The sequence below is a fragment of the Ahaetulla prasina genome, chromosome 4 (genome assembly GCF_028640845.1).
Source record: "Ahaetulla prasina isolate Xishuangbanna chromosome 4, ASM2864084v1, whole genome shotgun sequence".
In the NCBI taxonomy this organism is placed as follows: domain Eukaryota; kingdom Metazoa; phylum Chordata; class Lepidosauria; order Squamata; family Colubridae; genus Ahaetulla; species Ahaetulla prasina.
Window position 1 is genome coordinate 122,230,190 of NC_080542.1, and position 144,179 is coordinate 122,374,368.

At 41.2% G+C, this 144,179-nt stretch overlaps 1 protein-coding gene across 2 annotated transcripts; it reads left to right on the forward strand.

Annotated features, from left to right (window-relative positions):
* Positions 1-3,428: 3,428 nt before the first annotated feature.
* FAM171A1 (family with sequence similarity 171 member A1) lies at positions 3,429-120,053 on the forward strand. Of its 2 annotated transcripts, XM_058179913.1 has the most exons (8): positions 3,429-3,894; positions 50,788-51,015; positions 58,022-58,114; positions 75,676-75,834; positions 77,650-77,826; positions 114,153-114,269; positions 115,803-115,917; positions 117,309-120,053. In XM_058179913.1, the coding sequence occupies exons 1-8, from the start codon at positions 3,792-3,794 to the stop codon at positions 119,023-119,025; spliced, it is 2,709 nt and encodes a 902-aa protein (XP_058035896.1). In that variant the 5' UTR covers positions 3,429-3,791; the 3' UTR covers positions 119,026-120,053. The 2 variants fall into 2 exon arrangements, with proteins under 2 accessions (XP_058035896.1, XP_058035897.1); XM_058179914.1 differs by lacking the exon at positions 75,676-75,834.
* The last annotated feature ends 24,126 nt before the right edge of the window (positions 120,054-144,179 follow it).

Consider the following 144,179-nt stretch of genomic DNA (forward strand, 5'->3'; position numbering starts at 1 on the left):
ATTGAAGAAGATATTATAGAAGAACAACATATATTATTGAACAAAACAGAGGCCAAGACTCTGTTTTGAAAGTATATTTGGAGTTTTAAAACGTGCTGGATTATAAAAGTGATATGGAAAAAGATATTGTAGATCTGAAGATTTAAAAATTTCAGACTAAAAGGAAATGATTCCAGGAAAATGATTCCAGAATGAATCTACAAATGAAATCAATTGATATCTTAACCAAGAAACTTATAAACAAACATATTTTAGGTCAGTCTTCCCTAATCCGTATTCTGAAATTTCTGGGGGTTGCAGCTCCAATATCAATTTAAGCAAATCTGCCTGCTTTAGTTGCTACCAGAGTATTGTATGTTCTTGATGCTGCCTTTCTAATCAGTGCTGTTCCTATCATGTTATTGCAATTCTAACATTCCTAGGCAGTTCTTCCAGGCACCTACTTTTCTATTAAAAATTTTTAAAAAAGAAAATGCAGTGAAATATTTCAGTGAAGATTCTCAGTCATCCAGATAGAATTGTCTGAAAGTTGAGTCATGGCAACTGGACTTTTTTTCTTGTTGGTTGGAGACATTCCACCATTCATCCAAGCAGCTTCTTCTATCTGAGCAAGTTGGTTAGGGGAATCTGAGTAGGCACAGAGCCATTGGAATGTACCAATTTCTAAAAATTAAAGGGTAGGTGATTCTGTGGTCTACCAGTTTTCTTGCTGTTTTCATATTTCCACACCAATTTAAGGGTTTCTTCCCCAAAATGCATGACAATATATCAATGAAGATTCTGAAGAAGCTGCTTGGATGAGCAGTGAAACATCTCAAACCCAAAAGAAAATAAGTCCAGTTGCCGTGACTCAGTTTGCAGATAATTCTACCTGGATGATTGAAAATCTTCATCGACATATTGCCATTGGGTGGAAATATGAAAAGACAGCAAGAAAAATAGCAGATTACAGGAATCACCTATGCTTCGTTTTTTAGGAGTTGGTACATTCCAACGGCTCTTTGCCTACTCAGATTCCCCTAACCCACTTGCTCAAACTGAAGAAGCTACTTGGATGAGCAGTGAAACATCTCAAACCAACAAGAAAATGATTCCAGTTGCCATGACTCAACTTCCAGGCACTGAAATTATTATTTATGTGACCTTTTCCCTAAGAAATAAACTTTGGGGGTGGGGCTGTTTCTTGCCATTTTGCCTCCATGAGGCAAAGAAAAAAAAAGGGAGGAAAGATTACAGAAATAGTATGAATTTATGGAAAGAAAAAAATAGAACTATTTAGTAATTGGTAATTCTATTAGTATGGTTGTTGCAGCATAGGAGCAGAGGCAGGTTATACCCATAAAAAGATTGTCGGCTCCTTTCCAAAGATAATCTTAACAATTCTTAAAAATGCTAAAGGACAGATACTTAACAATAGCTGCAAGAAACTCTAGCCCATACAACTGGTTTGTCAAGGATGATGGGAACTCAGAATGAAATTAGTCCTCAGGAATTTGCAATGCCTGCCCTATGGAATGATTTTGCCCCAGAGATCCATGGAGTCCTCACATATATTCATTGATACTTATTCCATGGGGACATTACTCAACTTCCAAACTGACTATGGACAATTCACAAATTGTAACACATTGTGCTATCCTGGAAATATCTAAAAACTAGGCCTTATTCTTCCAGATCTTGTTAGGGATAGGGTGCTGTTGGTACCCTTAGTTGATTTGCAGCTTGAGGTGCTTTTCTTTTTCTAGTTTAAGCTGTTCTTTGAACAACTGTTCAAAGTTGTTCTGGAGTCAAGTGCAGGAAGGGAGAAGAAGAGAGGGAGAAAAAAGGAAACGTTTAAAATATAATCTATAGTTTTAGGTAGAACTTAATAATTTTTTCAATTTATTTTGCCCAGCTTTTCATTTTTTCAAATTTACTTCTCGCCATTTACATGTCAATTTAGAATGTTTATATCCAAATGTCTGTGTGCGAGGAGGTTACATACTATTGTTGCCAAGAATTTCACACTCATCCAATATACATACTCGTCCATCTTTATCATTATTTTTATTCAGGAAACCCTATCACAAAAATAGAGATTTTGAGATGTTTATATTGGTGCATGAAATGTTGACTTTAATAACTTTGTTAAATATGAATCACATCTCTCATTCATAGCTAATGCCAAAAATGTCATGTATGGCGATTATGGAATATACATTTATTTTTTCTGAAAATATTTACCCTTTGCTTTCTACTAATATTGTAACTCTTGCTATTTGTAATAATTGATTGAAATATTGATGATATTAGCAATAAGTTAAAAATAGACATGTAACATAAAAAAACATTGTTTGCATATCTTCAGAATATAAATGCTGATAACTGTCTGGAAAAAAAAGTTGGAATTTTACATAATAGAAATATAAATGGAGACAAATATTCCTGTCCCATGATAATATTGCAACATTAACTGTTGATAAAGCTAGGCTGTCCAATGAATCTTCCACAGAAATTTGTTTCTGCTAATCTAGGTGCCTGACACCCCATCCCCAGCCTCGAATAGCCAGTTTGTTTTTGTAAGCGGTTAAAACATTGGGGTGGAAACCAGATCTAGTCCCACTTTTGGCTCAGGCTAACCTTGGGCCAATCACTCTGTCTCAGTTCTAGGAAGCAAGAAATGGCCAACTGTTTCTGAAACCCCCACCCCAAACCAGGGGTGAAATCCAGCAGGTTCTGACAGGTTCTGGAGAACTGGTAGCGGAAATTTTGAGCAGTATGGTGAATTGGCAGCAGAATCATGAGTAGTTCAGAGCAGGGGTCTCCAACCTTGGCAACTTTAAGACTTGTGGACTTCAACTCCCAGAGTTCCTCAGCCAGCAAACTGGCTGAGGAACTCTGGGAGTTGAAGTCCACAAGTCTTAAAGTTGCCAAGGTTGGAGACCCCTGGTTCAAAGAACCGGCAAATACCACATTTGGCTGGCCCCAGAGTGGGGTGGGAATGGAGATTCTGCAATATCCTTGCCCCAGGAATGGGGAGACAAATGGGGATTTTGCAGTATCCTTCCCCTGCCACGTCCACTAAGCCACGCCCACTAAGCCTCACCTACAGAACCGGTAGTAAAAAAAATTGATTTCACCACTGCATCAAACTGCAGGGACTTGTCCAGGCAGTCGCCAGGACTACAGTAAGACTAACTGGAAGACACACCAAAATAAAGTGTTTCTGCTTGCATAGTGTTACAGGTAAGTTGTATAGACCAGTTCTTAAATAGACCACCAGTGTTTTAACTCCTGCAATACTAACCCAATGTCACTCCAAGCTCTCGGCTTCTGGGGCGCAATGGTGAAAACGACACCCGAGCTAGTCAGCAGGGGGAGCTGCGAAGTTCTGGCTGGCTCCTCTTCTCTGAGCTGAGGAGAGAGCCGTGGAAGGGAGAGAGAAAGGAAGGAAGGGGTTAAGCAAACTGAGGATGGTGGAGGAGCCTAGCTGCCTCTTTAGGGAGAGCCACCCGCTGTTCGTTTCCCCTTGCAGCCCCCTCCGCCATCGCGCTGCAACCGAGGCCCGCGCAGCGGTGCCGGCGCTCAGCGCGAAGGTGACAATGCGGCCTCTCCAGCGGAAGCGGCAGCTGCAGCCTCCGGCGTGGGCAAGGGGCATCACGGTGGGCCACGCGGAGGAAGCCAGCTTCTGATGCGTTCTCTTCACACCTCCTCCTACCTCCTCTTGGGCAGCGGCTCCGACGGTCCCCTCCCTCCCCGCCTCCTCTTCCTTTCCCGGCGGCAGCGGCAGCGGTTGCCACGGCAGGGGAAAAATGAGTAGGACGGCGGCGGCGGCGGCATTTCTCCTCTGCCTACTGGGCTGCAACGTGTGGAAGGCGGTGACCAAAACCTTGGCGGCGCCCGATGCGGCTCAAGGTCGGTGAGGACAGGAGACAAGTGGGGCAGGGGCCGCGGGCACGCTTTTGTGTGCGGCGGCAGCGAAGCGCAGCCGCCCCGTTCGGGCAGGGTCCCCGAGAACTGAGAGTATTGTGTGGGGATCCGGGAGCGGCTGCAGCGGCTGGCTGCAAGGAACAAAACCGATCCGAGCCACCTTCGGTTCTTGCCCAGAAAGGGGGCGGTGCCCGTTATTGCCACCAGCGCGGCCGAGAGAAGCTGCCGAAGCGGCGCCGGCGGAGCGCCTGGCTAAGGAGCAGCCTGGGGGCTTTTGTTACCGGAGTTGGGCTTTGTGCTTGCAAAACCTTTTTCCGCTTTGTTGCTCTGGGGCTCGTTCCCCGCCCCCTGCCCGCACAGGATCTTCATTTTCACCCTTGGCTGGCTTTCTGTGCCAAAGTGTTGGGTTCTCTCCCTCTAGCAGCAGAGCAGCCGCGATGCTACGGCGATCGGCATTGCCTTCATCCTCCCTCCCTCCTCAATTGTTTCCTCTTGAAAGATTCACCTTTCCCTGATGTGTGCAGTGCGGGAGGGCCTTCTTGATTTCAGCACGCTGATGCATTACAATTAAGAAAAAGGCAGGCATATTGCGTATGGTGTTCTAGATAGGAAAATAAGTATCTGTTAGATTTTGTGTTCAGTACTATATTTGGGGTAAGAGGTCATTTCCGGACAAAATGCTTTTCCATAACTTGTTTGTATCCCTATGTGTTGAACTACAAATCCCATGAGCCACACATAGAACCGTGACTGAATATTGTAGTATATATAACTCATCATGAGGGGACAGATTTGGACAAGGTTGCTCTGTCAGATGTTCTTGTGTGGTTCAACCTTCATGGACCTGAGTTGGCAATGGGATGTACTAAAATAGCCCCTGGAAAGTTTCTTTGCTTTCTCTGAAATCTGTTGGGAAACAGGGTTTGGAACTCCTCAACCTGCAATCTTCAGTGATGCCTTTTTGTAGGTATACAAAGAAAAATACAAAACCAGTGTGTGTCATGCTAGAAATGCCTGCTAAAACTGCTCGTTTTTGGAATTGGCTAAGATTACTGTGAGGATTCTCATATCTTCATATGTTAGTCTAAAACAAAAATCCAGTGCTTGTATGATCTTATGTAACAAAAAAAACTTTGTGAACCAAAAGCTACAGAGGATGTGGATTTTGCTAAAATGAAATAGGAAATTAGCATTTGGGTTAATTCATTTGATAAAAGCCATTTTTTTCTAAATACAAACTGCTTCACTATTAACAATAAAATTCACCTGTGTAATAATTGTTCTATGACAGTTTTGGAAATGGACAATATACTTAAATCACTTGGTGCAATTCAGTCCTTGCACTCAAATCTGGAATGAAGGCCCTGCTCATGGTTCCACTTTTGATCTGGTTGACATTATGGTGGCTCTACGAGGACTTTCTCAATGGCTGGTTCCATCACTATCTTTCTTTAGAAGATGCATCTTCATCACTCAGTCATCTATAGGATAATAATTACCAGCCTTTCAGTTTGATTTTTTTTTTCAAATTAACTTTTTAAAACATGTACAATCTGTAAAGATAGCTGGTTTTATTGATGGTTCTTTATTTATTGAATACTGCTCTGGATATAATAGGAAGAAGATAAGTGGAGAAATTAAATAATGTTTCTCAATTGCAATTCTTATCTTAATTTTTGGGTAAAGTTAACTGTCCTCCTTGGCCCTCTCTCTATATATTTTAGAAAGAAACCTCTTCCAAACTATTTGATCTATTGAGGATTATATTATTAAAGCAAACTTTTATATCTCAGTGACAACTAATTATCTGTTAGATGATGAAATATCAACAAATTAATTGAAATCAAATTTTGTTTTTTTATTTTTGTAGAAAAATGCTTTTAATTCTCATGTCCATACCTGTAGCCCATACATGATTATGGGCACCACATTTTCAGAAAATACAGCGACTCGACAAACTGTTTTGCCAGAATAAAGTGAAGGAGCTTGAATTTTCAGTCTGGAGAAAAGAAAACTAAGGGGAGATACACTATCAGTGTTCAGGTACATAAAAAGGTGCTATAGGGAAGGCATTCTGAAGCTAGATTTCATTGCCATGGAAACTAGAACCAGAAATAATGGGTATATATTGCAACTACCAAGATTTCCCTTAAATAAAACTAAAAATTTCTTGATGGTGATACCAGTAGAAACATCTACTCTACAGGTTGTGATATGTCAGTTTCTTGATGGTTTTTTTTAGGAAGTGGCTTGGCAAGCAGCTTAACTGTATCTTTTCTGCACATTGCAGAGGTTGGAATAGATGATGCCCTTTATACTTACCTTCTGTGATTCCACCAGTGCAAGATAATAAAGTTCTTCAAATAATATGGATTGACAGGGAATCACAGCAGAGTCCTGCCCCCTACTAGGTTTTAGAGGGAAAATATGCAAGCAAAGATTATTAACCTTTAATTGGCCTCATTGTGCCCTCAAAAAAAGAGGAATGACAATAGTTGCCATTACCATTTCTAAATCATTGTTCTAAATCTCTTTGGTTATATAATTATTTTGAGTATCTGAGGGACTATGCTTTTGGGACAGTACTAGATATTGTGGGATGTGAGCTGGAAGATATTATTTGCATAACACTCCCATATGATTTGTAAGTTTCCTAAAGTATTGAGTTAGCCACTGCAGAAAGAGAATGTTAAATGAGACCTAACATACTGACCTAGTAACACAATTCTTACTGTTTATAATCAATCTTTTTTTTCTTTTGTCATACCTTAAACAATATTTATTCTCTTAGTTTGAACTTCAGTTTTCAGTTCTTGAACGTTCAGTTGTCTTTAATGTAGCTATTTCCATACAAAGCAGCAATAAATGTAAATAATAAATTCTTCTAGATAAATTCCTCTAGATAAATTCCTCACACATTAGTTAAATCACTTCTATATTCATTTTTCATTGGCTATGTCTTCTTAGGCTCTTATTCTCAAAGAAATATGATTTATCTGTGTTTTAATTCAGTTTCTTGGAAAAAGGAACAGATTGCAGCTACTATAAAATAGTTTGATTTATAAATCAAGGAGAGTTTTAAAGAAGGATAGCTTTGTCCATATACCTGTGTTATACAGCTATTGTATTGAAGACTGTCTCTCTCTTTGAAAACTTGACCTCTTTTCTGCTTTCAGCTATGTCACTCTTGAATGAGCAGCAGACATTGATTTATGCTAACTAAAGCAGTCAAATTTGTCTCAATTGTTGAAAATCCAGACGTACTCCACAAATATCCCATCTAATGGATTTTTTTTTAAAATTTCCTCCACATATGTGAATGCAAACATCAAAATAATTTAATAGCCTTAATGGGTGGTTGGGGATGATAGAAACACTGAAGACACTACATTTTAGAAAGGTTGTTCTATAGGAAAAATCATTTAAGATGGTAGGGGTGAGTTGATCAAAGTCAAGCTTCTATTTGTTGTTAAAATTCATTCCTTTGTTAAAAATAAAACCTTCATATCTTACATTAGTATTATAACTTATTTAATTAAATTTCAGGAGGAGAGACAGCAAACCCTGAAATACTAGGAAGATCAGAACTTCTATCCCCAAAATGCTTTAAGCTTCATTGATATGCAGAAGTTCCTGCCTTTTTCTGTTTGCATTAGGGTTGTGATTCCTAAATTTCTCACAGTATTGTGGTTTGATTGATTATGTGCTGTCATTTTCAATTCCTAGCAACCATTTAGATAAACCATATAATGTTAGAGCTAAAACTCCCAAAATTCTCAGCCTTGTCCATATCTTTGTTGTAGTTGTATCTATTTTTTATATTTCTTATGTCCTTCCAAAACTATTAAGCAGGTCCTCCAGCTACCATAATATACCTAATTCTGAAATAGACCAATGGCTTGACATGGTATGGGGAACTTTAACACTTAATTATGTAAGAGATGCAGTAAGGGACATTTTTTTAAAAAAAATTTATTTGCATTTATATCTCGCCCTTCTCCGAAGACTCAGGGCGGCTTACACTATGTTAGCAATAGTCTTCATTCTATTTGTATATTTATATACAAAGTCAACTTATTGCCCCCAACAATCTGGGTCCTCATTTTACCTACCTTATAAAGGATGGAAGGCTGAGTCAACCTTGGGCCTGGTGGGACTAGAACCTGCGGTAATTGCAGGCAGCTGCTGTTAATAACAGACTGCATTAACAGCCTTCAGTTGTGTGATTGTAAAAATCAACTTTAAAAAAAAGGTGTGCCATGCAGTTAAAAGAGAGGAAGGTGCTTTGATTGCGTGGTCTTGGGAAACATCTTGATTTTTTTTAATTTCTCCACTGCAGTAACTCCTGAGAGAGAGATTTTTATTCTATTTTATCGATAGCTGATTGGTCCATAATGAGCTTACCAAGAAAATAAAGCAAAATGCAGAAGGACCATTTCTTCTGTAAGGCAGAGAGAGGTAGCTATTTCAGGGTTCAGATATTGTGGAATGAAGAGTGATGGGAACTATTGAAGGGTTATGTGCCAGTTAACTTATCCTTTTCTAATTCCTGCTCTTTCAAATATAATGAAGGATGTTTCCTATTATCTGCATGGAAATATAGCTCAACTGCCAATTTCTGTCCATCATCTCAGTCAGAAGCTTATTCTAGGCTAATATTGCAAGGAAATGTTATAGTGCTTTTAAATAAAAAGTGAAATGGACTTAATATATATAAAATGGCAAGAAATGGCACCCTTTAACAGACTGAAGTACAATAATGCACTTTTTTTGCCTGCGCCTTGCCTATACTAATTTAAACTAAATGGCAAATTGTTCCACATAGAAGAGCAGATTTCAAGCAAATTACTGGATAAGTGGTCCCAACTGAATGCACTCTCTAGGAGTTAGTTCAATTTCCAGAATTCTCATCAATGACTAGGTGGTTGGAGAACCCTGGAAATTGGTTCGTACATTGGGAGGACACATAGATTGGATGAAGCTATGCAGAACTATGTAAAAAAAATTCTGGTATAGAGAGCAATCATTGAGTTTTCAACTGCTGTCTAAAATTCCTTTTCAGACATAAGCATACTATTTTCATGAGAATGACTCCTGGTTTCATGATGGTGTCAATACTTTTTCTCAAAACAGGAATCTTCTCAATAGCTCATGCTGAACAGATCTTGAAATAAAAAATATTTTTCAGATGTTTAAATGATATGGCAGAGAAATATAATCTGTTAAATAGGGAGAAAGTGATTGGGCTTTTGTAAGTCTCCAGGTGTAGAACTAAGCAATTTTGGCTTTGTAAATAATAAGTACAGTATTTTTGTATTTATATGAAAGAATGTTTCTTTTGGAAAAAGCCACTTATTATATATACAGTGTTCGATTTTTTAAAAAGAAAATTATTAAAATGTGTGCTTAAATTGTAATACAATGTCATAGATTAAAAGCAAGCAAATTATTAAGATTATTTAAGCTAAATATAACTAAATGTATGTCTGTATGAGCAATAAATGCATAATAGCTGCAAAATAAAATTATACATAATTTAAAAATCTGTTTACAGTATCCAGCCCCCCATAGTCAAACACAACCCTGATGCAGCCCTCAATTAAATCAACTTTGAGACCCCTGTTATAGTGGATAGTTTCCGGAAAACTTTAAAGAAGAATTCCAGCATGATCTGTAGACTTGTTCTTTTAGGATTTTATTGAGGTTGAGGTTACCACCACCACCCGTTTCCGTGTTAGATTTACTTGGACAAGTTACATAACTTACATTGCTGAGAAGAGTTGCTGTGCTTACCTCTTATTTGTTCAGCTTAGACTAGAATGAGGCTAAAAAACTAGCTTTTCTTAAACATTTGACTCTGTTACTTAAAACAAGTGTGGATCACTGATATATATAGCATTTCCCAATATTTAATGTGTTTAAAGAAATGATTCTCTAATTCAAACATTTCTCAACCTCAGCAGCTTTAAGATATGTGGACTTTAACTCCAAGAACCCCCCAGCTGGGGAACTATGGGAGTTCAAGCCGATACATCTTAAATTTGTTGTGATTGGGAAACATTGCTATAACACATAAAATTCCTGGAAATCTTTAAAATGCCAGAAGTTCTTTATATGCAGGCTTCTTAAGCTCAGGAAGAGCAAAGGTTTTTCTAATCTTTAGTCCTTTAAAAATTAGAATTCTTTATTGGTCAAGTGTGATTGGGCAGACAAGGAATTTGTCTCTGCCACATAAGCTCTCGGTGTACATACAAGCAACAAGTGATAAATCATAATAAAACATAATTATAGTCATAAAATACATTCATCATAAACTATAAGATACAATGCTCAGTGATAGTCTTAGGTTACTAAATAAGCAATCAACTAGAGTACTAAATAATATGCTGACTGTAAACCGCTTAGAGAGGGCTGTAGAGCATTATAAAGGGGTATATAAGTCTTAAGTGCTATTGCTATTGCTATAAGCAACAAAGTTATAGTCATAAGAAGCTAAGAAATAGGTAATAGGAAAAATGAGAAGGATAATAGTAATACAGCCCTATTAGGCAGTTTAGCAAATTTTGACAGTTGTGGAAATTAGTTGTTTAGCAAAAGAATGGCATGGAGGGAAACTGTCCTTGTGTCTAGATGTTTTGGCATGCAATGCCTCTAGTGTCATCTTCAGGGAAGAAGTTTAAACAGTTTATGTCCAGGTTGAGAGGGGTCTGAAGATATTTACACAGTCCTCTTTCTGACTCATGAAATTCCTCAATGGGAGGCAGGCTGGTAGCAATTGGGGTTTTTGCTGTTCTAACTATTCGGTGAAGTCTGTGTCTGTCTTACCATATTTTTCAGAGTGTAAGGCACTCTGGACTATAAGACACGCCTACCTTTTTTGGTGAGGAATACAAGAAAAAGAAATCTGTCTCTGCCTTTGCCTCCCAGCAATTTTGCCTCATCGCAGTAAACAGCAAATAGCCTGCTTTATTTTCATGTTTGTTTTCAGCATAGCTTGATCAGCTCAAGAAAAAAAAATCTGCTCCCAGCAATTTACCTCCTTGCAGCAAGCAGCAGAGGCCCCCGCAAAACAGCTGAGAGTTGGGAGGCCGATCCAACGGACAATCAACATGTGCTAATTAGGCTGTGCTGAAGCTGAAATGGACTGTTTCTTCTTGCTGCTTGCTGCAAGGAGTAAATTGCTGGGAGGCAGAGGCCAAAGGGTGGGGGCCAGTGGGTGGGCAGGCCTACATTTGGTGTATAATAATAATAATAATAATAATAATAATAATAATAATAATAATAATAATAATAATAATAATAATAATAATAATAATAATTTAATTTGTATACCGCCCTTCTCCCGAAGGACTCAGGGCGGTGAACAGGCAAGTAAAATACAAAACAGAAATATACACCATAATTAAAACAACCCTTAAAAAACTGATTCAAATATGCCCGAAATTTAAAATAACACTACACCCCATACAAATTACAACAATTTAAAACCCACAATTAAAATTTAAAAATTTAAGAATCAGGCCAGTCCAGCCATATGAAATAAATAGGTTTTAAGTTCGCGGCGAAAGGTCCTAAGGTCAGGTAGTTGTCGAAGCCCGAGGAGAAGCTCGTTCCACAGGGTAGGAGCCCCCACAGAGAAGGCCCTCCCCCTGGGGGACGCCAGTTGACATTGTTTGGCTGACGGCACCCTGAGGAGTCCCTCTCTGTGGGAACGCACCGGACGCTGGGAGATAGAGGCCGGCAGTAGGCGGTCCCATATAAGATGCACCTAAATTTTCACCGCCTTTTAAGGGGGGGAAAGGTGCATCTTATATTCCAAAATATGCGGTATTTAGTTGCAGTGCCAAACCAGACAGTTATAGAGGTGCAAATGACTCAATAATTCCTTTGTAGAACTGAATCAGCAGCTCCTTGGGTATTCTGAGGTTTTTGAGTTGGCATAGGAAGAACATTCTATGTTGTGCTTTTTTGATGACATTTTTAATGTTAGGTGTCCATTTTAAGTCTTGAGATATTATGGAACCTAGAAACTTGAAAGTCTCTACTATTGCTACCTGTCTAGTATTGTAAGAGGTGGTCGAATAGGAGGGCTTATCATTTCTACAGTTTTGAGGGTGTTTAGTTCAAGATCGTTCTGCTGCACTACAAGGCTGGTTGTTCAACTTCCCGTCTGAATGCACATAATTTGTTGTCTCGAATGAGACCAATCATTGTTGTATCATCTGCAAACCTCAGTACTTTAACCGAGAGGTCCTTTGAGATGCAGTCGTTGGTATAGAGAAAGAAGTGGAGAGAACACACAATCTGTTTGCACAATAGGTGCTAATGTTATCTTTGTCTTTCTTCATGCATAGAACTCTCATTTGTTTCAGTGTTAGCACTTTGTGGACTTTGTGTCTGTTTTTCCTATATCTCTACTTACGATACATCCTATATTTACCTCTCCTGTAAATGGAACGTTTCATTGCCAAGTTCCTGTTTTTCCCTGCTACCCTATTTCTATTGCCGTGGTGGCTCAGTATTTAGAATGCAATACTGCAGGCTATTTCTGCTGACTGCGGCTGACTGCAATTTGGCAGTTCGAATCTCATGAGGCTCAAGCATGACTCAGCCTTCCGTCCTTCTGAGGTGGGTAAAATGAGGACCCAGATTGTTGGGGGCAATATGCTGACTCTGTAAAACTGCTTAGAGAGGGCTGTAAAAGCATTATGAAGTGGTATATAAGTCTAAGTGCTATTGCTATTTCTTTGAAAACAAGCATTTAAAATTCAGCAAAAAATGATGAGAAAAATATCTGTGCAACTAAAATATAGTGCTATTAAAATCACAACAGGTGGTAGAAAGAAGGAGTTAATACTATAGGTAATCTTTTTATCAAGCATCATCAGGACTGGTAACTCTGTCGCTATGTGCCATAGTTGTGAAGCAAAAATTATGTGACAGTGATGGACTTACATCACTTCCACTTACATTGTTAAGTGAATCACTGGTCATTAAGGGGGACATCATGTGATTTCACTTCCACATTCTCCATTTTGCTTCCTGGAAGCTATTTGTGAACAAATTACATGACTGCAGGACACTGCAATGGTCATAAATGTGAGGATAGTTGCAAAGCTAGTTTTTTCCAAAAATAGTAATTTCAAATGGTTACTAAACAAGGCAATCAATAAATGAGGACTATCTGTACATTCTAGATCAGCGATCCCCAATCTTTCTGGCTTGGTGGCCCAGCAGAAGTGAGGAGAGGGAATAGTTCCCTGTGGTGACAGACGGGTACGTGCAAGTGTGCACAGCTCTTTTATGTGAGCGGCAGATGAGCACAAGCAGCCACTGCTTACACAAGGGAGCTTAGCACATAATCACAAGTGGATGCCACTCATGCGAGGGAGCCTTCCCGCATGTGCATGCGCCTGCCAGCCACTTGCATGGCCCAGTTCCAAACAGGCCATGGCCCAGTAGTGGACCACAACCCAGAGTTTGGAGAACACGTTTTAGATTATCTACATTGGAGAATAACACAGTAATAGGGACATTATTGGGCTGAATAGCAATAACACTTATATACCGCTTCATAGTGCTTTTACAGCCCTCTCTAAGCAGTTTTACAGAGTCAGCATTTTCCCCCCAACAATCTGGGTCCTCATTTTACCAACCTCAGAAGGATGGAAGGCTAAGTCCAACTTGAGCCGGTGAGATTTGAACTGCCAAATTGCAGCTATCAGTCAGCTGAAATAGTTTGCAGTGCTGCACTCTAACCACTGCGCCACCTCAGCTCAGAATAAAAGCTATATTTAATGTAAATTGCTTTGGTAATAATGCAAAAGGTGCAATCTCTAAATAACAACCCTCCGTTTAGTGATATCCAGATGAGGTATACTGAAATCCTTATTGGAAGCTTCTGGCTTCAGTTTATGGAGGTTGCACTCAAGTGCATCTGGAGGACATCAAGTTGGAGACAACTGTTCTGAAAGGATCATAAAATTGTTGTGATGATCAAATGGTAATCAAAAGGTAGGTTGAGGATAATGTTTAGATCAGGGGTGAAATTCAAAAATTTTCCCTACCGGTTCTGTGGGCATGGCTTGTTGGGCATGGCAGGAGAAGGATATTGCAAAATCTCCATTCCCACCCCACTCCAGGGGAAGGATACTGCAAAATCCCCATTCCCTCCCCACTCCTGGGGGATGAATATTTCTACTCCACTCTGGGGCCAACCAGAAGTGGTATTTGATGGTTCTCCAAACTACTCAAAATTTCCACTACTGTTTCTCCAGAACCTGTTAGAACCTGCTGAATTTCATTCCTGGTTTAGATATGTGTTACAGTGACCGATGATGACACAAGACTTAACCTATGCATAGGTTGGAAATCGCTCACCCTACCAGAAATTCCTTTTTAAAGTCATATTCATCCTAACATAGGCACCATGTATTTTCAAGTTTCCTTTTTATCTTTTTATATCTGATAATAGCATTTAAATAGCATATTAAGTCAACAATATGTGAGCACTGAGAAGGAATCAATATGAATTTAACCTGGAACAGTATTAATCCAGCATTCAAGAAGTAATGGATTAGAATTCTTACCAATTTTGGCTAGTGGAGACCTTAAAAGGCAAACATTTTTCTTATCAGTTCTGTCCAACTCTTGAGTAGTGATGATTATATTAAAAGTGGGATATAAATAAATAAAAGATACACAATTAATAGAAGTCCCCCAGATATCCATCGGAAACATGCTCTAAGTCTAAGAGATTTAATAGGACCACTACCAACACTTCATCTCATCCGTTGAGATCTACATGAAAGCCATTGCCAGGACAACCACAGTTGTGGGATGCTATATCCATCCCACAACTAGATCTGCATTATACCTTGCAGAAGTCCAAATAATCTTTTTTTTCTAGACTGAGCTGCCACCATTACTTTCTCAACCATAAACAGCTAGGTCAAAGGAGAGTGTGCAATCACCTCTTTTGAAATAAATGGAATGGACGCCTATTTCAAAGAAGCATTGACCATTTTTCTGACCCAGCCATTTCTCCCAAAATCAGGAAGAACATGGATGAAGCCCTCAGGTGATAGAACCTATCCCACAAAGGATTGACTTAATCCTAGGCAACAACATACCTTTCTGCTGAGGTAGCTTGTAAAGGCCTTTTGGCTGCTATGTAGGCTATGAAGTTATAAACTTCATCAAACATGAATCATCAAACTTTGGCATGGAAATTGAAGTCCCCCAAAAATAGAAGCGCCAATATCAGCCATGAGATGGCATCTATTAGTTAGAGGAAACGACTACAGTACTAGGCAGTCACTTCTTAGCTTATAGTATTTGCCAGTTTTATAAAAAGACATTTGCATTCAGTTATCTCCAGAACAGTGTCACAGCTACAAAGTCTCCTGTACTGTCACAACCACCACTTTTCCCTGGTTTTACGATATGAGAGCTAGTTGGGCATCCTTAAATACCACTGCATAGTAAATTAAAACTGGAAAACATCAGGCACCACAATGATGCCATCAACCTTACCACTAAAGTAAGGTACAAATATTTAAATTAAGGTATTTTTGGCACAGGCACCATGACAACTGTTCTAGACCTTTGACAAAAGTAGGAAATAAGAGCTGTTTGTGCCAACCCACTCCTGTACATAAACAGTGTGAAAAAATAAAGCTGACTTTTAAAAAATGTTTGATTTCATTTGCTTTTGAGTTCTGACTTTAAAATTTGCACTCCTGCTGTTAAATGACAATTTAAATTAGAGCTGTAAGGCACAGGCAAGCAACTATTGAATTGTAATGTTTAAAATGAGAAAATGAGGCGGCTAAATGAGAAATAATTATATGAATAAAATATATTATGTATTTAATTTTAAATAAATAAATTTTATATTTCTCATGGGCATACCCGTTTTTGAAAAATGGGCCCAGCATGCCACTCAAAAGCCAGATATATGAAGTCATTTTAGGGGTAGTTAGCATATATTACATATGTACTTATTGCACTTAACCTTAAAATAATCTAATTACAGCTTCACAAATACATCATAAAGATTAGCTCTAAAAATGTTGTCCATTTTGCAACAGCATTCACTGAGTTCCTGAAATGATAGCTGTAATTGATTTACTCCAGTGTACAGACTTATTATTGCGCAGCGTTATTATGAGTAACAGAGAAATACTGTATTTTTCAGTCTACAAGATGCACTTTAATACCCCCAAAAGTGGGTAGAAAGGTCTGTGCGTCTTATAGAGCAAATATTCCCAAACTCTTGCCCATCTGCCAGCCTCTGCCTCCCAGCAATTTCCCTCCTTGCAGCAAGCAGCAAACAATAAATAGCCTGGTCAGCTTCAGCAAAGCCTGATTTAGCACAAGCAGCTGATTGGCGGTTGGATCAGCCTCCCAGAATACCAGCGATCAGTTGTTCCAGGCTGCGGGGATCACTGCTGCCTATTACTGCCTCCTCGTGCCCCATTTTTTGCCTCTGCGTGCTCTGTTCTCCTCGATTGCTGGGCCAGCAGTCAGATTGGGATGACTCCTGTCTGATGACGACTGAGTCTGCCAGTTGAGAAGCTCCTCCTCTTCCTTCTGCTTCCCAGCATTCAGACTCAGTTAGATCAGACAAGACATATCTTGCTGAGCTGCTGATAAATCAATTTATTGTATTGTAGGCATAGGATTTCCTTGTATTTCGCAGTCTGTCGGTGCCAGCTCAAGGAGGATTAATTCCATCAGGTACCTCCTTGCCAGCGAGAAGGGCTCACGCCCAATCCCGCTGAAGCCACTTTGGGCGGAATAGTGGAGCCTCCCAGGGAGCTGATTGAGGCCTCCGCTGATAGCAGCGCGAACGGCTCATGCTGGAAACCGCTGAAGGCTGGATTGCAGCTTTTGCTCTACCGACCGGTAGAGCTTCGCTTCGCAGCAGCACTCCTGGGCACCTCCCTCACTCCTGGATTCTGTTCGGGGCTCTCGGAGGCATCCGATCCCGTACTAATTGCCTGGCGCTGACTGCAGCTGCACAGGAAGGAGAGGCAAGCCCCTGGCTGTTTTCAAGCCTCACGGGCACCATCAAAGGCTCATCGGCTGAGGAGAGACATCGGAGCTTCAGCAAGCAAGGAAGGAGCTTCATTTGACTTGAGTGAGATCGCCCTCTTGTGAGAGTTTTAATTAGTTTCATTTAGTTTTATTTCAATTTATTGGTACAGGAGGCCTTAGAAATTAAACCAACAGACCATAGCCACCACTTCCCTCTCCACGTGGCAATTAGAGGCCTAGTCCTGGGAGGCTTCAAAATGGCTGCCACTAATTCCAACCGTCCTTCCAAGAGGGGTCTTCCTTCTAGGGAAGTTGCAGGGCCTTCTCATTCCTCTAAAAAGGCCAGGGCTTCACAGACACTTTCTTCTAAATCAGATAAGCCTTCCAAAGCTGCAGAAAAGGAAGCTCAGAAAAGGCACAGAGCTATGGAAAAGGCCATTGAAAAGGTCATCCGTACTTCTAATCTGATACAAGCCCCACCTTTACCTTCACCTCCTGCAAGACAGTCCTCAGGTGCAGAGCCCCAGTTATTCAGAGTCCTTTGACTCCTGTACCAGGCCCAGGGGGCTTCTGTGGCATTATCCCCAGATGGAGACTCTCCCTCTAGAACCGGTGGAGTGAATGAGAGGCTTTTTGGTCCCATTCAGGAATCTGATCCCAATCCAACTCAGGCTGAAATTCCTCAACCTCAGCAGCTTATTCCCCCTGCTGAAGAGAACATATAGGAATCCAGGGCAACTAGGGAGGACAAGGAGGAATCTAGGGCAACTTCGGGATCTGATCCTATAGTTTCCCCTGAATTATCTGCTATGATTCAGACAGCCATCCAAAAGGCCCTAGCGGCTGAATTGCAACGCAGGACTGAATTGTGGGTTTCAGAGAGTGCTATGGCTGGCGATTGTCAGTCACATTTATCAGTGGACCAGGGCCAATCCCATGCCTTAGCTCATTCAGAGGCTTCTCCCAGCCATGTTTCATTTGTGGAGGAAGATGTTAGAGACTTGGATTTATCTGACGATGAGGCTCTAGCTCCAGATCAGCCATCGTTCGTGGGCTTGTTTCAGCCACAACTATTCCGCTCTCTCCTCCATAAAGCTAAGGCTACCACGGGTCTTGGAACTCCTCGTCCTATTTCTTCTGATAGCTCTGGCCAGCCTAATCAGGCTTCAATCCCCTTATTTGAGGATCCCACACCAGACACTGAGGACGTTTCTGCCCCTAAGATGTTTAGGGATGTTGTCAGCCGCCGGTGGACAGCACCGGCTTCGGGGCCCAATCCTAATATATCAGACAGGCGCTGGTATAATGTAGCCCCTGAATTAACCAATATGCTTCAGGTCCCATCAGTTGATCCACCGGTGGCAGCTATATCAGTTCCTACGATAATGACAGGTCCCCCTGAGGAAAGCTTCCGGCCAGAAGATAAACGATCAGAGGCCTCATTATTTAAGGCACATCAAGCATCTGCTTGGTCTATTAAGGCATCTCTTGCATCGTTCTTTTTCAGTAGGGCCTCCCTTCTTTGGATTAAACAATTACAAGAACGGCTACCTGCTTCTGATGTAAGGTCCCATCAGGACATAAACAAGATAGTTGCAGCCTTAGAGTATTCAGCGGACGCCACCATGAATGCTTCTTGCTTCTCAGCAAAGGCCATAGGTTCTGCAGTGGCGGCACGCCAATGGCAGGCAGATGCCAAGAGTAAGTGGCGATTGGCCTCTGCCCCTTATTCAGGCGACAAGCTCTTCGGAGCTCCCTTTGAACTCCTGCTCATTGAGACCAAGGATAAATATAAGATCCTCCCCAGTCTATCCCGTAGGTCGGATGCCCGTCCTTCTACTTTCACAGCCCTTCGGCCCTTTCGGAGCTCAGATCTGGGGGCATCAGGGTTCCGGTCCCAGCGTTATTTCCAGTTCCGTCAGGGTCAGCCACAGGACAGGCAAGGGGCCCCTAGTCAACGGAGATCCCCCAAACGGTCCTTTCGAGGTGGCAAGGGGCGTCCCTACCACAGATACCACTGACAAATTCTTAGATCCTCCCATTGGGGGCCGCCTGGCCTTGTTTGCCGGCCAATGGGAGATCACAAGCACAGACGCTTGGGTTTGGGAGATGGTCTGGCTGGGTCTCTCCCTGGAATTCATCTCCACCCCATCCCCCCGACTCGATTTCTCCGATGCCCCCTATTGCGGGATCGGACAAAGCGCCTCCTGCTGGAATTGGCAATAAATCATCTGCTAGAAATTCAGGCAATCCAGCCGGTTTCTCAGGACCAGCACGGGCAAGGCTTTTACTTTCGCCTGTTCATTGTTCAGAAATCCTCAGGAGGATGGAGGGCAATTCTAGATCTAAAATCCCTGAACCATTGGGTAATTTATCGGCAGTTCAAAATGCAGTCCCTCCAGACCATCTTGGTGGGGATCCACGAAGGGGACTTCCTCACATTGATCGACTTGACGGAGGCCTACCTCCATGTCCCCTTTCACCCAGCCTACCAGAAATATCTGCGGTTTTGTCATGCGAGTCGGCACTATCAATATCGGGCTGTCCCATTCGGTCTGGCCTCGGCTCCCCGAGTGTTTACCAAATTGATGACCGCACTGGCAGGCCACCTCCGAACGCTGCAAATAAGGATCCAGTTCTATTTGGACGATCTCTTTATCCAGTCCAGTTCAGAGCGACTAGCGCAACAGGACCTGAACACCACCCTTCGGGTCTTGAGAGCCCACGGTTTTTCCATCAATACGGCCAAGAGCCAGTTGGTTCCGATGACTCGCATCCAACACCTGGGGGCGATCATAGACACCTCAATCAACTCAGTTTTCCTCTTCCAGGAGTGCCTGGACAGTTTGCGGTCACTGGTCAGGTCAGTCACATTGGGGAGACTCGTCTCCCTGAGGTCACTATCCCAATTCCTAGGGAAAATGGTGTCTTGTATAGGGATTGTTTCATGGGCACGGCTCCACTGCAGGGCTCTGCAGTGGTTTCTCCTGCCATTTCAACAGAAGTTTCTAGGAACGTCCCTTCGCAAAGTAGTCATCCCTCCCAAGATTTGACTGTCCCTACGCTGGTGGATTTCTTCAGCGATATCCAACAGCACAGGTTTCAAAGAACCACACCGACTAGTCCTGACCACCGATGCCAGTCTTTACGGCTGGGGGGCTCACCTGGAGACAGAGTTAGCTCAGGGCAGGTGGACACCTTATGACCTATCTCACAACATCAATTGGTTGGAGCTGAGGGCCATCCACCTAGCTTTGCGGGTATTTCAGGACAGAGTTCAAGGTCGGGACATTCTCATCCAAACAAACAACATGGCTGCAAAAGCCCATATCAACCGCCTTGGGGGGACCCACTCCTGTCACCTGATCAAGAGGCGAAGAGTCTGGGCCTCTGGGCGGAAAAGCATTTAAAGTCCATATAGGCTACTCACATCTTAGGTGTGGCAAATGTCAGGGCAGACAGGCTCAGTCGAGCCACGGTGGACCACAGGGAGTGTCGTCTACACCCAGACCTGTTCAGGGAACTGTCAGAGTGTTTAAACACACCACAGGTCGACCTCTTTCCCACACAGACCAATTCCCAGACAGCTAGATTCTTCAGGAGGTTCCTGTCCCCGGGAGTGGAAGGCGTGAACGCTGTATGCTACAAGTGGCCTCCCGGCTTTTTGTACGTCTTTCCTCCCCTTCCCTTGATAGCCAGGGTAGTCAGGAAGCTGATAGAAGAACACTCAGACTTCATCTTGATAGTTCCACATTGGCCTCGTTGGCCCTGGTTTGCAGATCTTCAAGCCTTATCAGTGCAACCACCATGGAGGATTCCTCCTCACAAGGTAGTACTTACCTAGGGATCCCTCATACACCCATCGGCGAGTTGGCTTCAACTGACCGCTTGGAGGTTGTCCGGCGCCTTCTGAGGGAGGCTGACGTCTCGCCACGAGTCATCACCACTCTGCAATCGGCCCGACGAGCATTGACGAACCAAATTTATGACTCCACATGGTCTAGGTTTGCTACATGGTGCACTAAGAAGGGACTGTTGCCCACAGAAGTGTCCACCACACGTATATTGGATTTTCTTCAGGACGGACTTGACACGGGACTGGCTCCGAATACACTACGCAGGCAGGTAGCCGTTCTCTCATCTATTCGGATTTGTAGGGCCAAGGGTCCTCTCTCCCAAGTCCCCCTCATCCGTCAATTCCTGCGGGCTGACACCAACTTCAGTCCTTCACCTCTCCATCGCTACCCTTCATGGGATCTTTCCAAGGTTCTTAATGCCCTTGCCAAGGCTCCTTTCGAACCGTTGCGGGAAGTTACCTAAATTTTTTATCTTATAAAATAGCATTTTTGGTGGCAATCACATCTGCCCGCTGGATTTCAGAATTGGCGGCTCTCTCCATGAGGCCCGACCTTTGTATTTTCCACACGGATAGGGTAATCCTGAGGTTGGACCCTTACCTTTGTATCCAAAGTTAACACGCCATTCAACAGGGCCCAAGAATTGATTCTCCCCAATTTCTGTCCCAATCCATCCCATGGTCGGGAACGCTCGTGGCATACCCTAGATGTCCGCAGAGCCTTCCGTATATACCTTAAACGGACCTCCTCTCACCGGAGAATGGAGGCACTCTTTATTTCATTCCAACCTGCAACCTTGGGTCGCAAGTTATCCTCCTCCACGCTAGGCCGTTGGCTTCGGGCAACTATTGCCACAGCCTACACGTCCCAAGCCCTTCCTGTTCCCCGTCACATCACTGCCCACTCGACCCACAGTGCCGCTACCTCGGCAACCTGGGCCACACAGGCCTCCTTAGAGGAGGGCTGCAGGGCGGCCACTTGGGCTTCACCGTCCCCGTTTATTCGACATCACAAATTGGATAGATTTGGTCTCGTCGGAACCGGTTCAACCCTCCCTATAGGGTAGCAGCTTTGGCATGTCCCCAATCTGACTGCTGGCCCAGCAATCGAGGAGAAAGGGTGTTAGTTTACTTGAACACATCTTCTATCGATTGCAGGGCCAGCAGTCAGCCCCACCCTGACTGTTCTCACTGGTCCTCCATTGGGGGGGGGCTTAAGGTATCTAGCATTGGGGGGGTGTTCTAACCATATCATTGCAGCTTAGCATGTCAGTCTGCCATATCTTCTTCTTCCAAAAGCTGGGAAGCAGAAGGAAGAGGAGGAGCTTCTCAACTGACAGACTCAGTCGTCATCGGACAGGAATCATCCCAATCTGATTGCTGGCCCTGCAATTGATAGAAGACGCGTTCAGGTAAACCAATGCCGTTTTTCGGCCTCTGCATGCTCCATTTTTGGGCCGTTCCAGGTAACAGGGATCGCTGCCACTACCAATTGCCACTCATCATTGTGCCATTCAGTGGCAATTAGCAGCAGAAATCCCTATCTCCTGGAATGGGCTGAAAAGGACGCACAGAGACCAAAAACAGGACACAGGGAGGCTGAAAATGTGGTGCGCGGAAGCCAAAAATGACACACAGAGACGACAATAGGTGGCAACAGTGGTGATGTGCCAGTTCTTTTTATACATGGAATGAAATATGTCCCTCTATTTTCTTCCATCAGTCCCTTTGTCTTTGTTTTCTAAGTTTATTATGTATTGCATGCAAAACTATAAATCATTTTCTTTCTAGAATTTGGCTTGTATCTTTAATATAAATGTATTTACAGGTGGTCCTCAAGTTACAGCAGTTCACTTAACGATGGTTCAGAGTTATGACCGACCCCCAAAAGTACTTACTACACAGTCCCAAAGTTACAAATGTTGCAGCACCACAGTAGTAGTTTACCCTTATGACTGATTGCAGAGACATTGCAACATTCTCCCTGTCAATTTCCCCCCATAGGACCTAACAGGCATTGGCTCTGCTATGCTAGCCCACCAGCTCCTCCCCACTCTTTTCTCACTTACCTTTTGAAGATCAAGAGTTCCAGAAGAGGCTGACTGCTCCTTCTTTCTCCTCAAGAAAGCTATCTCCTCTCCAGCTTCTCTGGTGCAGGGTTTGCACAGCAGCATTGTTTCTTTGCCTGCTCCCAACGCTCCAAAAGCTGAGAGGTGAGAACCGACACAGGGCAGAACGAGCACGCCATGCTCAGCTTGGCTGATTCATCAAGACAGTCTGCGCAGTACACCTGGTCAGCTTTAAAAGCAGTGGTTAACCTCAGTGAGTCTGAAGGATGTGAGATCCCGCCCCAGAAGGCTACTGTCCTGCAAAAATTTTTAGAGGATGGAGGCCTGAAGGAATGCAAGATTGTACCCCAAAAGTCTGTGATGTCTGTTCTCCACACCAAAAACTTTTGCAAAGGGAAGAAAGGCTTTGGGGGCATGATCTTGTACTGCTTTAGGCCTCCATCCCTTTGCAAAAGCTTTTTGGCATGGAGGACAGAGGCCTGAAGGAGATAGATCTCAAAGTGGCTTCTGATTCTATAAAAAACATTTGGTAGAAGAAACTGGTTAACTTAAATATGGAAGTCTTGGTTAAGGCCTTTTACTCAAAACATTCATGTAAAAGTCCTTGTAAATGATTTTCTTACTAACAGTATACCTTCCCCAAATGGTGTTAGACCAGTGGCGAAATCCTCCACAGCTTGCCACTGGTTTGCTGCCCGTGGATGCCCAGTGCGTGCCAAATGCATACTGTGCGCACATGCACAGTTCATACCAAACGTGCACTTTGTACAGAAAAAGGAGACTTGGGAAGGTAAGTAGAACAGCGAGGGGGAAATAGCTGTGCCACGCGACTTAGCTTCGCTAGAAATCAGGACTTCCTGCTTTCTAGCTAATATAAACTCCACGACACAGCTGATCATCGGAAATACTGGTTCAGATGAACCAGTAGTTTTTTTAAACTACCAGTTCATGTGAACCGGTAGCTTTTTTTTTTACTACTAGTTCACCCGAACCAGTAGTTTTTATCACTACTAGTTTGCCTGAACCGGTGCAAACTGGTAGCATTTCACCCCCGTGTTAGACAGAATTGTATCCTAGCACTCATATTCTTAATGTCCATGTCAATGACATTCCAGTATTCCTGTATTCTTCCATATACCAAATATCCATGGCAATTTTATAATATATCAGAATTTAGGCAGCATAACTAGTATTATGAGATAAACCCAGGAGAAAAACACAGCATATAGCACACAGAGCCCTTTAGATAAATAACTCTGGTTTTATCTACATATTATATTCCCAGGGACTCTTTATTGTTCCCTTCCATGTCCAAATTCTGTGTTAAAATAGAGGATAAACCAATAGATACACCATTTTCTTGGTTAATTGAGGTTAGCAGCTCTTTTGGAGGGTTAGCAGAATCAGAATCAGAATAGACCTGGAAGGGACCTTGGAGCTCAACCTTAGTTCTTTTCTCTAGACTGGCCATACCTAATTCCTGCAACAGTTCTTCATACATTTTTGTGTCCAGGCCCTTAATTGTTTTTAGTTGTTCTTTTATGCACTTTTTCCAAAATCTCAACATTATTTTTGTAATGTGACCAAGCTGGGTGCAATATTCCGGGTGTGGTCTTACTAAGGATTTATAAAACTGAACATAAAACTTCATGTGATTTTGATTCTATGCCTCTGTTTATACAACCATGAATTGTATTAGTTTTTTGGATGCTGCCATAAACTCCTGGTTTATAAGTTATCATCCACTAAGACTCCAAGGTCCCTTTCACAGTTACTGTTTTTTAGTCAGGTTTCACCTAATCTATACTTGTACCTTTGGTTTTTCCTGCCTAGATGTAAAACCTTTCTCCTGCAGTATGCTGACGGGAGAATCCAAGGATGGGCTGACACTTACCTTTCTGCCTAGAGACTGAGTTTTCAAAGTTTAGCCACTCCTCCTCTGCTTGTTTGAGCCCAGTTTTCAATTCAATCTTGTCCTAGAGAGACGTGCATTTTTTTTTGACTCTGTTAATTCAGTTTTGGGTAGAAGGCTTCTTCGTCTTGCATTCTCCCAGCACAGTAGATTTCTGGAAGCCTGTCTTTGTAACGGAGAAAGCACAAGTGGCAGTATTACTGCCGACCGGAACTCAGCTTCTGACTTTCAGACCCCCCCAGACACCAACTGCCAGCAGAGAAACGCTCCTTAAAAGCCAATTTGGTTAACGGAAGCAGCGGGTAAATTCAGGGCAACAGCCCTTTGTTCCAGAAAGGCTTCCAAAACTGAAGACAAAGACTCCAGAAGATGCCAAAAGGCACTGGAGAAGCAATTCTCCAAAGCTGAAAGAGGCAGAAAGAGATAAGCAGCCAATCTCCTTACTGGAAGAGCCTATCATTTCCCGCTCTCTGCAGCCTAAGTGGTTACTTCATGTTAACGACAATAAGACAGCAAGCCTGGTCATCAGAGGGCACCAGAGAGCTGCAGCCTTTTCAATCAAGCCACTATGAGGAAAATTTTGCTCCCTTTTCCGGCCTAGCAACAGCAGGATGGAGTCAACCTCTGCTGACAGAAGCCCAGCTCCTGAGGCCACGTTCACTCCCATAGCAGCGGGGCTCCACCCAAGGGAGGGCCATGGGCCTGAACTATCTCAAGAAATAAAAAGCCTTATTTCAGAGGCCATAATGCAGGGTATAGCAGTAGGACTGCAGCAGAGATGCCAACCTTATTCATTGCCACCCAATTCCTCTATACAGCTGCTCGTGCATCCTCAGATTCCAACAAATCTGACAAAACTCCAATGGTCTCCTTCCCCACATCCCTCCATACACAGCGAGAATTCGTTCATGGGGGATGAAGATCAAGGGGATCAGGTACTATCAGAGGATGAAGGGCTGCTGCCAGACCCTCCTGTTTTCACAGGTCTCTTTCACCTCGCCTTATTTAAATCCCTCCTTTACAAGGCCAAGACCACAGCTCGCATGGGAGTGGAGGCAAATTCAGCAGAAACATCTTTGGGCCTACATGACCCAAGTGAGCGATTGTTTTCAGAGCAACTGCAGAACAGAAGGTGATTCCCTTTCCCAAACTGTTCTTAGATATTTCCAGAGACAATGGACTCAATCTGGGTCTCTTTCCATTCCAAGTGGGAATACAAGAAACTCTATAAGGAACTCCTCCAATTACTAACAGTAGATGGCCCAGTGGCGACCTTAACTTTCTCCACCATTTTGCCTTCCGACATAGCGGAGGGCCTGAAGGCGGAGGATAGGAAGGCGAAGATGACTTTCCGCAAGATGTACTAGGTGGCAGCCTGGGCGATCAGAGCAGCGAGGGCCACCTCATTCTTTAATAGGACCTCCTAAGTGGCCGACCCTGGCGGTCGACTAAATCTATTCGCGTTCCAATGGGAGGAGACTACAATGGTTGCTTGGATCCTAAATAGGGTGAGGCTAGGCCTCACACTCAAATTCATCTCCATACTCCCGAAGCACTTCATTCGTTCCCCCGTCTCCAAGAACATCATAAGGAGAGGCCTCATGGAAACCGCAATCCAAGGTTTGTTGGACATCCACGCTATTGAGCCAGTTCCATTCTATTCTTTTCCTAGTGCTGAAGAATTGAGGGCAGGGGTTGGAGAGCAATTCTGGACCTCAAGAATTTGAACATCCATCTAGCATACAAACGATTCAAGAAGCAGTCCCTACAATCCATCCTGGGAAGCATCTGAGAGCACGACTTCTTAATGTCCATGGACCTGATGGAGGCTTACCTCCATGTGCTTATCCATCCTTTCCACTGAAGGTTCCTGAGAATCTATTATTCCGGGAATTACTTCCAGTACAGGGCCCTACCATTTTGCCTGTCTTTTGCACCCAGGAGTTTTAGCAAATTGTGGGCAGACTGGCGGCATATCTTAGGACAATTCTTTCTATACGCCTTTCCCCCTCTTACAGTGATTCCGAGAGTAATCAAGAAGGTGTTGGAGGAGAAAGGGAAAGTATTAATTGTAGCTACCCATTGGCCCAGGAGACCATGGTTCGCAGACCTGGTAAACAGACCATGGAGGATACCACAAGAAAAGATATTCCTCAGCCAGGGGGCTCTGGTGCATCCGGTACCAGAATGGCTAAATCTGACATTTGACATTGGAGTGGAAAGCCCTGACACCATATTATCTCGCAGAGTCATCATGACAATCCAGGCTGCCAGGAGGCCTTCAACAAATAGGATTTACAACTCTACTTGGAAGACTTTTTGTAGCTAATGCCCCAAGGGCAACGTTTATCCCATCTCAGTAATGATGGGTCAAATCCTGGAATTCCTTCAGGATGGACTGGCAAAGGGCTGTCTCCAAGCACTATACGTAGGCAGGTAGCAGCACTAGCATCGGTGTTGTCATGCGGGGAACTAGAATCCCTCGCACACCATCCTATGGTGTGCAGTTTCATTAAAGGGGAAACCAATTTAAAATCACCAGTGGTGGACAGATACCCCAGCTGGGATCTATCCAAGGTTCTACAGGCAATCCACCTTGAGCCCCTTCAAACCGTTACGAGAGACTAGCCTGCGATACCTAACATGCAAGGTAGTATTCCTCATGACAATTACTTCAGCTAGATGGATAATTGGAATTGGCAGCCCTGTCGTAAGGGAGGATCTGTGTATACTCCATATAGACAGAGTAGTACTGCGACTGGACCCTATGTTTTTACCCAAGGTTAATCCTCGCTTCCACAGGGCACAGGAAATTATATTGCCAGACTTCTGTCCGAGCCTGAAACATGAACTAGAAAGGAAGTGGCACACCTTGGATGTCAGGAGGGCCCTTTCCATTTACATTAAGAGGACAGCTCCTCTGAGAAAAATGGAGTCACTATTTGTCTCATTCCAACCTTCCATGATAGGTAGTAAGGTTACGACAATAACAGTGGAATGATGGATTCGTACATGCATCGCCAAGGCCTATAAGATACAGGCTCTGCCAGGGCCCAGAAAAGCAACCACACATTCTACCAGAAGCGTGGCCACAACAGCCACATGGGCGACACAAGCCTCTGTAGAGGAGGTATGTAGGGCAGCAACTTCTGGGGTTGGTCCTCACCATCCCCATTCATCAGACACTATAAACTGGACGCATTCGCCTCAGCTGAGACGGCTTTCGGCAGAAGGGTCCTCCAGAAGGTACATGCAGAAAGGGGGACTCGGGACCAAAATGGGACCCACCCTTAGGACATGCCGGTTTTGGTATATCCCACTCTTTGGATTCTCAAGGCAGTACATTAGAGAAAGAGCTTTGGTCTTACCTGATACGTTTCTACTCGATGTACTGCCGGAGAATCCAATCCCACCCTAACAACCGTCTGGTCTGGGGTATAGAAGCAGACAGCAAAGTTAGAGAAAGGTCAAGTCACCTGTTACATCTTCATCAAACTGGGAAGCAGCCAAGATAGGCATGGCAGAAAGCTCAACATATTCAGTCTCCAAAGGAAGAAGGCGGAGCAATACCCACTCTTTGGATTCTCCGGCAGTACATTGAGAAGAAGTGTATCAGGTAAGACCATCACTCTTTCTCCATGAAGGTGATACAGATGATTCAGGACTTCAGAAGGCCATCGACTAACTGGAACTATAATGTGACTTGGACAGCTGTCGATAGTGCTCCAAAGGTCCCATTGAACCCACCTCAGTATTGGTTCCACAGATCCTGGATTTTCTACAGGAAGGGCTGAACAAAGGATTGTCCCCAAACACCATTCACAGACAAGTGGCTGCTCTGTCCACAGTGTTAGCATGTGGGGATCTGGAGTCACTCACTCAACACCCGATTGTGCGCAGTTTTCTTAGAGGTGCAGCTAACCTAAAACCTCCTGTGGTACATAGATACCCCACCTGGGACCTTCTCAAAGTACTGCAAGCCCTCACCTCTGTGTTCTTCGAGTTGTTGAGGACAGCGAGTCTGCACTTCGTAATCTTCAAGATTGCCTTTTTCATGACTATCACTTCGACCAGGCAGATCTCTTAACTGGCAGCTCTCTCAGTAAGAGAGGACCTTTATATCTTTCACTTGAACAAGATGGTTCTGCGGTTGGACCCCTCCTTTCTACCCAAGGTGAATTCCTGGTTCCACAGGGCTCAGGAAATAATATTGCCAGACTTCTGCCCGGGGCTGACTCATACCCTGGAGAAGAAATGGCATACTTTGGATGTAAGGAGGGCCCTCTACAAATATATCAAGAGGACAGAAAAACAGAATCCCTTCGTGTCTTTCCAGCCATCTTTCAGGGGCAATAAGGTGATGCCATCGACCGTAGGCCAGTGGATAAGGGCATGCATCGCCAAGGCCTACAAGCTTCAGGCCATTCCATTACCTAGGCGAGTAATGGCCCATTTGACCAGGAGTGCAGCCACGATGGCTGCGTGGCCAACATAGACCTCCATCAAGGACATTTGTAGGGCAGCGACATGGTCCTCCCCATCATCCTTTATTAAGCACTACAAACTGGATGCCTTTGCATTAGCGGAAGCATTTTTGGAAGGAGAGTTCTCCAAAAAGGTTCATACAGCCTTGGGAACTCTGGACCAGACTGCTACCAACCCTTAGGACAGCCAGCTTTGGTATATCCCACCCTTGGATTCTCCCATCAATACACTGGAGAAGGGGCGTTGGTCTTACTTGATATGATGCTTCTCAGTGTGCTGAGGGAGAATCCAAACCCACCCTGGTGACTGTCTGGTCCAGAGTCCAGGAGTGGCCAATATTATCATTGGAGCTATGTCTGGTAAAAAGCTATGCCTTCGTCAAAAACTGGGCTCAGAGGAGCAGAGGAGGCATGGCTAAACTTTGACAACTCAGTCTCTGGGCAGAAAGGCAAATGCCAACCCATCCTTGGATTCTTCCTCAGCACACTGAAAATGAGCGTATCAGGTAAGACCAATGCCCCTTTTCTCCACATTAAATTTCATGTTATTAGATAGGCCCCATTGTTCAAATCTGTCAAAATCTTTTTAGATCCTGAGCTTGTCTTCTGGGATGTTGGCTATTCCTGCCAGCTTAGTGTCACCTGCAAATTTGATGAGTTTCCTTCTATTCCCTCATCTAAGACATTTATGGAGATATTGAAGAGTAGTGAGCCTAAGATGGACACAGGTTTATATGGTGTAACTAATAATCCACTAAGATCGAGTTTTTTAAAAAAAAAAAAATACTTGATAGAAGTGTCCTTGGAGTTATATTCTACAACTTTTATATTCTACAATTAAACTTTGAAGTAGAAGCACACTGATTTTCAAGATGAGTTATTAATGAGCTAATGTGTTTCTGTGTGAAACACGCACACACAAAATAGGAAGATCCCAAACTTGCTCAAAAAAGCTTCATTTTGAACAGCATGTTGGCAATAGAAGGGTGTTTGAATGAAAAAAAGAATACCTATCTTTCCCAGATAGGAACCATTCAATGTTTTGCAAATCAAACTATTATATTTCACAATATAGTTGCCTGAGGGAGAGAGGATAAATTGCTTTGCATGCTCTTCTGGATATAGGCTTAGATCTTTTAGCTTATTCCTCACTGTCTTTTTAGGTTCCAAATTAGGATCTACATTCCACAAGTATTGTTTGTATCACAATTTTCTCTGCATGAGGTTGTTTTAATTGACTCAGCAATGATACTTGGATGATTGTGTTTAAATTTATATGTCCACTTTGTTGTTAACGGTGGTCAGCAGCATAAAATGTAATAATACTCTTTGTACCCTCAATAGGCATTATCTTCACTGGCAATGAAGTCAGTAGCAGTTTTTGTTTTTTAAGTCCTCATTCCTTTGTTGCATAAGCCTTGCAGCAACTGAAAACATGACTGTGATCTAAGTAGGAGAAGCTTCTTCAGGGATAGAGGCAGAAAGATTTAAATGTTGGGAGCTCTTTATCTCAAATTGTAAATCTCATTTTAGAAAGTCATATCTGTTTGAGATACTATCAGGGTCGGAAAGGTTTGGTTACCTATGGAAGTGGCTGTTTACTTTTTAGATATCTGTCAACTTTAAGCTGTTTAGTAGGCTTGAGTGAAGTCTAAGGAGCAGAATGTGACTGCTGCCTCTTCTTCCTATTCCCCATGGCAGAGATGATAAATTACCCGTCTTCAATAGAAATAGGAAAAATACAGATCTCCAGCAAAAAGAGAATGAAAGATATGGAAATAATGATGAAGTAAACAGCTAATTGAAAAGGCACTTTAACAGGAGCCTTTAACAGTAGATGCTATTTCAATGCCATTTGGAGGGCATTATTTCAGAAGTACAGTAATCAGAAGTTTGCCCTTGTCTTTCAAGATGTTTTTTTTTTTCAACTTTCCTATCTTTCCTACAGTTCTAGGATTTTCTGATAGTCTTCCAGTTGGATATTAGATAGATCTAATCTTAATCATTTTTTTAACATCAGTCATTGTTAGTACGATGCTGCCAGCTAGAAGGGTTGGCAACTTCACACTAGCCTCTGTCTCTTCATAGGATTGTTGTGAGGCACAATGGAATTGCTTTAACTAACTGGGCAGCTACAAATTGGAGAAATGTGTAACATATGAGTAGTCCTAACTTATGACCAGTTGTTTAACTTTATTTATTTATTTTATTTATTTGTCACAACAGTATATATAAGCATAAGCATGAAATAACTATACGATATATAATCATAAATATAATCATAAGTATGTAATAACTATATGAAATTGGATACAATCAAAGGAAACATTAGGACAGGAACGGTAGGCACGTTGGTGCTCTTATGCACGCCCCTTAAAGACCTCTTAGGAATAGGGTGAGGTCAATAGTAGATAGTTTTTGGTTAAAGCTTTGGGGATTTTGGGAAGAGACCACAGAGTCTGGTAGTGCATTCCAGGCATTAACACTGTTACTGAAGTCATATTTTCTGCAATCAAGATTGGAGCGGTTCACATTAAGCTTAAATTTATTGTGTCCTCGTGTATTGTTGCGTTTGAAGCTGAAGTAGTCTTCAACAGGAAGGACATTGTAACAGATGATTCTATGAGTTAAACTCAGGTCATGTCGAAGGGGGCGGAGTTCTAAATTTTCTAAACCCAGGATTTCAAGTCTGGTGGCATAAGATATTTTGTTGTAATCAAAGGAGGGGAGAACTCTTCTTGTAAAATATTTCTGGATACATTCAATTGTATTAATGTCCGAAATGAGGTGTGGGTTCCAGACAGGCGAGCTGTATTCAAAAATTGGAACTTGCAAAATTATGACAGCACTGAAAAAAATTACTTACAACCAGTCCTCACATTTACAACATCCTTCACATTGTCCTCACAGTTTTCCCATAGTCACATGATCAGAGTTTGGATGCCTGTCAGTCAACATGTATTCACATTGGCTGCAGCATCCCAGGTTCATGTGATCGCCATTTGCTACCTTTTCAGGGGGCTTCTGATAAGCAAAGTCAGTGCAGACTTAAGTTTAATAACTGCAGGATTTGCTTAACAACCAAGACAAAAAAGGTCATAAAGTCAGGTATGATTCACCTAACAACCACTTCACTTAATGATAAAGATTCTAGTCGCAATTGGAGCTGTAAGTTGATTACTTACCTATTTTTGATTTATTCAAGTTAAATTTAATAAACTTGGCTTGTTTTCTCTTGGCTAGTTTTGCATTACAACCCTCTCTTCATTTAATTTGCAACCTATGTTCTAGCGCTCACATCAACTTAATACCACTTTCTATGAATTGTAATAATTAATACTCATTACTAAAGAACTATTTTTTTCTTTTTCTCTTGATTCTCTGCTTCACATATTTGTTTCCCTTGTGTTCAGACTTCAGTTCATTTCCTGAAAGTTTTCAGCCAACTGTACAAATTCTTCACACTCAAGGTTCTCAGTGAGCCACAATTGCCTTTGTCCACTTCAACATTTCTCATTCATTATTAATGCAGAAACCTCACTTTTGATTGGTCTATTGTTAAAGGGAATGAGATACATTTTTTACATTTGATTTAGGAGCTATATTACTTATTTGTAGTTTCCTTTAATGATTACAATAGAAGAGAAATTATAGTAAGTCCTCAGTTAATGATAAGAATTGGGATCAGGAATTCTTTAAATAAGTGATAAGTGATAGTAATAGCAATAGCACTTAGACTTATATGCAGGTTCACAGTGCTTTACAGCCCTCTTTAAGGAGTTTATAGAGTCCGCATATTGCCCCCCAACAGTCTGGGTCCTCATTTTACCAACCTCGGAAGGAGGGAAGGCTGAGTCAACCTTGAGCAGGTGATAATCGAATTGCCAAACTGCAGGCAGCCAGCAGTCAACAGAAGTAGCCTGAAGTACTGCATTCTAACCACAGTGCTACCATGTTGATGTGACAATATTGACTTACAATTGCAGTTCCAACAGTTCCAGTTGTGACTGTTAAGTAAATCTTGCATGGTTCTTAAATAAGATGTCACATGATTATAATTTGTGACTGAATTCCAGCTGGCTTCCACATTGACTTTGCTTATTGGAAAGTAAAGATCACAAAATAGGAATAACTATAATTGTAATTTATATGCTAAACAGAGACTTGAATGTTAGATTCATAGATTTCATAGACTGTTGTAATTGCAAAGTAGTTGCCAAGTTCGTGTCTTGTGATCATAAAACGGCAGGGACACTGTTGCCACTACAATTTTGAGGACTGTTTGTAAGTCTTGTTGAATTTCATTGTAACTTCAAACAAACGTAAATGTATGGTTGCTAAATGAGGACTGCGCCATATATCAGATTCTGGACTATGAAATTTGCAGATCTAAAAAAACAGATGTCTATTTCGTACACAAATTATAGGCATTTTATATATATATTTAAATTTGAAAGTCTGATGGGATCTCTATGGGGTCCTTGTTAAGGTTGACTTTTGAGTGCTTTTAAAAAGCAAGTTCTCGTTCTTTACTAGGTTACATTAGAAGAGTATTTTCCTATTAAATCAAAAAATCTGAAATAGTTAAGATCTAGCACAAAAAAAATTGGAACGTTTTCAAGCATTAAAGGTAGTAATTATCTTCTAGACTTTAAGTCCCTTTGTTATAATTCTTAGAGATTCTCTTTTTTACAGTTGGACCCACTCCTATCTTTTTTTTTTGCTTACAATTAAAATAGTATATTTTACGTTGAGAACAAGCATAAATCAAAAGAACATGAAGTTCTTAAGTTCAGTAATGTACTTCTGATTATACAAATATTGCACTCTGATTGATAATACCCTTCTGTAAGTGGTCATTTGTTTGGTATATTACTATGGTCAATATGTACTTATTTCTTAATTATGTGTATTTATCTCTCAGATTTACATCCACTGCAATTTATCAAATTTATTCCCACTTTAAGGTTTATACCAGAACCTAATTGATGTTATCCTTCCAGTGATTCCATCGGCAACCTTTTCCTCCTTCACCTCTGTTTATCTTTCTGATGCAGATAGTCTTTGATTTACTATCACAATTGGTACCAGAATTTTCATTGCTAAGCAAGGTGATTGTTACATGAGTCACAACCAATTTTACAACCTTTTCTGCTATGGTTATTAAGTGAATCACTGCACTTGTTAAGTGAATCATGTCATTAAGTGAATCTGGGTTCTGTTATTGATTTTGTTTGCCAGAAGCCCGTTTGAGAAATTGCCAGTGATTTTAACGTGACTTCAGGATACTTGCAACTGTTGTAAATACATGCTGGTTATCCAAATTTTGATCAGGTGACCTGCGACAGTCATAAGTATCAGCACCAGTCGTAGGTCACTTTTTTCAATGCCATTGTAACTTTAAACAGTTACTAAATTAATGCTTGTAAGTCAAGGAATATCTGTACAATAATTCAATTTACTCTATCTTGAGACAAGCTTTTACTTCTATATACCGTATATACTCGAGTATAAGCCGAGTTTTTCAGCACGTTTTTTGTGCTGAAAAACGCCCCCTCGGCTTATACTCGAGTCTACCCTTGCAGAGCCGACCCAGGGAGAGGGTTTTTTGCCCTCGGGAACAGCTGGGCCGGCAGGACGAGCCCAAATGCTGCCGGCATGCTTTGCCAGCTCGGCCGGCTCGTTTTGGGGCGGCGGCTGGCCTCCGGCGTTTTCTTCCGCCGCTTTTTGATGGCGGCGGCGGCGGTGGTCGGCGGAGGGGGCGGAGGGGGCGTTCGACATTTTCGCCCCCCTCTCACTCGTCCTCCTCTTGCCCGCGGTGGGGGCGGAGGGGGCGTTTGTCACGAATACATCCCAATAAAATGCAAAGGTTTCAAAGCATGTTTTGGAAAAGCAGCGAGGGATGGGGGGAGAATGCTGCCTTGAATGTGAAAAGCGTGGAAAACTCCAACTACAGTATAAAAAAACATTTGCACTCAGTACTTTTTATTTTATTTTATTTTTTGCCAAGTTTTCCCCAGGGTTTTTTTTTCCCCCTATGGAAATTGGGGAGGTGGGGAGAAAGAGGTGAAAAAGAAAAGCCTCTTGGAAAGCGGAGAAATACGGCAAGAACAAATGATTTCTCCCCCCCGCCCCTCCCGGCGCCGTCCTTCTCTCCCGCCAGTCACATGGTTCAGTTTTTTTTCAGGCTAACTATACTTTGCGTTTCACTCCCCCGAGTGAACATTGTAACCCGAGACTTGCTCGTAAACAGTGAGCAAAATTACGGTAATCTCCTCTGCCAAATCTATTCCCAAACCCTCCCCCCCCCCAACACCTCCGCTCCGCAAAGGCAAGAAATGGAAGGTGAATCCGAGGGGGGGGGAGGAGGAGGAGGAGGAGGAGAGATGGGGGCATTGCAAGCTAGGGTGGGAAGAAGGAGGAGGAAGAAGAAGGGAGGCAAAAGAAACCGACCCTCGCGCAGATCAGCAAATTAGCTTTCCTTCTCCAAACCAATTTTTTTTAAAAAAAAAACCCGTTCTACCCAGAGCAAATGGCAAATAAGCAGCCCGTTTTGAGTCTGATTATTGTTTCGCGGTGGTTGCCCTCTCTGATCTCCTTGTACATGACAAGGCACCTCTAACCCAGCGCTTTGTGTTTGTTATTGGTAATTCTCCTCTCCCTTCTTCCATTGGAGTCCTCTCCCCTTCCTTTCCGAGCAGGCGGGCGATTTACCTTCTCTGCCTCTTTTATTTTCCTGGAGGTGGAGGTGTATTCCTAAGGATGCCTTCAGTGCTGGGGAAGGAGCCGATCCATGGAGGGAGGCGGCGCTGCCGAGAAGCCGCTGCTTACAGAGAGCGAAAGAGCCAGGAGACCTTGGCATAGGTGGGCGGCTGGTGTAAGGCAGGGCAGAACCTTGACCCGCAAGGATCCCGGGAGGTGGGGGCGAAGAGAGGCAGAGAAGGAGGAGGAGGAAGGAAAAGAAAGAAAGGGGAGTGAAAATAAGAGCAGTCCGAGCAATAAATAAATATTGCTGGGCTGCTTTCCAAAAATCCTCAGCACGGAACTAAAAGTTGCAAGTGTTTTGTGAGTTCAAACAGTCCCTTCCAGACTAACACGTTTCATTAAAAGATACAAAGTTTGGTAAACTGAAGCTCGCTCTGTCCAATGCAAAAAAATCATCATCATCATATAATAATAATAATGATAATAATAATAATAATAATGATGATGATGATGATAATGATAATAATGATAATGATGATAATAATAATAATAATGATGATGATGATGATAATGATAATAATGATAATGATGATAATAATAATAATAATAATAATGATGATGATGATGATAATGATAATAATGATAATGATAATAATAATAATGATGATGATGATGATAATGATAATAATGATAATGATAATAATAATAATGATGATGATGATGATGATGATAATGATAATAATGATGATAATAATAATAATAATAATAATGATGATAATGATAATAATGATAATGATAATAATAATGATGATGATGATGATGATGATAATGATAATGATAATAATAATAATAATATTCAGCCGTGCTTCGCTTTGATGGCAGCCTGACGTAAAATGGGGGGCAGGGGGATACATACACGGTTAGGGAAAAATAACAAAACAACGTTTTGGGCTCAATTGCAGTCTTAAATTGAGGACTACCGGTACTTGCAATTTGAACCTTATTGGACACTTCATTCCTGGAGGGTTTTTAAAGAACAGACTGGACAATCCTTTGTCTGAAACAGTATAGGATCTCTTGCTTGAGGAGTGGGGACTGGACTAGAAGATCACTGTTAGTTTGGGATATGTTCAGAGCCCACACATCTGATGACATAAAAAAATTGGCAAAGTCATCTCAAGTCACTTTGGCCGTTATTCCAGGTGGGCTTACATCTGTATTGCAGCCCCTAGATGTCAGTTTAAATAAACCTTTCAAGGACCGTGCGAAGGATGTGGCATGAATGGATGACATCTGGTCAAGCTCGTCTGACAAAAGTTGGAAATCTGAGAAAGCCAGACATAGAACTAATAGCACAGTGGGTTCGTGATGCATGGGAAGATATTCCAGAGGACATGGTGCAACGTGCCTTCAAGAAATGTGGCATTAGTAATGCTATGGATGGCAGTGAAGACAGCGCATTGGATGAGTGACAGCAGTGATGATGGCGACTGTGAACTCAGTGATGACGACAACGTATATCGGATAACATCACAGAAGCTGAAGTAGCTGAAGCTCTGTTTGGTCAAACAGATGATGAGGAGGAGAACTCCAGTTTTGAGGGATTTTAGCTCTCGTTAGCTTGGTTGCTGTTACTTTTAAAGATACTGTATTTTTGATACCATATTCTTTTTGGGGACCCCCTTTTGCACTTTTATTGTTTTTCGTTCAAATAAATATTCATGTTATTTTACTTGGCTCTATCTTTATTTTTTACATTGACCAGTAGCTGCCTCATTTCCCACCCTCGGCTTATACTCGAGTCAATAGTTTTTCCCAGTTTTTATGGTAAAATTAGGTACCTCGGCTTATATTCGGATCGGCTTATACTCGAGTATATACGGTACTTATGGAAGAAAAAGGAAAAATTTTGGACTACTTCTTAACATCAAGAAAACAAAGATAATGATGATTACAGAGACACATAGGTCAGAGTACAGATAGACAATAAGACCACCGAAACAGTAAAGTAATTCATCTTCATGGATCAATGTGGTGACTGCAATCCTGAGATTAGAAGGCATATAGCACTTGGAAAAACTGCAATAACCAGCATGAATAACATCTGGAAAAATAAAGATATCAGCCTGCCAACCAAATGCAGATTATTAATGCAATAATTTTTCCAGTTGCTACTTACAGTTATTTATTTATTTATTTATTTTTATTTATTAATCATATTTATATACCGCCCTATCTCCCGAAGGACTCAGGGCGGTTTACAGGCACTTAAAAATACATAACACAAATACAATATAAAACAGTTAAAAAACTTATTCTAAAGCCCGTTATTAAAATATAAAAACAGAACCCAATTAAAATCCATAAATTTAAAATCTAGCTCAGTCCTGCACAATTAAATAGGTATGTTTTAAGCCCGCGGCGGAAGGTCCGGAGGTCCGAAAGCTGACGAAGTCCGGGGGGTAGTTCGTTCCAGAGGGTGGGAGCCCCCACAGAGAAGGCCCTTCCCCTGGGCGTCGCCAGGCGACATTGCCTCGCTGGCGGCACCCTGAGGGGGCCCTCTCTATGAGAGCGCACGGGTCGGTGAGAGGTATTCGGTAGCAGTAGGCGGTCCCGTAAATAACCCGGCCCAATGCCATGGAGCGCTTTAAAGGTGGTCACCAGAACCTTGAAGCGCACCCGGAAGGCCACAGGTAGCCAGTGCAGTCTGCGCAGGATGGGTGTCATGCGGGAGCCACGAGGGGCTCCGTCTATCACCCGCGCAGCCGCATTCTGGACTAACTGTAGCCTCCGGATGCCCTTCAAGGGGAGCCCCATGTAGAGAGCATTGCAGTAATCCAGGCGAGACGTCACGAGTGCGAATATGAAATCTGGAGTCTGAAAAAGGCAGATCGGAGAAGGATAGATGCCTTAGAACTGTGGCATTGGAAATTACTATTACTCATCCTATGGACTGCAAAAATAAAGATGTCAGGATTCCAAATAATGACCCCATTGCAAACAGAACTCCAATACTGGTTCTCAAAGAACAGTTTTATTTGGAGACATCATCTTGGCATTAACTGGTGGAAAGCCAACTCTGACGATTGCCGTCTTTCCACCTCATTAAAACGAAAATTTTCACTTTCCTCCAAACAATAAATCACATTGTCCAATCCAGGCACTGGCTGGTTGCCTGGCAACTCCTTTCCTCCACCTCCAGCCAGCCAGCAGTTGGGATGTCCTTGACCCAGGAGAGAACTAGTTTGTTTTGACAAGCCTGAAGCCATGTGGAAGAAACCCAGATAGAAAAACTATAGAAAAGGGGAAAAAATAAATAAACCCACAGCCAAGTTAGCTTCAGGATTGACAAAAGAAGTCCTAGATCAAATCTCACCAAAAATATCATTTTAAGTCAAGATTATCAAACAAAGGCTATCATACTTTGGTGATATCACGTGAACTGACTCACTCAAAAAGTCAATCAATGCTAGGAGTGATCAGTGGTAAATGGAGAAGGGATTGTCCTAGTACCTATTGAATGGACACTATAAAGTACCATATTTCCCCAAAAATAAGACATGTCCAGATAATAAGCCCAATCGGGCTTTTCAGCACATGCGATAATATAAGCCACCTCCGCAAAATGAGCCCTCCCACCAACTACTTACAGGCATGTGCAGCCAGTACCGCCATTTCCTCTGGTTCCTTGCCGTGCAACCAAAATGAGTTGAAGAGGTGAGGCTGGAGGGGGGGAAGGCGGGGACATGCCCTTCCATTCCTGTTCTTTGTGCCGGTTGAGCGGCCCAACATGTCCCACCCCACCCCAATGGCAAGAGCAGCCTGGCTGATTTCCTTCCCCACTGTCTCTTTATCGAGAGGGATGGTGGGGAAAGGGAGAAGCCCCTCTCCCCCCTCTCCCCCTCTCGCCAGGCATGACAGGGCTCCTGCCCCTCACTTAGCCACCCACTCCTTTAAGGATGCAATTTGGGGGTGGCAGGTGGGTGAGAAGCGGGACACACATCTTAACTTTCCAGCTCCATTGTTTTCCTCACTGTTGTGTCCAGGGAAACATGCTGTAAAAGAAGACTTCTTGCAGGTTCAATTAAACTTCTTGAACTCGCAAGAAGGTCTTTCTTTACAGCATGTTTCCCTGGACACAACGGCGAGGAAAGCAACGGAGCTTGAAAGGTAAGACCTGCATCCCACTTCTCGCCCATCCCACCTGCCACCTCCAAATTGCATCCCTAAGGGGGGTGGGGTGGCTAAGCGAGGGGCAGGAGCCCTGTCATGCCCGGTGGGGGGGTGGGGTAAAGAGATGGCAAGGGAAGCCATGTATCGCTCCATGCGTCTTGCTTCTCCCCCGCCTCATAAAGAGATGGTGGGGAAGGGAAGCAGCAGGGCTGCTGATGCCATTGGGGTGGGGTGGAATGTGTTGGGCCGCAAGTCGCACATCTTACCTTTTAAGCTCTGTCACTTTCGTTGCTGGGAAACACATTGTAAAAGAAGACCTTGTGAGTTCGAGATGTTTGATTGAACTCGCAAGGCCTTCTTTTACAGCGTGCTTCCCTGGATACAACAGCGAAGAACACGACAACATTGGTCATGTAAGACGCGCATCCCGGTTCTCACCCACCCTACCTGCCACCACCAAATTTCATCCCTAAAGGGGGTGGGTGCAGGGATGAAATCTAAAATTTTCCCCTACCGGTTCTGTGGGCGTGGCTTGGTGGGCATGGCAGGGGAAGGAGACTGTGAAATCTCCATTCCCACCCCACTCCAGGGGAGAATACTGCAAAATCTCCATTCCCTCCCTACTCTGGAGCCAGCCAGAGGTGGTATTTGCTGGTTCTCTGAACTCAAAATTTCCGCTACCGGTTCTCCAGAACCTGTCAGAACCTACTGGATTTCACCCCTGGATGGGTGGCTAAATGAGGGGCAGGGCAGGAGCCCTCTCATGCTTGGCAAAAGGGGGGAGAAGAGACAGCAAGGGGAGCCACGTCTCGCTCCACATGTCTCACTTCTCCCCTGCCCCACCACTCCTCTCGATAAAGAGATGGCAGGGAAGGGAAGCAGCTGTTGCCATTGGGGTGGGGTGGGACATGTTGGGTTGCTCAGCTGGCGCGAAGAACAGGGAGGGGAGATGACAGCAGTGACGGGACATCCAGTCCCACACTTGCTGCCTCCTGCACTCCCAAAATAATAAGAAACACCCCCCACCCCGATAATAATGTCAAGCCCTTATTTGGGGGGGGTCAAAAGAAAATAAGACCCTATTTTATTTTCAGGAAAACATGATAGTATGGTCCCCAACCTTTCAGCTCCATGGACTGGAAGCAGTAGCGGGGAGATGGTTTTGCGTGCACAATTTAATTTGCGCATGTTCAGATAGAGCTTTGTGCACTCACTTGCCACTTGCGTGGCCCATTTTTCAATGGACCGAGGATCAGTAGCCAGCTGTGGATCAAGGGTTAGGGAGCCCTGTTACAAAGGATGACACCGGGATGACCATGGCGGATCTGAAGGAAGGGTAAGGAGATGTGAGACAGAAGGGCATGGAGTGTGCCTGATCCAAAGAGTGCCTGATAGTTGGCCATGACTGAATGGTTGTTGACTATGACTTATTGAAGATTTCTTCCAAATTTAATAGAAGAGCATTGCATGAGAACTGTTGATGCAAAATCTGCTATGTGATTTCATCTGAGTCCTTGAAGACAATGGATCAAAAATCTTGTTTCATCTTCTGTTTGACATATAGATAAACATAGAGACTTTTACTTCTGTTCTTGGTTTAATGTGAATGCATTGACAAAACACATCCTGGAATGGGGACAAAGATTATCCATTTTCTTGAAATTCTGATGCTCATGTTTTCCAAGAGGTGATAGAATAGTCACTATTGGAAATTATATTGACTAAACTTTAACCTTTACAATTATTTTTTATATTCAGGACTAGTTACACTAACTATTAAAATTATTACTTTTGCCATGTTGAATGAAAAAAGAAAAGACTTATATCATTGCCATCTTCTATTAGATACATATTGAAATAAAGAAAATATTAAATAGCAAGGTTAAAATGCAGTGATAGAAATTGTCATATTCGGGAACCTTTATTAGTTCGTTTGTTTGTACAAATTACTCAAGATGGCAAGCATGTCCAAAACAGCTTTCCTCTTTCTATTTTCCCTACACAACAACCCAGTGTCCTGGACTGAGAGAGAATGACTGCCCAATGTCACCCAGCTGGCTTTCATGACTGTAGCGAGACTTGAACTCACACTCTCTCACTTTCTGGCTGGGTGCCTTGCTTATTCTGTTTGTTTCAGATGTTGCAGTGCTCTTATGTTCAGTGTTCTGTTGTTAAAAAGAATAGAGTTAGTGTTACAGGCTAGGAAGTCTGACCTTTTAAACCTGGTTTGTTCAATTTCTATAACACTCAGACAACTAACAAATGCCACGTTGCTTTGATTCAAACTTTTGCCTTTGTGAAAAGGCAAATAAATTAGCATTTCTGCCAAGTGTGTACATTTTCTTTTTTATCAGTGCGAACATAATCGATATAAAGATTTTTGCAAGAAATTTTATTGAAAATAATGGTTTTATAATGGTTAGATATGTAAGTGTTGTAAATGTATTTAGTTTTTGCCTCCTTCATAAAAGAAGGAAATAGGTAGATTTTTTAGATTTCTTTAGTATAGTTTAAAATTTCTTCCATTATATTTTTCCATTACTATATTCATAAAATCTTAAATAATATATGAAGATGCCTGGATACATGAGCAGTTACATTATTCTTTAATACTATAACAAATGAAGAGAATAAGCAAATAAATAAATTTTGCAATGTAAATATGTATTTACAATGCATATTTGATGTAAGCATGGAAAGAAAGTATGAAATAGGTGTATTACTAAATTTTGTATGTTACTTGTAGCTTTATATTCAAATTTTTGAAATGGAAATAATAAACTAAGAATTATGGTAATATAAATGAAAGAACTGAAAAAAGAACACTAAGTAAAGCCAAAAGTATAAAAAGGAAGAATGAAAAGAAATAGAAAGAAGTAGCTTACGATTTTCTTTACAGAATTTTAAGTACAAATACAAAATTACCTCTTTCTTTATAGTATAGTGACTGGAGAATTCTGGGACTTGAAATCTACTCTTCTTAAAGTTGCTGAGGTTGAGAAACCTACCCTATGGTTCAAAAAAAAAGCCTTTATTTATATATAATCTGTTTTATCTAAACATCAAAACCATAAATTGTAAGTTTGTTTGCATGAGTTGATGATTTAAATCTATAAAGGATCTAATCAAGGAAGCCATCATTAAAAATTTCATCATTTTCATCAATCATTCATCTACTGTAAGTAGTGCCAAATTTTTCTGCCTTTGTGCATGCAGAAACAATGTTTGTAGTTTTCAGTTTGTAGATTACACAAAAGAATTACCCAGTACAACTGGATGCTTACTGGCAGTCCTCAACTTAAACCATTAGTGATGGTTTGAAGTTATAACAGCACTGAAAAAGGTGGCACATGGGTGATTTTTAAAATTACAATCAATATTGCATCACCATAGTCACATGATCAAAATTCAAATTCTTGACAACTGGTATGTATTTATGACAATTGCACTGCCCTGGGGTCATGTCATCACCATTTGTAACCTTCCCAGCTGGCTTCTGACAAGCAAAGTCTGGCGGGAAGCCAGATTCACTTAACAACTGCATTATTCACTTCACAGCTATTGCAAAAAGATCATAAAATGGAGCACTACTCACTTGTCTTGCTTAGCAATGGAACTTTGGGGCTCCATTATGGTCCAAAGTTGAGGGCTACCTTCCTGTATTTCAGTTATTGTTTTCTGGGTGGTAGAGCTAAGATTGACCACAGTTCCTCCATTGATTGGGTCTTACAATATAATATTAAGGAGAATAGATAGAATAAACACGCAATCTGGAAAGTTGTCAAATCAAATTGTCTTGACATCTGATAAGTATTTGCTCATCAAATAATAATTTGCAGAATTACCCAAAAATCTAAATTATTTTATTTTGAAAAATATGCTTTCATAGGAAAAACTTGTCATTAGAAACCTGAATAATTAAAAAATAGGTTTTAACATGGTGCTGTGAATGTAGTCCACCCACGAGTTAACACATTTTCTGAATCTTCTTTTATTTTATCTGGATGAGTTGCTCTCTTGCCCTATGGTGAAGTCATGAAATGTGATTCTTTTCAGAAAAAAAGGAACATGAGGAGGGAAAGAAAAAGGCAGCTCAAAAAAACCAGCAGGTTGTTCTATATCAGCGGTTCTCAACCTGTGGGTCGCAACCCCGTTGGGGGTCGAATGACAATTTGCCAGGGTCGCCTAAGACCATTGGAAATATGGGAAGTATACTTGCGAATCAAAGAATCGCGCTCCAATGGTTGACTCCACAAACCAGTTGCAGGCTCTTCAAATTGCTAGCCGAATTCAGCTTCAGGCACAGTGAATTAAAAAAGAGAGAAATCTTTGCTCTGATGTCTCCCTCTCAAGCCAGCTGTAATCACTCCCAATCGCTAGCCTAATCTGGCTTCAGGTGCCATAAACTTAATAGGGGAGGAGTCTCCGCTTTAATGCCTCCATCCTCAAGGCAATCGCAAGCAGTTCAGATCGCTAGCCAATACGGCTTCAGGCGCGATAAATTCAAAACAAAAATAATTTTACGGTTGGGGTCACCACATCGTGGGGAATTGTATTAAAGGGGTCGCAGCACTATAAAGGTTGAGAACCACTGTTCTATATAGCATCTGATTAAAATTTAGACTGGGAATGTCCAAGTAGTAGAAACAGAGGGAATATCTGTTTTAAAGGACTTCTAGTTCTGAAGAATTATGTATGTAGAAAGTCTAGCCATAAATCTGCACTAAGGTTAATATCTTTCTGTGTGTGTGTGTGTGGTTTTTAAGTGTTCTGTTTTTTGAAATTTCTTTATATAAATAAGTTCAGTAATAGTGTGTACTAAAGCATTTTAGACAAGGAAATGACATTTCTTTAGAATCTTTTCTCATCTGTTACAATATCTTCCTATAGATTGTGGTAAAATAGTCTTCCCCAGTCCTCCAGATATTTTGGAGTAATTTTTTTCTCAATAAATACTCTAAGTATTGTTTTCAATATTATTGTCATTTCAGCAATAAACTGAAAATTTTGATGTTGGAAAACAATACCACTGTTTTCAGCTGATGTATTAAAATGATACTTTGTACATTAATTAGCCATCAAACATCTTGTTCATTAGTGAAGCCATTTGTATTAAGTGGGTATTTTTTATTAGAATTAGAATTCTTTATTGGCCAAATGTGATTAGACACACAGGAATTTGTCTTTGGTTCATATGCTCTCAGTGTACATAAAAAGAAAAGATACATTCGTTAAGAATCATAAGGTACAATACTTAATGATAGTCATAGGGTACAAATAAGCAGTCAAATCATACTAGGAAACAATATAAATTGTAAGGATACAGCAACAAGTTAAAGTCACACTGTCATAAGTAGGAGGCGATGGGTGATAGAAAGGATGAGAAGATTAATAGTAATAGTAATGCAGACAGTGAATAGTTTTTAACAGTATTGAGGGAATTATTTGTTTAGCAGAGTGACAACGTTCAGGAAAAAAACTGTTCTTGTGTCTAGTTGTTCTGGTGTGTCGTGCTCTATAGCATTGTTTTGAGGGTACGAGTTGAAACAATTTATGTCCAGGATGCGAGGCGTCTAAATATTTTCACATCCCTCTTTTTGACTCACGCAGTATACAGGTCCTCAATATAAGGTAGGTTGATAGTAATTGCTTTTTCTGCAGTTCTAATTATCCTCTGAAGTCTGTGTTTGTCTTGTTGGGTTGCAGAACCAAACCAGACAGTTATAGAGGTGCAGATGATGATGTGCTGGGAGATTTTTCTGTATGTGCAAGAAAATGCCTTTAATCAATGCCAGAGCATTCACTCTGCTGGAGCTGATTGACTGATCTGAAAGTGTATATGAGCCACCTTTGATGTGCAAACTGACTACAGCTGAAATAAAGAAATTCATTGACAAGCCAATGCAGGTACCATAATGGCCCTGTCATGCCCAATCAATGGAGAGATGTGTGAAACAGGTCTCAGAGGCAGCAATCAGAGTATATACATATGAGAAATGTGAGGGTTGTATTGGAGACCAAGAAGCAAGTCAGTGACTAATGTCGAAAAACGAATCAAAACAAGACTTGATGAAGCTTACTTAAACTTTTTGTAACTCAGATAATTCCTTTCTAATGTTAGTTTATGACTGCATGGATTATTTTTTGCTTAGCTAAATAAGATTCATGCAGAAAAAAAACTTTAATTTTTATAGCACAAAGTGTAATTTTGAGAAGATAAAGCTAACAGCATTTGGGTCACAAGACACCTTTGTAGGATATATGATCAGATGTGGATTTACAATACAAAGCTAAATGTTGTACAATTGCAAAAATAACAGCAGATTTGAATTTTTTGTGGGAAAACAGATATTTTTAGAACCCCTCACTGAAAAAAATTGAAAAAAATAGTTTTCACCCCTTTAAAAAACATACCCTATAAGTGCATGACACTGATTTTGTTATTTTAGATTTCTGTGTCTTCTGAATGCAGCTTTCCTTAAATAATAACCTCTGGCAGTTTTTTTTTCTTTTTTTGTGTATGTTAGAATAAATTTAGCAATAGAAAATAGAAGCTATAAGTTGTCTGAATACGTTTGACCAAAACTTAGTGATTGTGGTTTCCCTTCTAAGTTGTAAAAACAAATGGAGTGTAATTTGCCAAGATGCTCAAGAAGAAAAAATAAAAATGTTAAGCTCATGTACAGTTTGGGTAACCACTAAACATAGCAAAATTCATGGCTATTTCCTCTTGTCAGAAATCTGCAGTATTGTGTGTTATTTGTACTATGCACTGTTTTAAAAAGGCTCAGTTAATTTGAAAACATTTTGCAGATGCACTATTTTCCTTCAAAAGTGCTGGAACGATGTTACACTAGGCAGCCTGCTACTGATGTACATACATTACATAACACACCAAGGATGTGTGATTATGTGTGTGTGTGTCATACCAAATGGATGAACTTCTCTGATAAAGTTAATCTCTTTATTTTGCATCCCAAACTGTATTTCTCCCCTAAATTATTTCAAGACTCTCCACAGGATACACATTTACCACTACTGATGTCCCTCAACTGCTGATAGAGATCATAAAATTTTAGGAATAGAGAAAGTAGAGCTTGGCCTTTTAGCTTTTTGGTCAGACACTTTTTTGGGGGGGGGGAGGCAATTTGTGCCTACGTAGGTCTGATTTAAATTTAGATGACTTGCACCCATAGGAAAGCTGAATCTGTTTTAGAAATATAAAGAACGTAAATGCCTCTACAATTCAGTAATTACAATATTCTCACTTGGTTTCTATGTAACAGGGCTGTGTTAGATGTACAATGTGTATTTCTCTAGAAAAATCTACATCCATCTTTGCAGTTCTTTGTGTGCAAATACTTACACTTCAATCCTGCAATTAGAGTGGTTGTTTTTAATATAAGAATATTTTTATGGGTTGTTTTTTTTTTGTAGGACTCACTTGCCTTGCTACCATTTTGCCTATCTTAGCAAAAGCAAAGAAAGAACACTAATCAGGTATAATGTGAGACCACGCAAAAGATGGTTGTGATACTAAGGAATGGAAAAAATAATTATGTGGATGGGTTATGACAGATTCCATTGGAATATCTTTTACTAGCTGCTTTTGGAACAGTTTGGAAGACTGAGATATTTCAGTCTTCTGGAATATCTGATGTCCTCCATATTTCTGAAGGAATTTGATGTTATGATCCCTGTGAATCTGGATGTAGAATGTAAGTAAGTCTCTTACCCATTTTATGTTTCTTATATACTTATCTAATAATTCTTCTCTCTGAAATACGGTAGAATTCTTCAGTTTAGTTGAACTGATTTAGCATTTTGTACCAAGCTAAAAATTGCATTATCTTACAGTTTATAATCCACCTTCTGTACATGTCATCATTCTGTATGGATGTCAAGAATTTTGTTGCTATAAATTCTGATGATGGGCAGTTTACAAGCTCATGAGGGATAAATGTACCCGTGGCTTGGTGGCAACAGGGAATTTTCAGTCTAAGGCTAATGATATGTTGGGAAAAACCATTTGGATAAGGTAATAATTTGTTTTTCCTACTTCTAACCTTTTAAAATTTATTTTCCCTTCTCCCTGGATATTCAAATTACACGGTGGGAAGATACTTTCAATGTTAGGTCAGCTGCTTATCTTTCTGCTTAACTTTCATTTAAAAAGTGATTCACATTTGATCATATTATATCAACGCTTAATCATTGAGTGGATTGGAAAATGCTGATCAGAATTGGGTAGCTTGAATGATATAGAGTTTTATCCCTACACAAAAACTATTGGATTTTTTTTACCAAGACATAACTGGATGGTTACTATGGTGGCATTATTGGAGAATGAGAATGAAGTATGTGTAGGAGGTTGAAAAATTTGGACAGCACAGCCAGTACTTTTTCATAGAGTGAGTTCTGAAATGATTAATGCTTTCCATAATGTGCTGAAAAATATGGGGTTGGATAAAAGATATATTCTGAAGATATGAGAATTTTAAATAAAACACGCATTTAGCACTTTCCATTATCTGTAGTTAGTACTGTTAACCTCATCCCAATCTGGCAGCTTGGAGGGGAGAGAGAGAGATACAAATACAAATACAAATACAGGTACTCCTGGCCTTATGACCAGTCAAAGTTACAAAGACTGATCTCCCCAGTCACATGATCACCTTTGGATACTTGGCAACCAATCTGCATTTACAACCATTTGCAGACTCCCATAATTATGTGACTGCAACTTAAATGTTGTTTTTTTTTTTTGCCTGGAAGGAGTCATTTACTTTCAGCTTCCGGCAAAAAAAGGCTATTAGCTAAAATGGGTTTGCTTAATAGCCACACATTTACTTAACACAGCTGTGTTCTCTTAAAGACTACTGCACAAAAGGTTGTAAAATCACACGTGGTCACATGGTTAACAACAGGCATGACTTAAAACTGTAATTTCTGGATCAATTATAGTTGTAACAAGGACTACCTCTAGTAAAAATACAAACTAGGAACATTTTTCTTTGCTGAATTTTACAGCTGCTTTTTCAAAAGTTGCTTTCTTCACAAGAAAGAAAGTGATCTTTTCTTTTAAAGACTGGAAGAACTGCTGAAGTATTAATTTTAAAAAAACCTCAAGTGCACTTATTAGTCCCTTTGGGTTGTAGTATGTATTTTGCTGCTCTATTTAGTAGGTGATTTGTAATTCCAAGTCTTGGATTCACACAGGACCTGGAAAGTTGAGTAGGATATTGTTGGTTTGGCAAAGGAATTTAGTCCTGTAGATATCTTGCCTTTGAAGTTTTATTTATTTATTTATTTGTATCCCTCATTTATTATTTTTACAAATAACTTAAGACAGCAAACATATCCAACATACCTTTCTCTACAAGAACAATGCTGTGAGGTGACTTGGTTGACTTAAAGTCATCCAGCTGGCTTTCATGGCTAAGGTGGGACTTGAACACATGAATTCCTGTTTTCTGGCCTGGTGCCTTATCCGTTAGCTTAACCTGACTCTCTTATCATCCACTGATGTCCTTCATGACAGATAGATTCTCTCAACTTCTGCTGCTCTCCTTTATGACAGATGGATGGGTTTCTGAAGCCTTAATATAAGGTGCATGATTCTCACATTTGCCTCAGTGATTTGGAGTCATAGGACTTTGTTAATTCCAAAAAAATGATACTTTTTCACTTGTCTTCATAGTATTTTCTGGCCTTTGGAACCTGATCCTGTATACACTTGCAGTTCTCTTGCCCATATTTTTTCCTCCTTCCCTCTCTTCAAATCATTTTAGTCTCAATCTTTTCCTAAATTTTCAGTTTCTGAATCACTGTTTGTTTTGGTATCTTTGCATGGATGAGACATGTGGGATTGAGTTGCAGTCGTGCGGTTCTTGTTTCTTTTAAATAAGTATGTGAAACAGCTTGTCTTGGATTGTCTTTGACCACTGCATAATCTTATCATTTTTCTACTTACAGAAGCAATAGCCAGATTGGTTAAAGAGCATTCACATGTCAGATCTAGTCATTCTGTCCTGTCCCATATGTGTGTTTGATATTCTGATTTAAGGATGATAGCCTAGCTTAGTGTTTCTGAGCTGCTTGGATGCTGTTTTGATATGGTGGGCTGATAATTTCTGCCAGATGAAAGCAGTACTATAAGGAGATGGATGCTGTCATGTGGCCTTTCTGCCTCCCAAATATCCCCCAACTGCCCCTACTAATCTCTCATTCTCCCCAAAATTGTACTCCCAGACCACCAATAGTTGCTTCCCTCTTACTACTTAATTATACTTAACCCTTATAATTATAAATTCTTCTTGGGAATCTATTTGTCATGAAGGCACAGGAATGTCCATAGGAGGTGGTCAAAAAATTCAAGCTGGCAATCACAGCAGTATGACTGAAGCTCTGTTTATTTTTTAAGATGTGTTGCCCCACTGTGGCCACCAGCATGAATTTTTTTACCACAACTTAGAACAACACTACTTATTTCACTACTTATGGCAAGGAACACTTCTATATACAGGAAAGTTTCAGGACTCAAGATAGAACCTTTGGTCCTCTCCTTCCCTCTTTTGCTTTGTTTCTGTCATGTTACCAAGGTGAAAGGTGCTAATTAACACTCCGTTTTTGTTGCAGAAGTGACTCTGAAGGTTCATGTCAGTGATGCCAGCACTCATCAGCCAGTCACGGAAGCCTTTATCGAGATTTTTACCAACCAGGTTCCAATTGCTTCAGGAAACACCGGAGCAGATGGCACTGCCTTCATCAAGTTTCAGTATAAGCTGGACAGTCAGCTAATTGTTACTGCAACTAAACAAGCTTATGTGCCAAACTCTGCACCATGGAAACCTGTAAGATTGCCTGGTAAGAGATCTTTATTTTTGTTCTGAGGTAAGATTTTACTTCTAAAAAAATGGGAAGCGGCAGAGGGAGGGACAGATATAAAACTTGTTATAATTATGATGTGATTATTTTTATAGAATCATGGGTTTATCATATGTTATAATTGAACACTTTTGCACTTTTGCTAATGTGAATATGTTAAGGAATATCTTCGAATATGTTAAGAGTCCCTTTTCTTGATGAGTCCTGAGTAAAGCCATATGCTTTAGAGGATAAAGAATATAGGAGTAATTTACACAAGGTGGTGCCATTTGACTTCCCATTGTATCTTTACCCACCAGTCTTATTCCACTGGGGAATGTTGGGAGTTGAAGTCCAAACATTTTAGGAATGATAACATTGGGATAAACTTTGGGTCTACAAGCATGGAACAAAGCTTTTGCAGTAATTCTGCCTATTATTGTAGTTAAGAAATGGTGAATAATTGGATGATGTTGTTTCTGCAGCTTCTAATTAAAAATTGGCAGAAGGAATCAGTATGAGTCAAGGACACAGTAACAGATGAAGGGTGGAGAATATTTATTTCTGCAATTAGGTTAATTCCTGTTTAGGACTTTCTTAAGTAAAGAATTTGGTATTAATATTTGAGAACGGGGAGGGGAGGGCAAATTTAACTATCGCTGAAATCCAAAACTGCACTTTTGGGAAAGATGGCGTTTGTAAAGAGTGTTTCTTTTTCAAAGAAACAGTTTCTGACGATTCTCCATCAAGTTTATTAGGCATGTTGCCAGCACTCTCAATGGGAAGGAACTATTATTTTGTCCCCTGTCTCTGTTAAATGGCCAAACAAGGAAATTAAAATAGCAACAAAATAAAAAAAAAACCTATTGTGCATTTTTTAAATTTGCATTTATATCCCGCCCTTCTCCGAAGACTCAGGGCGGCTTACACTATGTCAAGCCTATTTGCCTATTCTCAGATCACTAGAAAACAATCCTGCCTATCTTGTTCTTACGATAATTATTAGGACTGTTGTTTCTATTAGTATATTTTATTACATATTTTGGAGAATGCAAAATAAAAAATTAAACTAAAATACGCAGGGATTTTACCAGCATCACAGAATTAAATTGGACTAAATTTATAAGGTAGATTTTTACCTAAAATTAGGTAAATTACATAGGTACATAATTTCATTTGGTCATTAATCAGTTTTATTTGTTAATTAGTTTCATTAATTAGTTTTATGTAAATAAATATACCGTATATATTATTATTTTAAAAACTGTGTCATTGTTAAAATCTCTGTTAATGTATAAATATCAACAGCAGTAATAAGATTGTATAAATCATTAAATAAAAATAAAAATAATTTCTGCCTCAGTAATGAAAGATCTATCCTTATTTAACAGATTATTGAAATTTAGAAAGCTATGACTGTTTATTAAGAGAACTCCACATTTGAAACGTGAGACAAACTGATACAAAGAATTATATGCCAAAAGTGGTTTCTAAGTTGAAAGGTTGAAAGGAATTCTGCGTTGGATTTAATTCTGAAATGCAAAGCTTTTCATGAGGACCCAGAGTATAGGGGGCAATATGCTGACTCTGTAAACTGCTTAGAGAGGATTGCAAAGCATTGTCAAGCGGTATATAAGTCTAACTGCCATTGCTATTTTCTGGATATTTAGCCATATTCCCACAAAATACTTAGGAACTACTTTTTCTATTAGAAAACCATTAGAACTACTAGATTTTAGAAGTGGTTTGCCATTGCTTCATTCCTAGGGCTGAGAGTGACTGGCCCAAGAGCACCCAACTGGCTTTTTGTCTGAGGGGGACTAGAACTCATGGTCTCCTGGTCTGATGCTCCAAACTGGTTCTCTTTATTAATCTTAAATCCTTAAAATATTTCTGAAAAGTAAATGTATGACAGTGAATAGCAGAATATGTTGTTACATGTTTGAGGACTGGGAATGAATAGAATAGAACAGAACAGATAAGAATAAGAACAGAACAGAGTTGGAAGAGACATTGGAGGTCTTCTAGTCCAACTCCCTGTTTAGGCAGGAAATCCTATACCATTTCAGACAAATGGTTATCCAATCTCTTCTTTAAAACATCCCTTGTTGGTGCATTCACAACTTCTGGAGGCAAGTTGTTCCACTGATGAATTGTTCCGTCTATCAGGAAATTTCTTCTTAGTTCTAGGTTGCTTCTCTCATTGATATAGTTTCCATCCATTGCTTCTTGTCCTACCCTCAGGTGCTTTGGAGAATAGCTTAATTCCCTCTTCTTTGTGGCAGCCCTTGAGATATCATAACATTGCTATCATGTCACCCCTAATCCTTCTTTTAATTAAACTAGACATACCCAATTCAAGCAACCGTTCTTTATATATTTTAGCCTCCTGTCCCTTAATCATCTTTGTTGTTCTTTTCTGCACTCTTTCTAGAGACTCAATATCTTTTTTACATTGCGACAACCAAAACTGGATGCAGTATTCCAAGTGTATGTAACTAGATGCAGTATTCCAATTTAACATCTGGAGAGTCACATGTTGATTCTATTTGGTTCACAATTAGAAAAGTATATATTCTCCAATCTAAATTCTTAGCATTGATTTTAATTTTTTTTTTCATTAAGCCATTTTGTGATTATATAATGCTTGGTACATAGGTTGAGATTGTATGCAAGAAAGAAATTTACCATAATGAAACAGCTGAAATTTGAGAAAAATCTGATTTACAGTTAAATTTGTTGATTCATCTCAAAATGTTTATTTTATACAAAAGATTAAAATACAAAGGAAAAAATTAAGAAAAATAAAACAAAACTAGACAAGAACATTAAAAATGTGAGTTAAAAACAAAACAAAATATATTTGAATAATGACAAATATATTGCAGCAATAATAGTTTTCCCTTTACTATAAACTTCTACCTGTATTTACAATCCAGTTGACCTGTCATATATTGTACACCCTCCTTGTGTTATTTTATGTATCAGAACATAGTAAAAATCATCCGGTCTTTAACAGTTGTTAAAAATAGATAAATACAATCTCAGATGAACAACAGCTCATGTCATATTACAGTGTGTCATCATTTATTTTAGAAAAAGAAACCCAAAAAAGGGAAGCCATGTCCCTACTGCTTCCATAGGTATAAAGAAGCTAATCAAATATCCTTTATCAATTGATCATCATCAAGGATGATAACCTCTACAAAAACAGAAGTTTTAGGCATTTGCTGCATCCAGCATTGAGGTGTGTGTTAATACAAAACCAAAGAATAAAGACATCAACAGTGATCTTAGAGAAACAATTGTTATTGCCCTTCAGTCTGGAAAGGTTATAATTTAAAGTCCATTATTCTGCATTGAAGAAGATTATTCAGAAATGGAAAACATTCAAAACAATTGCCAATCTTCCCAGGAATGGATGTTCCAGAAATTTACTTCAGGGTCAGACCATGCAATGCTCAGAGAAATTGCAAAAATCCAAGAGTTGCATCTCAGACTCTTCAGGCTTGAGTTAGAATGTTATATTGTAGAATTAGAAAAAGATTGAATAAATATGGTTCATTTGGAAAGGTGGCCAAGAGAAACATCTTCTCTAAAAAGAACATGGCAGCAAGGCTTAAGTTTGCAGAGTTGCATCTGATTAAATCACAAGATTTCTGAAATATTGTCTTTGGACAGTTGAGATGTTTGGCCATAAGGCAGAGTGCCGTGTTCGGTGAAAATTAAACACAGCATATTAGCACAAACTTCTCAGGGATGATGACTTGGACTTCAGTAGCCACAGGACATGAGCATCTTGCAGTCATTGAGTCAACCATGAACCCCTCTATATACAAAGTCAAATGTGAGGCCATCTTTCCAATAGCTAAAGCTTGGCCAACGTTGGGTCATGCAACAGGATAATTATCCCAAGCACGCCAGCTAATCTAGAACAGAATAACTGAAAAAGAAAAGAATCAAGGTGATGCAATGGCCCAGGCAAAGTCCAGACCTCAACGTGAGGTCTGAGATCTGTGGCAAAACCTCAAGAGAGCTGTGCATAAACAAATACCTGTGAAACCTCAATGAACTCTGAAGCAATATTATAAAGAAGAATGGCCAAAATTACTCCATAACAATGTACTTATAGTCTTTCCTTTTGTAAAATGAATATGACATGGTATATAATATGTCACATGTTATTGTTATCTGAAATTGTATTTACCTACTTTTAAGCATTGCTAAGCCAGATGGTTTTTACCATATCTGATACATAAAGCCATAAAACACAAAGAGGATGTATTTTCTTTTTCACATGACTAAGAAAAAATAGTTAACAAGTTAAGCAACAGCAAAGTTAAAAGTCAAAGCCCTTTGTTTTTATAATTTACTCATAGAAACTCTACAATAGTTTCTTAACTACTATAAATCACCTATATAGCTATCTATCTGATATCTATCTATCTATCTATCTATCTATCTATCTATCTATCTATCTATATCTGATCTGTTCAGGATCAAATACCTTTGTTTAACTCTTAATAATAAAACATTTCCTTAGGATTTTAATTGAGAAATTTTCCAAAATTGCATCTTATTTCCAAAGTTCATAAATCTCTGTTGTAAATAGCTCTGCACAGGGGTGAAATTTACTTACCTTCTGCCGACCAAACCCTTCTGTGCATGCGACCAAACCCTTCTGTGCATGCGCAGAGGGTAAAAAACAGGTTACTTCCTGGTTAAAACTAGGAATTAATGATGACTGGGCAGGTGGGCAGAGCCTCGAGCTGCCATCGCTACCGGTTCTCCAAACCACTGGCTGTCATCGCTACCAGTTCGGCCAAACCGGGAGCATTTCACCCCTGGCTGTACAGCATCTATTGTTGAAAAACAGCTTTCATCTTGTCAAGAGAATCCAGTCCATCCTTCATCTATTCCATTATGTCAGAATTTCTTTTATTCATATTCCTTTTCATATTTTCTGGCAGATCTATAATTTTCAGAGCAATTACTTACTTCTTTACATGTGGCAGCAACAGATCAAATTCCAATTCATCAAGCTGCAAATAAAATCTAACTGTATTTTCTGTTTTTGGATATCATTCTGAGTTTGGCTCAAAGTCATTGTTGCCCCATCAATTTTTTGTTTATATTTTCAAATATAATATGAAATGTTTATATTTTCAAATAAAAAAGAGAACATTCTTTTTTCAAATGCTTCCCAGAAAATTTTATCTTTATTTGGGAATATTTTAAAAAATACATTGTTCTTTCCAAGAACAAGAGAAGCAGGTAAATCATAACCCAGTGTCCACAAAAAAGATTTTTTTCCCAGAATCAAAAATATTTTTAAAAAGGGGAATTTTTCCATCAAAAGTTAAGAAATAAATATCAGAACTCTTTTGTTTTAAGAGCTAGAAAGAAGAAAATTTGTAATATAATCCTATATAAATCCATTTGGATGACTTTCTATACCAGAAAGTATATTTTCATCACAGACTTCCTTACAATGAAAATGAAAGTGGCTTGAAGTTATAATAAACAGGAAAAGAACAGGAAAAAAAGTTGTAAAAGTCCAGCAAGGAGTTATAACATAGGTCAACAATCAGCTCGTTGTAAAGCTAAAAATATTAACGCTTTAAAAAGTGCAATTAAAATTCATGCGTTCTTAGGAAAAATGAACAGCTGAAGGGAAAAGGTTGTAGGAGACTCAACCTTCTAATCATTCCTTACCAAGAATTGTGGTCTTCAAGATCCTCTCTTCTCCAGGCGCATGATCGTCCGAAGGTCATCTTGGACCCTTCTGAGTCTCCCCTTCATAAAACATGGAACAAAGCCTCTAAGTTTTGGCGGCATAAATTTGTTATTGTTTGATAGCATTTTTGAAAGTTAAATGTGTTATAGAGTATCTTAAGAGAAAAACCCATTTCTATAAATTGGTGAAATTAAATATCTTTGCTTGCTATTTCAAATAGCAATGTCACTTAAGTTTTCTTCCTACCTTGCTGAGAAGGTTTGCAAATTTACAAATATCCTTCCTCTGAAAAAAGCTTGACATTGCAGATCATTTTAAATAGCATTGATGAGAGCTATACATCACTGTGGATTAGAAGGCAAAAAATGCACATGAATGTCCACACAAACTATCTGCAGCTCCTTAAAGCAGCTATGTTATACTTAGAATACATTAGCTACTTAAGGAATTCATATATTTATTACATTTATTGAACAAACTCATCTTCCAGAATAAAAGTTACAATCATCAAAACTACAGCATAATTTAAAAAATAAGCCCAGTAAATTTTATATGTATCGATCACATCGTGCTAGTTCCATCAACAATTGTAAACAGATGCTGCCCATGTGGTTAGAGAAGCATCTTTTTATCTTCAAATATTTGACAAGGTTTTATATGTTTGTCACTAAGATTATAAATCCTTCAATAATGATTGAGAAAAAAAAGTTCACATGTGGTATAACTTTTCTGAAATACTCATTAGTTTCTCCATGAATTGCCACTTTAAGCTTAACGTTTGCCCCTAAATGTCTTTACCACTACTTGTTTAAACAACAGTATATATTATTTGGTATATATTATCATCTGATGAACATATATATATGGGTCTTGGCATATTCGGGTCTTTTCCCGTGTAAGGTTGAGAGTATCTGGGCGATGTTTTGACGAGGTCTCACTCATCATCTTCAGGCTGGTGCTTTCGGCTTCGTGCTTGTGCGAGCAAAGCATGGTTGGAGCTGCCGTCTCTCTATAAATACTCATCGAAACGTCGCCAAGATACTGTCAACCTTACACAGGAAAAGACCCGAATACACCAAGACCTACATACCTATACCCGTGAAAACTACAAAAACAAACATACACACACACACACACACACACACACACGCATACACACACACACACACACACACATTGTCTAGAAAGAATATTTGTGTTAATAAATATTTAATTAGTTGCTCCCCCATCCCACTGGAATACTGCAATTAACCTTTTTTTTTAATACAGTGTTTTCTTCGCTGAGCCTTGGCCTTCTTCCTGAGCGGTCAGCTACTCTGATGGTGTATGAAGATGTTGTCCAGATAGTCTCAGGATTTCAAGGTACGGTTGCATATAGTGATGCTTCTTTATGTTGTCCAGAAAAGAAAGAAGTATTATTTATAATGCATCTTATAGCTCAGTTTTATGGCTTTTAATTTCTTTCTATTATATGATGGAGAACCTGAGCACGTTAGCTAATTCACCTTCTTTGTGCAGTACCTGGAGAAGTCTTAAAGGGAGAAGATCTGTGGGATTGGCCCTATTTGATCTTGGTACAATCAAGGGCTTTCTAATTACAGGAGTACTGCAAGTTCCCCAATGTGAAACACCAGCAGAGACAGTGAAGTCAGCTGGTTCTTCTTCTCTCTAATCTGTAGAGGACCTTTTTTTATATGTATGTGTTATACATATAAATATAATATATATAATTTATAATCACATATATAATTTTATTGTATTTTTAAAAAAGAAAAATACAACATATACACAAGAAAACAGTAATGTACAAACATCTAGCTTAATTACAGCATGTAAAATTCTACCTAATAACTTACCTATGCTTGCAAAGTATTGTGAAATCTGTGCTCAAGGAAAATGTGTTTTTAATTAATTAATTAATGATAATTGATTGTTCAGTCATGTGAAGGATTTATTGTTAGGGTTCCGACCGATGTCCTAATAAAAGCAGGAGCTTCAAGCCAGTTTTCAAGAAAAATCCAGTTGTTTATTAAGAGCACCATGTTGGCATGGACCTAGTGAAGCCAGCTCTGACCCCACTCAATTTGTGCGTCACCTCTGATCCTGTTTCTCCCTCCCCCCCAAGGTGTGTTATCAGTCACATTCCCCAACAAAGCAATTTCATGGGTCGTAGAAATCATTCCCTCCGGCGATTACTGGTTTCTGTGGAGATGGCCTTGACTTTGGCCAGCGAGGAGTATGTTGTTTTGACTGAAGTGCAAATTCCTTGAAGCAGCTCTGAAGCTCAATTTCCAATCCCCCTGCCTATGACAACTTGGGAGCAGGTTAGAGAAGCTTTGCAAGTTGACATTCAGCTTCCCTCATTTCCTGAAGGCAACCTGTGCAAAGCAAAAATAGTTTGAATACAGGTATAAATTTTAGGGGTATGATCCCACGCAGGCTTTGTCATGTTCCTTTCATGGAATTTAGCTATTAGGCAATCAGCTTGGATGTTTCTGCTCTTTACCCAGGGTGCCTCTGATAGAGGGTAGCCTGTCCACTTGATTAAGTATTGGAGTTTCCCGCTATTCCACCTAGAGTCAAGGATACATTGTACCTTATAATGGGTTTGGCCCCCTATGACCAATGTGTCCAGGGGCTCATGAGATAGTGGTCTCAGAGCTGACCTGACCAAGGATTATAAGAGGCTGCTGTGGAATACCAAGTGTATTTTCCCCAGCAGTCAGGGCAATTGCACTGTGACCGGGTTGATAATCTTCACTATGGGGAATGGCCCCATGAATTTAGTCCCAGCTTCTTGCTGGGTAGTTTCAACCTTAAGTGTTTTGTGGAGAGGTAAACCTTCTCTCCCAATACGAAAGTGGGGGCCCACTGTGGAGCCCAGTGTTTGTCTGCCTGCTGCTTATAGGTCTGTGCTGCCTTAGCTAGCACTTCATTGACATTTTCCCATGCTGCTTTTAGCGTCAACAGCCAATCCATCAAACTGACCAGGGAAGGTGGTTCCCTTGGGTATTCTGGCATTGGGACAAAGTCCATACTGCTTAGTACCTTATATGAGGTCAGTCCCATGCTACTGTGAACAGCGTTATTGTACGCGACCTTGGGGAATGGCAGAAGATCTGCCCAATTGGACTGTTGGTAGTTCATGTAACACCTCAAGTACTGTTCTACCGTGGCATTCAATCTCTCTGCCATCCCTCACCCTGTCGGTACTCAGATGAAAGGCCAAGCTAAGGCCTTGGGACGACCCAGTGGACCCAGGAACTCCCTCCAGAACGTAGCTGTGAACTGGACCCCTCTGTTCAAGATGATTCTATGCGGTACTCCATGCATGCAGTAGATGTGCCTCAGGAAGAGTGAACCGAGGGTAGTCCGCTGCAGGGTATGAAGTGTTCCTGCTTGGAAAATAAGTCAATTACAATCCAGATCACTGTGTTCCCCCCGCTCTTTGGCAACTCCACTATAAGGTCCATTGTGATTTCCTCCCATGGTCTTGTCAGCTCTGCCACCTGTTGCAGCAGTCGGGGCGTGGTGGGTTTCCTGGTCTCTTTTTCATGGTGGCGCAGACGGTGCAACTTTTTACATAACTATCCACGTCTTTCATCATGTCAGGCCACCAGAATTGTCTCCACACTAAGTGTAAAGTCTTTAGGAATCCAAAGTGACCTGCCTATTTGACCTCATGGCTTCTCTGGAGGATTAACGTACATAGGGACTCGGGGACATAGAGTTTCGCCCCCTTCCATGCTAGGTCCTCTCTTTTTGTCAAGATGTGTTAGTTGTCACGAAACCAAGAGTCTGTTCCCAGTTTGGTTTTGAGTTTCGCGGTTAAATTGCTTGCACGTTGGCCTTATTGGTCACAGCATTGGCGGGTGGTCACTTAGGCTGCAGCTTGAGTAGGGGGGTGATGCCATCTACTATGTCCTCCTGCCCGCATTTGTATTGGGGCATTCGGGAGAGGGTGTCTGCTAGGAAATTCCTCCCCCGGGATGTGTTTTAGCACAAAGTCAAATCAGTTGAAGTACTGAGCCCAGCAGACTTGCTTTGGCAACAGTTTCTGCAGGGTCCTAAGGGCCTCCAGATTCTTGTTGTCAGTCCAGACTTTAAACGGTTTCTCCCCTACTTCCAAGAGGTGGTGCCAGGTTAGTAGTGCCCATCATATTGCAAAAGCCTCTTTTTCCCATGCGGCCCATCACCTTTCCATATCAGTGAGATTACGGGAGGTGTAGGCGTAAGGTTGTAGTTTTCCCTGGTCATTTTTTTGGAGTAGCACTGCTCCTAATGCCATGTCACTGGCATCTATTTGGATGATGAAGGATTGCTTGGCGTCAAAGTGTTTCAGGTTCTTTTGCAAAAAATTCTTTTAGTATTTCAAATGTCTTTTGGCAGGTTAGGTTCCACTGTAGGGGTTGTTCCAGGTGGGGCTTCATCCCCGGGCTCTCTGTCTTTAGGAGGTCTGTCATGGGTTTGACATTCTTCACAAAGGAGGGGATGAATTGCCTGTAAAAGTTTGTGAATCCCAGGAAGCTTGTACTTTGGCTGGGTCCATCTCTATCCCCTCATTTGACATTCAATAGCCCAGCTGAGCACGATGAAATTCGCATTTTGACAGCTTGAGTTTGCCATTAGGAGCTTTTTCAGTACCTGGCAGACTAGGGATATCTGGTCCTCCATGGTCTCAATGAAGATGAGAATGTTGTTTATTAACTGCATGAACACTGCCAGGGGGCCCTGAAGCCCGAAAGGCATTTCTTTGAATTGGAAGCTCCCTAGGGGTCAGTTGAACACTGTTTTCCATTCGTCTCCCTCCCTGATACAGATTTGGTAATTTGCTTATCTGAGGTCTAGTTTAGTAAAGACCTTTTCCTTGGCTAGGTGGTACAGCATGTCCCTCATGGGGGGGGGGTAATAGGTTCTACACACATACACAGTTTATCCCCCTAAAATCTACACATAATTTCATAGTTCCATCTTTTTTCTCTTTAAATAGGACTAGAGCTGTGACTCATGGCTTGGCCGGCTCAATGAACCCCCTTACTAGGTTCTTGTCTATGTATTTGTGCACTTCTTGCATTTCCCAGGGCGCCATGGCATACAGTTTGCATTTGGGAAGCTTGGCTTCTGGGGATGGTTTCGATGGCACCGTTACACGGTGTGGGGAGGGTAGAACATTGCACTCAGTTTTGCTGAACTTGATATTCTCTAGGGATCTGTTCAGCCTCTAGAGTTGGTTCAGAGGTGGCTCCCAGTTGTTCTGGTGGGACTCTAGGGGGAGCTTCCTGTGTGTGCAATGTCTCTATTTGCAGGTGAGGGGGGGTTGAGGCCCCCTTGCTATCCTCTGCCTCCAGTTGCCCTCTTGTCACCAGATAGTCGGACCCCACTTGTCTAGCCAAGAGAGCCTAATATGATCATCTCTGTCATTTTGGGAGCTATTATGAATCAAATTGATTCCCAGTGGTCTGCTAGCTCTAGCCTCAGTGGTTCGGTCAGGTAGATGGCATGGGCTCCCCCCAGTAGGGATCCGTCGACCTGCTCGAACCTAATTGGGTGGGCCAGTCTTTTCGCTCTGATTCCCAGTTTCAGGACTGTGGGTAAATTAATCAAACATCTAGTGCAGCCTGAGTCTATTAGGACTTGAAAAGTGCCCTGGGTCCCTGTTTTGGGGGCTGTGAGATGTATCGGAAAGACAAAAGGGTGGATGGGTTCACTCACTACTGGGTCATTTTCACCCACATCCTTGTTGTCATAAGGTTCCAGCAATTGGTCATCGTTAGCTGGAGTTCCCCCCTCTTCTGCTGGATGCGGAGGGACCTCTACAGCCTGGAGGGCTTTTCGGGGTTTGTCGGCAGCACGCCTGGTTGATTTGCTTGTCCAGGATTTCTCTGAAGAAATGAATTAGTAGCCGCTCTGACCACAGTGATAGCTTCCCCATGAGCCTTCTTAAGTCACAGATGTGTTCTTTAATGGGTCACCCTATCTGCTTTAAATTCTGAAACTCATCCTCCGTATATTGATTCTCCCCCACGTCTTCGAATCTGGTCTCTAATCCCTCTGCCATGGTGGCCTGAGTTTCTTTCCACACACCCCAAGTATCAGGGAGCAGGTGGAGAGTCTGGGGCTCAGGAATCCCAGTCATTTTGGTTAGTTTTGGCAGAACTGGCTTTCTGTCAGGGTTCCGACCAATGCCCTAATAAAAGCAGGAGCCTCAAGCCAGTTTTCAAGAAAAATCCAGTTGTTTATTAGGAGTGCCATGTTAGCATGGACCTAGTGAAGCCAGTTCTGACCCCACTCAGTTCATGCCTTACCTCTGACACTTTTCCCCCCTCCCACCAAGGTGTGCCTCAGGCACATTCCCCAATGAAGCAATTTCACAGGTTGTAGAAGTCACTTCCTCCAGCTGTTACTGGTTTCTGTGGAGATGGCCTTGACTTTGGCTGGCTAGGATGTGCGTTGTTTTGACTGAGGTGCAAATTCCTAGATGCAGCTGTGAGGCTTGATTCCCCATCCCACTGCCTATCGCAATTTGGGAGCTGGTTAGGGAAGCTTCACGAGTTGACAGTCATATACAAGAATCAGGTTTAAATAATGTTACATTTATCCAAGGTAAGATTAGTGACATTAACAATGTTTTGCTAATATAATATCTGTAACAAAATGGAGAAAAATAATAAACTCTCCTTATAGTTGAATTCAAATTATGGTGACTGCATGGAAGTGTCCTCAAATTTTTCCTGGCAATGATTCCAGCACGTTGTGTTCATAAATGTATTTAATTTGTATACTGCCAAATCAATAGAGACTCTGGGTACTATACAAAACAATCAACAGGAAAATTGACTGATAAACATTGAAATGGTGAATAACAAAAGGAACTATTACTCAACATTTCAGAATGGTGCAGGCAGTGATATTCCCTGTGTCACTTTACAAAAACAAACATTGGACATGGTTAGAGAGAATATTGATGCTGTTGAACTTTGGTGTTGGAGAAGATTCTGAAAATATACATAACCAAGGAAACAAACAAAAGAATTAACAAACAAATCAATCTAGAATTCTCCTAAGGAATTCTTAAAGAATAAATGATCATGGTCAAGTTATATATTGGACACATTATACGAAGACTGAGCACTCTGGAGAAGGCCCAGCAGCAAAGTGGATGAACTCAATAATGTGGTGATGAGTGCATTGTAATATCAATTTGGGAACAGAGAAAGATTATCTGTATGATTGCTAAAAATCAACCTCAGTTTGATGGCGCGTAAACAATGAAATCAACATTTCAAACATACAACATAATTGCAATGATAGTGATAGGGACAGTCAAATGAGTCATTATAAAACCGATGAATTAACATAAACCAATTAAATCATGTAAAATAAAGTCAAAGGAAAATTTTGTGCATCTTCCTTGTGGAAGTCTTTTCAACTTGCCAGTCTATCCTATAGCAAGACTGGTCTCCTGTGAAAATGTTAACTGGGGCTGATTCTGCTTTGAGTATCATCCAAGCTCAGCTAGGTGCTGACACCTTATGTGATCAGAGGAAAACATTCCTTGCAGCCTTAAAGCACAGAAAAGTATTCATTGAAAGGACAATTACTTTTATAAATGATAATTAAATTATCTCATCCAGATGAAGGTAATTTATTCCATATAGATCCAGCTTTAAATGGCTGTCACAGTCTTATATTTCTCATCTACAGAGATTATTTTTAAATGTCTTATTGTTGATTTCTGAATAGATTATTAAGTGGTGTTCTATTTGTACTGATGGCAGAATAGAATTTGGGGTAAAATCTTTGTCCATGTATTTTAGAAAGCAAAATTTTAGTGGGCTGGTTATGGATGGACCGACATGGACAGACAGTTGATCAGTCTTCCAATATATCAAAATATAAACCAAAAATCTAATTTCAGAGTAAAATAGATAAACTACACTAATATAATACTTTGTGATATATACATGGGATCAACATTCAGAAAAGCACATCACCTTTACAGGTGCCCCAATCTGTTTGATGTAATGGGCTCTTAGTTCAACCTTTTTTAACTATAAACATAGCAGTCTGCTCATGATGTATAGGTCAGAACCCAGGAGGAAATGGGCAATTCAGCAATTCAGATCACAGTAAAGTTTTCTTTCAAGTAGGTATGTTAACTGTCTAAGCGCAAGTTAATCAAAAGAAATATGAACAATGTCTTCAGTGGCTAGGGCAATGTATATACACATCCTCTTGTGATATGGCAGGAGATTGAAGTGTCCATATTTGGCCATGGAATCCAGCATTTCCAATCTGATTCTAGAATAGCCCCTCCATGAGAATTGTGTCCATCTCTTTGACAGGTATTTCTCAAACTGAAAAGTAGTTTTGTTTTTAGGTAACCAACAAAAGTTCTATTTGTTTCCAGTAACTCCATGTCAGTTTTAGCACTGATGTCTAGGACTTTCTTTTTAAAATTTTCTTTTCCTGGGAGGAATTGAGAGTAAATACTGTGAGGAAAACCCATGCTGTACTATAATTTTGATAAGGCAGCTAATCCAGGAATTGGATTCAGTCATATTTATCTGTCCTACTAAACATATTTTTTTTATTAAAAAGTTTTACAAAGTTTTTGCAAATTCTCCCTCCACCCCTCCCTCCACCTCTCCCCCCTCCCCCCTTTCCCAATCCCCCCACACACACATCTGGACTTCCCCGAGCAAAATACAGGATATAACATTTAACAATCATAAACTAGACTAAACTAACTATCCATAGACTCCTCTCCCTCCCTTGGAACCTTAACTCCCTTTTTATATATATAAAAAAAAGAGTACAAGTACAATTCTTACATTCTATTCATTCATAAGCTATTTGATACTTCTTAGTCTGATACTTATTTTGAATATAATCAATCCATCTTCTCCATTCCAATATGTATCTTTCTTGTAAATAGTCTTTCAAATACACTGACATTTTTGCCATCTCTGCTAAGTTTGCTATTTTTAATGTCCATTCTTGATTGGAAGCAATTGTTCCTTCTTCCAGTATTGCGCTACCAATAGTCTAGCTGCTGATATTAAATTTAAAATCAGTTTACTCTCTATTACCGTACAATCCGTAATTATACCCAATAAAAACAACTGCGGAGTAAACTTTATCTTCTTTTTCAAAATATTTTGCATAATCCACCAAATTTTTATCCAAAATGATTTGATTTTTTTACATGTCCACCATATATGATAATAAGTAGCATCATCACAATCACATCTCCAACATTTAGCTTGCAAGTTTGGATACATGCACGCTAGTTTTTTAGGATCTAAATGCCATCTATAAAACATTTTGTAAAAAATTTCTCTTAAATTTTGTGCTTGTGTAAATTTAACATTTCTAACCCAAATTTTCTCCCAAGTTTCCATCATTATAGGTTCCTGTATATTTTGTGCCCATTTTATCATACAGTCCTTAACTAATTCCGTTTCTGAATCTATTTCTATTAATGCATTATACAACCTTTTAATATGTGATTGACTTTGATCTCTAATTTGTTTTACCAAGTTTTCCTCGTTTTGCATGATACCAATTTTCTGGTCTTCTTTCCATCTAGCTTGCACCTGTCCATACTGAAACCAAGTATGAATTATCCTTTCCTCTTTCATTAAAGATTTCAATTGTAGTTTACCCTTTTCCATAAAAAGAAGCTCTTTATAAGTAACCACCTCCTGTTTTTGTTCTGTACTTATATTCTCCATCGCATGTCTGGGAATTGCCCATATGGGTAATTTATAATCTAACTTGTATTGATACTTTTTCCAAACCCGCAACAAAGCATTTCTAAGTATGAGTTTTGAAAATTTGATCCACTTTCTTATCATATAGTAAATAAGCATGCCATCCATATAGCAAATCATAACCTTCTGTATTTAATATTCTTTCTTCTGTTGAATTAAACCAATCACTAATTAATTATAGGGCAGCTGCTTCATAGTATAATCTTAAATTAGGCATTTTGAGACCCCCTCTTTCACGTGTATCCTGTATTATTTTTAACTTTATTCTTGGTCTTTTATCCACCCATATAAAATTATTAATTCCTTTCTGCAATTCCTTCAAATTTGCATCTTTTTTAAGTATTCGTATCATTTGAAACAAAAATAAAAACCTGGGCAAAACATCTATTTTTATTACTGCTATTCTTCTCAATAAAGATAATTGTAACTTTTTCCAGTTCTCCATTTCCTTCTGCACTTTTTGCCATAACACTTCATAATTATTTTTATATAATTTCACATTTGAAGCTGTGATATATACTCCTAGATATTTAACCTTTTTTACTATTTCAAATCCCGTTATTCTTTCTAATTCTTTTTGATATATAGTCATATTTTTAGTTATTATTTTTGTCTTTTGTTGATTTACTTTAAATCTAGATACCTTCCCATATTGATTAATTATATCCATCAAGTATATAACCGATTGTGTTGGTTGGCATAAAGTAACAACCAAGTCATCTGCAAATGCTCTTAATCTATAATCTTGGTGTCTAATTTTAATTCCCTTTATTTTATTTGACCCACGTATTTTATTCAATAAAAGTTCTAAAGTTAAAATAAACAACAATGGAGACAAAGGACATCCCTGCCTTGTCCCTTTTTCAATTCTAAAAACTTCTGTTAAACTACCATTAACTATTATTTGTGCTGTTTGTCCGTGATATATTGCTCTAATTGCTTGTATAAAGTATTCCCCAAACTGCATCTTTTCTATTATTTTAAATAAAAATTGCCAGTTCAATCAATCAAATGCCTTCTCCGCATCCAAGAAGAAGACGGCTGCCAGGACTTGGTTGTTTCTTTCCAAATATTCCAATAAATTTACAATTTGTCTTGCATTATTTCTCATTTGTCTCCCTTTTATAAATCTTGATTGATCATTATGAATCCTTTGTTGCATAACTAACATTAATCTATTTGCTAATATTTTAGCAAAAATCTTGTAATCAGTATTCAAAAGTGATATTGGTCTATAGTTTTCTGGTTTACTACAATCTTGATCCTCCTTTGGTATCAATGAAATAAAGCCGTTCTCCAGGAAGGAGGTACATCTCCTCCAGATTGAATTTTACTAAATAAATCCTTGAGCAGTTCCACCATCTCAAGCTGTAAATTTTTATAATAGACAGCAGTTAATCCATCTGTTCCTGGAGCTGATTCAGTTCTTCCCTTTGTTCTGGTGTAAGTTCACCAGTATTCTCTTCCTGTAAATATTTATCTATATCTATATCTACTAAACATATTTTGAGTAGTCTATCAAGAACCGTGTTTCCCCGAAAATATGACATGTCCCAAAAATAAGGACAAGCCTGATTTTTGGGGTTGGCCTAAATATACTCTGCCCTCCAAAAATAAGCCCTAGTGAAGGGATGGGCATGGCCAGCACAGAATACAGCCCTTCCCTTCCCCAGTCATCTCAGGGCATTTTGGCCCCTTAGTTGGATTAGCTGAGCCGTTCCGGCCACCATTCATGAAACAGCTGATTTGCGGGTGCTGATTTCAGGCTGCCACCTCCAGCAAACACAATTGCGGCTACAAAAGAAGCCGGAGGCCATGCGACGCACCCCACATGCCTCGTGCCCTCGTTAAGTAACGGTGACAGTCACAGCAGGCAATTCTGTCCACAGAACAGGAAAGGAAGGCATGGAAATCCATACACCTGGGATATCGGAAGAAGCCCTGCAAGGAGACACCTCTACCAATGTGCAGGAAATCTCCCTCCCACACACTCCTGCAGATCATCCTTTCAAAGAGGTGTTTCGATAGGACGAAGAGGTGGCTGGAGGCAGAGTTTGCATCGGGTTGGGCTTTCTTCACAAGGGGGATGATCTGGGAAGCGAGAGATTTAGGAAGCCTGGGCTGACGTGGGGCAGTTTCTCCAGCGAAGCATCTAATTTATCCCCAGGGGTGAGCATCTTGTGGGCTGGCCGGAGAGGAAGCGTCTTCAATGAACTTCATTCTGTTTGTCTGTGTCTCTGCAGACTGCAGCATCAGCAGAATCTCCAATCAGAAAGGAGGAAGAAGGAGCCCTGCAAGAAGACGCTGCTGATGCTGCCACCTGCAGAGATATAGACAAATAGAGCAAAGTTCATTGAAGACACTCCCTCTCTGCCCCCCCCCCCCATTTTCAAGCCATTCGCAAAAAAACACCCCATTCTGAGCCTTCAGCATATTCCAGGTTGCAACATTGAAGGCTCTGAATGGGGCATTTTTGTTAACGACTTGAAAATGGCAGGGGGGATTTTCCTGCTTCTCAACCTGTTCTGAAGGAAAGTGTGTGTGTGTGTGTGAGAGAGAGAGAGAGAGAGAGAGAGATCCCTAACCCTATCCCCACCCCTTCCAAGGCAGCCACATCCCCCCATTAACCTGCTTTCCTGCTCCATTCTCCACTGCCAGGTACAGGGCAAGAAAGGTAGTCTGTGGAACTACTTCCAACTTTGCAAGATCTTTTTTTTTTGGAAGAAGTTGGAAGGTCTGAATTTCTGGGTTTTTTTTTACCATGGTTGTGCAGACTACTTTTCTTGTCCTACATGTGCAGTGGAGAACAGAGGTGGAAAGCAGCTTAGTGAAGGAATGTGGCTGCCTTGGAGGGGGTGGGGGGGACGTAGGACATGTGTGTGTGTGTGTGTGTGTGTGTGTGTGTGTGTGTGTGTGTGTGTGAGAGAGAGAGAGAGAGAGAGAGAGAGAGAGAGAGAGAGAGAGAGATCCAATCCAACCTTCAAGAGTTACCATATACTAGGGCTGGCAGCGGTGTGCTCTGTCTCTCTCACAAACACACAGAGGTTCACGGGATGCCTTCCAGGCAACGCTTCTCGGCCACCCTGCTGGGCTGCTCCTGCCTGGCATGGGATGAGTCGGCCAAGATCTATGACCTCTAGAGTGCCTCCCCCTCACTGCCAGCCTGTCAAGGCTCTTTGCCAGCGGCCACTGGTGGAGCCAAGCTGCTTCATCTGCTGCCACTTTCATGCTGCTGAGGACTTCCTGCAGGTCTACTTGGTGCTGCAGGCTCTAGGCTACAAGCTGAGCCCAGCGCTCTTCAGGGCCTGGCGGACACTAGCGCTTATGCTGGTTGTGCGAGGCGGTGTGGGCGGCACAGCTCCACCGGCAGCAGGGGCAGTCGGGGAGTCATAGATCTGGGACGACTCGCCCTGCACTAGGCAGGAGCAGCCCAGCCAGATAGTCAAAAGCAGTGCTGACAGGAGGGGGAAGATCCCCCATGAGGCCAAAGCAGCACAGTCAGCTGTTCAGTGGCCGGCCAGAAGCAAGTCCAGCAAGCAGGGCCGGCGGAGAATTTGGATCATTGTGGCCGCAGGCAAGCAGGTGGTGGGACGGAGAGGGTGGGGCTAGTGGCCTTGCTGCACCTCAAAAATAATAACACCTCCCCAAAAATAAGGCCAAGCCCTTATTTGGGGGGGGGGTCAAAAGAAAATAAGACCCTGTCTTATTTTTGAGGAACACGATAAGATAGCTTTTGTAAGGCCCAACAGTTATGATGCAGATTTCCAAAAATCACCAAGAAAAGTAAGGGGAATTATTGCTTTTTTATTGTTTTTATATTGTGTTTTTATTCTTGTGAAACACCCAGAGAGTGAGTCAGATGGCCATATAAATTTTCTTAAATAAATAAATAAAATCTGCGCCAAAGGTAGCACTGAGACTACTTTTGCCCTGAATACTTTCAGTATAGGGCACAAAGTACCTGACTAATTGTAATTAAATTCTTTATATAATCTTTCAGTCCTTTCCTCTGCCTTGCCAAACTCTTAAAATGATTTATCCTTGATCCTGTGTTGGTAAAAAACATTGCTAAATAAGTACAATAATTCATTTAGTCAATAGGCATCCCATTTATCTGCCTGTTATATTTCATGCTTAGGTAAAGGTTTCCCTTGTCCAGTCATGTCTGTAGGGGGTGGTGCTCACCCATGTTTCTTAGCCAAAGAAGCCAGAGTCATCTGAAGACACTTCCATGATCATCTGGCCAGCATGATTGTATGGAATCTGTTAACTTCCCACCAAAGTGATATCTGTTTATCAACTTGAATTTGCATGCTTTCAAACTGTTAGGTGGGGACAGGAGCTGGGGCAAATAACAGGAGCTTACTTGTTGCACATAAAAATAGTATATTTCATGCTACTTTTACTAATTATCCTCATTTTAGATTTGGCTTATTAATGTTTATAAAAATAATAGCATAGCTTTCACAACAGTCTAGTCAGGCTTAATTGTGACTGTGCCTTTAGAACTGTATTATCAGCATATGAAAGGATATTACTAAATTTATCATGGATCTTTGGCATATCAGTGTCTGAAGTATATAGGAATCCTGTAATATCAGTGGCATAGAGGTTAAAAAGTTTTAGTTAGAAGACAGCCCTGTCTGACATCATTATGGGTAGATATACCCTTAGTTACATTACATGTGTTTCAAATGAGTATTTGAGTAAAATCTGGGTTCCTTATTTAGGTTGGCCAATTTCTTCCACAGTGTTTCCCTGAAAATAAGACCTATCCCAAAAATACTCCTAGCTCGATTTGCACCTAATATAATATGCCTAATATAAGCCTTACCCCCCCCCCCCAAATAAGACCTAGTTAACACCCCACCCACTCTGTCCCACCATCTGGTTGTACTAGGTGAGGTGCATGCATAAAAATCAAGCTAGGGTGGGGATGGAGGAGTGGAGCTGCCCCACATGCCCCCTATTCACCTATCTTGGGACCACTGCAGACAGGCTTCCCAAGCCCCGTCACCTGTCGCACTGCTACTGGATTTCTTCTGTGGCCGCTTGTGGCTGGACACCACATGGCACATCGTGCTGGTGCCGTCGCTCATGGCCAGATGCCACGTGACATGTTGCACCAGCACTCGTATGCACAGCAATACAGTACACCATGTGGCCTCCTGCCACGAGCGGCGGCACCAGCATGATGTGCCATGTGGCATCCAGCCGCAAGCAGCCACAGAAAACAGGCAACGGCACAACAGTTGTCAGGGCGTGGGATGTCTGGCTGCGGCTGTCCTAAGGTAAGCAGATACTGGGCGTGTGGGGCAGCTCCATCCCCCACCCCTGCCCAAAAGTTGTCATCTGCTATTCCACACTTTCTTTATATTAGTGATCATATAATTGTAGCTATTAAAAGAATCCAAGTTTAGAAATAATCTAATGAAAATCTGCTGGAGTTCCTACTGTTATTTCCTGATTACATTAACTCTTGATAGGATTTTAAAGAATTGGTTATCATTTAAACATGTTAACTGAATATCTGCATTAAATTTGCTTGAAAATGAAATCTGAAAAATAGGTGTGTGTAGGGGGGAAGTATATATTATTGAGAGGGATTTCCTCACACCACAGCACTATGCTTCAGATTTGCTTTCTATACTTTGCTGGATTATAATTTTCCTTGTTTGTATTGCGGCCAAGGGTACTGGAGTTTTAGTCCAGATATGCTTGGAAGGTCCATGGTAGGGAAGGCTGACATACATTTTAAATAGTCTATCATCATCTATACACATTTTCTTTCGTGATTGTACAAATTAATCTGTGACTGTCTCTCAATTGCTTGAAAACTTTAAAACAGTGTTTTCAAACTTGTTAACTTTAAGATATGTGGAACTTTAAGAATTCCTCAATCAGCAAAGCATTGCTTTAAACAATGTCCATTGAAGCTATTTAAGTTTGTAATGCAGTCTTAGCTTGGCATCACTGCCTGTGCCAATGGGTCCAAAATTATATTTAGGTTTTCCAATACCAAATTAATGGCAGCTAGACAATCGTAGTTTTATGTACATGTTCCTGCCAAATCCTGGGCTCCTCAGAGTTAAGAAAACTTCATTTGCAAAATTGCTACTTTCCATTTAGGACTGGAAACTGGCTTGAGAGGAATTCCTTCCTATTTGCCAAATGCATTAGTTTTTCTAGTAACTGTTTGTGCTCACATTTTGTTTCACAAGGTTGCTATAATGATTTCAACATGCTGTTGATATCACTGTATTTTAAATTAGCAATTGGTTGCTTTTCAAGCTGATATTTTTCAGGACAGTTTTATGACCTGACTGTAAAGAAAACCCATGTAGCAAATATTTTATATTAATAAAAATTATATTTATAAAATTTAAATTTTGAGGTGAGGCTATGATTGTCAACATAGGCTCACAAATGGCAAATAGCTTAATGTTGCCAGGAGATAAGTTCCAATATGTAATCCTCTAAATGAGGGGTGAGCAATTAATTTTCCCATGGGGCTACATGAAAAATGTGGACTGTTCTGGAAGAGCCAAAGCAATGCGGCTGTGAAGATGCATAGGCACGCATGCATGTATACGTAAATTGGAAAAACAAATAGTTGCCTTCAAAATAAAAGGAATGTAGCTGTATTGTGTGCATGGTGTATAGTTATTTACATTTGATTTCTAATTTCCAGTTGACCTCACATGGGCTAGAGTGACAGCTAAGGGGCCAGATATGGCCCAAGGGCCATAAAATGTCCAGGTTGATCTAAATCATCATGAGCTTATTGAAAGATTTTGTAGAAAGATTTAGATTGCATGAATTTTGTGTACAAAATCCCACCTAGTGATAAAGATTTTTGTATTCTACCTGTCTTATTCTCATGTTTTTATTTTCTTCTTGATGTTTTATTGTTGTTGAACATTTTTGCATTTGTATTTTATCGTTATACCTTGAACACCATTTGATGGAAAAATTGATATAAATCCTAGAGCCATGATGGCGAACCTATGACACGCGTGCCAGAGATGGCACACAGCACACTCTCTGTGGGCATGCAAGCCATGACCCCAGTTTAGCTCCTCTGCACATGCATGCACGCCTCCCACCGGCCAGCTGGTTTTTGGGTCTCTGCTGTGCATGCACGAGGGATGCAGTGCATGTGGGGGGCCCGCCAATGCATGGGTGGGAGCGACGTGCATGCACAGGGCCATACACACATTGCATTTTGGGGGTTCGGGCACGTGTGCGTGCTTTGGGCACTCAGTCCGGAAAAGGTTAGCCATCGCTGTCCTAGAGGAATGTAGAAAACATTGTAGAGGTACATGTGCTCATTTCTGTACCAAATGATAGGGATCTTTGGGCACGTGCTAGCCTCCGGTTTATAATGATATACATTGAAATTTTAATATGGAGTGGAGTTGTGTTGGAATTCCAGTGCAAGCAATCACAGATCTTTAGGAGAACACAATTTCTTATGAGCAAATATTAAAACCGGGATTTCATACCATGTCATATTATTTTAAAATAACTTGGTTGGCTTGGTGATTATGAAGGTTTACCAGTATTTACTGCATGAAAAATCCTGAATAGCATCAACTTATTTGCTACAAAGAGTTAAATTCTGATCAGGAAAGGTTCTTTTAAGTTTTCTCTCTACAGGGAACAAGAAGCTCTTGGGAATACAGAAACAGCTGTTCTAAATCTTCATTTGCATGTTATGCAAAAGTTTGCAGATGGGGTCCTTGCTGTATTTGTAAAGAGTTTTGTTGGTGGTATGAATTTGTGGCTTTGTAAGCAGATGCCTAATGGGATCTAAACTGATAAATACTACATGAGGTTCTCTCTGTCATTTTGCCAAGACTAGAATCCTTCCAAAGCCATATAGTGGTTTCGAATACAGACATGATTGAAAGCTCAGTGAAAAAAAAAATCAGTCTTCCCCACCTTGATGTATTTCCATTACGTCAGAATATACTGTCAATTATCCCTAACCAGAAGGACACTAGCTGTGAATGATGGGGTTGGAGACCTGCATACCTTTTTCGGAAAAAGCTGGCATAAATCATATAAGTTAGCAGTCCTTACAAAAATTTTCTATATATATATATATATATATATATATATATATATATATGGTACCATATGCTGAATTGATGTCTTATATCAAATATCTGTAGTCAAATCAAGTCAAATCTCTAGCCTTGAAACTTTTAGGTGGTGGGTATTCTCTTCTGAGAAAGTTAAGTTGTGACTCAATTATCAGATTATCAGGATGCTATAAAATGGAAGCAGTAGTCACTGCTGGATTTACTGTACAGATAAACAGCAATATAGACAGATATTCCTCATTTTTTGGAGTTATGTTCTCATTGACAAAGCAATGTAGCAGGACTTTGATGCAGGTAAAAAGCTTTCAGAGAAGTTCAAACTTGAGGCTGATCATATAGTTTTTTTCATATACTGTATGAATTCTACTTAAAAACGCCATCCAGTTTAAGGGATGCTTCAGCTAGCTTTTTGCCCTGATAGCATTCCCCTAAGGACCTGATAAGCCTTCCCCAGTCTGATATGCTCTAGATAGATTATGAAGTCCAAATTTATAGAGAGCTTCACGTTGGAAAAGTTTGTAAAGGAAGTGGATAAAATATTGAGATCTTGGGTGACTATTATTCCCTCCTCATGAGAGGGGAAAGGACAGACAGGAAATTAACAAAGGGCAGATCTGAAGATCAAATTTATTTTTATACTCTGCTTTGCCACTTCCATTTACAATGTCGCTTATCTGAGTTCAGGACTTAATTGTATTGAAACTTTTATTGTTTAAATAGTATCTAACATCATTTAAATTCCTGGAAGAAAATACTAAGTAATTAAGTTTTGTCTCTGACATTAAATAAAACAACATATGCTTGAAACATATCCATAATAAGTAGGACCAAGAGATACAAGGTGGTGAAAAGGAAGGCTCAAAGCTCAATTTTGATAGAATTATAAGGTATTGAAAAAACCTCAAAGCATTGCTATTGATAGTAAATATATAAAAGTGTCATGATTTGGTATATGCTAAGTCTACATGAGCAGTACCATTTTTTATGCTTCTATTTTTTATTTTTTATTTTTTATTTTATTTTTTTTGCCTGTTGCTAGGTGCACGGATCCAACCCAAAGTCCATTTTCAAAGAAGAGCCCTGAGGCTACCAGAGAATACTAGCTATAGTGACCTCACAGCATTTCTTACTTCAGCTAGTTCACCCTGGGAAGTGGACAGTTTTCCTTATTTGCAAGGCTATGATGGCAATGGAACTGGTAGATGTTTAATCTTTATTCTTGGCATTTGTTTTAATTTATATGAGACAATTTGGCTTAAATATTCTTAGAATTCCATCTTTATATAGTCAAAGACATCTTTTTTTCTCTGTTGGCAAAGGAGAGTATTAACATGATAAAAATCATTGAAAAATAGAATTAAGTAAGTTCCATAAATAAATACTGTGGAAGGAATAGTTTAATATTTTGTATGCTAATGCTTTGAGATCAAGCCTCCTAATTTTTACCCACAAATGTGAATGCCAATCAGCTTTCGCTGTGAATACCAAGACAGATATAGGACACCAGAAATCAAGAGTTTATTACATTGCATTTTCATGGCAAGTTTGTGCCTATTCCTTACTTCACAGTCTTTATTTTATCTTTAGTTTCTCCCAGTCATAAGTTGCCCTGGGAACATAGGGCTGCTTTCTGTTAAGCTGGTCACATGGTCAAGCTAAAATCAGATAAATCACAATATGTGATGGTCAGAAAGTGTTCTCTCCTCTCCTCTAAAATATCAGTAAGATTATGTTTACAACTTAATAATGTAACCTGAGTCCTTCGGGAGAAGGGCGGTATAAAAATCGAATTAATAATAATAATAATAATAATAATAATAATAATAATAATAATAACAACAACAACAACAACAACAACAACAACAACAACAACAACAACAACCTACTTATTCACAACAGCTGAAGCAGCTTCTCAATGCCATGTGCCTTCCAGTCCCCTTTCTAGAAACTCATCAGGCTATTTGATCTTTCAGTTTTTTTTTTTTAATCAATCCTTTTAATTAAAAGCAAGTACCTGGGAAGTTAGTATACATAGCAAAGCACCAGCCTATAGTATTTTAATTTTTAATATTACTGGGACCTAGAAATGGCATACTGGCAGTCTTGAAAAATAAAATTAGTAAATGCTGCAATGTGGTACTTTTCTTGGAAATAACTTTGCTTCCCCTCCTCTTGAAAGGAGGGGGACAAGTCGGGGGGGGGGGAATAACACGAACATTTCATGACCGATCAAAATGAGAGCGGGAGTTATTTTGTAATACTGCCCATAATATGTTTTCAATATTCCAGATGTGCCCACTGGCCCAAGGTGGTTATATAGTCCTGAATGATGATGCCTAATTTCTAGGGGTTAATAATGTTAAGAAATCTGGAAAAAAATCCCATATTAATATATGTTTTCTAAATGTATCCTCTTCCTCTTCTCCATTACCATCTACCTTGGAGTAATGGGGAATAAGACAATATTCTTGAGGTAGACATGCCCAATGCTTTGGGGGTGAAATGAAAACACTGACCTTTCAGAGGCTCTACGCAGCCACTTTGCTTCTTATTTTATTGAAAACAGAGTATAAAGGTTTTACTAACAATTGGCATTTTTGTCAAATAATTCTAGCAGTATGATGTGACTTTGTTCTGGAGGCTACAGAATGGGTGATGTAGAGTCAGACATGGCTCATCTCTGCCTCACATAATTACATTTTTTACATCAACTATGACAAAATTGTGTTTCTGCTTTGTTTTGTGTGTTTTATTTAAATATGGGTCTTTTCCATGGTAGTTTGACTGGTCTCCCTATCTCTGCTACACAATGAATCAACTATCTGTCAGAATATACATACAGAGATTGGAACTGTATAATATACAATTTGAAGTTGCAAAACACTGTTCTTGATGTGTCATCTTCTGATAACAGGGAAATAATTATTACAAATATTTAAGTAATGAATATCTGTATTTGATTACCTTATTATTAAATGTTGTGCATTTTGTAACACTATTCATTTTTTTACAGGAAATAACACTAGGTATGATCTTACTCCTGTCACTGCAGTTAGTGTTCATTTACTCAGAAGTGATGGGACTCCGGTTCCAGTGAATGGGCCCATCTATGTAACAGTGCCTCTCCCTGCAACCAACAACTTGAAACACCATACCCACGTGCCAGCTTGGAGATTTGACCAAAAATTTGGTAAGCAAAGTTCTTTCTGATTACCATCATGTAAGCCAGTTTATTCATGGTCTCTAGCAGAAATATATTCCTAGTAGGTCAGGCATGAACTCTTGTATTAGTTCAAGAACAATTTTGTTTGAGAATGGCAATTTCTCTGCCCACTTTTATTTTGTTTGGTATAAAGTTTATAAGACTTAAAGGGGTGGCTGGTGTGAAGCATAAGTAGATACCAAATTGACATTTTCCTAATATATTTAAATGCCAATATAATTTTTGCTTGCCAAGGGATTTAAGTTACACGTTTAATTTCAGGGCATACCTTCCATTAATCCAATATTTATTTATTTTGGTTTTTATTTATGAGTCAAAACTGTTATATAATTTATTTTTACTTCTGTGAAAGGAGAGTGAGAAAAAGGGGCTACATATACCATTTCTTCCTGCAGGGAGATGCCTATTTTTTTACTCTTCCTATATCCTGTTTCATTACTGCACCATGATATATAACATTAGAAGATGTTTGTTTGAAAACCCATGCACACATACACATACACACATATTGAGTTAAATATTAAGTGAAAGTGTTCAGGTCTAAGTGTACTAATAATAGCTAACTGCAATTGTAAATGGAATTAATTTGGCAGTCTGTATGAAGGACTTCCTCTATAGTATTTCAATATCTGTTTCCTATGGAATAAACATGTTAAATATTCCATAAAAGGTTTATACTTATTTTCTTTATTTAAAACCATAAATTCAAATGGCATTTGACACATTTTATTTAATCTTTATTATTATTAAGTCATCAAGTACAAAAGAAATCAAAATGGAATAATGTTATTATCCATTCTTGGCAATTTTATGGTCTAAGTCTCTCCATTCTTCCAATGTTGCACTAATTCTTTGAATTGTTCTGTACTTTGGCTAATGTCAGTTTTGATGGTGTCCAGGGTCCATTTTCTTTGGCAGTTTCCTTTCATCGCTAACTCTTTCCAAAATAATTGCTTTCGCTGGAGAAAGCAATTTTGTCTTCCAGTGACATATCTGGTGTCATGCACTCCAGAACCTGATTGTTAGTTATCTTTGCTGTCCAAGGAATATACAGAAGCCTTCTCCAGCACCAAGCAAACTAATTAAAAAATCTCCTTAATCTGTTGAAATACTCATTTTTATTAAGATGGTAACAACAACAACAACAACAAGAGGCTTGGGTGGAATCCCAAACAGATGGCATTGACAAATTTGCCATCAGAATAGAATAGAATTTTTATTGGCCAAATGTGATTGTACATACAAGGAATTTGTCTTGGTGCATATGCTCTCAGTATACATAAAAGAAAAGATACCTTCATCAACACTTACAACACTTAATGATGGTCATAGGGTACAAATACTTAATGATACAACACTTAATGATACAACACTTAATGATAATCATAGGGTACAAATAAGCAATCAGGAAACAATCAATATCAATATAAATCATAAGGATTACCAGCAACAAAGTTACAGTCATACAGTCATAAGTGGAAGGAGATGGGTGATGGGAACGATGAGAAGATTAATAGTGCAATCAGTCAATTGCAGAAGACGGCTTTACTTGAAACAGCTTCTATCCTGCAATATCTGTAACCCTGTAAAACATCTAGATCAGGGGAGTCAAACTCAAGGCCCACAGGCCAGATCCAGTCCATGGGGTATTTAGATCTGGCCCAGGGAGCCTCCCTTGAAACAATGAAGGTCCAGTCCATGGTGCCTCTGCCGGAGAAAATGGAACTCAGGAGGGCTGCGTGCAGCCCCTCAGCTCCATTTTCACTGGCAGAGGGCTGGAGGAGCCATCATGGCCAAAAATGGAGCTTGTGAGGGCTGCATGATCCTCCTCCCCCAGAGTTCTGTTTTCGCTGGCAAGGAGCTATCAAAGCAAACTACTAACAACAGTGGCATTTGATCACAAGGCAAGGAGGCATCAAGAAATCTTTCCCCTTTTGCATTTGTGTGATGATTAATAATAATAATAACAGTAATAAAGGTGAATTGCATATTTTTGGTTGAAACATCTAACTGGTCCATATCCACCCAAGAAGTTTAACAACATACTACAAGGAAATGAAATTTAAGAGTGGCTAACATCTGATAATGAAAGATCCAGCAAATGGGGCAGCATCAGACAACTACAGGCCAATTACCTGCTTACCAACAACTTTCAAATTGTTAACTGGTGTGGTAGCTGATGCAGTCAAACAACATCTAGTTGAAAACAATCTCTTTCCAACTGAGCAGAAAGGAAAGTGCCCCAATAGCAGATGAACAAAAGATCAATTCCTAATTGACAAAATAATTTTGGAAAACTGCAAGAAAAGGAAGACCAACCTGAATGTAACATGGATTGACTACAAAAAGGCATTTGACTTTCTTCCACATGACTGGATAATCAAATGCCTAAAAATAACAGGAGTCAGCAGAAATATCAGAAACTTTGTGCAAAGATTGATGGCACAATGGAAGACACAGAGGCAGGTCAATGGTGAGAGATGTTAATATCAAGAGAGTAATATTTCAAGGAGATTCACTACACTATTATTTGTTATTGCACTGCTTCCTCTATTAACACTACTGAATAACTCAAGCCCTGGCTATCAAATATCAAAAACATCTGCCAGACTATCTCACCACCTTTACATGGATGACCTGAAGCTGTAGGGAAAAACACCATCTGAAATAAAATTGTGTTGTCCATATATAGCCAAGATGTTGCAATGGAGTTTGGATTGGACAAATGTGCCACACTCACTATCAAACAAGGAAAAATAGTGAAAACTGAAGGAATCAAGTTACCCCATGAAAATAACATTAAGAGTCTGGATAAAGGTGATTACTACAAATACCTGGGTATCCTTCAAGCTGACAACATCAAGCATGTTGAAGTCAAGAAAATGATTAGAGGTGAATACATCAAGAGAGTGTAGATTTTAAAGTCCAAATAATGGAGGAAATACCATCAAGACAATCAGCATCTGGGCAATTCCAGTCATTAAATACACAGCAGGAATAGTGGACTTTAGTTCAAGCAGAACTAAAAGTAATGGATAGGAAGACTAGAAAAATAATGACAATGAATCATACCCTTCATTCTTCATAGCAGTATTGACAAACTTTACCTACCAAGGCAAAAAGGTGGGCATGAAATGTTGCAAATACATCAGATGATTGAAGAAGAAACCAGGGCTTTTGAAGAATATCTGAAGGACAATGAAGAAAATGCACTGAATTTAGTATGCCAGGAAGGCTTACTGACTACTGGAGAGACCAAACTGGCCTACAAAAAGACCAAATGAAGAATAGAATGGAGGCATGGGAAGACAGAGCACTACATGGTCAGTACATTAAAATAGCAGGGAAAGCAGATAATAACCAGAACTGGCAATGGCTAAGAGCAGGAAAGTTGAAGAAAGAGACTGAGGAACTAATTCTTTGCTACACAAGCCTTAAGGACAAATTCATACAAAGCCAGAATTGAGAAGACAGCAACAGACAGTAGGTGCCGTCTATGCAAAGAAGCTGAAAAAACAGTGGACCATCTGGTAAGCTACTGCAAGAAGAACGCAGAGACTGATTATAAACAGTGACATGACAAAGTAGCAACAATGGTGCATTGGAAGATCTGCAAGAAATATCATTTGCCTGCAAGTGAGAACTGGTGGGACCATAAAATAGAGAAGTCATAGAAAATGAAGAAGTTAAATTGCTCTCGGATTCAAACAGACAGGCACCTGCCTCATAACACCCCAGGCTTAACAACTGTCGATAAGAAAGACAAAAAAGTCTTGATAGTGGATGTGACACTGCCTGGAGACAGCATAATAGAAGAAAAAGAACTGGAGAAGATAACAAAATACAAAGACCTACAAATAGAAATAGAACTACTGTGGCAAAGATAAGCAAGGGCAGTACCAATAGTAATAGGTACCTTGGGTGCAATCCCAAAACAATTGGAGCATCATTTGAATACCATTGGCATTGACAAACTCACCATCAATCAATTGCAGAAGGCAGCTTTACTTGGAACAGCTTCCATCCTTCAATCTGTTAACACTGTCAAACATCCAGATTTGCCTATCTTAGGTCCTTAGTAAGGATTTGATTGGTAGACAAAAATGCCAAACCTATTCTAAACATTTGGCTGACTGTGCAATAACAACAACACCCCAGGATCTATTATTGAGATCCTAAATAAACTAAAAACTAACAGTAGTAATCATTTTCAAATTATGATGCCTTTAGAAAATACCATTTCAGTTTGCAAATAGAATCAGTTTGCCTTAATCCATTCATACTGTATATAAATAAACTACTACATCTGTGATATCCTCAAATTATTCAGGGACTTCCGGTGGCTCCACTTCGTTGATGGCAGTCTCTTTTAGACCGCTAGCTCTGTGATTCCGTAGAGCCGCTCAGACAGCACTAATCAGCTGTCTGGCAGCTTGAAAATCTCTCCCTTGGGCAAAGAGGGAGAGGTGAGTATTCGGGCTGAAGTAGAGCCCCCAGGAAAGCCCCAGGAAAATTTCTGGAGGCTTGATGGGAATGCTTCTTATATAGCCCGAAAAAAGCTCCGGAATCAGGAACGCTTCTGCCTAATGGCGGAACGAAACGCAGCGCCCATCTCCGCGACGGAGAAGGATTTATGATGGAATGCTAACGCAGACAGAGCAGAAACAGGAGCGTTGGCATTTGTTTGTAAGAAGATTTTAACTCCCTATCAGAGGAAATATTTGTAGTCAAGATTGGAGATGAAGAAAGGAAATGGCGTTTTGTGTATTGAAAGCAAATGGTGCTTTGTGTATTGAAAGTGAAAGTTAAGGAAATGTTTATTACAACTGCTGGCGTGGAACCTATAAGAAGAATATAACAAGATATTTTTTAAATGGAATGAATAAGAATTGTTTATGTTTTTTTTGCCTTTTTCTTTTTATTACAGTGTTTAAGAAGAAAAGTTTATCGAAGCTTTTTTTTTTTCCTTTTTGGTTGATGACATAGTTTAAAAATGGCTTTTAAGCAAACAGCATTATCTACTACTAAAATTTTGGAAATTTCTTCAGCTCAGATACGGAAATTAAAAGAAGATATCAAGGAAGGTTTAAGGAATTTTTTACAGGAGCTTTTGGAGGCTCATCTTTTAGAAATCTATCAAAAATTTAATGAAATGGAGAAAGAAATATTGGATCTTAAAGATGTGGTGGAAGAGCAGAGGGGGCTATGAAAAAGATAAAGGATTCAATTATGCCATTATTGGTATCTAGTATTCAGATGGAGGAAAGACTGGAAGAACTTAAACAAATTAACTTAGATTTCAAATGAAAATAGAGGAACTTCAAAAGAATCCAATTAATTTGAATTTAGAAAATAAAATAGATGATATCCAGGTTAAGGTGGACAGGGCAGATGAAGAAAGGGTTATATTACAATATAGATTAATGGAATATGCTATAAGGGTGAGGGGATTAAGAGAATGTAGGCAGGAAAATTTAAAAGAGATTTTTACTCAGGCTTTTGCTCAGATAGAGGGAGTGGAACCAGAAGATTTTGAAGTTAATATTGAAAAAATCTATCGTGTTAATTCTTGGTTGACAAGGGAGAAGCGTTTGCCGAGAGATGTGGTTATTTATTCTACAACCAAGAAGATTAGGTATGGAATTTTACAAGCATTTTATAAAAATAAATTTCAAATATTAGGACCAGATATAATAATGATGAAGGAAATTCCTCCTAAAATGTTAAGAAACAGAAAAGAATTTCCTTCTTTAGTGGATGAGCTTAAGAAACATCAGATATATTTTAGATGGGAGGTTCCAGCTGGCCTAACAGTGAATTATAAAGGAAGAAAGTATTTTCTTAACACAGCTGTTAAAACTAGAGATTTCTATTCCAATGTATTTAAAGACTGGAAATCCTTTATTGTTGGATGTTAAGCTGATTGGTGAGTAGATGGTGGAAAAAGTGTAAGATAGAAGATAAGGGGAGGGAGAATGTTTAATTCTAATAAATTTGAATATGGTTAATCCTTATAAATGATTTATTTTGGATGTAAAAGTGTAATGTTAGGGGTATTATTTGAGGAGGAGAGACAGTAAAATTTATGAATTTGGATTAAATATTATATTTGAGAGATTGTTTATTAATGTAATGTTATTTGGTTAAACAGAATTTAATTGTTATAACTGATATATTTTGGATATAAATAGGTGTAATTTTAATACTGTTATCTGACATATGTAAGCTAAATTGAAGATTTTAATTAGTACAATTGACATATTGTGGAGGTTTAATATTAATATTAGCAATTTTATTTGATGTATGTAATTGATACTAAAGATATGAGAAGATAGAATGTTGTTTATTTTTGGAGATTGGAAAAATTAAGAATTTAAGATGTATGAAATATGAACTATTTTTGAGAGACTGTTTAAGGAAGAAAGATATTATAGAAAAATTCCTGATGAATATTGGAAGAAGGAACGTTGTTTAGGCGTTGATCGATGAAGATTGGATATTAAAAACTATGCACTTTATTGAAGAACTGGAAATACCAATTTAACTGGAAGATGCTGAAGACTTTAGGAGTAGAATGGACTGATATATAATGGACTGGAAGAAGAATGTACTTTCTTGTTTCTGGAAGGGGAGTTAAGGTTTTAGAGAAAGGAGTGACTATGGATTATGACTCATGTTGTATTTTAATTTATGATTGTTAATCTTATACCCTGTATTCTGTTCTGGGAAGTCTTGTGGGGGGGGGGGGAAGGGGAAGGGTCGATATGGGAGGGGAGAAAATCTTTTGTAAAACTTTTTAATAAAAAAAATTACTCATTTATTTCATTACCATTTATGTTGGTGATATATATAGTGTATTTTGCTGGGATTCCCTGCTAGGAAAAGACCTGATATCTTTATTACCGAAAGGAATGACTCTTTCTTCTATGACCACAGCAGTGAGGAATTAAATCATGACCATTGTTTTATTATATCGTTATCTATTTATATGCAGTATTGTCTCCAGCAAGCATGATGCTTTGTCAACAAAACTTAAATATCTTGAGACGCTAGCATAGTAAAATAAAGGAGTAGCACCTTTTACATAATTGATAAAATTAGCAGCCTAATATTTCCCTGGAGACATTTTTACATTTATTCCTCAGATAATATGCATTCAACAGTAATTGTTTATACATAGATGATAAACAAAGAGCATAGACACATACTGTATTGAATAAATCCTAATGCAACCATCCATCAATTAGCTGATTGATAGATTATTAGAGAAGTTGTTTGAGAGCTTTTCCAAAATTGGAAGCTCAGAAGCTTAAATAACTTCTTACATGTGACAAATGTTGATTTATTTATTTTTTATTTTTTGGCTGAACTTTGTTTCCTCTTCCTGTCGAAAAAGGTTTTCTCTATTTATTTTGGACTACACGCAAGCTATTGAAACAATGGATCATTCCAGATTTGCTCTTTTGTTTTTCATCCTGAGTAATTTTATACCAACATAAAATAGAAAAGAGGGGTGGTTAAGGTGCTAGATTGACATCAGGACTCAGGTTCTAATCCATCCACAGCCACAGAAACTCATCAGATGACTTTTGGTCAGCCATTCTCTCTCAGTCTAACATATCTCACAGGTTATTGCAGTGGAAAGAAAAGCAGAAGGAACACTAGCTAAACTCCATGGAGCTCCTAAAGGAAAGGTAGGATTTAAATTGGATGAATGGATGCACAGGTATAGTATCAGTGGTACCTGGCTCAGTCGCAGTTACTGTGAGAAGGATCTTAGAGTCCTAGTGTATAATTACTTAACTATGAGTCAACAATGTGCTACAGCTGCCAAAAAAGCCAATGCAGTGCTAGGCTGCATTAGTAGAGGAATAGATTCAAGATCATGTGAATTGTTAATACCATTTTATAATGCCTTGGTAAGACCACACTTGGAATACTGCATCCAGTTTTGGTCTTCATATTATAAAAAAGATGTTGAGACTCTAAAAAGAGTACAGAGAAGAGCAACAAAGATGTTTATAGGACTGGAGGCTAAAACATATAAAGAATGGTTGCTGGAATTGGCTGTGTCTAGTTTAATGAAAAGAAAAATTAGTGGGGGAGATGATAGCAGTGTTCCAATATCTCAGGGGTTGCCACAAAGAAGAGGGGGTCAACCTATTCTGTAAAGCATCTGAGGGTAGGACAAGAAGCAATGGATGGAAACTAATTAAGGAGAGAAGCAATTTAGAACTAAGGAGAAATTTCCTGACAGAACAATGGTTTCATTGTTTGAAATAGTATAGGGGTTTCTGCCTGAGCCAGGGGTTAGACTAGAAGACCTCCAGGGTCCCTTCCAATTCAGTTATTCTGTAAATTCAGATGAAAGGGTCTCCCAAAACAAAAGGAAAAGCACTTTGCAGTATCATTCCACCATTGCATCTCCTATTTTTTATAAAAAAAATTATAAATTTTTTATTAAATTTTTAGCAAAATATAAGATAAAAAGGAGAATACAAACCTGAATACTACCTGGCCTTTGAGTAATATGCCTTCATCAGGTGAAACAGAATTTTATTTTATTTCATGTGGATTTAAATATGGATGTTAAAAATCTTTATTTCCTTTTAAGTTTATGTATCTATTACATTTTCCCTTATTTTTATTCTCTATCCATCCATCCATCCATCCATCTATATATGTACATATATCTGTGTCTCTCTCACTCATACACACATACACTCTTGCTCAATAGTTTTATATAGCATCCTGGGAAGTCAGGCCATTTGTTTTCTCAGCACAGATAATGGTAGGAAGCTGTTGCTTCTTGCCTTAAATTTCATAATAAGAATTCCTAATGCAGGTTAAAATAATTCCTAATAAAAAGCATTACATACATTACAATTCCCACTTGACATAGTTGCCTTATAGAATAGAATAGAATAGAATTGAATTCTTTATTGGCCAAGTGTGATTGGACACACCAGGAATTTGTCTTGGTGCATATGCTCTCAGTGTACATAAAAGAAAAGATACGTTCATCAAGGAACAACAGTTACAACACTTAATGATAGTCATAGGGTACAAACAAGCAGTCAAATCATATTAGGAAATAGTTAATATAAATTGTAAGAATACAAGCAACAAGGTTACAATCATAAGTGGGAGGAGATGGGTGATAGGAACGATGAGAAGATTGATAGTAATGCAGGCTTAGTAAATAGTTTGACAGTGTTAAGGGATTTATTTGTTTAGCAGAGAAAAAACTGTTCTTGTGTCTAGTTGTTCTGGTGTGCAGTGCTCTATAGCATCATTTTGAGGGTAGGAGTGAAACAGTTTATCTCAAGGATGCGAGGGATCTGTAAATATTTTCACAGCCCTCTTTTTGACTCGTGCAGTATACAGGTCCTCAATGGAAGGCAGGTTGGTAGCAATTATTTTTTCTGCAGTTCTAATTATCCCCTGAAGTCTGTGCCTGTCTTGTTTGGTTGCAGAACCAAACCAGACAGTTATAAAGGTGCATATGACAGACTCAATAATTCCTCTGTAGAACTGGATCAGCAGCTCCTTGGGCAGTTTGAGCTTTCTGAGTTGGCGCAAAAAGAACATTCTTTGTTGCGTTTTTTTGATGAAGTTTTTGATGTTAGCGGTCCATTTTAGATTTTGCAATATAGTAGAACCTAGAAATTTGAAGGTCTCTACTCTTGATACTGTGTTGTCTAGTATTGTGAGAGGTGGAAGTTTCTCCTAAAGTCTACCACCATTTCTACGGTTTTGAGCGTGTTCTGTTCCAGATTGTTCTGGTCGCACCATGAGGCTAGTTGTTCAACCTCCCATCTGTATACGGATTCATCATTGTCTCAAATAAGATGGATTGCTGTTGTGTCATCTGTGAACTTCAGTAGTTTAACAGATGGATCGTTAGAGATGTAGTCATTGGTGTAGAGAGAGAAGAGAAATTGGGAGAGCACACAGCCTTGGAGGGGCCCTGTGCTAATTGTACAGGTATCTGATGTGATTCTGCTTAGCTTCACCCGCTGCTTCCTGTCTGTTAGGAAGCTTATGATCCACTTATAAGTGTGTTCAGGTACCGCTAGCTGGTTTAGCTTAGTTAGAAGAATGTTTGGAATGATGGTGTTGAATGCTGAACTAAAGTCTACAGAAGACCCTTGCACTGGTTTTTGGAGATTCAAGATGTTGTAGGATGTAGTGCAAAGCCATATTAACAGCATCATCTGTTGATCTATTTGCCTGGCATGCAAATTGCAGAGGGTCTAACAATGGATCCCTGATGGTTTACAAGTGGGACAGCACTAGCCTTTCAAAGGTTTTCATGACTACAGATGTTAAAGCAACTAGTCTGTAGTCATTCAGTTCCTTGATGGTGGGCTTCTTCAGCACTGGATTGATAGTAGAGTATTTGAAACAAGAATGAACAGAACACATCTCTAGCAATTTATTGAAGATTCAGGTGAAGATGGGGGCCAATTGGTCAGCACAGACTTTTAAGCAAGAAGAAGTTATCTTGTCTGGGCCTGGAGCTTTTCCTGGCTTTTGTCTGTGAAATAGGTCTTGCACTTCCTTTTCTGTGATCACTAGGGATTGTGAACCCAGTCGGATGAGGTCAATTGTAGGAGGTTTGGCTGTTTTTGGTATGTCTACAGGGTTGGGGGATAGGTGGCTATAGTTTCCTGCAGTAAAACACATTCAGGTCATCTGCCAGTTGTTGATTCCCTTCAGCCTGGGAAGAAGGTTTGCAGTAACCATTGATATTTTAAAGAGTTTCCCACATGCTGGTTTGCTGGTTCATTTGTTGAGAACTGATTCTTTAGCTTTTCAGAGTAGCTGCTTTTTGCTGTTCTGATCTCCCTTGTTAACACATTTCTGGCTTGATTGTACAGCATTTTATCACCTTTTCTGTATGCTTCCTCTTTGGAGCAACGTAGCTGCTTAATTTTAACTGTTAACCAAGGTTTATTGTTACTGTATATTCGCAAGTTCTTGGTTGGTATACATCGGTCTTCACAGAAGTTGACATATGATGTTACAGTATCTGTGAATTCATCCAGATCTGCAGAGGTATCTTCAAAAATATTCCAATCAGTGCAGTCAAAGCAGGACTATAGCTTTAACTTTGCCTCCTCAGTCCCATTCCTCACTGATTTAATTGTTGGTTTCATTGTTTTAAGTCTTTGTCTGTAGGCAGGTACAAGGTGAATCATGCAATGATCAGAGTGTCCCACAGCTGCTTGTGGTAAGCATCTTTTAGTGTTGTGTAGTAATGGTCTAAAGTATTCTTGCCTCTAGTGGGACAGTTGACATGCTGAAAGTATTTTTGTAGCTCTTTCCTTAAGTTTGCTTTGTTTAGATCTCCCAGAATAATGGCCAGTGAAAGTGGGGTATTTAGCGTCCATAATCTGATCAGCTAGAGTTTGTAATGCCTTGTTTACACTGTATTGTGGAGGGACATACACAGAAATTAATAGAAATGAGGAGAACTCGCGTGGATGGTTTACAGTTGATAAGTAAAGACCCTAAGTTTTCATCACAGAATTTATGTATTATAGTTATATCCTGAGACTAGCTGTTGTTGATATATAAGCATAAGTCTTATGTTAAGATGGAGATATTTGACCAGGGGTGAAATGCTACCGGTTCGGGCTGGTTCTCCCAAACCGGTAGTAAAAAAATGTAAAAAAAAAAGAGTTCCAACAATCAGCTGAGTGATGCACGATCGTCTGAACTTTTATTTTTTACTTTTAAAGCATTTTTTTACTACCAGTTTGGGAAAATATGTAGTTTAAAAATGCTTTTAAATTTTTTTTTTAAAGATTCCAACAATCACGCAGCACAGCTGTGATTGTTAGAACTTTTTTTAAACTTTTTAAAAGAATTTTTTACTACCTATTCACTCAAACTGGTAGTAAAAAATGCTTTAAAAAAGTTTTTTAAATGGTTCCCAAGATTGCGTGCCACAGCTGATTTCCGCCCCCCTCCCCCGTTGTTCTGCTTACCTTCCCAAGCCTCCTTTTTGTGTGCACTGCGCAGCGAACCAGTAGCAAACCAGTTCAGATTTCACCACTGCATTTGACTGTTTTAGAAAGGGTTATAATAATATTGCTTGCTTGTGAAACTACCTATAGTTGTCTGAGTTGTGTTTGTAGTTCTTCCCATTTTTAACTTTGGATTTTAACTAGGATTGAATTCTTGGGGGTACTGATTTGAAAGCTGGGGAACCTGCTTCTTTAGAGAGAGCACTAGGGGTACAAAACACTTATGAATGGATGGTGTCGATCAGTTTCACTTTAGAAACACTTGCTGTTTACTGTCTTCAGCCTGAAATCTTTACTCATTCCTATATACTCATACATGCAAATTTGTCGGATTAGTGTACTATATCGGAGTATAGATGAACACCAGATAAATAGTAAAAGAAGACAACAAAAAATTCTGGATGCAAAATTCATCAGAATGTTGTTTTTCATTATTTAAGGTTAACTTATTGTGATATGCAAAACAGCTTGGTTTTATGCCAAGCAAAGTGTTATAGTTAACACAATACCACTAAATTGCTTTTTCATTTCCCATCATTGTCTTTCAACCTACAGAGAGGAAGTTGATAGTTCAAAGTTCATAGCTTATAACATTGAGATGGGGGGATATGTTTAATTTTAAGATTGTTGATATCTTGTTTTAGACATCCTTTTTTACCTTGTTATTGTTAAATATTTTTCTCGGAAAGGAAATATATCCTGTACTCAAAAAACATAGGTCTTAACTGCTTCCAAAGAATTTTCTGTTTCCTTGTTGCTATAGAAATAGGAGCCATCAAAAATAGTTTTTCTAAACCATCAGGATCAGCTACATAGTATATTTGATGCAAATGTAATTGATAACATTGTAGCATAGAGAAGAAAATATCTGTTTTACTATATTATGTTGAAATTCTACTGAAAAAGCAATTAAAAGCAAAGTATAGATACATCAGACAGCTTTACTAGAGTACTGCTATAAAAATGAGCTGCATAAAATATTTACAGCTAGTTTTCAAATACTTTTAAACCATTGTGTGCTTGCTAAACCATATTGAATATTGAGGCAATGTAAAAATTTATATTAGAACTCAGCATTATTAAGTAAACTTAATAAGCCAAGCAGAGGGGGTAGAATACAGAAGCATTAAGATTTCTTCTGTAGTATAGATAGATGGCAAATAAATTTAACAAATAAATAAATATATTACAAACCTACAACCTTGGAATGATAACTACCGTATTTTTTGGCGTATAAGATGCACCTCTTTACCCCCAAAAAGAGGGTGAAAATCTGGGTGCGTCTTATATGCCAAATGTAGCCCTGCCCACCCGCCGCCCCCACCCTTTGGAGGTTGTTGGCCGAAAATCCTATGTGTGGAAAGCGGCTGCTGTTTCGGCATCAACATAGCCACGGTAAGAGTGTTCTTTGCAAGCTAGGCTGCCTGAATCCTTTTGAAGAAGTGGCAACAACGCTCAGCTCCAGGACAGCCAACAGGCCTCCCCTCCAGCTCGTTGAGCATGGGAGCACCTAGCACAGTTACAGCCACAGCAGGAATGCTCGCTGTGCATTCGACTGCCGTCGACAGCCTACGATGCTACTTAAGGGCAACACTTCGGACAATCAGGGAGGAAAAAAAGTGTTGCCTCCATGCATGGCGTTTTCCGGCATTTTTTTCCTCAATTCTCCGAAGCAATTTGCAAAGCTGCGCACCCTCCTCCTTTTCTGCAAATTGCTTCAGAGAATTGAGAAAAAAAATGCCAGAAAACGCCATGCACGGAGGCAACACTTCAGGCAATGGGGAGGAAAAAGAGTGTTCATGTTTTCTTTCCCTATTGCCCGAAGCGTTGCCTCCCTGCATGACATTTTCCGGCATTTTTTTTCTCAATTCTCTGAAGCAATTTGCAGAAAAGGAGGAGGAGGGCGCGCGCCTTTGTTAAATGTGGCCTGGCCACAGCTCTCATCCATTGCGAAAGGAAAGGCGGCAAGGGGGAATCATCTGGCTCTAGCCTCTTCTGGGGCGGTTGAGCTCCTGTGCCAGCAGCATCCGGAGCAGCGTGGACTGTGGGGGACGGCGTTGGTGCAGTACAGTTGCGGGGAGAAATTTCACCAGGCAGTGGAATTGGGTCATGCGGCCAGCCAAGCTCAGGATGCATGGGTGGAAGACGAAGTCATAGACAAGGTGGCGTGGCCCAGGTAGCTGTTTGCGGCTCAGTTCCTTGCGGCCCGGCACTAAGGAGTGTGGTAGTAACCAGCAGGAACCTTCAGGATCTGGCTGAGGCTCCAGCCTCTCAAATAGCCGATTGCTGCAGATGTTGATTTAACAGTGCCGACTACCAGCCTGTTTGTGCGCAGGACCCAAGACATGTATTTGATACATATATATTTCAGGCTACCCAATCTGGGCTGCAAAAATTTGAACTGCTGAAATCTTTATGTATTCCCTTCTGGGAGTCACTGGACTTTGAAAGCACAGCTAGTTCAGCCCTTGTGTTTTATTGTTTTTAAATAATCTGCAGGTTCTCCAAATACTTCTGAACTCCACTCCCTGTCAAATCCAACCAGCATTGATAGAGATAAGCAAACTAGGAACTGCCTTTTTACCTAATTAATATTAACCAGTTAATATTCAATTAACTGTGCAATTCAAGGTGTTGGTTACCACCTTTAAAGCGCTCCATCGCATAGGACCGGGCTATTTATGGGACCGCCTGCTGCCACCGATAGCCTCCCACCGACCTGTGCGCTCACACAGGGAGGGTCTCCTCAGGGTACCGTCAGCCAAACAATGTCGGCTGGCGACCCCCAGGGGGAGAACCTTCTCTGTGCGAGCACCTACCCTCTGGAATGAGCTTCCTCTGGGGTTACGATTACTCCCCGACCTCCGGACCTTCCGCCGTGAACTCAAGACCTTTCTGTTTCATCGCGCAGGGCTGGCCTGATACATTACGTTTTTTAATTGGTTTTTTTTTATCATTTCTTTCTTATAGTTTTAAATGGTGTTAGCCAAATTGAATAAGATTTTTAAAAATGTTTTTAATTCTATTTATAAATTTATTTTATGCTGGCTGTAAACCGCCCTGAGTCCTTCGGGAGAAGGGCAGTATAAAAATCAAATAAATAAATAAATAAATAATTGATCTTAATTGTGAATAGCAATCATATTAATTAAATCAGTTTGGCACAAGATTTTACACACATTTTAAAAAACAAGAAAAAAAGAATTCTGCCTCTGCCTACCAGCATCAGGATCATGGTAGACAGAGGCAGAATTCTTTTTTTCTTGTTTTCACCCCCCAAAATTAAGGTGCGTCTTATACCCTGTTGCATCTTATACAACGAAAAATACAGTAAGTTAGGAGAAACCATTTTTTGACTGGAATCATCCAGGAAGAACTACAGGAGAAGATAAGCATTTTTTTACTGCCTCAACACCAATGGAGTTTAAGAACACAGTTCAGTATTCCCATATTTTTTTATCTGAATATTGGAACAGAACATTACAATAATAGAGTTGTAAGAGACTTTTGAGATGTTCTAGTTCCATGATGGCAAACCTATGGCACACATGCCACAGGTGGCACGTGTAGCCATATCAGTGGGCATGCAAGTTCAGCTCGCGCTAGCCAGCTGATTTTTGGGGCTTCTGGGCCCACCAGAAGTAGGGAAACAAGCTGTTTCCTGCCTCCGGAGGGCCTCAGGGTGGTGGGGAAAGCCTGGTTTTCTCTTTCACCTGGCTCCAGAGCCTTTCTAGGAGTCTGGGGGGTGAAAATGGCCTCCCTCCCCCTGGGAGGTCCTCCAGAGGCCGAAAATGGCTCATTTGCCAACTTCCAGTCCCACCAGGACTGGTGGGACTGGAAGTTGGTAAATACCATGGCAAACAAGCCATTTCTGGCCTCCGGAGGACCTCTGGGGGATAGGGAAAGCCGTTTTCGCCTTCCCCAGACTCCTAGAGGGGCCCTGGAGGCTGGAAACATCAAAAAATGAGCTTTCTGGTCACACCAAAAGTTGGCAAACAGGCTGTTTTCGGCCTCCGAAGGACTTCTGAGTGGTGGGGAAGGCCATTTTTGCCCTCCCCAGACTCCTACAGAGGCCCTGGAGGCTGGGGACAGCAAAGAACAGGCCTTCTGGTCCCACCAGAAGTTGGCAAATGGACCATTTTCGGCCTCCAGAGGTTGGGAAGGCTGTTTTTGCCCACCCTCACCCCAGACTCCTAGAGAGGCCTTGAAGGCTAAGGACATAAAAACACAGGCCTTCCGGTCCCATCGGAAGTTGGCAAATGGGCCGTTTATGGCCTCCGGAGGACCTCTGGGGGATGGGGAAGGACGTTTTCGCCCCTGCCCCCCCCACTCCTAGAAAGGCTCTGGAGCCAGATGAAAGAGAAAAACGGGCCTACCGGGCCATCGTGTGCCAGGAGCGGGGAGAGCGGGGGGGAATTGCACGTGTGGGGGCAAGACGCATAGAATTATGGGTGTGGGCACGCACCACACACACACACCAACTCTCCTTCTGGCACACGATGGCAAAAAGGTTAACCATCGCTGTTCTAGTTCATTCATACCATTTCAGACATTTTAAATCCGATTTAATTAGTTTTTTTTAAAAGAATATTTTTCTCAATCTTACTTAAACCTAAAAAATACCTAATTGCATCAATTTTTTGTGTATAACTCAGTAAAACAGATTTAAAAGACAAAAGATTATTTCATTAACTAAGAGGATGTTTCATACGAGGTCAGTTTAACATGGCACAATTGATGGGACAATTTTGTCAGCATGGGTAACCATAGCCAGTCCCCGCTTTAAAGAAATGAGAGTTATATAAGAAGGCCTGGAGGGCCTCAGGTCGTCTGCCTTTAATACAAATTAAAAGAAGGTGCCATACCCTTACCGGACTATTTCCCCCCATCTGGTCAAACAGTAGTCTCATTCTGACAGTAGCCTTCTTTGATTTCAGCTTTCAGACATTGTTTGCTTCTCGGCCTTTTTCAGCCCAAAGACTGAGTGTGATTTCGCCACAATGTGCTGTAACTCTGGCGCTGCAGCTTCCCATTCCTTGCTTTGTATTTTTAGCCATGCTGTTTAGTAGCTGTTTGTTTTTTTATAAATGCACTCATAACATTATGCTTGAATATTATTCATAAAGTGCAACAGTTTAAACGCCTGCATAAATGGGTGTGGGTTTTTTTTTACTACAGAAGCAACCTGTATGTTTTATGCCAGTCGTGAAGCATGTATTTTGTCTCTTGAGTTCTACCTACTTTTTCATTGAAAGGAAATTTGGGAGCAGGAATTAAAGAAAGAAAGCTATCTGTGCGTGTACAATGCTCTCCCTCCTTCAGATGTAATTAGAATTGCTAAGTGCAGAGACAGACATGTTCTTTTGTTCAGTATTAGACAGGTAATTTACACATACAACAGGAAATGACAGCAGAAACAAAAGAGCAAAGTTCAACTAGATTTTAGTAATAAATCAAAGGACTATCTTTGGGAACAATTTTTCCTTAGAGACTGCACACAAATATTCATTTTTTACTTATCAGTGTCCCTGAATATCCAGAATAGCTTACGGTATATCGGTTTGCCAAATAATACTCTTTTATAAAACAGTAGCCAGCTGAAAGAAAAACTGCAGCTGGCTGGATGACCTACAAAAATCCATCCAACAATTGGGGAAATTGAGGAGGAAGATTCCTGATAAAACTAAGTTTATTTAAGTTGGTGCCTGCTAACTTTAAAATAATGTCTAGAGTTCCTATGTCAGTCTTCCCAATCTGCTGCTTTTTGGATACATTGGACTACAGTTCCCATCTTACTGAGCCAGCATATTAGGAAGAATGATATTTTTAGTGATCTCAGATACTCTGGCAGATGGAGCATAAAAACTAAATTTTGAGAACTCAGCAACTTCTATAACAGGTGGAAATTCTTAGTCATCTAGATCATAATTGTCTCAAAGGTGTTGTTCAAAAAGCAACTGAACTGTTCTGAGGAAGAAGATGACATTTCGCTTCTCATCCAAGAAGCTTCATCGGTTGTGACTGAATAGTGGGGAATGGAAGGATAGGTTCTGACAGTTATAACTGGAGGGTGGGATAAATGGAAGATGGTGATTGAGATGGAAGCATTGTATTTCTTTGCAGTCATCTGGTCATTAGCTTTCTCTCTGAGAACAGTTGAGGCTATTTGGGAGATTTTTCTATGCACTCAAGGTCACCTGAATCAGAGTGAAATGATTGTGGAATCTTCCTGGAACTGCTGAGTGGATTGCATTGTAGACAGAAGATGTGTAGTGTCATATTCTATAGAAGGAATAGGCAACCTCTTCCAAATATTGCTGAACTGCAACAATTTCCAGCATTTTTCACCATTAACTAGGAATACTGAGACGTGTAGTTCAAGAACCATCTGATTAGTTATAGGGTTGAAGAGAGTTCCTTTATGCTGATCCAGAACATTATTTTCTTCCACTAGACCAGTAGTGTCAAACTCAAGGCCCATGGGCCACATCTGGCCCTTGATGTGGTTATATCTGGCCTGCGAGGCCACCCTAGAAATACCAAATGAGAGGCCCGTGGCACCTTGGCCCAGCCCAAGCCGACCGGTTGCTGATGTACAACCTGGTGGTGGCATCTGAGCCAGATTACGGTCAGCCTTAAATCTGTGGTGCCACCCTAGAGCCAGCACGGAGCCCCCCCCCCAACTCTTGGGCATGTGCAGAGGAGGCAGTGAGCACATATGAGGTCAGGCATCCCCGGGAACTGTCTTGCCCTGCAGGCTGACTGTGTTTGAAGCACTACCCTTTCACTCAGGACACATGTGCTCTCTGCCTCCTCGCTGCACCTGCATATAGGGTGCGGGCAGGGCAGTCTCTCACTGGCTCCAAAGAGCTGTGTGGGTCGGATCTAAGGCTGGCCACACGTCGCCCCGAATGTCCGCTCTTTCTCCTCCTCTCCTTCTCTGAGTTCTTTCCAAGTTCTGGCATGTGCATGAGTGTGAGATTTTAATTCCCAGATCTTTGAATAGTGGGCACTAGAGATTCATGGCTGGCAATGAGCGCAGGCTAATTGCCGCTGGAATTTGGGGAAGTGCCTGAATGTGGTTTTATTTTATTTTTCCAGAGGGTCGGGGAAGAAAGCCATGCAGACCTCTCAAGGCAGATGGGGAGGGGGGCAGGCTGGAAATATGCAAAGAGAACCTGGCAACTCCCATTCATTTGCAGTTTATGGGTAGGAGGGGCAAGCAAACAAACAGGGATTTTTTGTTTCTGATTCTTTTTCTTTTTTATTTGCCATGGCTTTTTCTGTGCCTCTTGGCAAATTTTGATGTCCTTCATCCCAAATTCATTCATGGGGGGTGGGCTGGGGGATAAAATTGAAATGAGGGAAGAAATCTCTTGTGGAAGGGGATGTCTGTATTTGGGGACGGGATTGTAATATGCAGGTGTGGGAAAAGAATTGGTGGCTAATGAAATTCAAACCAGATTTTTAAAAAAAAAAAAATGGGTAGGAGAGCAGGTTGTAAGATTTCAGAGCCTTCAGTTGTCTTATTTCTCTCCACTTCTTCCTCCTCACGCCCTGCCCCCCACCAAAAGACTTTCGGTCCAAAGAACCAAGGAGTTTGCTCAGCTCCTGAAGAAGCTGCAACTTGCTTCTTGCTTGAAGTTTCTGGCATTGAATTCAGGCCAGTTCTAGATGTGGCTGTGGGTGGATGTGAACTGAGTGCTGAAATTTTATTTTATTTATTATTTTATATTTTTAAAAAATCCTCCAGAGGTTGTTTTATGGTTTTATTTTTAAGTTTTACTTTTAAGTTTTATGATTATGGTTAGCTGTCTCGCTAACCCCAGGAGGAAATCTAGGCGCAAGATTTTGGAAAAGAAAAATGTGGTTTTAAGTTGCTCGGAAACCGAATGGCAGGGAAAGGCAGTGGTCCGCTTGATTTTAGTGGGATTCCTTTCCATGCAGAGCAGTTTTGCGACAGGAAAATTAGAGGTTTCGCCCCAGTGGTGGTTCCTGACCTCCTCCCGACTTCTATAGCCTCCCTTCCTCTGTGCTTCTCCCTTCAGCTGCCTTTTCCAAGAACAGAACAGTTCTTTGCAAAATGCTTAATTTTAATTTTTCTTAGCTGGCTGGAGGTGGAGTTGATCATTCTGCCGAGGTGTCAGTAATTGCACCCCTGTTCTCTTCTCCTTAAGATAGGAATTACAACCCTCCTTCCATTAATATTTTAGAACAATTAATCAGTGGAACAACTTGCCTGCAGAAGTTGTAAATGTTCCAATACTGGAAATTTTTAAGAAAATGTTGGATAACCATTTGTCTGAAATTGTGTAGGGTTTCCTGCCTGGGCAGGGGGTTGGACTAGAAGACCTCCAAGGTCCCTTCCAACTCTGATATTATTATTATTATTATTATTATTATTATATAATATAGGAAAGAGGTGAGTTTTCTTGTCTCCAGTGCTGGTCTCCTTTTGTTGTGGTGGTTATTAAGGTGACATTTCTCTGATTCTTGTTCAAGGTTAGGATAATTGTAAGCGGCAGCTTTTTGCTCCATCCTTCCAGGCCAAGGCTTTCTTCACTTTCCCAGTTGCTCTGCACGGTTCTCCTATTCTCTAGCTGTTAACAAGTGAAGCTGTAGCTTTGCACATCTGATCTGATCCATGGGAAAGAATGAAAGTTGATTTGTTTCTGCCATAATGTCCAAGTTTAAAAGATTAGTCTCTCTTTCGCCATTCACTTAAGTAAGAAATGGATTAAACTTATCATGGCTTCTTTCTTTTTTCCCACCTTGTTTAATTCTTTCTTTTCCCCCTTCCCTGCTTTACATTTAAAATCCTTCCTTCGCTCAGAACACAGTCAGCTTGGAAGGCAAGATGGTCCTCAGGCTCTGTATGCTCGCTGCCTACTGTGCATGCGCCCAAGGCTGCCAGTCTCTCCCCCTCCCCTCATCCCTTCCTGACCACTGAGGAAGGAAAGATGGGAAGGAGAATCACAGAAGGAAGGAGAAAGGGAGGGCGGGAAAGAAGGAAGGAAGGAGTTTATAAGAAAGGGAGGAAGGAGAGTCTGAGGGAAGTTCTGCCTTAATACTTAGCAACCAGCAGCCCTGCTGCCATTTTGCCATTCCCTTGTCTCCTCCTCCTGACCTCTCCTGTTAGTCTTCCATCCTATCACTGAGGTTACTTTGGTTACAAAGCTGGGTCTATTCGCAAGAAGAAGGAATGGGTCTCCCTCTGACCCATAGACTTTTTTTTTTATTAATACAAGTTTTTATTGGTTTTTAAATTTCCCCCCCTCCACACAAACACAAATCATGAAGAGTATTAACATTATCTTATCTTATACAATTCAAAATATTCAAATATATTTTTCTTAGTTACAATTTTTGCCAAAATATTCTTTTTTTCCATAGTTTTTTATTCCTTTCCTAATATTTCCTTGCTCATTTTATTAAATCACATCTTTTTTCGCCCTTCGTTTTCTAATTTCTCCATTTTTATTCATATTCATTCCCTTTCATTCCTTTTTTTTAACTATTTCAATTTTTATTCTTCGAATATTTCGGGGTTGTCTTTCCTCCATTTCCTTTCCACAGCAATCTTTTCTTCTCCTTACACTCCTTTCCCTACCTCCTTTCTTTGTACCTACTTTCTTCTCCTCTCTTCTCCTACTTCTTCTCTACTTCCCTTTCCCTTCTCCTCCTCCATCCTACTTCCTCCCTATGTAACCTTCTCTCCTACACTTATTTCCCTTACCTTACCTCCTCCCCTCTTCCCTTTCTTCTTTCTCTCTCCCTTTCTCCCTTCCATCTCTCTCCTTCTTATCTTCCTCTTTTGCTATATCTATTTTCGATATCTCCAGACATCCCAATTCTCTCATTTATTACATATATTTTTCAAACCACCTCTCCTATATTTTAAACCTTAACATTGTCTTCATCTTATTCCATTTATATCATACAGTCAATTAGTACAACTTTCCACCTCTTATTCTTTTAACATTTCTATTCAAAATTCAATACTTATTATTTTCTTTCAACAATGTACATCATTTACTAACATTTCAATTTTACTCCCTTTTACGTCTTAAATTTCAATCATCTTAATTTATAAACCGTGCCATTCCAAATTTCCTCTGTTGGATTTTCCATTCTTTTATAAATTTAAAATTTGTTTCTTAATCATCACTTTATTTTTTTCTCATTCCATGCATTGTCAAACACAAAAAAAGACAAAAAAGGAAGCAAATCTATCACTACTTTCATTTCTTTTCTTTTATTCATTTTTCTCCTACTTCTAACCATTTTCTTTCAGTCTCTCCCAGATCCCATCTCTTAATATTTTTCTTCCTTTCTTCCCTTCTTTCATTTTCTTCTTTCTCCTTTTCTTGTTTCCTCCTTTCCATTTTTCTCTGACTTTTACTCTTTTGATGTCCCCCCCCGTCAATTTTTCTCTATTTCCTCCTCTTCCCTTCAATCTTTCACTGCTAATCCCAGTGTAATCATCTGTTTTTTTCACTGTTTTTTTCACTTTTTGAATTTTCCTTCTCAGTCTTTTCTTTTCACTCCCCTTTTTAAAGTTTCCCTCTCTCATTTTATTACATATATTTTTCAAACCTCCTCTCCTATATTTTAAACCTTAACATTGTCTTCATCTTATTCCATTTATATCATACAGTCAATTAGTACAACTTTCCACCTCTTATTTTCTTAACATTTCTATTCAAAATTCAATAATTATTATTTTCTTCCAACAATGTACATCATTTACTAACATTTCAATTTTATTCCTTTTTACATCTTAAATTTCAATCATCTTAATTTATAAACCGTGCCATTCCAAATTTCCTCTGCTGGATTTTCCATTCGTTTATAAATTTAAAATTTGTTTCTTAATCATCACTTTAATTTTTTCTCATTCCATACATTGTCCAACACAAAAAAAGAAAAAAAAAGGAAGCAAATCTATCACTACTTTAATTTCTTTTCTTTTATTCATTTTTCTCCTACTTCTAACCATTTTCTTTCAGTCTCTCCCAGATCCCATCTCTTAATATTTTTCTTCCTTTCTTCCCTTCTTTCATTTTCTTCTTTCTCCTTTTCTTGTTTCCTCCTTTCCATTTTTCTCTGACTTTTACTCTTTTGATGTCCCCCCCCGTCAATTTTTCTCTATTTCCTCCTCTTCCCTTCAATCTTTCACTGCTAATCCCAGTATAATCATCTGTTTTTTTCACTGTTTTTTTCACTTTTTGAATTTTCCTTCTCAGTCTTTTCTTTTTCACTCCCCCCCCCTTTTTTTAAAGTTTCCCTCTCTCCATTTTTCTTCATTATCAGTCCCAATATGATCATCTATATTATCTTCACTGATTTCTTTTCCAGCATTATATCTCATAATTTCCTTATCTTCTCTTTTTTTTTATTTTTAAGCCATAATTCTGCTTGTTTATTTTCATTAATAGACTCTCAGACCATCGAACACATCTCCCATAATTCCTCCCAATTCTCCATATTTTCAATACAGGGAGAGAGACTTTTTAAGTTTATTTATCTTAATTTCTATATAATTATTATTTTATTATTATTTATTAAATTTTTATACTGCCCTTCTCCCAAAGGACTCAGGGCGGTGTACAGCCAAAATAAAACACAATATATATACAATTAAAACCAAAATTTAAAATAGAGCATATTACAAAAAGGCCGATATTTAAAAATTTAAATTTTAAATTTTAAAAATTTAAAACCCCACAACAATAAAAACCCAGTTTAAAATATTAAGAACCATTATGTCAGTCCAGCTTGAATAAATAAGTGTGTTTTTAGCTCACGGCGAAAGGTCCGAAGATCAGGCACTTGGCGTAGGCTAGGGGGAAGTTCATTCCAGAGCGTCGATGCTCCAACAGAGAAGGCCCTACTCCTGGGGGCCGCCAGCCGACACTGTTTGGCGGACGGCACCCTGAGGAGACCTTCTTTGTGAGAGCGTACGGGTCGGTGGGAGGCATAAGGTAACAGCAGGCGGTCTCGTAAGTACCCGGGTCCTAAGCCATGGAGCGCTTTAAAGGTGGTGACCAAAATCTTGAAGCGCACCCGAAAGACCACAGGAAGCCAGTGCAGACTACGCAGCAGTGATGTTACATGGGAGCCACGAGCGGCTCCTGTTACTACTTGCGCAGCCGCATTCTGGACTAACTGTAGCCTCCGGGTGCACCTCAAAGGCAGCCCCATGTAGAGAGCATTGCAATAATCCAACTGAGACGTGACCAGAGCGTGAGTGACTGTGCATAAGGCATCCCGGTCAAGGAAGGGACGCAACTGGCGGACCAAGCGAACTTGGTAAAAGGCCCTCCTGGAGACGGCCGCCAGATGTTCATCAAAGGACAGCCGTCCATCCAGGAGGACGCCCAAGTTGCGAACCACCTCCTTTGGGGCCACTAACTCGCCCCCAACAGTCAGCTGCAGGTGCAGCTGACTGTACCGGGGTGCCAGCATCCACAGCCACTCCGTCTTGGAGGGATTGAACTTGAGTCTGTTTCTCCCCATCCAGACCCGTACAGCTTCCAGGCACCGGGACAGCACTTCGATAGCTTCGTTGGGGTGGTCCGGGGTGAAAAAGTACAGCTGGGTGTCGTCAGCGTACAGATGATAACTCACCCCGAAACCACTGATGACCTCGCCCAGCGGCTTCATATAGATGTTGAACAGGGTAGGTGAGAGAATCGATCCCTGAGGCACCCCACAAGTGAGGCGCCTCGCGGACGACCTCTGCCCCCCTGTCAACACCGTCTGCGACCGGTCAAAGAGATAGGAGGAGAACCACCGATAAACGGTGCCTCCCACTCCCAATCCCTCCAACCGGCGCAGCAGGATACCATGGTCGATGATATCAAAAGCCGCTGAGAGGTCTAATAGGACCAAGGCAGAGGAGCAACCCCTATCTCTGGCCCTCCAGAGGTCATCCACCAACACGACCAAAGCCGTCTCCGTGCTATAACTGGGTCGGAAGCCGGACTGGAACGGGTCTAGATAGACAGCTTCATCCAGGTGCCGGGGAAGCTGCCATGCAACCACACTCTCTACAACCTTCGCCGCAAAGCGAAGGTTGGAGACTGGACGGTAATTCCCCAAAATAGCTGGGTCCAGGGAAGGCTTCTTAAGGAAGGGTCTCACCACCGCCTCTTTCAAGGCGGCGGGGAAAACCCCTTCCAACAAAGAAGCGTTTATAATCCCCTGGAGCCAGCCTCGTGTCACTTCCTGAGCAGCCAGCACTAACCAGGAAGGGCATGGGTCCAGTAAACATGTAGTTGCATGTAACCTCCCCAGCAACCTGTCCACGTCCTCGGGAGCCACAGAATCAAACTCATCCCAAATAACCTCAACAAGACGTGTCTCCATCATCTCGGTTGGATCATCGCAATCTTGGTCCAAACTATCCCGAAGCTGGACGATTTTATCGTATAGATAACCGTTAAACTCCTCAGCTCGTCCCTGTAAAGGGTCATCCCGTCCCTCCTGATGAAGGAGGGAATGGGTCACCCGAAACAAGGCGGCTGGGCGGTTATCTGCCGATGCAATGAGGATGGAAACATAAGAACGTTTCGCCTCCCTCATTGCCACTAGGTAGGTCTTAGTAAAAGACCTCACTAGTGTCCGATCAGCCTCGGAACGGCTAGACCTCCTAGTGCTCTCTAGGCGTCTTCTCTGGCGTTTCATCTCTCTCAGCTCCTCGGAAAACCAGGGAGCCAATTGAGATCTGCGCCGGGTCAGAGGCCGCAAAGGCACGACACGGTCCAAAGCCCCAGCCGCGGCCCATTCCCAGGGCCCGTTCCCAGTCGTGCCATGGGAAAGATCCTCAGGGAACGGCCCAAGCTCCGTCAGGAACCTCTCTGGGTCCATCAGGCACCTGGGACGGAACCAACGCATTGGCTCCATCTCCCTGCGGTGGTGAGCGGCGGTCCGAAAGTCTAGGCGAAGGAGAAAATGATCTGACCATGACACCGGTTCCATCACTATATCTCCTAAATCCAGATCATTAACCCACTGACCAGAGATAAAAATCAGGTCTAGTGTGCCTCCTCCGATGTGTGTAGGGCCATCAGTTACTTGAATCAGGTCCAAGGCCGTCATGGAGGCCTGGAACTCCTGAACCACCGTTGACGACAAGCCGGCCGATGGCAAGTTGAAATCCCCCAAGACCAGGAGTCTGGGAATCTCAACCGCCAAGCCAGCAAGCACCTCTAGTAGCTCAGGTAGGGCTGTAGTCACGTAGCAAGGAGCCAGGTACGTGATCAACAGCCCCATCTGATTCCGATGGCCCCACTTCACAAGGAGGGATTCACAACCAGCTATTTGAGGTACAGTGGACTCCCTCGGCTCCAGACTCTCTTTAATCACAACCGCCACCCCCCCACCCCTACCTTGGGCCCTCGGCTGATGCAATGCACGGAAACCCGGAGGGCACAGTTCAACCAGGGGTACACCCCCCTCTGTGCCCAACCAGGTCTCCGTAATGCCCATAAAGTCCGCAGACTTCCTCTGAATAAGGTCACAAATCAGGGGAGCCTTATTGACCACGGACCAGGCATTGCAAAGCATCAGCCGCAGACCCAAGCTCTGAGGTCCTGGCCATCCGGGGAACGAGTAAGGACTAAGGGGCCAGAGCACGTGATTGCTTTTAGACATCGAATACGTGCTCCCGAAGAACGATACGGCCCCCTGCCTCCGCCATATCTGCCTCTCCCACTTACCGTACAGATGGAATAACACTCTCTGCTCTGCACATTTCCCTCCACCCCGTCTTCGGACCAACTGAGGTAAAGCCGTGAGCGCGCGCTGGGACTGGACATACCCTCCCCGACGGGTTTCCCCCAACACCCGCCCTTGCTCTCCCCCCCCTTAAAAATTCCCTATTTAAAAATCCCCAAAGGCTCTTTCTTGACGCATGCCACCTCTGTGGGTCCCAAGACCCGTCATTGAGGCCGGCCCTAGGTAATGTGACGGGCCATTCCTGCGAGGCGGGGGCACCTCGCAGGCACAGGAGTTCATGTGCGGAGTATCGCATGATGAAAGAAGAGACAGCGAAAGAAAGTCATATCCTCAGAATAGGCAAGGCAAGTTCTTGATGTTCCGTCCAATGGGAGGCCCATTTGTCCGATGGAAAATCAAAAGGGGGCCAACAATCCTATTGGAAACTAGGTGAGTAGCGTCATCGTCCCAACCATCGCTGTCACTGTTAATTCCCGGAGAAGAAAGTCCCCCGGTCGATCTACAAAACCGGGTAATAGCCCCTCACCCCATCCTCTTCCAAAAGGCATGCGGGGGGGTCCAAATTTAGTAATCTAAATTCCAATTTATTACTTTAACTTAACCCAAATTCAAGTCCATGTATCTCTTTTCTTCTTTTCTTCTTTGTTTCTGGAAGAGTCGAATTCCAATATATATTTAAATTGTTTCAATTTAAGTCTTTATCGGTTCCACTCAGGGGTGAAATGCTCCTGGTTCGGATCGGATCGCACGATCCGGTAGCGATGGGAGCAGGTAGTTCGGAGAACCAAGAGCAAAAATCCCTCCCCCCCCCACTGCCCACGCCTCGCTGTTCCTCTTCTCTGTCCCTCAAGCGCTCAGTGGTGATATAGCTGCAAACAGCCTTAAATGACTGCCGCGGCACTTCAAAGGGCCGCACTACAGCTGATCAGTGCTGTAGACAACTAGAAGACCGGTGCCTCTATTTTTAAAGAAGGTAGACTGGTACCTGTCAAAATAAGGCACTTGGTAGATTGGTGCCTCTCAGTAAAATGCAATTGGTAGACTGAAGCCTCTATTTTTAAAGAAGGTAGACCGATGCCTCCCAAGTTTTGTATATTTTATTATTTTTATTATTTATTATTATTGACCATGCCCATTCAGTCAGCTGACCACCAAGCCACACCCATCAATTAACCCACGCCCACAGAACCGGTAGGAAAATTTTTTAGATTTCACCCCTGGTTCCACTCCCCCTTTTTCTTTTACAATCTCATGACAGCTGTTAAAACAATGCTTCCTTCTGATTTTCCTACATTGATCTGAATGATGTGATACTTTCTTTCCTCCAGCAGATGTCTCTTTCCAATTCACAAATGTTTCAGCAACAAAATGTCCCTTGTTAATCCACAAAGTTTATTATTTCCTGTCTTAGTTCTTTTGTTAGCAAACAATGTTTTCTTTCAGTTTTCTGTTCCTTTTAGTATTTGATCTCTTCCAAAGCCAAATTAAAATTCAGATGGAAAGTCCTTTTTGGGGCTTTAATTACAAAGTTCCATTTTACTTTTATTTTCTTCTATTTATACTTCCACATGCCAATTTAGCCGCTGATTTCAAATTGAAGACTTCTTTTAAGCTTTAATAAATTTTCTTCTTACCTATGCGTTGGCAAATCACTTTTCTGATAAGAATACTCCATTCAATTGCCTCTCCTGCTCCAATCTTTTTGTGTGGCTGCCCCAGCTTGTGACAGCTCAAATGGCTGTCTTCCCTTGCTGCAGAATCGGAGGCTGATGTCGGTGCTCCAGGGAATTTACCCCTTCCCTATTCACACCGATCCATGCCTCCCTTCTTCGCTGTCTCTCCAAGACAGCTATGGTCCATGAAGGACCCCAAAATGGCTGGGATATCGGCGTTCCTCCGGAACCCCGGGGAGTCGCCGTCCCGCAACGATGTTGGCCATGCCTTCTCCTCTGACCCACACACTTTATTGTCCTGCACATATCATGAGCAACCTGGCCAAGGATAGTGAGGACAGCAGCAGCAGCAGCCTTGATGAGGAGGTAAGCGCAGCCAGGAGCCCCCTTGGGGAAACATGGCTGGGCCGGGCTGGGCTGTGGGGTCCCCATGCCCTCGGTGCTCAAGGGATGACTGGGTACTTATTCTCTGCTGCCCAGGGCTCAGGGCAGACCGCACTGCCATCCAGGGGTCCTCCGCATGACCTAGGAGGGAACAGCGAAGCTCCTCTGATGTACAAGGATTTGGTGCTTGCCCTGCTCTCACTTTTTCCACTAGAAACAATGGCCTCACCCAGACATCTCCTCGACACGAACAATGTCAAGCTGCCATGGCCATCCTGGCCACGCCCAAAACCACCTCAGCCCTCTGAGGTCAACCACAACCCTGATGTGGCCCTCAAGGAAATTTTGACACCCTGCACTAGACTGAATAAAATTTTAATTTATTCGCTCTGGATAAATTAATCATTTCAATGTCCAAAGAAAATTGATTGTAGTATTAATTTTACATAAGACAAAGTGGAAATTCATATCAAAACATAAGAGCAATTGTATCCTCTGAAAGATTTGGTGCATTTGCTTTAAGGGCCTTTCCAGGTCATCTCCAGATGTGTGTATATGCACAGACACTTTGCTTCGTTCCAGCAGAAGTGTTTTCTAAACAAGCACAGGTATTCCTAGGTCTGGGAAGACCTCTGAGCAGCAAAGATTCAAGTTAATTAGTTAAGTAATTAGCTGTTCATCACTTTAAGAAGGGACACAGCTTTACTGTCTTATCATTAAAGTGACCAGTACCTAGATCATGATGTATGTGAGAGCTAACAGTTCAAACAAATCTATATGTGGAAAGATGGAAACCTATGTTATGCATCATTTTCCCTTAAATGAAGGCTTTGGGTACAAGCATAGGATACCTTTGGCTAATTAAAGTTATTTCCATTTATCCATTGTGTTTACCCTACAGTTAATCAGAATTATATTCATGGTGCCCTCAGAGTGTTCCAGTTGCTGTTCTTGGAGGGTGAAGAACATGTGGAAGGAGAAGGATAGGAAGGCAAATGCTAGCCAACAGCCTTTCCTCATCTTCTTTATTTCTTCCCTTTATTTTGCAGGGAAAAGGGGAAATGCAAGTCACCATGTTACTTCCAAAGATCAGGGGATTGTGGCAAGGTCCTGTGGACCCTTGGCTTTGTCTAGGAATAAATCCAAGGAACTGAGAGACCCTCTCTAAGTGGCCCTTCACTTCCAGAAGTGATCCTGCAAAACAATGTTGGATTACTGCAATGCTCTCTACATGGGGCTCCCCTTGAAGGGCATCCGGAGGCTACAGTTAGTCCAGAATGCGGCTGCGCGGGTGATAGACGGAGCCCCTCGTGGCTCCCGCATGACACCCATCCTGCGCAGACTGCACTGGCTACCTGTGGCCTTCCGGGTGCGCTTCAAGGTTCTGGTGACCACCTTTAAAGCGCTCCATGGCATTGGGCCGGGTTATTTACGGGACCGCCTACTGCTACCGAATACCTCTCACCGACCCGTGCGCTCTCATAGAGAGGGTCTCCTCAGGGTGCCGTCAGTGAGGCAATGTCGTCTGGCGACGCCCAGGGGAAGGGCCTTCTCTGTGGGGGCTCCCACCCTCTGGAACGAACTACCCCCCGGACTTCGTCAGCTTTCGGACCTCCGGACCTTCCGCCGCGGGCTTAAAACATACCTATTTAATTGTGCAGGACTGAGCTAGATTTTAAATTTATGGGTTTTAATTGGGTTCTGTTTTTATATTTTAATAACGGGCTTTAGAATAAGTTTTTTAATTGTTTTTATATTGTATTTGTGTTATGTATTTTTAAGTGCCTGTAAACCGCCCTGAGTCCTTCGGGAGATAGGGCGGTATATAAATATGATTAATAAATAAATAAATAAATAAATGTATCCTGCATTTTCTTGAAACAAGTTGAGAAAGTTTGTGAAGTCTTCTGGAAGCCCTATAGCATTGTGGAGATAGGGGCTATAGCACTTGTTCCAGACTAGCATAGTCTTGCGTGTGGAAAAGGTTATATCAGCCCCATAAAAAGATTTAGAAACATTCTACACCAGAACCATGCAAGGATATTTGCCTGTTGCATGAAAGGACAAAATGGTTCTCTAATATATCTCTTAATTGTGCATTACATTGACTCATCCTTTCTAGTCAGGCAGGGGAGATATCTTGCAGATCATTTTTTCCATCACTAAAAAAAAATTTAATTGATGGAATCCAAGAAGAGAACTTGCTCTGTTGTTGCCCCTACGGTTTAGTATGTTTCACCCCCAAAGATGAGGCAGCCCTATCTCTCTTATGGCCTTCTGAAAGAATGTCTAGGCCAGACTGCCAATTCAATGGGGGATGGAGGCAAGAATGATGGCAAGTCTGGCGGAAATTGGTGGTTTCAGGGCAGCCCCTCTATCTCTCTTAACTTAGTAACATATTCATTTTAATTTGTTATTAGTTAACCTTTTACCTTTGTTTTAATTGTGCTTTTTACTACTATATTTCTTAATTGTACACCACTCAGAATCACTTAAGTGAAATAGGCAGTGAAGAAATTAGTTGATGGATGGACAGACAAACAGGCAACATCCTTCTTTCCATCTGATTTATAAAATGCAGTGTAGGTTCTGTTCAGACACAATTTTGTTCTCTCGCAATGCTTGCAGTCCTCAGTGTTTGCCTCTGCCAGTCAGCCCCTTGCTCTGCTAGTAGTGACAAAGCCTCTCTGCTAAATTACAGGAGCAGGTGATGTCCCCCAGATGTGAAGGGGCTGCACCGACTTCAGGTAGCTGGGAATTCTGGGAGGTGCAGATCCAATACATTTGGAAGATACTAGATTGGGGGAAACTGCAAAATCTGAGGGATCTGAGCCTGTGAAGCATAAGGGATTTTAGATAAATTTATGCTTCCTCACAGTCTTCAGTAATAAAAGAAAACAGGCATTTGACTTGTAACTAAATGTATCATAACTCACAATCACTGAAGGAAAATTTCTTATGGTCAAAATAGAGGTAATGTTAAATTTTGGCTAGGTTGTATTCAGTGCATGTATTTGTTGCTTGTACTTCTTGTGTATTAAGGCTATTAAGAAAATCAAAAGAAAGATATTGTTCTTTATTTGTTGTTGTTGTTAGTTGCGAAGTCATGTCCGACCCATCGCGACCCCATGGACAACGTTCCTCCAGGCCTTCCTGTCCTCTACCATCCTCTGGAGTCCATTTAAACTCATGCCTACTGCTTCAGTGACTCCATCCATTGTTCTTTATAGAAAGGCTTTATCTGCCTCAGGTTGGGAAGAAAAAATTGTGTTGAAATAACTATCCACACCCTATCTACATAGCTCTGCTCCCTCCATAAATGGGGAGAATGCTTTTAAAGAGGCATGGATGTTGTCTATTTTGAAATTTCTATCATCATCTTAGCTTGGAGAGATGTAGGATTTATATTTTCAAATAACACAAATAATTTTTGGTAGTGTTAATTTACTAGAAATGCAATTGAAACACCAAGTAAAAAACTGTTTAAAATCTGACAGCTTTTTTTTTTCTCAGCATCTATAATATCACACAATCTTTACATGAATTTCAATCCACGGATTGAAAAAAACTTAAATTTTAAGGATCTGAAATAACTTTTTCTGCCCCCCTCCTTTCAAGCACTTCACTATGGAACCCAATTGTGGTCAGTAAAGATAACTGCTAGCATTTAATTTATAGATTACATTATTACAGGTAGTCCTCAATTTACAACCACAATTGAGCACAAAATTTGTGTTGTTAAGTGAGACATTTGTTCAGTGAGTTTTGCCCTATTCTACAATCTTTCTTCCCACAGTTATTAAATGAAATACTGCAGTTGTTAAGTTAATAATCCAGTTGTTAAGTGAATGGCTTCCCCATTGACTTTGCTTGTCAGCAAAAGGTGATCACATGATCCTGAGATACTGCAACCGTCATAAATATGAATCAGTTCCTAGCGTCTGAATTTTGGTCATGTAACCACGTGGATTCAATAGTTTTAAGTGTGAAAACTGATCATAAGTCACTTCAGTGCCATTGTAATTTTGAATGGTCACCAAATGAACCATTGTAAATTGAGGATTTCTTGTACAGTTGTCAGTTTCTGCATCTGAAAATCATGATCCATTTATACCGTAATAGTCATATACCGTATATACTCGAGTATAAGCCGAGTTTTTCAGCACGTTTTTTGTGCTGAAAAACGCCCCCTCGGCTTATACTCGAGTCTACCCTTGCAGAGCCGACCCAGGGAGAGGGTTTTTTGCCCTCGGGAACAGCTGGGCCGGCAGGACGAGCCCAAATGCTGCCGGCATGCTTTGCCAGCTCGGCCGGCTCGTTTTGGGGCGGCGGCTGGCCTCCGGTGTTTTCTTCCGCCGCTTTTTGATGGCGGCGGCGGCGGTGGTCGGCGGGGGGGGCGGAGGGGGCGTTCGACATTTTCGCCCCCCTCTCACTCGTCCTCCTCTTGCCCGCGGTGGGGGCGGAGGGGGCATTTGTCACGAATACATCCCAATAAAATGCAAAGGTTTCAAAGCATGTTTTGGAAAAGCAGCGAGGGATGGGGGGAGAATGCTGCCTTGAATGTGAAAGAAACGTGGAAAACTCCAACTACAGTATAAAAAAAAAACATTTGCACTCAGTACTTTTTATTTTATTTTATTTTTTGCCAAGTTTTCCCCAGGGTTTTTCCCCTATGGAAATTGGGGAGGTGGGGAGAAAGAGGTGAAAAGAAAAGCCTCTTGGAAAGCGGAGAAATCACGGCAAGAACAAACGATTTCTCCCCCGCCCCTCCCGGCGCCGTCCTTCTCTCCCGCCAGTCACACGGTTCAGTTTTTTCAGGCTAACTATACTGCGTTTCACTCCCGAGTGAACATTGTAACCCGAGACTTGCTCGTAAACAGTGAGCAAAATTACGGTAATCTCCTCTGCCAAATCTATTCCCAAACCCTCCCCCAACACCTCCGCTCCGCAAAGGCAAGAAATGAGCGCCGAATCCGAGAGGGGCAGGAGGAGGAGGAGGAGGAGAGATGGGGCATTGCAAGCTAGGGTGGGAAGAAGGAGGAGGAAGAAGAAGGAGGCAAAAGAAACCGACCCTCGCAGATCAGCAAATTAGCTTTCCTTCTCCAAACCAATTTTTTAAAAACCCGTTCTACCCAGAGCAAATGGCAAATAAGCAGCCCGTTTTGAGTCTGATTATTGTTTCATGGTGGTTGCCCTCTCTGATCTCCTTGTACATGACAAGGCACCTCTAACCCAGCGCTTTGTGTTTGTTATTGGTAATTCTCCTCTCCTTCTTCCATTGGAGTCCTCTCCCTTCCTTTCCGAACGGGCGGGCGATTTACCTTCTCTGCCTCTTTTATTTTCCTGGAGGTGGAGGTGTATTCCTAAGGATGCCTTCAGTGCTGGGGAAGGAGCCGATCCATGGAGGGAGGCGGCGCTGCCGAGAAGCCGCTGCTTACAGAGGCGAAAGAGCCAGGAGACCTTGGCATAGGTGGGCGGCTGGTGTAAGGCAGGGCAGAACCTTGACCCGCAAGGATCCCGGAGGTGGGGGACGAAAAGAGGCAGAGAAGGAGGAGGAGGAAGGAAAAGAAAGAAAGAAAGGGGAGTGAAAATAAGAGCAGTCCGAGCAATAAATAAATATTGCTGGGCTGCTTTCCAAAAATCCTCAGCACGGAACTAAAAGTTGCAAGTGTTTTGTGAGTTCAAACAGTCCCTTCCAGACTAACACGTTTCATTAAAAGATACAAAGTTTGGTAAACTGAAGCTCGCTCTGTCCAATGCAAAAAAATCATCATCATCATATAATAATAATAATAATAATGATAATAATAATAATAATAATAATGATGATGATGATGATAATGATAATAATGATAATGATAATGATAATAATAATAATGATGATGATGATGATGATAATGATAATAATGATAATGATGATAATAATAATAATGATGATGATGATGATGATAATGATAATGATAATAATGATAATGATAATAATAATAATAATAATAATAATGATGATGATGATGATGATGATGATGATAATAATGATAATGATAATAATAATAATGATGATGATGATGATAATGATAATAATGATAATGATAATAATAATGATGATGATGATGATGATGATGATAATAATGATAATGATAATAATAATGATGATGATGATGATAATGATAATAATGATAATGATAATAATAATAATGATGATGATGATGATAATGATAATAATGATAATAATAATAATAATAATAATAATGATGATGATGATGATAATGATAATAATGATAATGATAATAATAATAATAATGATGATGATGATGATGATGATAATGATGATAATGATAATAATAATAATAATAATAATAATATTCAGCCGTGCTTCGCTTTGATGGCAGCCTGACGTAAAATGGGGGGCAGGGGGATACATACACGGTTAGGGAAAAATAACAAAACAACGTTTTGGGCTCAATTGCAGTCTTAAATTGAGGACTACCGGTACTTGCAATTTGAACCTTATTGGACACTTCATTCCTGGAGGGTTTTTAAAGAACAGACTGGACAATCCTTTGTCTGAAACAGTATAGGATCTCTTGCTTGAGGAGTGGGGACTGGACTAGAAGATCACTGTTAGTTTGGGATATGTTCAGAGCCCACACATCTGATGACATAAAAAAATTGGCAAAGTCATCTCAAGTCACTTTGGCCGTTATTCCAGGTGGGCTTACATCTGTATTGCAGCCCCTAGATGTCAGTTTAAATAAACCTTTCAAGGACCGTGTGCGAAGGATGTGGCATGAATGGATGACATCTGGTCAAGCTCGTCTGACAAAAGTTGGAAATCTGAGAAAGCCAGACATAGAACTAATAGCACAGTGGGTTCGTGATGCATGGGAAGATATTCCAGAGGACATGGTGCAACGTGCCTTCAAGAAATGTGGCATTAGTAATGCTATGGATGGCAGTGAAGACAGCGCATTGTATGAGAGTGACAGCAGTGATGATGACGACTGTGAACTCAGTGATGACGACAACGATATGCGGATAACATCACAGAAGCTGAAGTAGCTGAAGCTCTGTTTGGACAAACAGATGATGAGGAGGAGAACTCCAGTTTTGAGGGATTTTAGCTCTCGTTAGCTTGGTTGCTGTTACTTTTAAAGATACTGTATTTTTGATACCATATTCTTTTTGGGGACCCCCTTTTGCACTTTTATTGTTTTTCGTTCAAATAAATATTCATGTTATTTTACTTGGCTCTATCTTTATTTTTTACATTGACCAGTAGCTGCCTCATTTCCCACCCTCGGCTTATACTCGAGTCAATAGTTTTTCCCAGTTTTTGTGGTAAAATTAGGTACCTCGGCTTATATTCGGATCGGCTTATACTCGAGTATATACGGTAGCTTTGTTTCTGTTCTCTTCTATTTTCTATCCCATTTTACAAATTTCTTTAAATGTTTTACAGGGACGTGGTTAAAAAGTAATTTAGGCACTATTGAGCAAGAAGGAAATGGGTTGACCTGGACCTACATTGCCTCCCAGCTGGGATATTGGGTTGCAGCCATGTCACCCACAAATCCAGGTAAGACTGATTTTTTTTATTTGCCCCTGTGTGTGTGTGTGTGTGTGTGTGTGTGTGTGTGTGTGTGTGTGTGTGTGTGTGTGTGAGAGAGAGAGAGAGAGAGAGAGAGAGAGAGAGAGAGAGAGAGAGAGAGACCTTTAGACTATTAGTCTCGTTCCAAATATAAGGGAATTGCTTAAATTGGAAAAAAGAAATCCTACACCATGTTTATAAGAGCGCTATTATTGGCAGTTTCTTTCTCCTTTTGCAACTCTGCAAGACATAGCCAGCTATGTCAGAAAATACTTTTTGCTAGAGCTTTTCAGGAGGTGAGAAGGGTGGTGAAAAGGGAAGGATTCATTTTAAAACTTGACATTAGTCCACACACAGTAAGTTTTATATTATGCAGTACTATATTTAAATAATGTATGCATTTCAGAATAACATTTTATTGATATATCCAGGAATTCTGAAAGCTGACTTTAAAGTTTGTTAAAGTTTTCCAAGTATTTCAATAGATTTTTTTTTACAAAAAAAGAGTTTTAGCCTTAAAGAGGCTAAATACGCTGTAGCCATTTAGGTCACTAATGGCTGCATTTTGGATGTCTGTAAAGCTGCTGGGACAACTTCCAAACAGTTGTAGGATAAACCCCAAATTAGATCATTGTTACAATATGTAGAATGTGGTGATTTCATAAAAACATAGCACATGCAGGATTTATACCTTTCCCTGTCATAAATAAAATGAGTTCCCCCTTAACTGCAAGAATTGTACAACACAAAATAATTATCAGCTCTGATATTTGATCAACTGTAGTCTTGATTTACACATAGACTGAATGAGCTAGGAATAAAGAAAAATTTGTAAAGTGGGAAATGGATTGTATCCCAGGTCAGACCTCCAATGATAGACCCAGATTACAGTTTTAATGACTCTACTCAAGTAAAAAATAAATCCTAGTTAGAACATGACTCAAATGAACGAACCTATCATTTCCTTAATGTGCTAATTAGTGCCTCAAGGAATAGTGCAAGTTGGTGCAGTTTCTGATAGTTGGAGCCGGAGGAAATTCACCAGACATGCTAAGTGAGATTCCAGATAAACAGTCCACACAGAAGGATTACCAAGCCCATTTGCTTACTATTGCCCCATTGCATCATTCATTTTGTAGGCACATCATCTGCAAGTAGATGCTACTGCTCCAGGTTACAATCCAGATAATAGCACAGGTCCATTGTTGTGGTTAGTTCCTCTAACAAAAGAACATGTATCACTGCACTATTTAGTCACAGTGTCCTTAGTACAAGCCTGTTCTGGGATATTCTGAATAATTCAAGTCAGCGGTATCCCTCAGCACTGGGTAATCAGGGCTGCTGCCTGATCCCATCAGAGAATACTGCTAGAAAGAGGATCAGGGTACATCAGATGATACTCTGCTGCAAGGAGTTGTTGTCAAAGTAAGAGCTAGCCTGCAACTAAATATACCCTAAAATGGGTTAGAAAGCTTTGACTTGCCTGTCCTCAGAATTTTTAATTTTTTCCCCATCTTGTAGGTCTCATTGTAGCGAAGGACTTCACTACTTACCACACAGTGTTCCTTTTGGCAATTCTTGGAGGAATAGCTCTTATACTACTTGTCCTGCTGTGCCTCCTTTTATACTATTGCAGGTAAAATGTCTCATTTTTATATTTAATCATATTTGTAGAGTGGCCCAGTGAGGAACACTTTCATTTTTGTGTAAGTACAGCATTTTAGCAAGCCTCCCATGGATTCATAATTTCCATAATACAACCAGTATTTTTGAATTCTTCCTACTAGTGTAAACAGGCTACTTGGAGATTGTATATTAGCTGCCCACAAACTTGTGCCATCAAGATATATTGGATTACTTATCTAACACATCAGCATGGCACCAGATTGAGGAAAATTCTTTACATAGGCCTAAATTTATCATATTCAGTACTTTCAGAATTGATGGTTTTATACTAAGTGCCCTTTGAGAAATGGAGTAATATTACAAATGTTGGCATTTGAGCTGAGATAGATTTTTACATTAAGATTTCTCTGAAAACAGAAGATAACAAAAATAGGATGGGGGATGCAGATCGTGTTAATTTTTCTATTTGCTTGTGGAACAACCTGCATTATAAAGTAATCTAATTTCAAACTTGGAGCTACCAATAATGAAACTGGCACTTTTAAAACTGAGGAAAAGAGCATTTCTCTCATTCCAACACAATACACCTAATCTATAAGACGTTTGCTGAAACAGAAGAACTAAACCAACAATAGTAACATTATTTCTTTCTTAAGTCCTATTAAATGTATTATCTGCTAAAAATAATGTTAATAGAAAAAATTATAAAGTTGTGTTTCTTCTGTTATAGCTGCTTCTATTGTATTGTTGTTGTTGTTTCATTGGTTTTACTGGTGTTTATTACAAAGACACAACACAAGACAAACATACATAACATAAATACATAATCTATGTTTTCTTTTTACATGACTGTTTCATTCCTTCGGCTTTCTGCTTTAAACATTCCCTTTTTCTCTTCTTTTTTACTATCTTTGACTTTATCATCCCTTTACATCTAGTATTGTTTTTATTATAGTATTTCTTTTTTCTTTTCATAATGAGTTTCAGCATTTATCTGTACAATTGAGATATCTAATGCAATAACCAAGGTTTTTGAAGTAAACAGCCCCCCAAAATAAGGAGGTGTTGGTATGCTTGAAAAACAGTATTGAAAAAGCAAATAAACAGAAAGGGTCTTTAAAAAAGAATTTCTATTGAGAATCAAGCTGCAGAACATTTAGTTTAGATTGCAAAATAATATCAGGAGGTGTTAATTTGCTTGAGCCTCTTGCTTTCTTTACCTCAACACTCTCCACTTACAATGGACCACAATTCTCATAACTTCTGCCCACCCATTTTCATCAGCTAGGTTTATGATAATTGGAAGAGAGAATAGGTGTTTGAATACCTACTCACTAGATCATTCTTTTGCTGCAAGTCCCTTTAAAATGAATTGTTTTTCTATTCCCTTTTTAACATTAGGAGAAAGTGTTTGAAGCCCCGTCAACATCATAAGAAACTACAGTTATCCTCAACACTCAGTGGTGCTAAGAAGGATCAATCAACTTCCATGTCCCATCTCAATTTAGTATTTTCCCGACGTGAATCAGAATTTCCTGGTGGGCTCTCCATTACTGGCAACAGGCACCCAGAATCCTCTGGCCACAAGGAACTGATAGTGGCTGTTCACTTGGACAAAGGATGTTCTGGGGAAGTAGATATGCATACCCCTATGCTGCAACATACTTATAGCACTTCACAGGAATTTAGCTCCAGAGAAGAATCACTTTCCCATAAGGAAAATGACCGTAGCCGCATGTCTCTAGAAAATATGGCTTCTAATGACAGTTTGAAAAAAGACTATCTTCAATCATTGGATTCTTTTTCTATAAATCAGAGAAAGTCTCTGGAAATTACAGAAGGGTATGGTTCTCCTGATAAGGGGGACCATAGACACAGTTACAATGCAATGTTATTAAGCCGGCCTTTATTTGAGAAGCAAGAGCAAACATCCATGAATCATATTTCTACAGGGAGTAAATATAATCTTCAGGAACAAGTATACCCTATCCCTTCAACTCCTGAAACGGAGCTTCTAGACTGCAGGTCCTCTGAATGTATGATGTCTCGCTCCGTTGACCATCTTGAAAGACCCACTTCTTTTCCTCGACCAGGTCATCTGGTCTGTTGTAATTCTCTTGATCAGGTTAATGATAGTGTTTACAGAAAAGTATTGCCCACATTAGTCATTCCTGGTCATTATATGAAACTTCCAGGAGAACATCCTTATATTAGCCAGCCTCTCTCTACTGATCAACCAGTAGATATAGAAAGGCTCCAGGTTGAACTATCCAGCCCTCATTCACAGCTTTACCCACATTCTCAGCAACAGTTGCAGCCACAACAGCTAGCTGCTCAAGCAGTATCCCAGCAACATTTGCAAGAAGTTGGTGCCGGTGACTGGAAACCACAGAATGTTGCAATGTCTGAATCAGTATCCATTCCAGCATCCCTCAATGATGCCTCCCTGGCACAAATGAATAGTGAAGTTCAGCTTCTTACTGAGAAAGCTCTAATGGAGCTAGGTGGAGGAAAGCCTTTACCTCATCCTCGTGCATGGTTTGTTTCTTTGGATGGGCGTTCCAATGCTCATGTTAGACATTCCTACATTGATCTTCAAAGAGCTGGAAGGAATGGAAGCAATGATGTCAGCCTGGATTCTGGGGTTGACATGAATGAGCCAAAATCTGCCCGAAAGGGAAGGGCAGATCACTTACAACAAACCCACCAGCAAGTGCAAATACATCCACAGAAAGAGCAGAAAATTCCAGAGAGTAGCACTTATACCCAGCTTGTTTATTTGGATGAAGTGGACCAAAGTGGCAGTGAATGTGGAACTGCAGTTTGTAGTCCTGAAGATAATACTCCCAGATGTGTGTTGGAGGGAGGGAGCAGAAGAACAGGTGGCCAATTGCCCAGCCTGCAGGAAGAAACAATAAAAAGAACAGTAGAAAGTTCACCAGAGCCTTTAATAAGTCCAGAACATAAAATAACTGAACACAGTGAAGCTGATGACGATGATGATAATGATGATGATGATGATGACGACGATGATGATGATGATGATCAAGGGGAAGACAAAAAGAGTCCTTGGCAAAAGCGAGAGGAAAGACCACTCATGGCGTTCAACTTGAAGTAACCTCTGTTAGATTTTATCTTTTCCCCCAGGAGAATATATAATTGCCAAATATTTTTGTTTGTTTATTCTTACAGAAGAAAAAAGATGAAGTAATCTTTGTGGTGGATTACAACTGAAAAGGTTCACTCAAGATAATTTTTGTGCAAACTCACCTAATTATTTTGCAAAGTCTGTATGAAACTGTGACTTTGAATTCCATTTACTTGATACTGGCCATCAAGAACATTGGGATATTTTGACGTGTGGTATGGCAGATTATAACCTCAGATTTTCCTGAAAACGGATCTATGTGAAACTTTATTATTATTATTATTTCTTAATTCAAATGTATCATAATGATGCTACTGAAAGGGTATCTTTAAGTAGAGTTAACACTTGACATCTACAGATATGCATTATTTCAAAGGAAGGCTATGCACTGCTGCTTTTTAATAATCTTGTTTTTGCTTTAACATACTTATTTACAAGGTAGCTTCAAAATATTGTCTATCTTTAGTCTGCCTAGCCTCTGAGTTTTTGACATGAAACTTGACAAGCTTTTCTTGGTATCTGAAGAGCCTTTTTGTGAAACCAAACTGATTTTTTAAAGTCAGCTTTGATTCCTCCAGTCCCCATTCTAAGTGCCTTTTTTACAGGAACAATGAACAGTCTCTTCTTTTGCTAGCGACTTGAATAATCAGATTTTTTAACAGAAAAAAATTCTGAAACTGTATCTGTTCTTTAATTTGCATGCTATCAAATGTCTCTGATGAATGACTTTATTTCAAAACAGTGTATTCGCTAGTTTTGGTGTGTACTGTGGATTCTGTTTAGCAAGGGTAGACTATAGGACATTTTTGAAAACCCCCAAAGTAGCCAAAATAGTTTCACTGATTGTATATATGATGTATATAGTTTCAAGTAACATGGATTTTGGACCAAGCAAGTGGACTGAATGTGTTCTAAAAATGTCAAGCAGAGTTGTTATAAACTATCCAAAAGTGCCAGATCAATTTCTGTGCTTTCTCTTTATAAAACTGCTTGGTTATCCAAAAATTATAATTCAAAAATAAAGTTTTTGAAAACTCAGGACTCTTTAAAATTCCTCTTTCACGTCACAACATATTATTTGAGAGATGACAAAGTAAACGTGCAGTACGTTATATTTAATTTGGTGATGTCCTATGAATATTATGAATTATTAGATAAATTTATAGAATTAATTAATATTCATACAAAGCAAGGCAGGACACTTGCTTATCCCTACCTTTTCCTGTATTTTTCCACAGAATTAACATTTTCAACTTCCCTGTTTCAATTATTAGCACAGGTAATTTTCGAGGTATGACTTGATAATTTAATGGCAATTCAAATTTATGACAGACCACCCCCAAAAGCTACATATAACTCTGTTTCAAAGTTATAGCAACTGCAGCTCTTTCTGCAGTCATTTGCCCTTTTGACTAACTCTAAGGATGCTACAGCCCTCCCCATCCTCCCCGTGGTTTCCCTACCATTGTTCACCTTCACAATCACTCACAGGGCTGCTACAGCACCCCCATTCCCTCCCCTGACCTGCCATACCTTCTTGGCCATGGGTGATGGCTCAGAAATGGCCACCATTTTGTCCTTCATGTCAAAATTGCGGCCATGGGACAAATTGCTTCATTTTGCTGCCTTAATAAGGTCTATACAGCACTGCAGAAGCTTCTGAAATGTTTAGAAAGCTTCTGCAGCACTCTACAAACTTGGTTAAAGCAGCAAAAAGGAGCAGCAAAGCTGGCTGAGGGACTCTGGGAGTTGAAGTCCACAAGTCTTAAAGGGACCAAGGTTGGAGACCCCTGCTCTGGGCCACGTAGCGACAACCCAGATCTGGCCTCCATTTTGTGCAGCGGGGTAAAATGGCAACCAGTTCCAGAATCACACTATGTGGCCGAGGGACAAAATGACCCGTTTCGCTTGGCAAATGTGATCTGCCCAGCCTTTCTGAAACCTCTGAAGCAATCTGTTCCAGTGCCCTAGAAAGTCTTGAAGCTCTTCAGATCATGAGGAAAAGGATGGAATAGAAATCTGACCTAAGTCCTGTGGGGACCCAGTGGAGTGAGAAAATATCTCTGGTGACCCAAGAGGAGTCACCAAGCAGAGCATGGGAGCTGGGGAATATCTTGGGTGGCCTAGAGCTGATAGGCCTGGGCCTGTGCTCGCATTCCAAAGGCCTCCCCTATCCCTGAGGCAATCAATGCTCAATTTAATAGCTGCATTAGAAAGAGCCTTGGAGTCATTAAATGAGGCTATTGGCCATCACAACATACAAATCTAATGGGCAACCTATATTTTGTGACTATTTGTCACAAAAGTATTTGTGCCAGAGTAGAAAGTAGCCACCTAAATGAAATTTCATTAGCATGCTATTTTGTGGGTAGATTTAGTACATTGTCATATAAGAAACAATCGTATATGGGAATAAATTTATGAATGGGGGTAAAGTGGGATCTGCAGGATTTAAAACCAAAAGAATTGGAGAAAGAAACAACCTTTCTTCCATCAAGCACAAATGCCACCAACGTTCTCTGTGTTGTTGCTTTTTCTTAAACAGAAAAACTTCAAATGGTACCCAGTTGCCTGTTTGCAATAATAATCAGGGAACCACCGTCAGCTGACAGCAGCAGTTTGCTGGGTTGTAATCATAATTATTTGCCCTAATGGGAACTCATGAGGCTCAAGGAGAATAGAAGTAAAAACACTACAAAGGAAGTATATATACTACAAGTAGTCCTTGGTTTACAACCATTCATTTAGCGACTAAGATTACAACAGCCTTGAAAAAAATTGACTTACACCAAGTCCTAACACATAACCATCACAGCATCCCCACTTCATGTGATCAGAATTTGGGCACTTGGAAACCAGCATCTATTTCTAACATTTGCAGCATCTCGAGTTTATTGTGATTATCATTTGCAACTTTCCCAGCTGGCTTCCAAAGCAAATTAATTGGAGAAGCTGAATTTGCTTAATAACCATGTGTTTCACTTAACCACTGATTCACTTGGCAACCATGGCAAAAGGATCATAATATTGGGTGAACTCAACAACCTTGCCTGGCAACAGAAATTTCAATCCAAATTATGGTTATAAGTCTAGGACTACCTATATGCACATACACAAAAAAAACCTACTCAAGCAGAAGGTTGACAGTCATGTCAAATCTATATATAAGAGTATGACACAATGTAGCATCCATATCTCTCTGGTCTGAGAACTTAAGGAAACTGGATGGTACATACCATTCTAGTCATAATGATGTATATTATGATTACAGTAAGGTATTATACCACAATGTCTTATACTAAGATGTTTGTTGCTTTGCAATGAATATGCTGTGCAAGGAAGATCAGTAAAAAAAGGTTTGTTTTTGCACCACTGGAAAAAATTGCACATTACTTAGGCAAATGTGCATCTGAGCATAATGTGTTATAGTAAAGGGAAAGTTAGAATGGAAATTATTTATGTAAAAATAAATAGGGACATTTCAAAAAAAAAAGAATAACCAGATTTAGAAAAAAATAACCACATCCTCCTACATTTATCATTGGAAAGTTTCTATGCTTAGTTTAAGGTTATGGGAACCCAACACAAAAATAAATTAGAACTCCATATTTGCTTTGTAATGTGTTTTCTTCTCACATAATTGATTAAAAGTCACCTATAGTGCTTCTGGCAACCTAGACCTTTGGGGCATCCTTCATAATACTTCTGAACAGGCAAAAAAGAAAAAGCATCACAGCCTTTTCTGGGGATGAGCAGGAAACCTAACAAATATATCAGCTTTATTCCCTGTTTTCTCTATGTATGCATACAGCAATATCTCCAGCAAATCATAGTGATGCCACGACCCATGAGTTATTGTAAATGTGTACCCCAATGTGATTATTATTATTATTTAATCGTGTCTGATTGTCACCTTTAAAGCCCTACATGGCTTGGGACTAGATTATCTGAAGAGCCAACTCTTCTGAGTTACATTTGCCTGGCCCTCTATAGCAGGGAGACAGGGAATGTTGCAGGTCCCCCCTCTCTCCTAAGGAGATACATTTGGTGCAACCCCTTGGTGGCTCTCTCCCTTTGGAACATCATCCCCACAGAGATTAGAATGCCTCTGCCCCCCCCCCCGCCCCCACACACACTTTTACAAGGCCCTGAAGACTTGGTTTTGCCCAAGGGCCTGGGGTTATTGTTTTTACTCTGTATAGAAGTTAAAGATAAAGAAGTCTCTGTGGATTTTACTCCACCAATCATAGCTGACTTTAGAGCTAATGATTATCTCCATTTCTTTAAGCCAGTGCTGTTCAAAGATATTTCCATGGTCATATGGCCAGCATTAAATCTTTCTGCAGCATAAAGCATAGGGCAAAACACAGAAAACTTGCTACTTTACCATCACAATGGTTCCTATCTATTTGCATTTACATACTTTCGAACTGCTAGAATTGGCAGGAGGCAAGTGACAGGAACTCACTCCATCACACAGTGATAGAGCTCAAACCGCTGGAGCATAGCACTTTTTAATGCCAACAAACCACTGTACCTCTTTTTGTATATTGAGTTTATATTTTTGTAAACCTCCGAGAGTCATTGAAAGTGATCGGACAGCCATTTAGATTCTCTAAATCAGTGGTAGTCAATCTGGTCCCTACTGCCCACTAGTGGGCGTTCCAGCTTTCATGGTGGGCAGTAGGGATTTTGTCCGATATTGGAGCACTTTCCTTTTTTTTAATTTAATTGACTTTTTAAAATAAAATTATAGCATTATCTAAAAATGTTTTCATTAGGTTTTCATAAAATTCCCCGTGATAATTTAAATTTCTGAAAATATACTATTTTTATCACCCACGCATAAGTTTAGTTCACGTTACATAAGTGAAACTAAATGGTGCTATAGTGTGACCGCAAACAAAAGAGCCTCATCCCAGAATAGCTTAAGCATCTCCCCCCCACACTGCCCAGCTGTAACAGACAAGCAGAGCTGGTAGCCGGCGCCCCCCCCAAACCCAATCCACGATGCATGAGAAGCATGCACAGACGACAATACACGGCACTTTACTGTGGAACCGGTGAGTGGTTAGAAAATATTACTAAGATACAAAAGTGGGCGGTTGGTATAAAAAGGTTGACTACCCCTGCTCTAAATAAATAAATCCTCAGAGACTGCCTGGAGAAGTCCATGCAGTTTTCTTAGAAAGCATTTTCAATTGTGGTTTGCCATTACTTCCTTCTTAAGGCTGAAGGAAAACGACTAGTCCAAGGTTGACCAGTTGGCTTTGTTCCAAAGGCAGGAATTGAACTCCAGTCGTCTGGTTTCTACCCTGCTACTTTAACCACTACACCAAATTTGTTCTCAATATGGATGTTAATAATAAGCAAAACTTTTCAAGATTTAATACATCCTGACCACTCACAGTGGAGATTAACCTATAGCAATTAATGAAAATCCTACAGTAAATAATGTCAGGTCAGCTGCTTCAAGAGAATAGGAGGACCTTTACAAATGTCCATTTTGGTTATTTAATAGCACTTTACCTTCCTATATTTAGTAGGGAACTAGTACAGATAGACCTTGACTTGCAACCACAAATGAACTCAAAATTTCTGTTGCCAAGTGAGACATTTGTTAAGTGAGTTTTGCCCCATTTTACAACCTTTTTTGCCACAGTTTTTAAGTGAATCAGTGCAATTGTTCAATTGGTAATACAGCTGTTAAAGAATCTGGCTTCCCTATTGACTTTCCTTGTCAGGTTGCAAAATGTGATCATATGACCCCTGGACACTGCAAGCTTCATAAATTGAGTCAGGTGCCAAGTGTCTGAATTATGATTATGTGACCATGGGGATGCTACAATGGCTATAAGTGTGAAAAATGGTCATAAGTTATTTTTTTTAGTGCTGTTGTAATTTTGAACAGTGCTTAAATGAAATCAAGAACTACCTGTAATGTTTTTCTCAAAATAAAGCCTTGAATTAGTTCAGATATAACATATGGCAGATTGAACTTCCAGGAATTCCATATGCAAAACAGAACTGTATCTGCTTTCCTAGATTTGTAGTCTTGGCTTCCTATCCCCATTAGCTTCTGCTGCCTGTGATGTTGCCGTCTTGTCAAGTGGACTAATGTTGCCCCACCTGCACTCCAAATTACTTAGGAATTGACACAATGTTTTTTCTGGCCATCATCCTGTGAGGCACATGGGACAAATGAGAGTGATTGGCCCAAAAGTCATCCAGGGAGCTACATGGCTAACCAGAAGCCAAATAATCCTAGTGCTAATCCAACTCCTTAGCTACTACACCACACTGCCTCTACTAATTCTTGGCTAACTGCCATTACTTTTCAGGCCCACCCTCCTCCCAGGTGGCGGTGAGATTATGACATAAATCACACCACAAAGAACAGTATCGAGGAAAGGCAGCATAAATTTATAGAAGTTGATAAATATATAGGAGCCATCATCCACACTTAAAAGTGTGCTCATCAAAGAAGGAAAAAATACGATAGCATCCTTTCAATTTTAAACAAGATTCTGATACAAACTTTTATTACCCATATTTATTGGAAATAAGATCAGTTTTGCTATGCTAATTGTCATTTAAAAACACATTTGATTAAGATCTCATTTAATCCTTTGCCTATTAATTTGAATAACTGACACGAAGAGGCTGGAGAATATTTCAGAACAAAATGACTCCCCCACCCCTTTGTCAAGGGAATCATCCCCTCTCTCTTCGAAGAGTTGCTTCTGGGGTTGCCATCTGCTATTTGGTATTTACTCCGCGGAGTCCCACGAAACATGCCTTGCGAATACGCAGCCAGGGCAGAGAAAAAGTGAAGCGCCGCCAGTTCGCCACGTGACACGGTTCCGAAGTCCGTTTTGGCCGCTTTCACTTGGCACTACAGGCTGCTTAACCCTAACGCGGTTGCCGGACTTTGGCTAGGCCTGAATGAACTCAGTCCAGGGCGCTTCATTCAGCAGCCCAACTTCAAGCGGGACCAGACATCGCCGCCACCTCTCGCTCTAACCGACCTCAACGAGCTGTTGGGCGGATGCAATTGCAGGGCGGAGTAGCGCCCACGGGGAGCCTGTCGGAAGAGCTGGCGAGCGATGGCATTCATTGAAGATCCAGCTCTTCGGACGAGCTGGAGGGCATGTGGGGAATCTCTTTCTGGGGAGACAACTCGAGAGAAGGCGGTTAAGGGTCGCTCGTCCAGCGGCTGCTGCCGGGCTGCTGCCCGCCTGCCTGCGCGCTGGACTAGCTGCCTTTCACAGGGGACTGTAGAGATTATCAGTCATCCAGATCTTGGTTGTCCCAAAGTGCTTTTTTTGGGAGGACTCTGGACCTTTTTTTTTTTTTGAAGACGTTTCGCTTCTCATTTAAAAAGCTTCTTCAGCTCTGGCAAGATAGTGGGGAATGGGAGGAGTTATATTCCTTGCAGACAGCTGGTCATTTACATCCTTTTAGAACAGGGGTCTCTAACCTTGGCAACTTTAAGACTTGTGGACTTCAACTCCCAGAAGTTCTCAGCCAGCAAAGCAAAGCAAAGCAAAGCTGGCTGAGGAACTATGGAGTTAAAGTCCACAAGTCTTAAAGTTGCCAAGGTTAGAGACCCCTGTTCTAAAAGGATGTAAATGACCAGCTGTCTGCAAGGAATATAACTCCTCCCATTCCCCACTATCTTGCCAGAGCTGAAGAAGCTTTTTGGATGAGAAGCGAAACGTCTTCAAAACAAACAAAAAAAGGTCCAGTTGCCTTCTGAAAAAGCACCTGTCGGACTGCCTTTCACAGGCTTCTTCCGGGGAATCCTTCCTCTCTTCCCATTCACCTTTACTCTGTGATGGCAGAGGACAGCGAGCCACCGCTGGCCTTCCGTTCTGCCAGCTAGCCAGCCAGCTAGATCACTTGCCCAAGCTTGGCCAAAGGCTTCACCGCGTGGCAGGAACGCGCGGTCTGGCCGGCCCGGGAGCGAGCGAGTTTGGGGAAACCAGCCCCTCCCCTGAGCCGGTCTCCTGGGACTGAGGCTGCCGCAGCAGGGACTCAGGACTTGTCGGTTCGCTCGTCTTTACCCTACCCTCCGCACCGACGGCTGTCTGCTAAGCTTTCCATGGCGAGGCCCCCTCTGCCGCCCTCCCCTTTCCCTTTGTGACCACCTCCCATCTTTCGCAGCCTTCCGCAAGGCGGCCAAGAAGCGCCCGCCCCGTTTTCCTTCGAGGAGGGTGGTGGTGGTGGAGGGAGCCGGGCTGGAGCGGCGGGGGCCCTTCCAGCACTGGGGGGCGGCTGGCTGACTCTGGGGATCCCGGGGTGGGCGGCAGGCTGGATCCGCTCCTTAGATCGACCTATGCGCATCAGAGGAATGTGGTGCGGGGCAGGAGGAGGTGAGGCGCGCCTTCTGCACGCGGTCTGGTCCGGAGTTTGGGACTTGCAGGTGTGCTCCGGGCGCCACGCTCGTCGTGACTTCCGCTCCGATGAAGCGTCCGACCATTTTTGGCAAATGTTCTTCTTGGTCTGACCTGTAATGGATATTTTTCTTTCTGAGGGGCTGTCATTTTTATGCCTTTCTGCTGCCATCCCACACTGACTGTACCTTTTAGGAGCTTCGGCCGACAAAATAGAGAGCAAAATAAAAGCATAAATAAATAATAACGTCTTTGGGAATGGGTGTTAGGTGCGTGATTTCACTGTGGGATCCAACTTTAAACTTTAAACCCAGTGAGGGTCAAGCAGATAGAAGGAGTTCATTTTCCACTGCCAGCCATCCTATAGTGGAAAAGTTTAGAGGACAAAATTTGCAGACCAGTTTTTCCCCAAGTTCTGTGTTAAAGGTGGTACAAACATAAACATTCAGAATACTTGAGTAAACTGTTCTAGCTGCAAAAGTAGATTAGAATTTAGTTTGTTTGATTGCTATTTAGGATCTTGTGTGAATCCACTATTGTAACTTGCAAATTATTGATTAGTATGTTATATGAAATGAAACTGTTAAGTTCGGGAAGTAACGAGGCTGGAGACCAGGGTAGTGACAACAGCTCTTTAATATAGGGTGAACCCAGCAACCTGGCTGGGGAAAAACATCCCTTTATATACTGTTTAACCGGCGGCTTCAACCAATCAGCAACGTGCTTGTTTCCCGCCAAAATATTTAAAGATACATAACACTCCTCCCCTCCCAGAAAACACTTTACCACTATTTACATATTATTTACATGTTATTTTTCGACGTAGTCACGCAAATAACCTGGGCGTCTCCTAATTCTTTCGGACCTGCGCGGTTCAGTCCTGGGTGGTGTTTTGAGCTGGTCGGAGGGGCTGTTTTCTCCTCCCAGCTCTTCCTCTAGGCCATCGGGCCCTGGATTACTTGCAGACTCTTTTTCTTGGCCATCCGGCCCTGGATTACAGAGTTTTCCTGCTGTTTCCATCGGGAACCTGATGGCGTCGCTGGACCTCCGGGACCTCAGCTAAGTCTTGCGCCTCCCCCGGGTTATGGTCAGCTGTGGGTTCAAATAATGAGTGGTCATGATCTGTCTCATTTAGCTCGGGTTGTTCAGCTATTCGTTTCCTTATCTGATCTATGTGGCGCCTCCATACTCGGTTGTCTTTTAACTCAACTAAGTATGATTTTGGACCGGTTGCTTTTATGATTTGCCCTGCTAGCCAACTTGGGCCGTCCCCATAGTTGCGGGCCCACACTTGGTCGCCTATGCCCATTTCTCTCGTTTTTTCTAGTTCCCCCTTGTAACCCTCTGGTGTGTAATGGGGATTCAAACGGTCAAGTGGGCACCGGAGCTTCCGTCCCATCAATAATTCGGCTGGGCTTCTGCCTGTAGCCGTGCTTGGGGTTCTATGCTGAACGGCCAGAAAGAAATCTATCTTTGTTTGCCAGTCGCCTGGCTTGAGCCTGGACAATGCCTCCTTAGCGCTCCGGACGGGACGCTCTGCAAGGCCATTCGGCGCAGGGTGGAAAGGCGCAGAGGGCATGCCGGATGCCCTCATCTGCCAAGTATTCCTCAAACTGGGCTGCCGTGAATTGCGGGCCGTTGTCGGATACCAGCGTGTCAGGCAACCCGTGGGTTGCGAATAGGTGGCGCAGGGCTGCGATTACTGCCTCGGCTGTCGTGGATTTCATGAGTATGATCTCCAACCATTTAGAGAAAGCGTCGACAACCACTAGGAAGGTTTGGCCGTGGAAAGGGCCAGCAAAATCAATGTGGATTCTTGACCAGGGCCCTTGGGGTTTTTCCCATTCCCTGACTGGGGCCGTTGGGGGTAGAGGTCTGGACTCTTGGCAAGCCTGACATTTTCCTACCCTCTCAGCAATCTCTGAGTCCATGAGTGGCCACCACACATAGCTTCTTGCTAGCCCCTTCATCCTTACGATCCCTGGGTGACCCTCGTGGAGGAGGTCCAATACCCTTCCCCTTAATTTCTCCGGGATTACCACTCGATCACCCCATAGCAGGCACCCCCCTTGAGCCGAGAGTTCCTCACGTTTTTTTACAAATTCCTTAAACCGTTCGCCCGGCGCAGCGGGCCACCCTCTTTGTACCCAACCGAGTACAGTCCTTAACATAATGTCCCGGTATGATGCCCGAGCCACTTCCTTAGATGTGACTGGGCCAGAGTCCAAAGAGTCAATCAGCAGGACGGGCGTCCCCGGAGTGGGGTCTTCAATCGCCCCTGGCAGTGGGCATCTGCTTAACGCGTCCGCATGCCCCACTTCTTTTCCCGGTCGATGCTGCAGCTTGTAGGAATAAGCGGCTAAGAAAATAGTCCATCGGGTCAATCGTGGCGAAAGTGCCACAGGCATTGGGCGGTCGCCAGCCAGTATTCCTAACAGCGGTCTGTGGTCAGTCACAATTTCAAAGTCTCGCCCAAAAACATATTCGTGAAATTTTTTTACCCCTGACACAATTGCTAGCGCTTCCTTATCTAACTGGCTATAGTTCCTCTCTGTGGAGGACATCGTTCTGGAGTAGAAGGCTATAGGGGCTTCTGTGCCATTTGGAAGTCTGTGGCTGAGCACAGCCCCACCCGTAAGGAGGCATCGCAAACCAGCACTAATGGCAATGAGCTATGATACTGGATGAGCAGGCTGTCGCTCGAGAGCAGGTTTTTTACTGCTTCGAAAGCCCTACTTTCCGACTTTCCCCAAGACCAAACAGTATTTTTCCCTAGAAGCTTATGCAGTGGTTCAGCAACGGTCGCTTTGTTTTTTAAAAAAACCGCGTAAAAATTCACTAGCCCCAGGAATGCCTGTAGCTCTGTTTTGTTTTTTGGCGCTGGAGCCTTTCTGATTGCCTTGACCTTGCTCTCAGTGGGGTGAATTCCTTTCTTGTCTATTCGGTAGCCCAAGAATTCGACGGATTCTACCCCTATCTGGCATTTGTTCACTTTAACCTTTAGTCCGGCTGACCGGAAAATGCCCAGAACCTTTCTCAGACGCTCCCCCAATTCCTCTACGTTTTCGGCTGATATCAATACATCATCGAAGTAGGGAACTACCCCTGGGAGCCCTTGCAGAAGTCGTTCCATTAAGTTTTGGAACAGCCCCGGTGCCACACTCACCCCAAATTGTAATCGGGTACACTTGAATGCACCCCTGTGAGTTACAATCGTTTGGGCTTCGGCTGTGTTGGCGTCTACGGGCAGTTGTTGGTAGGCTTGGGCCAAGTCTAACTTTGCAAAGACTTGCCCTTGCCCCAAAGAGTGCAGCAAGTGTTGCACCACGGGAACCGGGTAAGCGCTTTTCTGTAAGGCTTTGTTTAGCGTCGCCTTGTAGTCAGCGCAGATTCTAATTGACCCATCTGGTTTTACTGGGGTGACGATTGGCGTCTCCCACTTTGCGTGATCGACTGGCACCAAAATCCCCTGATTTATGAGCTTATCTAGCTCCTTGTCAATTTTAGGTTTAAGGGACTCTCCTTGCCTTTAACCTAATGGGAGCTACCTGGGGGTCTAAGTTGAAGGAAATAGGGGTCCCCTTGTACTTGCCCAGGCAGTCCTTGAAGACATCTTCGAACTCGTTCATGAGTATGTCTTTCAGGTTACAGTCACTTCTGTAGATGCCAGTCACTCCCATGCCCAGTGCACGAAACCAGTCTAGTCCCAACAAACTAGGCAGGGTCCCTTCGACGATCGTGATGGGCAGGGTCTTCTTGTGTGGTCCGTACTCGATTCGGACAGAGGTGGTCCCTCGAACAGGGATTCGATTCCCTTGGTAGTCGTGGACTCGTAGCCGTTGTGTTTGCAGGTGGCGCTTCGCGACTGATGGCAGTGACTTCGCCAAAGTGTCCCAGGACATGATGGTGATCGCTGACCCGGTGTCCACTTCGAGTCGGCACCGTACTCCTTCTATTTTGGGTTTGGTGAAGATCTTCTTCTCCACTCGGGTTGAGGCGCGGCCTATGACCACAGTCGTTTGGTTCGAATCCGCGCCTTTTTTGTTTGAGCCAATCGCGGGTCGCCTTGCCGATCCCGCGCTCTGATTGGCCGATTTGAATTTTCGGCGGGAGGGTTGGGGAGCTCGACAGACTTGAGCTAGGTGCCCTTTCTTCTCGCACCGCCGACATGTTGCGTCCTTGAACTTGCAGCGTTGGCGCTGGTGTTGACCTCCGCAACTTCCGCATTCGTCCCGGTCCTCTTGGCCCCGTTTCTCAGTTCGGCAAACCCCTTCCTCATCCTCACCGTCAGATTCGGTTTGGATCTCTTCTTGGTGCACCGGGGTTGACTTTGTGCTCGCCTTTGGTGCGAGAGGCTTTTGCAGGGTCTCCGCTGCTTGGGTGGACATTTCATGCGCTCGGGCTTCGTCCAGGGCGTTTGCCAGCGTCAGATTGCTTTTCGATAGCAGCCGCCTCCGCAAACGCATGTCTCTGACCCCCCTGATGAGTTGCTCCAGCAGCACCTCGTCCAGGTCTCGGTACCCACAGTCTTTGGAGGCTTTCCGCAGGGCGGCCATGTAGTCGCCGATGGATTCGCCCTCTAGCTGTCGGCGCTCTCCAAATTCAAAACGCCGCACGTATTTGGACGGCGTTGGCGCGAAATGGTTTTTTAGCAGGGTTTGCAGAGTTTGCCACGATACCGATTGTACCGGCGTTGGCTCTGCCAGGGCTTCCGCGATGTCGATGACCTCGGGACCGCAGTGGCTCAAGAAGTATGCCCTTTTGCGGTTGTCTGGAACTCCTTGCAGTTCGTTGGCTTCTAGAAAGCTTTCGAAACGGGTCATGTACGTTCCCCATTTCTCTCTAGCTGGGTCAAACGGCGCGGGCGGAGTGTAACTGGCCATCTCCGCGTTTCTGCCCTGTGTTTGCTGGGTTCGGTTCTTCCGTGCTTCAGCTCGGTTCTGGTGCTCCTTAGCCTCGAAATCCCACCTTCGTCGCCAGTGTTAAGTTCGGGAAGTAACGAGGCTGGAGACCAGGGTAGTGACAACAGCTCTTTAATATAGGGTGAACCCAGCAACCTGGCTGGGGAAAAACATCCCTTTATATACTGTTTAACCGGCGGCTTCAACCAATCAGCAACGTGCTTGTTTCCCGCCAAAATATTTAAAGATACATAACAGAAACAGTTAATTAACAAGCCATGGTAAAGCAAACAAATGCATGCACAATCCAAAGCGTTATCACCAGCTGGCTTCAGATTAATCTGAATTAATGTCCAAAGCTGCATCATGTTTGATATGGCTTCAGATTAATCTGAAGCCAGCTGATGATAACACTTTGGTTTGTTTTCAGATTAATCTGAAGCCATATCAAACATGATGCAGCTTTGGACATTTATGAACTAGATGTTGTTTGGTAGCATGGTTTATGGCAGAATATTGATCAAGCCCTTGATAGATATTTTTTTCAAGTAGAAAAGTCTCTTATAGAGACTATGTGCACTGCTTCACATTTGTTTTGGCTCATTTGTGAATTTTAATGGAGAGACCACATGTGATTATATTGATATTTCCCATGTTTTCTCAATATGTTGGTCTTTCTTACCAGAAAAAAACATTTGGACAAAATGCAAAGTTTGACTGTCAGAACTAGGATCTTTCCTCTGAAAAAATCCTTCTTCAAAGTACTTCTGTTGTGAGGATTGGATTCAGATTCTCTTGAAGCTAATTCCAAGTCTTAAAACATAGGAATTGGATTAGGACACTGGAGCAGAAAGGCAGTGAGCCTGTATCTATTCAATTTGAATTATGGTAGATGTTATTCAATGTATCCTTTGTCCAGTCCTGATCAACTTTAGAGGGCAGTGCTCATGTCACACTTCCATGGCCAGCACAGAATGCTGTTAACTTCCTGTCAAAGTGATACCAAGTTATCTACTAGTATTTGCATGCTTTCAAAGTGCTAAATTGGCAGGACCTGTGGCAAGAATGGGAGCTGACCCCATAAAACAGTACTTGGGTCTTGAACTGCCAACCTTTTGGTTGACAAGCCCAGCATCTTAACCATTAGGCCACTGCACCCTTCTTAGAATACTAGGACATTATCCCCTCAATATTATCCCATTGATAAAATTATTAAAATTTGTCTTGTTTTATACTGGAGTTCACACATTACACTACATCATATTGTTTTGCTTTGGGACTAGGATATTGTACAAACTCAGTTATTATGGTTTCAGCAATTAATCATGGTTGTCAGCCCTACATTTAGATGTTAACTATTTCACTTACACAGCATGAGCATAGAAATAGAGATGGAAACCTTGATGACAGAAATAATATACTTCTTGCTTACATAACAGACTAAATTATATTCTAGCATAATTTATTGTGCAGGTTCAATCCATGATTAGTATATAGTTCAGTGTTTGTCATGAAAACTCAGAAAATGGAAATACTTGAGTAAATTGTCATTAATTCAACCATGTGCAAACCAGGGGTGGGTTCTAATTTTTTTTTACTACCAGTTTTGTGGTCGTGGCTTATTTTATGGGCATGGTTTGATGGTCATGTGACACTGGGCATGGCTTGGAGGTCATGTAACTAGGTGAGCGTGGCCAATAACAATAAATAATAAGAATAACAAACAAAGTATACAAAACAATAAGAGGTACCAAAAACCAACTTTCACATTTTACACCAACACAATACAATTGGATGATAAAATGGATAATTAAACAAATTAATAATAGGTAATTGTTGTTTGCACAAAAAAATGTAACCCACACACCGACACATTATATTTGAAATTTGAACAGAAGATGCTTTTATGTTTGTATGTTTCTAAAAAAAAAAAAAGAGGTACCAAAAACCAACTTTCACACTTTACACCCACACAACACAACTGACTCACACACAATGTAAAAGCAGCTGCACATCACCCAAAATGTCCCCTGCAACAAGCAGGAACTTCACACAACCACAAAAAGCTCAAAAACCAACTTTCACATTTTACACACACACAACACAACACAATACAACTGATTCACACACACACACACACACACACACACACAAAATGCCACAAACAGCTTTGGGAGATTTTATGTGTTTGTATAGTTAGAGTGAAACACTACAGAAACACACCAAATCTCAGAAAGCTGCACAAATATTTCATTTTTATTATTTTATTTTATTTTATTTGTATTTTTTAGATCAGGGATCTCCAACCTTAGTAACTTTAAGGTTTGTGGACTTCAACTCCCAGAATTCCTCAGCCAGGAAAGCTGGCTGAGGAAGTCTGGGTTTTTAAGTCCACAAGCCTTAAAGTTACTAAGGTTGGAGACCCCTGTTTTAGATAAAAGCAGCTAAATTTTAAACTTCCTTAACTTTTAATTGCTATCTAAAAACCCAACTCCTTAATAAAAAACCCAATTAACTATTTTTTAATAATTTACTTACCCAATTGAGGCAGGCAGATTCAGTTGCTAACCGAGGAGATGGATTGCAGGCAGGCAGATTCAGTTGCTAACTGATGCAACTGATTGCAGCAGCCATGGCTTTGAAAGCCTAAAGAAGCAGTAATTAGGTAAGTGAGGGAGGGGACGATTGGGTGGGCATGGGTGGGGGCTGTTGTAAGAGGTTGTAAAAAAGTGATTTTAAAAGCCTGTGATGATCAGGCAACTCAGCTGGGATCGCCAGAGGAAAAAAAGATTTTAAAAGGCTCCTCTGAAGATCCCAGCTGAAGTTGCCTCATGGCAGCCCAGATGATCGCAACCTCTTAAAAGGATTTTTTCTACAAACTCTTCACCTGAAGAGCTTGTAGAAAACATGTTTTTTAAAGGTTCTGATGATCAGGCAATTCAGCTGGGATCGCCAGAGGAGCCTTTTAAAACCTTTTGTTTTTGCAACCTCTTCAGCCAAGGGAACTGGTTCGGGGGCGTGGCCAGCTGGGCATCGTTACCGGTTCTGCAAACTTGGCCAGATTTTTGCCAACGGTTCTTAAGAACCGGTCAGAACTGGTAGCAACCTACCACTGGTGCAAATATATCATTGAAACATTACCACTCATTTGGGTTAAGTTGGTATCAAAAATGGCTACCATTCTGCAGAAGATCTTCTAGCTCTAACTAGAGATCCTGGAGTAGAGACCTTTTGTATGTGAAGTACATGATCTATTACTGAGCCAATTTGCCCCAATCTTGTATACGTTGGTGGGTTAAGACTAAGAAAACTAGGAATGGTAGAGTGGCACACCTGCTAGCTGTTTGGAGCCTCAGGGAATAGGCCACATACCAGTGTAGTAAACAAAAAATATACTAGACAGCACTGCATAAACTCCCCGAGGCTACGTTTGTAAGCAGGTTGTGTTCACTGTGAATAATATGAAGTATTTTAGAAATTGACTATTAATTAAAAATATCTCATTCTGTAATTTACAAAACAATATAACAATTATTTATAGTTTGTTTTTCTAAGTCAGACAAGTTCTTTGATATGTGATGAATGTATCTAAACGATCTAAGTGCCAAAGCCCACTGCAACTATATAGCAAAAAAGGCTCTAAGGGTTGTTAACTTAATTCTACATAGCTTCTTTTCAAAAAACACCATGCTACTGACCAGAGCACATAAAACATTTGCTAGGCCAATTCTTGATTACTGCTCGCCTGTCTGGAACCCATACTATATATCTGATATCAATACAATTGAGCGTGTCCAAAAGTATTTTACGAGAAGAGTTCTCCACTCCTCCGAAACCAATAAAATACCTTATTCCACCAGACTTGATATCCTGGGTCTAGAAAACTTGGAACTTCGTCGCCTTCGACAGGACCTGGGTTTAGCTCATAAAATCATCTGTTGTAATGTCCTTCCTGTCAATGACTTCTTCAGTTTCAATAACAATAACACAAGAGCTACCAACAGATTTAAACTTAATGTCAACCGCTCCAGTTTAGATTGCAGAAAACACAATTTCTGTAACAGAATTATATATGCTTGGAATGCATTACCTGACTCTGTGGTCTCTTCTCATAACCCCAAAAGCTTTACTCAAAATTTATCCACGGTTGACCTCACCACATTCCTAAGAGGACTCTAAGAGGCGTGCATAAGAGCACAAACGTGCCTACCGTTCCTGTCCTATTGTTTTCTTCATATATATATATATATATATATATATATATATATATATATATATATATATATATATATATATATATATATATATATATATAGGTCTTTGGTTGTTGGGTTTTCTCCGTGTAAAATTGGAAGTGTCTTGGCGGCGTTTGACGAAGTCTCATTCGTCATCTTCAGGCTTCAGCTTGCTTCTGGGAGCATTGCTCCCAGAAGCACGAAGCTGAAGCCTGAAGATGACGAATGAGACTTCGTCAAACGTCGCCAAGACAGTAGGAAGAAACAGCTGCGATCACACATTGCTCCCAGAAGCACGAAGCTGAAGCCTGAAGATGACGAATGAGACTTCGTCGAAACGTCGCCAAGACACTTCCAATTTTACACGGGAGAAAACCCGAACAACCAAAGATCTATATACAAACACCCGTGAAAACCTCAGAAAACATATATATATATATATATATGTTTATATTACCTTGTTTCTCCTCATATATATGTTTATATATTATATAATCCTTTATGTAATGCTTGTATATATTGTTATGACAAATAAATAAATAAATAAATAAGTGAATGAATGAATGAATGAATGAATGAATGTTTTTCTTATTTGCATAGCATTGGCTTGTCCGTGTCCTGATACCACTTTTGGAAATATCTATAGTAGTATCAGAAATGTTTCTGAAATCAAAACAATATATGTATATACAAGTAATCTGAAGAAGTAGGAAACAAGTTTGACTTGATGCTTAACATGATAGTATAAAACAAATTTGCTGAAGTTACATTTTTGCTTTGCTTTTGAAATAAGATTTGTTATTATATTTTTCGAATTGCATTAAATATAATGAGGGTGCTCTTTGGATTCTTGTAACTAATTCCTATGCAAATTATATGCAAAGTAGAAAAATGGACATACTACTGGTAAAAATTAAACTTGAATTTATTACATTAAAATACATAACTAGTTAAATCTATATATAAAAGTAAAATACCATTCACGCATCATCACAAAATCTCCAGAACCATAAGACCTGCAAACTTGAAATTTGACACGTATGTTCTTCTTGGCTTCTAGATGCTCACTAAGAAAGGATTTTTTGAAATGACCATCAGAGCATTAGCATTTCCTATATTTCCTATATTATTATTAACATGCTCTGATGCTAAGGAGTTCTACTCCCCCTCCCCACTTGAAAAGAAATCTGTTCCAAATGCAAAACACAAGCAGAGGAGAGAAGTTTCAGTTTCAGTTTTATTTTCACAGCAGCAAGCAGGGGATAGGACAGGGGAGGCTTCTGTGGGGCAAGCCTGAGCGAAAGAAGGAGGATAAGACAGGGGAGGCTTCTGTGGGGCAAGGCTGAAGGAGAGAAGGGGATAGGATAGGGGAGGCTTCTGTGGGGCAAGGCTGAAGGAGAGAAGGGGATAGGAGAGGAGAGGCTACTCATTAATTTTCAAGCTGTAAGTGTCGATTTATCAAGCCCGATCACATAGTTTCGTAGCAGAATACAGATATTCAGCTAGTGTATTTACATAGTTAATAATTTCCCCCTCTGGCATATATACATTACAACTTCTGGAAGTCTCAGGGAGTTGCTGTCTTATGATGTGCATCCCTGTTCTAAACTGATTGGAAATAATATTATGAAGCACCCTCTGCAAGAGTCAGAAAATACATCTATGCCATCATATAGCATAACTCTGATGTCAGCTTTGGAAGCCATTCTAGGCCAGAAGCTTGCACGCTGCCACTTTCCCCTGTGTGGGAAAGTAGGAGGGGGGGATTTGGTAGAGGGGCCCATTAGACATAATAGACATAATTTTTTCTGCCGGTCAAGGTCAGGCCGAGCCTACATCTGGAGAAGGAGTGGCTGGAGTGATGTCTCAGGACAGTTTGCGATTGGGGCATGTGATAGGCAGAGGGTCAAGGAGGGTGGGGATTTTGGAGGTTTTATCCAGTTGTGCCAGTTTACCTATGCTAATAAAAGAACTTTGAAAGAAGTTTGCTTCGGAATCTTTTCTGCAACAGGGGATTTTCTGGAATGCTGACATTAATCCGAATCTGCTTTAGAGCATAGCAGCACCCTGAAGTGGGGGCCGACCGGGGTGGTGGGCCCCAGCATCCATTGAACCCTTTGGGTGGTGCAAACACTCAGCGAAAATGGAAAAGAAGGAAGAAATTTTGGAAGGTCAGTGGGGACGGATGCATAAGGACTTATCGACACCAGATTGTGTCCGTCGGAAGAAGTGGTACGTGCCATCGAGGCTGCAGAGGTGCCTCGAGAGCTAGGCGCTCGGCCCAAAGGATCGGATTCCTGGAAAAGTTGCCAGTCTGACCCAACTCCTGAAAGGGGATCAGAGGTAAGATCTCCAGAGAGTCGTGCCGATCCCAGCCTAGTGAAGTCACCCCCTCCTACTTTCCAGCCACAGTGGAGAGCAGGAAAAGCTGTGGGATCTCAGGATTCACAGGAGTGGAGTCTGCCACCCCCCACAAGAACCCAATTTTTAACAGGGCTCCCAGAGAGTTTTGTGCGCTTGGAAGTGGGAATCTATGTACCCCCTCCCACCAGCCTCAAGCTAGTCGCAGCTGACGTTCACCTTTCCCCCTCCTCAGGAGGGGGAAATTAGGGGCGCTCAAGCCTGTTCTGACAAGCCCAGGGGCAAACCAGTCAGCGCCCAGGTATAGCAGGGAGGTTATGCAGCTGGGAGGCATCCAATGCAGCTGGCTTGAGGAATGCAACCACCCCCTACAGAGTCTTTTCGCCTGCTGACCCTTGTGCTCCCCCCTGCTGAGTCCATTCCCCCCAAGCTGGGGATTTTACCCTGACAAGGATGGGTCCAGTGCCAGTGGCATCTAGCTTCATCTGCTCCCATTTTCCAGGGATCTCCCTAACTTATGTATGGCCCATCGATCCCAGCAGCACAGGGGAGTTTGATCCAGCAGCCAGCTGGAATTCCACCCCTCTCTCCAACCCAGCAAGCAGCCCTGGCGTCGCCAGCACCTCCTCCTCAGCAGAGGGCCTCCCAGCAACCCGCAGGAACTTTGCCTCAAATTCCTCCCCAGCTGCCTGCAGCTGAGCTGCCCCCCACCTACCCCAACCAGCCCCCCTCGCTTCAGGGCAACTTTTGATGGTACACCCAACAAACTGGCTTACTTCCTCAGTAGAATCTGGGCTCATATAAATCAGTTTGGAGATGAATACGAATCTGAATGGGACTTAATATCTGCTATTTCTGATGGAATGAATGAGGGAGAAGCTTCTGAATAGATTGCCCAGCTCCACAATGAACATGTTGCAGAATTAAATGACATCGCAGGGTTTGTTGCACTGCTCCAAGCGAGATTGGAAGACCTGGATCATATCACAGACAGTGAGGCCACCATTAAAATGATGAAACAAGGTAACCAACCCTTAAAAGACTTTGTGTGGGACTTTAGGCGGGTTGCAGGAAACCTCGGACATTGGCCAGATCACATATTCCTGCACTAATTCAAAGAGGCCATTAGTCAGAAAAGCCTGTGGGATCCGGAATGTGCCTGAGTGGCTGCAAATTGGTACACCATGGCCATAGCTCTGGACAGAGAAATCTACCCTTACCCCCAGGCACCAGCCGAAAAGCCTCCTCGAAAAGCCAGGTGGCCCCCCTCAAGGTCTGCGGTAGTCTCCCCCCATCAACCAACAAGATTGATGAAATGCTACCATTGTGGTCAAATGGGACACTGAGCCTTTGAATGCCTGGCCCCCGCTCCCATTCAACAACTGTGTCCAGCCAGGGCTACCCGAGGGAAAAGACCTCTGAAAAAAGGCCCAGACACCATCGATTTGCCAGACAAGTCATGGAGATCGCCCTACCGACTGAAGAAAGCGAAGGACCTCCGTCTGATGAAACCCTTCCTGACGAGGCTAGCAGAGAGGACCTGATGGTGAGTGCACCCATCCCCCACTTTTCTATCAAAGTGGTGGCAGAGAGGGGGGAGCAAAGGGAGTTGCCAGCCATAATAGATACCGGCTGCACCAGATGTCTAATTGTGAACCAATTGGGGATCAAGACAAAAACCTTAAAACACCTGATTGAGTTCCACCAAGTGGATGGGACGTTAATTGGAGGGGTCCCAGCCACCAGATTACAGAACAAATTGGTCTAGAAATTGGGAATATACAATTCATAGTAATTCCAAAGATGTCAGAATCTATTATACTAGGCCTGGCTTGGCTGGACAAATGGGCCCCCACAATCAAGTGGGAAGATAGATGTCGTAAAATATTGGATAACGGCCCCTTGCCCCCTGTCCCCCCTCCTGAGGAACAGCCAACCTATGAAAGCCAGCAGGGGGAGCCAGCAGCCACCGGATCAGACTTACCTCCAGGTGAGCCAGGGATTCCTAAAGCATATGCAGACTTGGCAGAAGCCTTTAACGAAGAGGAATGTAACATCCTCCCCCCTCATCGGCCCACAGACTGTGCCATCGAGATAGAGCCGGGAGCTAAGTTACCAAAACCCAGGATGTACTCCAGGACGCCTGCTGAAATGACTGAGTTGAGGAGGTACATCGACACCAACCCTAGCCAGAGGGTTCATCGAACCTGCGAAATCCAGGGTGGCCGCCCCCATTTTGTTTAAAGAAAAGAAAGATGGGTCTTTGAGATTATGTGTTGATTTATGGAACATCAATGGAATTTGCATACAAAACACCTACGCTCTACCACTAATGAAGGACTTACTAAACCATCTAGTGAGAGGCAAGGTTTTCACCAAGTTAGATTTATGGGAAGCCTACTACCAGGTCCACATACGAGAAGGAGACGAATGGAAAACTGCTTTCAACTGCCCCCTGGGCAGTTTCCAGTTCCTGGTCATGCCGTTTGGACTCCAATTCCCCAGCAGTCTTCATGCAGCTGATCAATGAAAGTCTGCATGACCACCTATATAACGGGGTTCTTGTCTACTTGAACAATATTCTTACATACAGTGAAAATATAGGGGACCATATCAAGTTAGTTAGGCAGGTGCTGAAAAAACTCCTAGCTGCCAAACTATACATGAAGCTGTCAAAATGCAAGTTCCATAGGGAGCCCTTGGACTACCTGGGCTAATGGGTGTTGAACCAAGGGATCAAAATGGACCTCAGGAAGGTGAAGGTGGTAGACTGGCAACCCCCATGAACACGTAAACAGCTCCAAAATTTCCTGGGATTTGCAAATTTCTACAGGCAATTCATCCCTTCTTTCACTGAGGTCACTCTCCCCTTAACAGAATTACTAAAGACTGGTCTGTCCCCTGGCAAATTGAAGCCTAGCCAGCCCCTAATTTGGACGATGAACTGTCAGAAATCCTTTGAACAACTAAAGCGCCTATTCACAATGGAACCGATCCTCCAGCACCCAGACCAAAATAAGCCATTTGTGGTCCAGGCAGATGCAAGTGATATGGTGGTGGCAGCTGTTCTAATGCAAAAGAATGCCCAGAACAAATTAATGCCATGTGCTTATATCTCGAAAAAATTAATGGACACAGAACACTGGTGGGCTGTTTGGGGAAAGGAGGCTTTTTAAGTGTGAATCTCGAGGCCCTAAAGACCCCTCAGAAGCTTTCCCCCAAACAGGTTCGATGGGCTCAGTACTTCAAGCATTTTAACTTCAACCTCAAATACATCCAAGGGGGGAGAAACCTACTAGCTGACACCCTATCGAGAAAGCCCCAGTTTGACAGCCAGCGGGAAGAAATAGTTCACGCTATGATCTCTGAAACCCAACCAGCAGGCCAAGCTCGTGCTCGGCTGCAACTGCGCCATGGTTCTGACCTCCTGGAAGACAAAGTTGACAACAGAACTAAAATCAGCCCTCTCAGATGATGCCTGCTTCAAAGAGAACCTAACGGACCTGACCCTAAGAGGACTAGTTTGAAAGGGGAGTAAGATTTATGTGCCAGCCAGTATGTGATTTACAATACTACAGCAGAGTCATGATTCTCGACTAGGGGGCCACTTTGGGTTTTTGAAAACCCTCCATTTAGCTAGGAGACAATTCTGGTGGCGGAGGATGAAAGCAGATATAGAGGATTATGTTAAAAGCTGCCCCACCTGCCCCACCATGAAGTCCAGACCAGGGAAGGCCCCTGGCCTTCTCCAGACTGTGGCTGAACCCACGGAGGAGGAGATTGCTATGGATTTCATCATCAAGCTCCCTGTCTGTGGAGGGAATAGAGTGATTTGGACAGTCGTTGATTTATTTTCCAAACAAGCCCATTTCACTGCCTGCAACGAGCTACCTTTGGCTAAGAAGCTGGAGAAACTGTTCATGAGGCATATTTACAGGCTACATGGAGTTCCAAGGAGAATAATATCAGATCGTGGAGTCCAGTTTACTGCTAAATTCTGGAGGGAGTTCCTGAGGTCCTGTGGGTCATCCCAAGGACTTAGCTCCGCCTTCCATCTGGCCACTAACAGAGCCTTGAAAAACTGAATGCGATGGTAGAACAGTACATTAGGTGTTATGTAAATTACCAACAAGAAAACTGGATGGAGTTGTTACCGTTTGCAGAAGTAGCGTATAATAATGCAGTACACAGTAGCACTGAGTTGACTCCTTTTCAGATAACTACGGGCATGGATTTTATGCTGAAGCCTGCGCGGCCTATAAAACCTTCCACTTCCATGTCCCTGACGGAGTGGATGAACTCATTAAAAAGGGTTGGGAGGACACTAAAAAAGCGTTGGCTGAGTCGACAGAAAAATATAAAGCCCAAGCTGACAAACAGTGATTTCTTCAACCACCTTTCCGGGTGGGAGATAGAGTGTATCTGTCAACCAAATACTTAAGATTGAGATTGCCTAGCAGGAAGTTTGGTACCAAATTTATAGGTCCTTTCCCTATAGTAAAGGTTATTAACCCGGTGACTGTCCAAGTTAGCATCCCTCGAATATTAGGGAAAGTGCACCCAGTGTTTCACGGTAGCTTATTGAAACCAGCCAGGGGGTCTAACCTAAGGCCCTTACCAGCTGCTCCCCCCTCTCCTTTGGTAATCCAGGGGGAGACCCATTATGAGATTAAGAAGATCCTCGACTCTAGACTGTACAGGGGTAATTTACAATATTTGGTCCACTGGAAGGGGTACCCATTATCGGAAGTTAATGGTGAAAAGCTGGAATGTGAATGCTGATGCTCTAGTCAGGCAATTTCATGATAAATTCCCTGAGAAACCTAAGGGTCCTCCGGGGCGGGGGGAGAGGGGGTTAGGAGAGTGTGTACCAGGCGTTAATCCCATCTTTTGCACTTTGCCTGGTTTTTTTCCAGGGTGTGTTTTCTTCTGCCAGGGGGATGCCTGTCAGCTTTGAAATACTAGGCCAGAGGCTTCCGTGCTGCCACTTTCCCATGTGTGGGAAAGTAGGAGGGAGGATTTGGTAGAGAGGCCCATTAGACATAATAGCATTCTTCCTGCTGGTCAAGGTCAGGCCGAGCCTACATCTGGAGAAGGAGTTGCTGGAGTGATGTCTCAAGATGGGACGGTTGGTGATTGGAGCATGTGATCGTCAGGGGGGTCAAGGAGGGTGGGGATTTTGGATATTGTCTTACTGAGGAAAAATCCGGATCCCCAGATTTGGATTTCAT

What these genes read in the sequence shown, in the direction of transcription:
- FAM171A1 (XM_058179913.1), top strand. Translation starts at nt 3,792, where the DNA reads ATGAGTAGGACGGCGGCGGCGGCGGCATTTCTCCTCTGCCTACTGGGC. An exon ending in GGCGCCCGATGCGGCTCAAG is followed by an intron (nt 3,895 to 50,787) that starts GTCGGTGAGGAC and finishes TTTTTGTTGCAG; the next exon opens with AAGTGACTCTGAAGGTTCAT. An exon ending in CATGTCACCCACAAATCCAG is followed by an intron (nt 114,270 to 115,802) that starts GTAAGACTGATT and finishes CCCATCTTGTAG; the next exon opens with GTCTCATTGTAGCGAAGGAC.